We start from the raw sequence: 144,179 nt of genomic DNA on the forward strand, positions 1-144,179 counted from the left end.
CTGATAGTGTTTTGCCTCAACTGTTGGCATCTTAGCTTTCTGCATCCCCCTCTTCTCATCTATACATGAATAACTTAGAAGTGTAGGAGAACTAGTGGGATTACTTTCAACCAATAGTGAATCCAAATTGATGAATAATAGCTCTTCATTCATTCTTTTGGGTTGGCCATTTTGAAGATATTCTATACTCTTCTTAGCATTGTCTCAAGGCTTCAGTTGGCCTCACTTGTCATATCCATGAAAATTCACTTGCCTTTCTCTCTTCTGATGTTTACCCTTGCTCTTTGAAGTTACCATCCACATTCAGGTTTCCCCCAATGTCTAAAAGTAGAGCATCCCTACAATACTTGTAAGCCAAAATAACATAGACCATACACACAATTACCCTAGGACACATCTTGCTAAGGGACGAACAACGTAAATGGAAATAAAGCACAGATGCTCACTGATACAGCTCAAAGCTCTGGCAGCTTGATGCTGAGTGTGGTTCCTGGGAAGGAGCCTGGAGGTACCAGTTTCACTGCTAAGGGATGTGAACTCCATCTTCAACATGCTCTGTGCAAAATAAATTCTAAATACTGTATTTGCTTTTTACCTTTCTTCATGAAAGCAAAAATCCCCTTAGTGAAAATAGGTATTCATATGTCTTTCATAAAAGAGATGTGGACTTTTGAACTTTTGTTTTACCTTAGTGTTTAAGCTGCTAACACTAAGTGGGTATAGATAGAAGTGTGTATAGATACCATTGAAAATAAGTCAGACTGAGCTTTCAGGGAAGACCTTAAGCTAAAAACAGGGCCTTCCTAATGGCTCAGAAGGTAAAGAATCTGCCTGCAATGTGGGAGACCCAGGTTTGATCCCTGGATCAGGAAGATCCCTTGGAGACGGGAATGGCTACCCACTCCAGTATTCTTGCATAGAGAATCCCATGAACAGAGGAGCCTGGGTGGGATACAGTCTTTGGGGTTGCAAAGAGTTGGACACAACTGAGCAACTAACACTAAGGTATAATGATCAAATCATCATCACATAAGTATTTGTTACACCAGGTTTATCTCTAAGGAAATTCATTTTTTTTCTATACTCTCTTCTCCTGAAGGGCCATACAAAAATACTCCATAAGTCATTACTATGCATCATTTCTCTTTCTTCACTAACTGCATAGACTTTAGCTACCACTATGCTGTCCTAAATCTATCTACCCATTTCTCCATGTAGGCAGCCATCTCAATTTGTTCTATTAAATATGCACTTCATCTTTCAGAGCTTTTTATGACGCTGTCTCTATCCAAGTTTTCCAAGTTTGTGTCCCTGGCCCTAGAAACCTTCTTTGTGAAGGCAGAATATAAATAAAGTAGTAGAACAATTGGAGAGAAAACTAGACCACAAGTACCGACACAAGAATATTTTTACAGTTACTCTCTGAGCACAATGCCCCTTTCATTATTTCAAACACAAAGGAGAAATTCTAGCAGTAGCAATATTATAAATCTTGTAAAATGTGCTCAGTCATTTACTCAGGAGACTAAAATGACTTCAGAGACAGAACTGAGACACAGTATAACTGTTGTTGTTTAGCCACTAAGTCGTGTTTGACTCTTTGCAACCCCATGGACTGTAACCCATCAGGCTCCTCTGTCCATGGGATTTCCCAGGCAAGAATACTGAGGTAGGTTGCCATTTCTTTCCCCAGGGTATCTTCCTAACCCAGGGATTGAACCTGTATCTCCTGCACGGGCAGATGGATTCATAACTACTGAGCCCCCAGGGAAGCTACAAATTATTGTTACTGGTAAGCCATTTGATTTTCTATAGAAGCACTGACAGAACTAATTTTTTAATGACCTATGAGTATGTTCTCTCTTGTTGATTCTTTCTTTACACACATGTGTTCGTTCTTTTGGAGGAAATATTGTACATATCCCTACAATCTACTGAAACATTGCAATTCTTTACAATTGTTTTCCTTTTCCACATTTACGGTCTTGAGTAGTTAAGTAAATATTCTTTGTGCCACATTCAAAACCCAAGAAAGTAGACAGGAATATACATTTTCAATATTGTAAACTATCTCTTTGTGCAGATAGATTGTGTTTCAACAGGAATTCCTAGAAAGATCCTTATTAAATGCTTATATACAAACATCTAAATATGTGAACAGACTAAACTCTTTAATTTTGGAAAATTCCATTGTTTATACCTAAAAATCTGTAAGGATAAGAGATGAAATTTTAGTTCATAAGGAAGAAATCTAAAACATTGACAGTTATGCACAGTATGTTCATGGCTGGAGATTATGCACTATTTCCTGTAGACTTAATGGCTGTAAGTCTCACATGTATACTCACATGCACACGTATATTTTACTTTCATACTTATTTTTCAATAGGCAATCAGAAAAGAAAAATAAAAAAACAAACCAAAAAAGTTTATCTTCAACTCATAATTAAAGCATTTACTAAAGAAATGCTTCACTATCTTCTCGTTGCTTCATTAAGGAATGAACAAATCATGATGATAAAAATGTTAATAAAGATAAGATGTATATATTCTAAAAATTTTTCTATATATATGCTGTTCATATTTTGATGTTTGTGTGTGCTTTTCTTGGTTATACCAGTCAGTATTTTCTTATACTGAATTGTGATGAACATTTATTGCTAAAGAAACCATCATTTTTTTTTTAACCTTGATATAAGACAGAAGTCTTATAAAAGGGAGAGGAACCAGAGATCAAATTGCCAATATCTGCTGGATCATTGAAAAAGCAAGAGGGTTCTAGAAACACATCTATTTCTGCTTTATTGACTATGCCAAAGCCTTTGAGTATGTAGATCGTAATAAATGTGGAAAATTCTGAAAGAACTGGGAATACCAGACGACCTGACCTGTCTCTTGAGAAACCTCCATGCAGGTCAGGAAGCAAGTTAGAACAGGACATAGAACAACAGACTGGTTCCAAATAGGAAAAGGAATATGTCAAGTCTGTATATTGTCACCCTGCTTATTTAACTTATATGCAGAGTACATCATGAGAAACGCTGGGCTGGAAGAAGCACAAGCTGGAATCAAGATTGTGGGGAGAAATATCAATAACCTCAGATATGCAGATGACACCACCCTTATGGCAGAAAGTGAAAAAGAACTAAAGAGCCTCTTGATGAAACTGAAAGAGGAGAATGAAAAAGTTGGCTTAAAGCTCAACATTCACAAAACTAAGATCATGGCATCTGGTCCCATCACTTCCTGGGAAATAGGTGGGGAAAACAGTGGAAACAGTGGCTGACTTTATTTTTCTGGGCTCCAAAATTGCAGTAGATGGTGACTGCAGCCATGAAATTAAAAGATGATTACTCTTTGCAAGGAAAGTTATGACCAACCTAGACAGCATATTGAAAAGCAGAGACATTACTTTTTCCACAAATGTCCCTCTAGTCAAGGCTATGGTTTTTCCAGCGGTCATGTATAGATGTGAGTGTTGGACTATAAAGAAAGCTGGGCACAAAGATTGATGCTTTTGAACTGTGGTGTTGGAGAAGACTCTTGAGAGTCTCCTGGACTACAAGGAGATCCAACCAGTCCATCCTAAAGGAGATCAGTCCTAGGTGTTCATTGGTAAGACTGATGTTGAAGCTGAAACTTTAATATTTTGGCCACCTGATGCAAAAAGCTGACTCATTTGAAAATACCCTGATGCTGGGAAAGATTGAGGGCAGGAGAAGAAGGGGACGACAGAGGATGAGATGGTTAGATGGCATCACCGACTCAATGGGCATGGGTTTAGGTGGACTCCAGGAGTTGGTGATAGACAGGGAGGCCTGGTGTGCTGTGGTTCATGGAGTAACAAAGAGTCAGACACAACTGAGTGTCTGAACTGAACTGAATTGAAGACAGAAGTCAAATTTCCCCCAAAAGGAGCAATCCAAGATGTATCCCACCATCTTGGCATATGTGGAAAATATTAACAACAAAGGGAGAGATGAGAAAAAAATCAGAGTAAGCTGGGAAATGTAAGAGCAAAATTAACTCAGCAGTGGCCACAGGACTGGAAAAGGTCAGTTTTCATTACAATTCCAAAGAAAGGCAATGCAAAAGAATTCTCAAACTACCACACAATTGCACTCATCTCACACGCTAGTAAAGTAATGGTCAAAATTCTCAAGCCAGGCTTCAGCAATATGTGAACCGTGAACTTGCTGATGTTCAAGCTGGTTTTAGAAAAGGCAGAGGAACCAGAGATCAAATTGGCAACATCTGCTGGATCATGGAAAAAGCAAGAGAGTTCTGGAAAAACATCTATTTCTGCTTTATTGACTATGCCAAAGTCTTTGACTGTGTGGATCACAATAAACTGTGGAAAATTCTGAAAGAGATGGGAATACCAGACCACCTAACCTGCCTCTTGAGAAATCTGTATGCAGGTCAGGAAGCAACAGTTAGAACTGGACATGGAACAGCAGACTGGTTTCAAATAGGAAAAGGAGTATGTCAAGGCTGTATATTGTCACCCTGCTTATTTCTTATATGCAGAGTACATCATGAGAAACACTGGACTGGGAGAAACACAAGCTGGAATCAAGATTGCTGGGAGAAATATCAATAACCTCAGATATGCAGATGAGACCACCCTTATGGCAGAAAGTGAAGAGGAGCTAAAAAGCCTCTTGATGAAAGTGAAAGAGGAGAGTGAAAAAGTTGGCTTAAAGCTCAACATTCAGAAAATGAAGATCATGGCATCCACTCCTGTCACTTCATGGGAAATAGAGGGGGAAACAGTATGCCCGACCCTCAGCGACCCCATGGACTGCAGCCTTTACGGCTCCTCCGTCCATGGGATTTTCCAGGCAAGAGTACTGGAGTGGGGTGCCATTGCCTTCTCCAGAAACAGTGTCAGACTTTATTTTTGGAGGCTCCAAAATCACTGCAGGTGGTGATTGCAGCCATGGAATTAGAAGACGCCTACTCCTTGGAAGAAAAGTTATGACCAACCTAGATAGCATATTCAAAAGCAGAGACATTACTTTGCCGACTAAGGTCCGTCTAGTCAAGGCTATGGTTTTTCCAGTAGTCATGTATGGATGTGAGTGTTGGACTGTAAAGAAGGCTGAGCACTGAAGAATTGATGCTTTTGAACTGTGGTGTTGGAGAAGACTCTTGAGAGTCCCTTGGACTGCAAGGAGATCCAACACGTCCATTCTGAAGGAGGTCAACCCTGGGATTTCTTTGGAAGGAATGATGCTAAAGCTGAAACTCCAGTACTTTGGCCACCTCATGTGAAGAGGTGACTCATTGGAAAGGACTTTGATGCTGGTAGGGATTGGGGGCAGGAGGAGAAGGGGACGACCGAGGATGAGATGGCTGGATGGCATCACGGACTTGATGGACATGAGTCTGTGTCCTGGAGATGGTGATGGACAGGGAGGCCTGGCATGCTGCTATTCATGGGGTCCCAAAGAGTTGGACACAACTGAGCAACTGAACTGAACTGAACTGAACTATGTAAGAGTGTTATAGATAGTAATGTTCAAAGGTTAATCAGGACTCATATGAAGTTTGAATGTTGAGAAGTTGTAAAACAGATAACAAAAATTTATCTAATCTGAACAATTATCTTTTATAACAAAAGAGGATTAGTGGAAATGAGAAGAGGTATTTAGGAAAGAGAAAGAGAGAGACACTCAGGCTGAATAGAAATGGAGAATTAATTTTGAAATCCATGAGCGGGTTCTATTGACTATGTTTTCATATCTAATCACTTTAATCCCACCAGTTTATCTTTCCAAAAATATTGCAAGGGCCTTTTAACTGGTCTCACTGATTTATCACTTGTGCCATCAAGGTCTTTTATCTTCATTATGGCCACAGGATATTATTTAAAATAGATATATTCAGTCAGTTCTGTTTAGTCGCTCAGTCATGTCTGACTCTTTGTGACTCCATGGACTGCAGCATGTCAGGCCTGTCCATCACCAACTCATGGAGTTTACTCAAACTCGTGTCCATTGAGTCAGTGATGCCATCCAACCATCTCATCCTCTGTCATCCCCTCCTCCTCCTGCCTTCAATCTTTCCCAGCATCAGGGTTTTTTACAATGAGTCAGTTCTTTGCATGAGGTAGCCAAAGTATTGAAGTTTCAGCTTCAGCATCAGTCTTTCCAATAAATATACAGGACTGATTTCCTTTAGGATTGACTGGTTGGATCTCCTTGCAGTCTAAGGGACTCTCAAGAGTCTTCTCCAACACCACAGTTCAAAAGCATCAATTCTTTGACTTTCTTTATAGTCCAACTCTTACATCTATACATGACTACTGGAAAAATCATAGCCTTGACTAGACGGACTTTTGTTGGCCAAGTAATGTCTCTGCTTTTTAATATGGTGTCTAGGTTGGTCATAATTTTTCTTCCAAGGAATAAGCGTCTTTTAATTTCATGGCTGCAATCACCTGCAATCATGTGCAATGACTTTGGAGCGCCCCAAAGAAAAGTCAGCCACTGTTTCTACTGTTTCTCTATCTATTTGCCATGAAGTGATGGGACTGGATGCCATGATCTTTGTTTTCTGAAATTACATTAATGTTTAGTTTTTCTGCTTTCCTCTCCACCTTATCACTTTCTTAATAAATCACTTGCACATGAATCCACAACTCAGGGGTAACCAACTTAAGACTGTCCTCTTTGATTACACTGCTCCTAACACACTAGTGTCCATTATTTTTTCCTGAACCTGCCAACATGTCTCAATGTCAGGACCCTGTAGATATTTTTCTTTCTGCCTGAAATGAATGTCGGGGACTAGTAGATACTTTTCTTTCAGCCTGGAATACTATTTTCCCATATGTCGACATGTCTTTGCTCTGTTAGTTTCTTTGTGTCTTTGCTCAAATATCACCTAATCAAGGAAGTCTTCCATCATCATCCTGTATCCTCATCCCCTCCCAGTACATATCTCCTTTCCCTTTACATCCTATTCTCCACAGCATTCATCTTCTTTTGACACCCCATGTATTTAGTTATTTTTGCTAACTGATTATATTCCACACTAGGATATAAGGTCCCACGTGGAGTACCAGCTTTCTGTCTCCTTTCCCCAGCTGTGGTCTTTTATGTTCATTATGGCCACAGGAACTTATTTAAAATTTATATATTAGTTAAAGTAAAAATTTGCCTGAGGCAAGCTTAGATGGGGTCTTTATGGAATATACTGTATGACAGTTTATGGAATCAAAACTTCTGATAATATTAATAAATAATATAGGCATACCCTGCCTGAATGCTGCCAACAAGTTAAACACATTTACTGAAGACAAAATATATGAAGTAGACTGTGGTGACCCATGGATGAAAGAGCAGATAAAACCACGAAGAGTCTTGGAATGCAGGAACAGAAAACCAGACCATTATCGTCTTTCCTTTCCTCATGTTGTAACTATTAACGGATTTCAGGTCCTCCTGAACAGTATAACCTGTCTCCCCTCTTACCCCATAGGGAGAAAGTATTTACCTTACTCTTTCTTCCCTTACCCCACCCAGTATATGTGCCTCATCCAATTCAGCAAATGACCTACAAGACCGCTATCCCACTCCTGTACCCTGGGTATAAAAGTGGACTAAGGACCCCTTTCAAGGTCGGTTCTCCCTTGAGCTGGCCCGCTGTTCTAACAGTTTCTACCACTCTAATAAATTTTATTTCCCTCTCATTCTGTCTCATGTCTAGAAATTCTTTTCCAACCCATGCACGCACCACAACATAAACGTCCTCTCACGGAGTTTTGTGCAGTTAGACAATAAAAAGATATGTGACATAAATAACCTTCAAATGAAATTCTTATGCAACAAATGAAAGACAGTAAAAACTTTCCTAATAGTTTTACAGGAATGAGCAAGCTTGAAAGGGAATGAGCTGCAAAGATAATGCTGAAGTGGTAAACGCATTAATAAATTAAAAGAGAAAGAGAATCAAAGCATGAAATCAAGAGTGAGTGTTAAAGGTAACTTGATCAGAACATCAGGAAAGGCAGTCAGAGACAGGAGGCTGCGAGAGAAATGTCTGAAGCCAGACTGCAGCTCTGTACATATTATCCTCTCCCTCTTTTTTTTTTTGTTCTGGAGACAGACGCCCTCTGTTACCAGTTTGGCTGGCTCTTAGGGTCAGAAATGTGTAGTTAGTTGAGTCAAGTCCTTTCTGGATGACACATAGTGAGATGGAGTCAGGTTGTCTGTCCATTATTATCCCCAATGTGAGCACCAAAGCTTTAATCTGAACAAGGAGCTTATGACTGAAAGTATATCACTATATTGGCGTATTCTATTGAATTTCTGATAATGTTCTAAAGCCAGTTGAGAAAGAGAGAGAAAATGCCACTGGGTACAAATTGTGGCATCAATTCTCTGCCAGACTGATCAATTGGATTTATATATTACCTCCAGCTATATACTTAAAATCTATAATTTTACTTTCTCTTCAATTCACAGCCCACAGCTTAAATAATTGCAGACTCAAATGAATTTTAAAAGGATTGAACAGGTCTTAAATTAAAAAATGCATAAACATTGTTGTTTTAACCACTGTTAATTATTTACTAATTTAACTCAATAGATTAATCTTCTCTTTCTTTCTCTCTCTCTCTTCTTCTTCCTTACTCAGTCTCTCTTTAATTCTCCTAAGGATAAATATTCTGCAAAGCTCCCATGTTCATCCTACAAATGATTTGGAACTATCCTAATCAATGAAGTAAATATAACATATATATATAGACTTTTAGGTCCATTAGACTGGGCCATCAAGAAATATCAGAAATTCTGATTTACAATCCTCTGTCCTTAGTCTTAACTATCACTCTCTTACAAGATTTTAAAACCCATTCATTAGACATCAATGTTGTATAAAGAGAATTAAAAATACATCTACTCAAAAGTCTTCTAGCAGAATACATAATACAGAAGCCTTTTATGCATGAAATCTTTGTAACAAAATTGAAAACTCAGACAATAACCCCAAACATAATGCCACTTGAAGGACATTTATCAAAAAATTTTGAGAAATTAAAAAATAAACAATATGAAGACTAATTTATCTCACAATTTTGCTCTACATTTTAGATATTAAGAAAATTTATTTAGTATTTCATTAGAACACTTTATAGAGTGAACAGTTTCAAGTTGCTTCAAATGCTGAGTTTTGGTGAAAGTGAAGTTGCTCAGTCATGTCCAACTCTTTGTGACCCCATGGACTATAACCTACGAGGCTCCTCTGTCCATGGAATTTTCCAGGGAAGAGTACTGGAGTGGGTTGCCATATCCTTCTCCAGGGGATCTTCCCAACCCAGGGATAGAACCTAGGTCTCCTGCATGGTAGGCAGACGAGTTACCATCTGAGCCACCAGGGAAGCCATAATTTCAATGTGTGTTTTTTTGAATTATAATGTACTATTTTTACTTAATATTTATACTTTGCTAGGCAATATGCTGAGCTATTAGCATGCATTAATTTAATTTGTTTTCATATACATCCAGTAAGTTAGGAGTAATTATCTCCATTTTACATATCTAGAAACATAGACTTGAAACAGGTAAAATAGATTTATAGTTGATGCGGGAAGCTGAACTAACATGGAAGACTCTCCTGTCTGTCCAATAAACATTTAGAAATATCGGATAAATGGAGACAAAGCTACTAAAATCAGCAACCAACCACAAAAGAAAGTTACACCCACAATTTCCAGAAACAGAACTCAAAATCTCAATAATACAGGGACTTAAAGTCAGATGGCTCAATGGAGTTTCAGAGCCTTATATAGATCTTAGAGGTTTATTCTAAATCTGTAATGGAGAAGAAACACATTAAATAAAAGGTCTAAAAATGGAAATCAAAAGGTAAACATTATTAGACTGAGTAAAATTTAAGACCCAATCATACTCTGTCTATAAGAATCTTAGTTTGACTATGAAAGACATGTTACATATAAAAAATGGAAAATATTCTATTATGAAAACCTTACTTTTAAGAAACAAGAATTGACTGTATTGTTTAATATCAGTATCAAAATAACATCAAAATATACTTCAAGGAAAAAAATATCCTTGGGGATAAGGAGGGACATTTCATAATGCTTTACAAGGTGTAACAGTTCTAAATGTGTATGTATCCAACAGCTAAGCTTCAAGAAAAAGCAAAAGCAAACAAAAGTTAAAGGTGAAATAGAGAAATCCACAATTGGAGTTAGAGATTTGAAACACTTCTCTCTCAGGAATTAATGTAAAAAGTAGAAAGAAAATCAGTAAGTTTATAGAAAACCTGAACAACAGTATCACATAACTTGATCCAATTGATGTATAAAGAATACTACACTCCAAAGCAGTGGAAAACAGATTTTTTCCATTTGCAAAGGAAATATTTAGTAAAATAGATAATATACCAACTATAAAATGTCTCTTTCAAACAATTTAGAAAAATTGAAACAATATAGAATATATTCACTGACTATTACACAGTTAAATGAGAAAGCAATAACAAAATATGTGGAAAATCACAGATTTATGGAAGTTCCACAACACACTTAAAAATAGTCTATGGTGTCAGAAAAAAAAAAAAAAAAACCACAAGAGTAAACAGAAAATAGTTTGCACTGAATGATAAAGAAAACACACCAAAGACAAAATTGTAGGGTGCAGTGAAACCAGAGATTAAGGGAAATTCACAAATTTACTTGGGTAAGTAAGAAAATAAAAAAGCTGTAAAAATCAATGGATTTTCAACTCTACTCAATAATCTGTAATGCTACATATGCGGAAAGAATCAAAAATATGGAGTGGATATATGTGTATATATGACAGAATCACTCTGCTAACAACTGAATCTAACATATTGTAAATCAACTACATGCCAATATTTTTTTTTTAATCAATGGACTTTTTACCAAATAGTTAAAGAATAAATAATACCAGTCCTATACAAACACACAAGCAGATGAGGATATTTCCTGACCTGACTCCAAAATCAAAGATACTAAATTTAAAAAAAAAAAATCCTATGTACCAATATCCCTCATGAGCCTAGATGCAAAATATGCCTAACAAATATTAGCAAACTGAATTCATTATATAAAAGGTTACATATTATATATAAATAGACTATTATTCCATAAATACATGGGTTGTACTGCATTCAAAACTCAATATTCCCTTACGGAATGCCACCCGACATATGTACTAACCAGGCTGGCATGGAGTTGTTGTTCAGTTCGGTTCAGTTCAGTCGCTCAGTCGTGTCCGACTCTTCGTGACCCCATGAATTGCAAAACGCCAGGCCTCCCTGTCCATCACCAACTCCTGGAGTTCACTCAAACTCATGTCCATAGAGTCGATGATGTCATCTAGCCATCTCATCCTCCGTCGACCCGTTCTCCTCCTGCCCCCAATTCCTCCCAGCATTAGAGTCTTTTCCAGTGAGTCATCTTTTCGCATGAGGTAACCAAAGTATTGAAGTTTCAGCTTTAGCATCATTCCTTCCAAAGAACACCCAGGACTGATCTTTAGAGTGGACTGGTTGGATCTTCTTGGAGTCCAAGGGACTCTCAAGAGTCTTCTCCAACACCACAGTTCAAAAGCAGCAATTCTTCAGTGCTCAGATTTCTTCACAGTCCAACTCTCACATCCATACATGACCACAGGAAAAACCATAGCCTTGACTAGACGGACCTTTGTTGGCAACGTAATGTCTCTGCTTTTGAATATGCTATCTAGGTGGGTCATAACTTTCCTTCCAAGGAGTAAGGGTCCTTTAATCTAATGGCTGCAGTCAACATCTGCAGTGATTTTGGAGCCCCCCAAAAATAAAGTCTGACACTGTTTCCACTGTTTCCCCATCTATTTCCCATGAAGTGATGGGACCGGATGCCATGATCTTCGTTTTCTGAATGTTGAGCTTTAAGCCAACTTTTTCACTCTCCTCTTTCACTTTCATCAAGAGGCTTTTTAGCTCCTCTTCACTTTCTGCCATAAGGGTGGTCTCATCTGCATATCTGAGGTTATTGATATTTCTCCTGGCAATCTTGATTCCAGCTTGTGCTTCTTCCAGCCCAGCGTTTCTCATGATGTACTCTGCATAGAAGTTGAATAAGCAGGGTGACAATATACAACTTTGACGTACTCTTTTTCCTATTTGGAACCAGTCTGTTGTTCCATGTCATGTCCAGTTCTAACTGTTGCTTCCTGACCTGCATACAAGTTTCTCAAGAGGCAGGTCACCATATTTTGATTTTAGTATTAAGAGAGTATGTAGTGCTGGCCACTTGTTTTTTTTTTTTTTTTTTCTGATACTGGTAATTCACATTTTCTTTCTTTTAGTCTTGAACAGTCTACATAGAGGCTTACAAATTTTACTGATTTTTTTCCCAAAACATCAACATTTAGATTTATTGATTTCCTCTATCTTAAAAACTTTCTAGCTCATTGAATTTTACTCCTTATTGTTTTCTTTTTTCTTCTTAATTTGCACTTAGTTTCTTTCTCTGCTAAGTTCTTCAGAAGACTTTTCAATAATTGATTTTAATTATTTTTCATTTAAGGCCATGTTGTGCCTTCTTGACATTCTTTTGCTATGTCTCTAAAATTCCTATGTGTTATATTTTTGTTATTATTCAGTTCACATATTGTTAAATCTTCATATTTTGTTTTTAATCATTGGATTATTTAGAAGTATCTTGCTGAGATTCCAAATATTTGGAGCTTTATGGTTATGTTATTGTTATTTATTTCTAGCTTAATTCCAGTGTTTCTGTTAGTTGCCTTTATATTAGATCCCAGTTTCATGGCTGCTTTGTGAAGGTTATTAATCTGAAAAGAAATTCTTGAATGAAAATCAGGAGGGATTTTTTTTGTTTGTTTTTTGGTCTCACTGTGTGGCTGGCAGGATCTTAAGTTTCCCCAACTAATAATTGAACCAGTGTGTCTCTTGCACTGGAGGCATGGAGTCTTAACCACTGGACCACAAGGCAAGTCCCTCAGGAGAGACATTTTTAAAGAAAATATTTGTCTAGAAAATAAAAATCAAAAATCAAAATATGAAAAGTTTCTAATCTGATAATACTAATGGAAAATTATTCATTTGTCTTTCACATTGCAAACTTCAGGCCACCAATCCAAATATACAAAATAATAAAAAGTTATATTGAGCTTTGGTATCTGTTTTGAAGATACTATGAATTTATTATGGGAAATTTTCTAGAAATTAATGGAAAAGGTTGGAGGAGTCAAAATAGACTTAAAAGTTAGAAAATATCTCTTCTTCTTCTGTTATATTCCTTGTGACTGCTTCTATACCAAGTACTGTTGTAGTGTTGTTTGAAACACACATAGTGGTAAATAGGAATGATATACTCTAGTGTAAACGTTATTTCTAGTTAAGTTGCACTTTATTAACATTAGTAATACACACAACACATGGGCTTCCCAGGTGGTTCAGCGGTAAAGAAGCACCCTGCCAGTGCAGAAGACTTCGGTTTGTTCCCTGGATCGGAAAGATCCCTTGGAGAAGGAAATGGCAATCCACTCCAGTGTTCTTGCCTGGGAATTTCCCACCAACAAAGGAACTTGGGGGGTCATAGTCCTTTTGGTAGCAGTTAGACACGATTTAATTTAGCGACTAAACAACAACAACAACAACACACACACACACACCCTACAGCAGATCATAGAAAAACTTTTCTGGCTTTTGTGTTCTCTAGCATCTGCAACCAAATGAAATTGTTTGTCAAAATCTTTAAAAAAAGGAAAAAAAGCAGAATGACTGTGTTTCATTTGTTTGATTTTTCACTGTCTGTACTCGATTACTGATTCTGCTGGATATGTTTATGTAGTTTAAGTCACATTAAATTCTTTAGAGCCATTATGTATTACAATTTGAATAGTATCTTCTTGAGCCACAAAACAGTTTAAATTTCTGCCATTGTCAAATTGTAGTTAGTTTTACATTTCTCTTTTCTCTCTTAGTAAGTAAAGAATGATGAATTTGCCTTATTGCAAAAGTTTTGATGAGTTAAGGAATTTCCAGATGTGAGGAAGGGTTATAATAAAAAATTCATATCTTACTTTCCGTTTAACTATAAAGATATAAGATACACTGGATTTTATGTTTCATAAAAATAAGTTTTTAAAAAGATTTGTTACTATTAATGACATTTCCTCTTTTAACATGAAACACCAAATTGTATTCATCAATAGTCATCATGAGGTCAATGGTCTCAACTGGGAAGGATTTTGCCCTCCCAGAGATATCTGAAGATATTTTGGTTGTAACCACCAGGAAAATGCTACTGGCCTCTAGTGGTTAGAGGCCAGGGATACTGCTAATAAACATCCTATAATGTACAGGATAGCTCCTTAAAACAGTTATTGGCCCAACTAGCCAAGAGTCCTAAGGCTGAGAAACACTTCATTAGGTCAATTCCAGTTATTATTATTTCCAAGCCAAATAATACAATGATTAAAAAATTATTTGTGTTAAACATTCCTCCTGTTACATGTGGATTAATGAATTATAGAAAACTAAATTATTTTCCCAGTTTTAATTAGAAGTTATTACAGAATTGATAAAATTATATATATTACATTAAAATTAATCAATATTTCAGGGGCTTCTCAGATATCTCAGTTGTAAAAGAATCCACCTGCAATGCAGGAGACCCAGGTTCCATTCTTGGGTTGGGAAGATCCCCTGGAGAAGGGTAGGCTACCCATTCCAGTATTCTTGGGTTCCCTTGTGGCTCAGCTGGTAAAAAAAAATCCTCCTGCAATGTGATAGACCTAGGTTTGATTCCTCAGTTGGGAAGATGCGCTGGAGAAGGGAACAGCTACCTACTCCAGTATTCTGGCCTGGAAAATTCCATGGACTGTATAGTCCATGGAGTCTCCAAGAATCGGACACGACAGAGAGACTTTCACATCACAAGAAACTGACATTTTCCTTTATCGAGAAGATACAAAGATATGGAATTTACAATGACAACTTAATAATCGGGTTTAACAAATTTATGGACACAATTCTCAGTAAGGGAATTTTGATAATATTATAAAAAATGAGGTGTTATTTTATATACTCAGAATTTTTTTATAACTGATTATGAACCTGCTTCTCTTTTTTTTTCCTTCTAGCAAAAATCATTCAATTATAGAAGGTTGAAGTATTTCATTATCTATCTTCTAAAAAAAACTCAAAAAAATAAGACATTTGCTGTATAAAATATAAAAAATAATATCAAAAGGATAAATGGTTCATTACAGGCCTGGCACATTCATCCATGACAGACTACTACACAATCATTAGAAATTTATAAATTTATCTTATTTTTTTAAAATTTTGGATCTCCCTCCCTCCATTTTCCTTTATTTCTCTAATGTCCATATTTTCACATACATTTTTGAAACCTGTAAATTTTATATCCTGAATCCATCAATAAGGCTCTTTGTAACTGTCAAAGTTAACAAATTTTGATTTTGATTTCCTGAATTGAATATGAAAATATTTAGTGAGTACTAGTGGGTAGACAATTGCATTTGCTAATTCAGAAACTTGATGACAAAATTTTTATTTTATTTTATTATTTATTTATTTATTTTTATTTTACTTTACAATACTGTGTTGGTTTTGCCATAGATTGACATGAATCCACCACGGGTGTACATGAGTTCCCAATCCTGAACCCCTTCCCACCTCTCTTCCCATATCATCTCTCTGGGTCATCCCAGTGCACCAGCCCCAAGCATCCTGTATCCTGTATCAAACCTAGATTGCTGATTCATTTCTTCAGTTCAGTTCAGTTCAGTTCAGTCGCTCAGTCGTGTCCAACTCTTTGGGACCCCATGAATCGCAGCACGCCAGGCCTCCCTGTCCATCACCATCTCCCGGAGTTCACTCATGATAGTATACATGTTTCAATGCCATTTTCCAAAATCAACCCACACTCTCCCTCACCCACAGAGTCCAAAAGTCTGTTCTATACATCTGTGTCTCTTTTGCTGTCTCACATACAGGGTTATCATTACCATCTTTCTAAATTCCATATACGTGTTAGTATATTGTATTGGTGTTTTTATTTCTGGCTTACTTCACTCTGTATAATAGGCTCCAGTTTCATCCACCTCATTAGAAGGGATTCAAATGTATTCTTTTTAATGGCTGAGTAATACTCCATTGTGTATATGTACCACAGCTTTCTTATCCATTCATCTGCTGATGGACATCTAGGTTGCTTCCATGTCCTGGCTATTGTAAACAGTGCTGTGATGAACATCAGGGTACACGTGTCTCTTTCAATTCTGGTTTCCTCAGTGTGTATGCCCAGCAGTGGGATTGCTGGGTCATAAGGCAGTACAATTTCCAGTTTTTTAAGGAATCTCCACACTGTTCTCCATAGTGGCTGTACTAGTTTGCATTCCCACCAACAGTGTAAGAGGCTTCCCTTTTCTCCACACCCTCTCCAGCATTTATTGCTTGTAGACTTTTGGATCGCAGCCATTCCGACTGGTGTGAAATGGTATATCTTTGTGGTCTTGATTTGCATTTCTCTGATAATGAGTGATGTTGAGCATCTTTTCATGTGTTTGTTAGCCATCTATATGTCTTCTTTGGAGAATTTTTAAATATACAAATTTTAAGTAAAGTTTTATTTTTCTTTAACTTGGTGACTTACTTTGGTTAAAACAGTTGACTTGCTTAACTGCTTTCCCCCTGGAAATTTAAACAATTATATCAGTTGTCTTCTAAACCTGAGTGTATAGTATGAAAGATTCTGAAGACAGTGACACTTTAGTAATTATACAGTATAGCACATTCTTTAGAATTTACTTTATTTAATTACAGGCTTTCAGATTCAGTCAATATTAAACCATATAATGACAAGAATGACATCAAATTTATTATCCAAGACTAAAAATAATAGCTTAATATAAATTCTTGAAAAGCATTAATTCAGAATGTTTTTCCAAAAATATATTCTATTCAAATATAATAGCCAGAATTAATCCAAGGAATTGTATATCTTACATTGATTTTGCCAGAGACTGATTTGTAGTGAGCATAATTTTTGGTTTAAAAGTGTTTAAACATTATTTTAGTGTCTGAGATGTTTTCCCAGATAACTCATATTCAACAATAGTTTATAAATCTTTATAGAAATTTCAGTATTTTGCTATGCCACAGAAGTTCACTTGAATTTCAAACTATTTTGGTTTGAGAGAGATGAACCCTATGTACATATATTCTATTTGACACAACAAATACAAATAATAAATGTATATAACTTGTTTCCACAGTCAAATTAATCTAAAATTCACTGGGGAAAAATATCTGTGAAAAAATAAGAATGATGGTTTCATATGTACTTCAAAGTGAAAGTGAAGACCCATTTGTAGAAATCTGCATGAACCAATAGGCAAATAGGCTTCTTTCTGCATTGAAAGTCCCTAATAACTATAAAAAGAGATGGGCACTAGAGTGAATCATTTTACTAAAAACAAAAGCTAGCAATTTAAACCTTTCATAGTTAATCCATGTAGCAAGGAAGGTTCATGCTTTGGGAGGGCCCATCTGGCCTCTCCACAAATGGGAAGGTTTATACATATGGGCCATAACATATGCATAGCTAGCTGAACCAACCCCTGCAACTAAACAGTAATTAGCATGGGGCAGATTTTTTTATGGCTGCTAACACACTAGCAAGTCCTTCCTGACCTACATCCAAATGGACATATGATTACATAAAATGGGTAGTTTCTTTCTCAAGCATTTATTTGTGTGCAAAAATTGGGATTTGTTTAACTGCCGCCAACTAAAGAACTGAGACCCATATGTTACCCCATAAACTTACCGGGTAGCAATTTGTTATAAGCAAGATGCAAATATTATGGTAAGCATTCAGAACATTTATCCAATGAACCTTATGTTGTAAATGGAAACAACAGTATGTCAGAAAATTTCGTAATCACGATTTCACCACTGGTCTCATTTTATATGTAATTCAGTGTTTCCAAAATTCTATCATATTCAATTAGAGACATCAAGGCCAGCAGAGTTTCTAACAAAAATAAAGTAATGCAAGATTCAGTTTGGGAGAGGGGAAGAAACAGTGAACATCCATGAGAGCTTGAGCAGACTGTACAACTGGTTAATTTTAAGTAGGTCACAGTAGACTTATTAGATGTGTCAAACAGAATAGACTATTGAATATTTGGTTTAATATGATTTGGGTCTGAATGGGATTTGATAAGTATAGGGGAGCTTTAGATCACAAACAGGCTAGAAAACTTTAGAGATTAACATGAAATTAAGGGTTTAATACCCTCATGTTGATATAAGTGGGGCTTCCCTGTTGATATAAGAATCAGTCAGTCAGTTCAGTCGCTCAATCATGTCTGACTCTTTGTGATCCCATGAATTGCAGCACGCCAGGCCTCCCTGTCCATCACCAACTCCCAGAGTTCACCCAAACTCATGTCCATTAAATCAGTGATGCCATCCAGCCATTTCAAATTCTGTTGTTCCCTTCTCCTCCTGACCCCAATCCCTCCCAGCATCAGCTAATTTAAATAGTAGTTAACAAAATAGTAAGTGTCATTTTAATCTAACTTTATTCTAGATGTAAATATATGGAAAAATTAGTATTTTTTAAGAGATTTAAATTTTGTCAACTCAAACCACAGATTTATAATAAAAAATCAGAAGTTGTGTAATCCAATAGAAATTTTTTTAAAAAGTCTATGATAAAGTTGAAGGGCTAAATTCTAGTTTTACTAATTGCTCTATTCCTAGAAGGCAATGGCACCCCACTCCAGTACTCTTGCCTGGAAAATCCCATGGATGGAGGAGCCTGGTGGGCTGCAGTCCATGGGGTCGCTGAGGGTCGGACACGACTGAGCGACTTCACCTTATCGATAGTCAAGAAGGATGATTTTTACTCAAATTTGACATGTGAAAAATGGAAAAAATATAGTAAACTTTGACTATGTCACTGGAATATGCATAACACATTGTAAATGTTTGTATAAACGTTAATATGAATAATCTTAATGTAGGTCAGTTTTTTCAGGAATTTTTAGACATTAACAAAGAAGTATTGACAAATATTTTTCTCTTTATCTTTTAGGATTTAATTGCATAAATTAAGGTTCTTTTGGAGAAGAAAATGGCAACCCACTCCAGTATTCTTGCCTGGAGAATCCTGTGGACGGAGGGGCCTGGAGGGCTGCTGTCCATAGGGTCTCATAGAGTCGGACATGACTGAAGAGACTTAGCATCAAGGTTCTTTTATTTGCAAGTGTTAGAAAACCTAATTGTTAATAACCTAAAAATTAAATTTACTAGCTCATATAACTTCAGGAACAGTTCTGACTTCAAGTATGGCTTAATCCAAAAATCTCAAAAATACCATAAGATATTTGTTTCTTTGTTTGTTTTCATCTGAATCTTTTAGCTTTGTTTTCTTTATATTAGCTCTATTATTGAACTGACTCCCTACACAGAGGTGAGAGGATTTTTGGAAGTCCCAGAGTACACATCTCCACACTTCCAAATCCAGAGGAAGAGCTTCTCTTACTCATAAGCCCCCCAATATATCACTTTTTATCAACATAAACTTTTATCATCCCTGGATAAAAGGGATGGCATTCTTTGTCTGTTATTCATTTTTGTATTTTGTGATTCTAGAATAGTGCCTGGCACATATAAATCACTCAATTAATAATTTTTCAATGAATATATAAGTAAATCCTCTGCAAACTACATGACTGAGAATAAAGACAGATGGTTTCCCAAGGGAAAATTTTGGTTCTATTATTAGAACAAGAAGAGATCAGCAGATGCTATATGTCCAATCTAGTATTTCCAACATGGATATGTCAAAATCTGTGTGTGCCTTGGTGATCTTTGAAAAAAACTTATGCTTCTGAAACTTAATTTATTGTTGCTATAGTGGTTCCTGGTAATGTCTCCTGAAGAAGATTATTCATTCAGTATTTTAAGATAATAATTCAAACACTAAGTGTTAAAATATATTAAACAAAAAGCAGGACTATTTATGGTAAAGTGCTAAAAACTGAAAATGACTTTATTTCATTCTTCTAGAAGCATTACATTACACTTCCATCCTATACATTTATAGTAATGTATAGTCCAATCAAAACATGGTTGGAATCCTTAGCTCTTAGATTACTATTTCAGCAATCTTCATGTTCCTTCCTAACAGCATTCTGTGAAACTCATTCATGAAAATATTGTCCTAGCAATGGTCTGATCAAGGTAATTTGAATGACATGGTACTCCATCCAAGAATAGAATTTATGAATCGGTCCCTGTTACTAATATAGAAGGCCCTCTTTACTGTTATATTACATAGGCGGTGGTGAGCACTTTGCATAAATTTAGCTTCTTAAGTTAGCTCTATAGACTGCTGCAATGAAACCTGTGTAGAGTTATAGTGACACTTTTAAAATGGATAACCAAGGCTTTGAACCTGATCAAGGAAATTTATTTTATTTTTTATTGTTTCTCTTGGAAAATGATTGTAGATACTAAAAATCTGTAAGCATATATATCCGTTTCCCACCTAGAATAAGTTGTCCTATATACTTCTGCAATTTCAAGAAAAATATATATCTTTGCAAGAGCATTTATGTAATGTTTTTACATTTAATAAGAAAAACTCTTAGAATATATGGACATATAGAAAATGCTTAATAATTGTCAACTATGTAATCTTTAGTATTACTCTGTGACAAATATTCTTTCTAGAGAGAAGACTATAACTGTTTTAAACTGAGAAAATACTCAATACAAATCTACCGGCCCAAAATACTTAATATATTTCACCAAAAAGAGAATTTTTCACCTTCCACACGAAGGAGTAGATATCAATCAATAAATGTTTTTGGATCTCCATCAATATGAATATCTGTCCAGTAATCTGGAAAGGCAAGACTGTATTTTTAACATTCTCTCAACTTTTCACGATAACATAAAAACATCACATCACTCCTCTACTATAACTATCATCACTATTGCCCACACACTGGTTTTATTATTTTTAATCTTTACTAACTTTTACTGTAGTATAGTTGGTTTACAATGTTGTATTAGTTTCTGCTGTACAACAAAGTGAATCAGCTATATGTATATGTATGTGCCCTCTTTTTTTGGATTTCCTTTCCATTTAGGTCACCACAGAGCACTACAGTAAGTTCTCATTAACTATTATTCCATACATAGTATCAGTAGTGTGTAAATGTCAATCCTGACCTCCCAATTATTCCCACCCCCTTCTCCCCTTGATGTCATACATTTGTTCTCTACATCACTACACTTTTTTAAAAAAGAAAAAACCTGTACTCGTCTGTGAAGTGGCCCATAGGTTCATAGGTATTATCATGCTTCTGTGTTCAAAAACTCAGTTTAGGGACCTTAGCTATTGTAAAGATACTAAGAAATTAGCAGACTTCAGTAATGAAGATGATGTTGATAAAAAGGAAGAAAGGAAATGAGAGAGGAGGAAGAGAGGGGGAAAAAGTAGAAAAAGAAAAGAAGGAAGGCAGGAAGGAAGAAAGAAAGGCAGAAAGAGAGAGAGAGGAAGGAAGAGGGGAAGAAGGAAACAGAATATTGGGTTGGCCAAAAAGCTTGTTTGAGTTTTTTCCATTACATCATATGGCAAAACCCAAAGGAATTTTTGGCCAACCCAATACTACTAAACGATATAATGTGCTGCAGAGAAGAAGGATGGGGATTTCCCTTCAGAAATCTGGTGACTTAAAAAGTGTCCTCTTATTATAACTAAAGAATACCTCAGCAGTGTCATTTCCTATATGTAAAAGAACAGTTGTAAAGCTTTTTATTTCTATTTATTGGCTTTTTGAATAGTGAATATTAACACTAATTATTGAGATTACCTCTGACTGTGGCTGTCTATCTCAAAATTTGCTGAGATCAATGCTGGTTTTAAATTGAACCATTGCTTCCTAGAGGTGCTTCCTGCCAATAGTATCTCTTTTACTGTTTGCCCAAAATACAAACCTGTGTTTCCCAAGTGGTACTAATGGTAAGGAAAATATCTGCCAATGCAGGAGATGTCAGATGACATGGGTTCGATCACTGGGTTAGGACAACCCCCTGCAGGAGGGCATGGCAACCCAGTCCAGTATTCTTGCTTGGAGAACTCCTAGGAAAGAGAAACTTGGCAGGCTATCATCCACAGGGTCACAAAGAGTTCAGTCATTTCATGACTGAAATTTAGCATACACTCACTCACCATAACATGGTCAGCAAACTACTCAACGGAAATATATTTAAACTCATACGTGTGATCTGGATTAAAAAATATACAGTTAAAAATCAAGGATGAAGTAGTATAAAATGGTTTGAAAGGGTAAAAAGTACAAACTTCCAGTTATAAAATAAATTATGGGGGTACAACTGGAATGTGAAGTCAAGTGGGGCTTAGAAAGCATCACTACGAACAAAGCTAGTGGAGGTAATGGAATTCCAGTTGAGCTATTTCAAATCCTGAAAGATGATGCTGTGAAAGTGCTGCACTCAATATGCCAGCAAATTTGGAAAACTCAGCAGTGGCCACAGGAATGGAAAAGATCAGTTTTCATTCCAATCCCAACGAAAGGCAATGCCAAAGAATGCTCAAACTACTGCACAGTTCCTCTCATCTCGTATGCTAGTAAAGTAATGCTCAAAATTCTCCAAGCCAGGCTTCAGCAATACGTGAACCATGAACTTCCAGATGTTCAAGCTGGTTTTAGAAAAGGCAGAGGAACCAGAGATCAAATTGCCAACATCTGCTGGATCATGGAAAAAGCAAGAGAGTTCCAGAAAAACATCTATTTCTGCCTTACTGACTATGCCAAAACCTTTGACTGTGTGGATCACAATAAACTGGAAAATTCTAAAAAAGATGGGAATACCAGACCACCTGACCTGCCTCTTGAGAAACCTGTATGCAGGTCAGGAAGCAACAGTTAGAACTGGACATGGAACAACAGACTGGTTCCAAATAGGAAAAGGAGTACCTCAAAGCTGTATATTGTCACCCTGCTTGTTTAACTTATATGCAGAGTACATCATGAGAAATGCTGAACTGGAAGAAGCACAAGCTGGAATCAAGATTACTGGGAGAAATATCAATAACCTCAGATATGCAGAAGACACCACCCTTATGGCAGAAAGTGAAGAGGAACTAAAAAGCCTCTTGATGAAAGTGAAAGAAGAGAGTGAAAAAGTTGGCTTAAAGCTCAACATTCAGAAGAAAATCATGGCATCTGGTCCCATCACTTCATGGGGAATAGATGGGGAAACAGTGGAAACAGTGTCAGACTTTATTTTGGGGGGCTCCAAAATCACTGTGGATAGTGACTGCAGCCATGAAATTAAAAGACACTTACTCCTTGGAAGGAGGGTTATAACCAATCTAAATAGCATATTGCAAAGCAGAGACATTACGTTGCCAACAAAGGTCCATCTAGTCAAGGCTATGGTTTTTCCAGTGGTCATGTATGGATGTGAGAGTTGGACTGTGAAGAAAGCTGAGTGCCAAAGAATTGATGCTTTTGAACTGTGGTGTTGGAGAAGACTCTTGAGAGTCCCTTGGACTGCAAGGAGATCCAATCAGTCCATTCTAAAGATCAGTCCTGGGTGTTCTTTGGAAGGAATGATGGTAAAGCTAAAACTCCAGTACTTTGGCCACCTCATGCAAAGAGTTGACTCATTGGAAAAGACTCTGATGCTGGGAGGGATTGGGGGAAGGAGGAAAAGGGGCCAACAGAGGATGAGATGGCTGGATGGCATCACCGACTCAATGGACGTTAGTTTGGATGAACTCCCGGAGTTGGTGATGGACTGGGAGGCCTGGCGTGCTGCAATTCATGGGGTCACAAACAGTCGGACATGATTGAGCTCCTGAACTGAACTGAACATATAGTTGTGACTATAGCTTCTAATACCATATTTTTTATCTGAAAGTTGCTAAAACAGTAGATCTTAAAAGTTCTCATCGCAAGAATAAATATTTTTGTAACTATGTGTAGTGATAGATGTTAACTACACTAATGGTGATGATCATTTCATGAGGTATGCAAATTTTGAACTGTAATACACACAAAATTAGTATGATATGTCAATTATCTGGCTGGCATAATTGCTTAGGCATGCCCAACTATTTGTGACCCCATGACTGTAGCACACCAGGCTCCTCTGTTCATGGGATTTTCCAGGTAAGAATACTGATGTGAGTTGCCATTTCTTCCTCCAGGGAATCTTTCTGACTCAGGGATCAAACCCGCATCTCCTGTGTCTCTTGCATTGGCAAGCAGATTGTTTACCACTGAGCCACTTAGGAAGCTGCATGTCAATTATATCTCAATTGAAAATTTAACTATTTTATCATAAAATAATTTCTCTCCAAAGCCAAAACAGAACTAAAAAAGTAAGGATTTAAAGTTTTCAGACAGATTTCATTCTTTCTTCAGCACATATTATTCCTTAGCAGGGAAAATATTTGTGATGTGATTCAGGAAAGTACATAAAAAAGGGCATTGGGATTTGGCAGAAATAAGTTTTTCAGGTTGTACTGTACTCAGAAGATTTGTTGTTGTCATACAACTAAGTTTTCAGAAATCCAGAGAATCCTTCCTTACCTCAGGAACCTTCTTCTGCAAAGTAGGAGAGAATGTTTGTGTTTAAAATAATTCACATAGGAAAGAATAGGTTCGACTTTCAGTTTCCTGTTTTCTTGTATTTGTGCAATAGTAATTAGGAACATAGATAGACATAAGGAAGAATGAGAAAAGTGCATGTTAGCAACACAGTTAGGTAGAGCTAGGAAGTCTCGGGGAAAAGTGCTAAAAATTCAAATCAGGAAAGCAAAGAACTTGTGCAAATTTGTACAGTTAGCATTATTCCCAGTGATTCCAGAAAGTGGGCTAGTATACAAGGCAGAAACTTGAGCTGTGTTTTAAAATATGAAAAACAAGACAATGAAAGGAAGATGTTACCTGGCTAAGAACAGCATAAGGTCAGGAACTCTATCTTAGTTACTTCTGATTAAAGAGTACCTATAAATTGTATTCAATTTGATGCAAGTATTTGTCCCTAAGTACATATTTATAATCTGTGTATCATTTATATCAGAACATGGGTTTCCTTTTTCATTTTCTTCCCTCTCACTCACTAGAGTGTTGAAGTGTTAGTCACTCAGTCATGTCTGACTCTTCGAGATCCCATGGATTGTGGATCCCAGGCTCCTCTATCCATGGAATTCTCCAGATAAGAATACTGGAGTGGGGTGCCATTCCCTTCTCCAAAGGATCTTTCTGACCAAGGGAAATCTGCATTGCAGGCAGATTCTTTAGCATCTGAGCCACCAGGAAAGCCCTTCTCAGTCACTACATTATAATATTTTTCTCATGTATAATATTTTAGTAATATTAACTATAATATTATAATTATAATATTTTTCTCTCTTACTCATCACCTTCCTCTATCATTACCTCTCCACCAAAACTATGCTCAATAGCATGAAAATAATATAATATGACTATATCTGGTTAATAATTTAATATTTTATTTTGAAATTAATTTTTTTTTAAATTTCCTTCCCATTTATGTCACCACAGAGCACTGAGTAGAATTCCCTGATATATACAGTAGGTTCTCATTAGTTACCTATTTTATTTGGAGTCCAGAATCATTTAAGTTCCATTTACTAACTTTTTCAGAGGCCAGTCTCCTCTGCTTGTCCTGTCCTCTGCTATTCCTTCTCAATCTCCTTTGCAATTTCTCTTACTTCTACCTAACTAAGAAATATTAAGATTACTCAGGGATTTTTCTAGACCTACTTCTTATTTCATATGGCCCACCATAGTCCTAGACAATTTTTGTCACTCCCAGGTTTCAATGACTGTCTTTATAGGAAAAGTCTGAAATTTGTATGGCTACATCAGACCTCTCTTTCAAGCCATAAACTTGCACATCTATTTGCTTACTAATCATTTTAAAATGGTGAATCACAAATTCAATCTCAAACATAATTCATCATATCACCCACATTTTTTGCCACAAAGTATTCCTTCTCCTATTTTCCTTATGTCAGTAAATAAAATGACACCCACTTGTATAATTCATATGAAAAGATAGCTGCAAAATCTTACTTGATGCCTATAGCAGACACTGTCAACACTCTACTCAGATCCCCTCAAATTGCTTTTATGACATTTTTTGTATGTCCTTTCCCAGGATCCCTGTGCTTTTGCATCAACAACCCATACTTTCAACTCTTCATTAGAGAACCTTCCTTGGGGGTACTAAAACCATTTGGCCTGATGTACAGAAATCCAGCGTTACCTTCAAGTAACCCTTGGCTTGAAGCCAATGACTGATGATACAGAAATATATTTTGCCTAGATTTTGTTGGCCTACTTCTATGCTTCTCTAATTCCCCCAAGTGACTCTGTTGATTTAGTACACACGTAAACATGTGTGCAATGCCCTCCCTGCTAGACTCTGAGTTCATGAGAGCAGGAGATGAGTGTTTTCTTTCATTTCTTCATCCCTGTAGGCTCAGCAATTGGCATAATGCCTGACACATACTAGGCACTTTTTAAATACTGGTTGAAAGAATGAATTAAGAATTCCTTTAACTACTGATTGTTTTCCTGAGAGATACCACAGTTGGGATGGCACAACCAAGATGGATAATCACATTCCTTAGTTGGCAGAATCAGGTGACTCTGCACAGGTGGGGACTTGTGTACATGTAAACAAATATCTGCATCCATAAGATATGCTGCATACTATTTTATGTACAAATAAATGGAAGAATTCTAGACAGATTGTTTATAAAATACCAAATGGTACTAAGTATTGTCTTGTATAATTTAAAAAAGATAATACTAAATTTGAAGCACTTAAAAGTATGTGATTACATATGGCACTTCTTCCCATGTGTCTTTACAATCTTTCTGGAACAAAAAACAACAACAAAACCTCAATTCAGATCACACTTTTTTTTTTTTTTTTTTAAATCTTATAGCTCCCTACAACATTCCAGAGCCCATGAACACAAGCGCTATGTCATGGGATCCTTATGTGGTGAGGTGGTCTCCATGCTCAAATTCTCATTGGTGGATTAGGAGCAATCTCTCATTCCTCCATCACCAGAACATTCCCCTCTTCCCAATCACTTACTCCCTGGCCCCATCTCAACCCTTCACAGCCACAATAGGCCTGGTCCCTCTATATTATGGGCTTCCCTGCTGGCTCAGATGGTAAAGAATCTGCCTGCAATGTGGGAGACCTGGGTTCAATCCCTGGATTTGAAAGAACCAGAGAAGGTCATGGCAACCCACTCCAGTATTTTGGCCTGGAGAATCCCCATGGACAGAGGAGCCTGGCAGACTACAGTCCATGGGGTCACAAAGAGTCAGAAATGATGGAGCGACTAAGCACTCTATTCTCTGGGCTTCCCTGCTTGCTCAGACAGTAAAGAATCTGCCTAAAATGCAGGAGACCTGGGTTTGATCCTTGGGTCAGGAAGATCCCCTGGAGAAGGGAATAGCCACGCACTCCAATATTCTTGCCTGGATAATCACATGGACAGAAGAGCCTGGCAGGCTATAAGTCCATGGAGTCACAAGGAATCAGACTCAACTAACACTTTCACTGTCTTCTGTTTTCTAGTTGCTGCCTACACCCCTGGTCCAATTCCTTTATAAGTGTTCAACATTTTTTAAAACTGCTTCTGTGTGTGTACACTTAGCTGCTCAGTCATGTCTGACTCATTGCAAATCTATGGACTGTAGCCCACTAGGCTCCTCTGTCCGTGGGATTTTCCAGGCAAGAATACTGGAGGAGGTTGCCGTTTAATTCTCCAGGGTATCTTCCAGAGCCAGATATCGAACCCATGTCTCTTGAGTCTGCTGCATTGGCAGGAGGATTCTTTACTACTTAACATGACCTGGGAAGCCCTAAACCACTTATGCTATTTATTAATCAATTGATACATTTTATTCATTTCTGTTTGGGGGGTACGCTCAACAAATATTTATAGATAAACAGTTGTGAATGAAGGCAGTAAACTATCCACACATGTTGGATGGCGTAAGTCGTGTCCTGGTCATTCTCACGGGTTCTGGGCCCTTGTCTGGCCTGTGATGTCCCAAGATGCCTGCCCTTCCGGACTGTACACTCCAGGCCCTCTTGTTGACTGGCTGCCCATGTTCCAGCAGTAAATGGGTGGACAGGAAGTGAGAGAGCAAGACAGTATCCCTGGGTCCCTGGACAGCTCCTCACTGAGATCAGATGACGCTTCTTACCCACTCCTTCTAGGCCCAATGGTGGGAACTGCTTTCCCATTGCTAGTCAGTTATTTTATTTCTATTTAATTTTTCTCCCTTTCTTCTTGTTGTTGTTGTTTAGTCTCTAAGTCATGCCTGACTCTTTGTGCCTCCACAGACTGTAGCCCACCATGCTCCTCTGTCCATAGCATTTCCCAGGCAAGAATACTGGAGCGGGTGCCCATTCCCTTCTTCAGGGGATCTTCCTGACCCAAGGATCAAACTCACGTCTCCTGCTGGCAGGTAGATTTACCACTGAGCCACGTGGGAAGCCACTCCCTCCTGTTACACTGCTTCTTTCTATCCAGTTATGATGCCTTCTTCATAAACTAGCATCAGAAAGCCAAAAGCCAGGTAAAAGAAGTCTTCTGTCTTTACTGTGTTTTGTCAAATATTTCATTCTCCTATACTTGGTGCCTCCTTTTGGTCCTGATTTTTATTTTTCTGATATTTCTTTATTATTGGAAGAAAGGAAAGAGGTATTACAGTTGGAAAAGATAGATAGAGGAGAGAGCATAAAAGCAAAACAAGGATTTATTTCATGTCATTGTAAGGCTTCTAACCTTGTCATCTTTGGCACATACTTGTCCCCCATATGCAACTCATCTATAGACCCTGGGTTTTCTTTTTAACTAAAAATTTTTTATATAATTAAAAGTTACTTTTCACTTACAATTATTATAAAATACTAGCCATACACCCTATGTGTAACAATACACCCTCGAGTCTATCTTACACCCAGTAGTTTATACCACCCACTGTCCCATGGCTTCGGTGCCCCTCCTCCCTCCCCACTGGTAACCACTAGTTTGTTCTCATATGGAGATATATGAGACACAGATATACTGGAGTCTGCTTCTTTTTTTTTTTGCTATATTCATTAATTTGTTGTATCTTTTAGATTCCACTTATAAGTGGTATCTCACAATATTTGACTTTGACTTATTTCAATTAGCATAATCCCCTCCCAGTCTATATATGTTTCTGCAAGCAGCAAAACTTTGTTTTTTTAATGGCTGAGTAGTATTCCATTCCATATATATAGACACATCTTCTTTATCCACTCATCTTTTGATGTACACTTTTTTGCTTTCATATCTTGGCAATTGCAAATAATGCTGCTGTGAACATTGGGCTGCATGTATCTCTTCAAATTGATGGTTTTGTTTTGTTTTTTTTTTTCCCCCAGATATATATCCAGGAGTGGAACTGCAGGATCATATGGTAGTTCTATTTTTACTTTTTTGTGAAACCTCCACACTGTTTTCCGTAATGGCTGCAGCAATTTACATCCCCGACAACAGTGTTCAAGTGTTCCCTTTTCTCCATGTCTTCACCAACATTTGTTATTTGTGTTCTTTTTTATCTCATTGTGCTTTTGATTTTCATTTCCCTGATGATTAACGATGTTGAGCACCTTTTGATGTGTTTATTGGCCATCTGCATTTCCTCTTTGGAAAAAATATCAATTCATGTCTTCTGCCCATTTTTTTTTTTTTTTTAGTTTATAATCATTTTATTTCAAGTGTTTTTTTTAAATCATAAACGGAGTTTTGGAATCCAAAGTCAAAACATTTATTCTTCATAGACTCAGAATCTGACAAGCAATTCCAGACCTTGCTTTCCAAATCCAGTGTTCTCTGCTGTTTTTCAGACTGAGACCTAGTATTTAAAACTACTCCGTCCTAAACGTGTCATTCTGGATAACTGTTGTGCACTTGCTGTTGATAAGATTCTTCTGAAAACAGTCCATCAAATATATAAAGAATGGTTTCTGTCCAGGTATCAGCAGAGAGGGGAGAACTACTAAACACCTATCAAACAATCATCTCTTCATTTAAAAAATAACAAAACCAGTGCTGTTCTCTGCCATGAGAGAGAACATGCAAAATTAAATTACTTTTGTAGACTGTGGCAATATTTTATTACCTACACAGGCCTCAATCTCATTTAAGGATCTTTCAATACAAAGTCACCATCAGGATTTACTCAGTAAAAATCCTGGGTACTAACATGGCCCTACATGTGCTATTCCAAAGAGGAACAGGTTACTTTTGAGGAAAAGAGCTGCCTTGGTAACTTCCCTCAAATGCTTATTTTAAATAAACATAGTTAATGGAAATATTTTTTAAACCAACTCTGGGTACTATCTCGCAAACTGCCCACCAAATGGAAAAGGAAATCAAAACTTTCTCTACTTACTTGGGAAACTTTCCACCTTTACTTTTCAGATTATGACTTTTTACCTTTTTTTTTGACTCTCATACAATATTTAAAAATTTTTAAATTGTTTTCCAATGTAAGTTCTTTTTCAAATGATCTTCACAACCCAGAACACAGACAACAGAGCAACATTTTCAAGTCACATTTATAATAATGAAGAGATGAAAATGGACGGATGTCTGAAAACAGGTATTCCCTCTGCTCCAAAGGTGAGCAAACTTTTAACATGTGAACAACACGGAACTCCATCCCTCAAACTCAGAATGCTTCCATTTCATATGTCAATATATTATTCTTAAAACTTAAAGTTTGGTCACTTGGAAAAACTGAACAAAAATTACTCCCCGACCCCCCTAAACAACAAAATAGCTTTAATTGCCCCTTTCTCTCCCCAGAAAAACAGGGAAGTAGTTAGGGCTGAAGCCTTTAAATCTGAAATTTCAGCTCCTAAAACATTGCTGCAATCTGCTCAAAGGTACAAGCTCACCATGTCTCCTTCTCCACTACTTCCTCATTTATAAGTTTATTTCCACACACACATGCACACACACACACGCGTGCACACACACACTCGCTCACACATACTCTTACTCTCAAGTAAGACGCTTTTTTGTGTTTGTTGATAAATTATGAGGATTATGAACTAGGTGTGTACAGGGTTTCATAGGTGCTTTGTAAACATCAGAGTCACTTGAGTCCTTTTCTCCAAAAGCCTGAAATCAAATCACGCGACCAGCAAATCACTATTTCCCCAGACGCTGTTCACAGGCTGCATACTGACGGAGGGCAGAGAAAAAGTCCTCATAACTGATGTTTAGGTGGGAAGGCAAAGAGATAATCTCAGTCAACCTGATGTGCCAGGGAAGAAAGCCTAGTGTGCTGTCCACAGGACCAAACTTCAATACTAAATCAGGGTCAGGGAAACCATTTGAACTAAGTAAACTGCCTAACACATCTACATCCAAATCTGTGGATTTCTTTTGCTGCTGGGCTACTAACTGGCAGAAGTCTTGAACAGCTCTTACGCCCTTAATTATAAGGGCTTCTATCATCCATTTTTGCTATGCTCTAAGAGGCAAGTCATTCTTGTGACTTGCTCATACTATTTTCTGTATCTTTGTGGGAAACACGTGCACACAGACACACACACATACACACACGCACACACACATATCAATTTATCTTAGGTGTTAGAATTATAGGTGTAATCACGATTTAATATGAAACATGATTTGGGACTTATAGTTTCTTGGTTTCTGAAAAAAATGATTTTCTAGGTTGAATTATAAAGTCCTTTTGTTAAATTTTATGTTAGAACCTATAGCTTGGAAAACTCTCCACTGTGTCTCTCCAATGTTTGTTATCTTCATTTTTCTCATTTCTCCAAGTGTCCAGAACATTACACTCCACTTTCTATGATTAATCTTATGTTGACTTGCATTTTGAGGAGGAGTGTATTTTTTTTTCTTTTTACATTTTTGACCCCCACACTCATTTTTAATTTAGCTAAACACACAACTTTCTACCACTTATACAGATTTCAAAAAATAGAATATTAGATTATAAAACTATGATTCATCAACTATATTAGATGTCTTTCTCAGTTTTATTTTTGTAGTCATAAAGTCTACAAAGAAGTAATACTTTTCTACAATCCTTCTTTCAAATACATTTAACATCTTAGCAACTTCCTGAAAATATATTCATTGTTTTTAAGATTGTTTCTTTGATTCCACACCAAACTTATGTTTATCACATGATTGCTCACCCAATTATACAACAAAATAAAAAGCATCATCAAATAGTTTAATAGGAATATAGGAAAATGTAGTCTGGTTCATCAAATGATGCAGAAAATAATGTGACAACAGAAAAATCTGATAGCAAGATATTAGTCATACTAGAATCTGCATCCCCACACTTGAGAAAAAAAAAAGAGATATAAAGAGAATAGGAGTGAATAGATACAGTAAGATCACTAAGTTAAAAAAAATATCATGGCAACATAATATAAAATATTTATGCCTAAATATTCAGTGTGACAGATTCTAAGTTATGTGAGTGAAACACTACACCTTATTCAAATTGGTATTGATTATCACCTAGCCTAACTCAGTGCTTATATTATTTTCCATATTATGTTAAATAAATACTTAGATAATAAAAAGAAACCAAAGTTCACTATCTTCCGTAAAAAAGAAAACAGTAAGATGCCTTTGAATGTACATGTATGTATGTATACAAAATTTGTGCTAACTTTCTCTTTCTGAACTGCTTTTGTCTAAAGATTTCTTTCACTAAATCGTTTTTTAATATTTATCATTTCAACTCTATGGTCATAATTGAATTTTTCAAACCTCTATATACCTAGCTGAATCCTTCAAAGTCTCCTAAATTATTTTCTTATGTTAATGGAGATATTTAGTGATGCTGTTTCCTGTTTAATTTGAAGCATATGTTTTGTGAAAAATGGGCTCAGTCATCTTTACTTTTTCTCTTCTTTTGTGGAGCCAAGCAAACCCGTAAAAAGGCAAGTCAATTAGGTCTCCTTAAGGGAAGGCAAAATATGAGAAGGAAAGACAACCGAGGACTCTGAGCATCTGGACTGGCCCAGGCCAACAGTGATAGGCCTTCAAGAAGCACAGCAAACGAACTGACATTATGTCCACAGGTTATCATTATCCTCTTTTTTTTTTTTTAAGCCCGATCGATCCCTCCCCACTACAATGATGCTTCCGGGCATCTCTCACTGCTGGGGAGTAATTGACCATAGGGTATCATTAAAGATGGTAGGTAGAAAGGAAGAGGGGGAGCTTGGGCAAGATGTGGGGGAGGGGGGAGGGTGACGAAATTCAGGGTCAGATGCAGCCACCAGCTTCAGCTTCTCGTTGTGTCTTTTCTCCCTCCTGAACTCCACTGACCTTTCACTCCCGAGCCAGCCGGAGCCGAGAGAGATTTAATTGAATGGATTCCTCATATGTGTTTGGAGTATGGGTGACGAAGAAAGGAGGAGGAGGGAAGGAAGGCTGGATACTGTGGTGAAAAGAGAGAAGAGGGGGAGGGAATTTTCCATGACCTTCAGAGGCTAATTGCCTGGCTCTTCCCAGGCCCTTACTGGAGCCTGACTTGAGCAGGGCTCCTGTTGTCTGCTGGAGCCAAAGCTCTCCAGCCGCTCCCTGAACCCCGGCTTCAGAAATGCAGCGCGGGCAGCCGCTCCCGGGTGACCTCGGGTCCAATCAATAGCGGGCCGGCCAAAGTGGCTGCAGCTCCTCTCTACCCCTCTTGGACAGAGCTACATAACAGGCTCCTCTCATCCCAGTTTTCCCAACCTCCCTCATTAATCTGAACCTGGGGAAAAAAGAGGGGTACAGGATTGACCAGAAACACTGATATGTGTGTGTGTGTGTGTGTGTGTGTGTGTGTGTGTGTATGTATTTCAGTCTTCTTCAGTGTTAGTTTAATGGAAGAAAATCGAAGCCAGCAAGAGAAATCAAACTTGTCCTCTGGCATTTTCTCTCTATCTTGTTTCCATTGTTTGTTTCTGAAATTATAAATCCCAGGGAGTAACCAGATTAAGAGTTTATCCACGAACACTAGCCCTCCCTACATCTCCTGGCTCTCTAAACCCTGTCTTTATAGGGTGTGTGTGTGTGCCCGCGTGCATGTGCATGCATGTGGGTTTTTTTTTGAACATAAGTAAAAAAGAGTCAGTGAATGTCAGCTGAGTTAAATGGGTGACAAGGGAGATGGAAAGAAGAAAATTCATCCCTTCTTGTCTTTGAGAGCAATTTAATTAGGCCCAAGCCCCCTGTGAGCGGGTAGGAAAAAGACTGGGGGTGGCTTGTCTAGGTTTCCTCTAAAGGCAGAAGCGGCCTTGGATGCTGGGTAAGTGCCTGTGTGCACACACAAAGGATTTTTAAAGGATCATGTAAGAAGATCAACTGATAAGCAGCTAATTTTGTGTACTTAGGGAGCAAACGAGAGAGCATAGTCCCCCTGGAATACCTAGGGTAATGGGATAAAAAAAAAAACAGAAGGAAGGAGGAAAGATGTTAAGTATTTTACTATTAATGCTGATCACTAAAATTAAAGATTTATACTGCTTGACAGGGTGGTGAGCCTTAGCTCTTGGGAAGCCTGTTTGTGTGTGTATCTGTGTAGGGACATGGATGGTGTATATGAATACGTGTCTTAGTAATTGCATATGTGTGTATGTGAAGTATGAGTTGATTTAGTCATATACATACAAATGTGGATTTAAAAAAAAATATACTGCTCAGTTATTTTGAAAATTGTCATCAAAAACCACTTTTAAACTAATTGGAGTCTGCCGAGAGGAAACCTCATTTTTGGTTCAAATGAATTTTCTGAAATGTCATTTGATTCGGGAAATATGACTGATCTGCTCGATTTCTTGATAAGAAATGAAATGAGCCGTTGTCCTTCAGGATATCATAGACTTGAAATGGGGGATTTTATGGTTAATGCCATCAGATAGAAGTGTCCTACTTTGAAAGGAGAAGTCCATCAGCCTCAGGGGAAGGCTGAAGTCTGAATTCGTCTTTAAATCCTCTGCTGCAGTTAAAGCTGGCATGGAGCAATGATAGATTTTTTTTTTCCTAAGCAATAATTACAAAATAAATGGCAGTAAGCAATTAGATTATTGATACCAAAATGTTTGTAGTTTTATACCTTAACATTGTGGATTCCAACTTGAGTTCCTAATATCAATGTTTGATTGATATGAAAGTCAAGAAGAGAGGCAAAATTTGTATGTTTGGACCACAGTATAGAATGTTACATTTTTAGAAGTATGATTAATGTAGTCATTCTTATAGAATACTACATGAACAATAGAGACAGAAAAATAGTAAGGAAATAAAACTGATTACAGCATACATGCAAAAGTACACACAGCCAGAAACAGGAAGAGTATCCGGGTCACTGACCTCAGGTATGGCTGAATGAGTACGTAGCCATGCTTAAGAAAAGGTAATTCCCTGGTGGTCCAATGGTTAGTTCACGCTTTCACTGCTGAGGATGCTGGGTTTGATCCCTGGTCAGGGAACTGAGATCCTGCAAGCTGCATAGCATGCCACCTACCACCACCCGCCACCACCAAAAAAAAAGGTAAGCAATGGAATAGAGGCAGTGATGCCGCATTGAAATTTGTGTTTTAAATGAATTGCAACAAACGGGAGACCATTGCAATAGATTTATTCCACAGGAAGAAAGCTCATTGTGAATAAAGCTGATATCTGCCTGCTTACAAAACGCCTACCTTCATTCTTACCAGCTCCATCCTGCACTCTGGGGCTGGGTATTTGTATCCTCTACTCCCTGTATACTTCTGTTGAGAGATTGTATACCATGGTCAGGTGTATTTAGAGCTCTGCAACAAATAAAGACTCCCATGAAACTTAGTAAAAATGTAACAGAAAAGAGCTGTGAGGAAGAAAGAGATAAAAGATAAGATAAGAAAAAGGTATGTTTCAAAGTAGTGTACTTCAATGCAGAGGAAAAGAGTGAGGGAGATAAGGGAAGAAAGAGGCAAAGAGAGCCAGTAGAGATGGGGAGTGAAGAATAAAGAGGATGAAAGGAGAATACATCTGATGAAAGGAAAGTGGGAATGGGGATAATGTATGCAACGTGTTTTCAATCACCTCACCCCTTATTTTTTTAGGTACTAATTTCAATTACCTCACAGAAATAGAACTTTATTCTTAGACTCACATACCCAACAGCTGGTGCTTAGAAGTACTTGCTTACATGCAGAAAACAATATAACCATAAAATGTCTTCTATCAATGAAATAGAAATTCAAATAGTTATGATGATATCAAGTTATATGCATTGACTCATTATTTACAAATGCTGAGATGTCATAGCTTTCTCATAACCTTCTTGGAAACAAATATACACTATTAAAGGAAAATTACTTTTAGAAATTCAAGACTTCCTTGAAAATAGGCAATCCAAATTCTCAAATATTTAGAGGAGTCACTCATAGCCTAATCCTAATATAAACCTGGAATTAGAATTTTCCAGTTGGTTTCCTGATTAACATGCAGCTATTCCACAAAATGACAATAGAAGCAAAATTTTGACACTTTCATAATAGCTAGAGTCTTTTTTAAATGTCATCCCACTTTGCCTGACCAATAATTTGTATATACTTGTATTTATTGGATATATACATATATATATATTAGCATTTCTTCCTTGGCATTCCAGACATACTTGCAAAAGAATATTTAAAAAAGAATGGTACACAGACAATGTGTAGGTGATTTATTTTGGAAATTAAATGACTTTCCATCTTAAAGTTTTTGTTAATTAGAAGGCGTTTGCTTCATACATTTCAACCCCTTAAGATAAATCAGCTCAGTATGTGACCAAAAAAATCATAGAAATTTCCTCCAATTATATATTAGCCAGTCCAAATTTAAAATTATACTTAAGGCTTAAGATAAAACAGTTTATATGTAAAGATGCTTTCCATCCATTTCTCTTTTTTAAATCTTGGTAAATACATATGATGTACAGTACTCTTAGAGCATGGCATGCATTTGTTTTGTCCCACATTTTGTACAGCAACCACTGAATAAAAAGGGGCCCAGAGAAAATTACAATCATATTGGCATTGATATAGCACTGCTAAGAAGAGGTGATATAACTCAGCCTTAGATTGCACCCTCAAGAAATCATGTTGAATTTCACAACAGGTAAGCATCTTGACAAATCCTTCTGAGTATGATGAAAGCAGCTTGCAAAAATAGCATAAGAGTACATCTTGGATAACATCTCAGATACATCAATTTTGTTCTGGAAACTGTTACAATATTACACTTAACTAGAGGTATAGCAAGGCACTTTTTCAGCCACACCATAGATCTTACTAAGTCAGTGCCAAAAATACTTTTATACTACCAAATTTATCAGTGGCTTCAAACTGCACGTTTTTAATTCTGAAATTTTATGAACCTTATATTGATAAATGTATTAACATTGGAAAAGTACTCTGACTCTTACAAGTGTTACACACTGGCTAAACTACAAAGACACCTTAGAGTGACATTATTTTCAAATTTTGATACTCCATATTATATTGTTCTTCTAAGTTCTATTATTTAAATTGTGCATATGTGGAGCAGAAGACAAACTTGATTTTTCCACAAATACCATGGATACCAATATCCCCAAATTACAAACTTCTACTGATGCTGAAGCCTAAACTCCAATACTTTGGCCACCTGATGCAAAGAAGTGACTCAAGACCCTGATGCTGGGAAAGACTTAAGACAGGAGGAGAAGGGGACGACAGAGAATGAGATGGCTAAATGGCATCATTGATTCAATGGACGTGAGTTTGAGCAAACTCCAGGCGTTGGTGATGAACAAGGAAGCCTAGAGTGCTGCAGTCCAAGGTGTCGCAAAGGGTTGGACATGACTGAGTGAACTGAAGTGAACTGAATTGACTGAAGCTCTGCACTCATTAGTTTATTTATTTAACTTTTTCCTTTAACACCTACTAAATGAACTTCTTCTATGTTCCTGTGTATAGTTTGTTCACCATTTTATCCCTAGCACTGAGTATAATGCCTGGCTTATAGTAGGCATTCAACAAAAGTATTACAGGTATATTTGGTAGTGTTTTGCAATGGCAAAACAAAAGCTGTACTTAGGAAAAGAGTCCTGAAATTCTATGCTTCTTTTTTGAATTCTAACAGAAAATTGTCACTCAAGCCATGACGCACTTACATGGGTGATAAGCACATATATTTGTCATAGACTGGATGAAAGGCACATTACCCTGTTATATTATTATACTGTTACTGTCCTAGAGCCACACAAGTAGACAAACATATACAATAGGGTTGAAAAGCAAAGCAAGATCCCAGATGAAACCCAGATTAAGAGATTTCTCTATTAAATTACATAAATTCGGGAAAGGAGCTTAAGGTGCCATGATCAAGAAGAATGTCAAACTAAACAAGTTGGTACTGAGGACAGAGGCAGAATTGATTTCTGAGAAAAAAATCCTCTTACAGATTAAAAATTGTTTTGGAGAACCATTAAGTATGAAATACTAACCAGAAGCAAGTAGCAAATTATTCCTTACATCCTCCCAGGGACAGGGGAACCTCGTGGGCTGCTGTCTATGGGGTCACGCAGAGTCGGACACGACTGAAGCAACTTAGCAGTAGGCTCCATCCTTGGATTAGGAAATATCAGTCGAAGAATAAAGACGGCTGAGTGTCAAAGAATTAATGCTTTTAAACTACAGTGCTGGAGAAGACTTTCAAGAGTCCCCTGGACTACAAGGAGATCAAACCAGTCAATCCTAAAGGAAATCAACCCTAAATATTGATTGGAAGGACTGATGCTGAAGCTTGAAGCTCCAATACTTTGGCCACTTGATGCAAAGAACTGACTCACTGCAAAAGACCCTGATGCTGGGAAAGATTGAAGGCAGGAGGAGAAAGGGATGACAGAGGATAAGATGGCTGGACCACATCACTGACTCAATGGTCATGAGTTTGAGCAGACTTTGGGAGATGGTGAAGAAGAGGGAAGATTGGTGCCCTACACTCCATGGGCTCACAAAGAGCTGCACTCAACTTAGCAACAGAACAAGTTGAAGAATTCACTTGAGATGACCCCTTTCATCTATCTAATGTTCAAACTGGCTCCCTGGGAGAACCAGAACATCACACCCAGAGTACTTCCCTGAAAAACCAGCAGTATTGTCAGGAAGGAAAGGCCCATCGAGTAGGTAACTTTAATGGTGTATGTTCGAATTTCTATTGGCTGTACTTAATCTTGGCACTATATCTGACCACTACTAGTAGAGTCCATTTAGAAGAAAGAAAATTTAAAACAACCCATGTAACTGAAAGACCATAAGACCCCCAAATTTTACAACATTCTGCAAAGATAATGAAATTAAAAAAATTAGATTCAGACATGTGGATCAGAGAGGGAGATTCATGATTTTACATTCTGTTCATTATTTTATTTTATTTATTTATTTTAAAATGTTTACTTTTTTGGCTGCTCTGGGTCTTAGTTGCATCACACAAAATCTTTTATTTGTGGCATGCAAACTCTTAGTTGTGTCATGTGGGATCTAGTTTCATGACCAGGGATCGAACTCAGGCTTCCTGCACTGAGTGTGCAGAGTCAGCCACTGGACCATCAGGGAAGTTCCTGCTCAATATTTTAAAGTTTCACAGGGCTACAAAGATCAGTGATGATATCAACAGATTTAAAATTAAAAGGGAAAGCTGAAATATAACAAATTTTAGAAATCATATTCTTCTTAAATTTTCTCTAGGGTACACTGAATAGTAGGCAAACAAGATTAGTGATAGAAGACTGAATGAATACATATGAATATAAATGAACCTATCTAAGAAAGACAGTTTTGTGAAAACACAAATCACTCACTGCTGGTTGTTAAATATATGATTTCCCATGTATTATACATTTCTGAGATATTTTATAATTTAAAATTTTAATATAATGATCCCTGTGCCTATGCTAATACTTTTTAATCAGGATAAAATATTTGCTAAGCAGAGATTTTTTTTAAACGTTAGACTAAAACTTCAAGAGATTTTCTAATTTATTAATTCCATAAATTGATTTCATATATCACTAGAAAAATTAAATGCATGAGACATTCCAAATGACATTGTGAGTGTAAGTTGGAATGACAAAATTAATGTGTAGTTATTGGAAACAGTGTTACACTCTCTAGATAAATCTGACTCTGTTAATATGGCCTAAGAATGTAACTTCTAAAATAAATATTACATTCATTTATTCTTACTATTGTGGGAGATGAACAAGAAAAATAATTTTTCAAAAAGTATAATTATAAAAAATACATTCAAAAGTATTTGCAGGTGATGTCTGCTTCTAGCCATGTAGAGTGAGAGACTGGGTTTATTTTCTCATCCTCAAGAACTAAAAAATAAAACAAAATATATCAAGTGAAGATCTGCAAACATTGGAAATAGGCAGCATAAGATGGAGATCCCAGAGGCAAGGGAAACAAATAAGCTAAGTCTTCTGATTGTCCCAGATTCTTGCCTGAAGGCAATTTCTAGTCTACAATTATCCTTTATCGGAAGGGAATTCCAAACACAGCCTAGAGGACTCTCTGAGTTGGAGAGATGAATTGGAAATTGGGAACCCCAAGGTGGCTGTGGCACACCAGGTGGCATAATGATAAATAATCTGCTTGCCAATGAAGGAGACATAGACAAGAATTTGATCCCTGGATAGAGAAGATCCCCTCAAGATGGAAAGGGCAACACACTTCAATATCCTTTCCTGGAACATTCCATGGACAGAGGAGCCTGGAGGGCTACAGTCCATGGGGTTTCAAAGAGTCGGACATGATTGAGCAACTGAGAATGTGCAGGCACGCACAAACACACACACAAGGTGACTGTAATTTGTAAACATAGTACTGAAGAATAGATACCCAAGGTGAAACAGAGAAAGCTACGAAAATGTGCAGAAGGGTCCACTTTAATCTTTGGCTTAGTACTTCTTGGGTATTTATAAGAATGATTTATGAGTTTACCTGAGGTTGTGGGGGGTGGGGAAAGACTGGAAAACAGTAGACTGAACAATGGTCAGAGTTCTCATAAGGCTGAGGTTAACTTATTTTCCCACCAGCCAGAATAGAAAGAGCAGATAATACAAGAGACATCAGAAGAGACCCTAAAAATGCAATGCATAAGTAGTACAGTTAAATTAGTCATAGATTAAAGACTGCTCTGTATTTGGAATAACAAATTATAAAGACAAGCCTCAAAAGAATGTAATAGATTTCTCTTTCTATAATCAAGCCAAACATTGTTTAAGGGAGGACAACAAAATTCTGCATCAAACAGTATAAGATCCACATTGTTACTTAGTCATTACAGACATGTAAAGGAGTGGGAAAGTGTGAGCCATAACAGGAGAAAATCAGTTAACACAAACTGACTGAAAATCAGCAGAGGCAATGGAATTATCAGAGAAGGTTATTAAACAGCTATTTCAATATGTTTATATTTTTTAAAAGTTAGAAGAAAATATGGTCATGATGATTAGAGTATCACAAAATGTAAAAAAGAAGTACTAATAGTACTTCTACAGATTAAAAATGCAAAGTCTGAAAAAAGTATGCTAATAAATTAGCAACAATTAGCATACTAATCACTGCAGAATAAAAAGTAAGTGAATTTAAGGAAGAAAAAAAAAAAACAAGCAAAAAAATCTATCCAAAAATGAAACACAGAAAGAAAAAAAATAAGTATATAAAGCAAAAGAATATAGTGAACTTTGTAATAGTATCAAGCAGTCTAACATATGAACAATAGAAATCTGGGAAGGAAAAGTAGTAGAAAATATTTTTGAAGAAATAATGGCCAATTATAACTCCCTAATTTTATAGAAATTTTAAAATTATAGACCTGAAAATCTCATTAAAACCAAAACTGGAAAAAATATGGAAACAACACCACGGCACATCAGAGATTGCTAAAAACCAGACATCCAGAGAAAAATCTAAAAGCAGTTAGAAAGAAAAACACATTACACAGATAAGGATTCCAGCAGACTTGTTGTCAGAAACTATGCAAATAATATTAAAACAGAGCAGCATCTTTTAAGTACAGAAGAAGAAGAAAAAAAAAAAACAAAAAACAAAAAACAACTATCAATCCAAATTCTATACCAAGCAAAAGAATCTTTCAAAATGATGAAATAAACAAGTTTTTAGGAAACAGTCAAGGAGATAATTTAGTACCAATAGACATGCACAAATAAAAATGTTAAAAGAGACCCAAAAATGATACCAGATGTAATAGCATCTATACAAGCTATTAAAAAAAAAAAAAAAAAACTTTGAATGGTAAATGTGTGACAAAATGTAGAAAACATTTTTTTTTCTTATTTTCAGTTTCTTTAAAAGATAATCTACTGATTAAAGTGAAGTAAAAACAGTGTATGATGATTGTAGTAAATTAAATAATAGGTCTCTAAATAGTAGAGGACAGAGGAACCTGGTGTGCTTCAGTCCATAGGATCTCAGAGTCAGACATGACTTAGTGACTGAACAACAACAAAAAGATGTCTACTTACTAATCCCCCAAACTTATGAATATCTTACTTTATTTGCAACAGGAGCATTCAGATGTGAGCAAATGAAGGTCTTAAAATGGGAGATTATGCTGAACTATTCAGCTGGCATGATGTCATTGCAAGAATCTCTACAACAAAGAGTCAAAAGAAGAAGGAGGAGAGATGACAGAAATAGAGGATGGAGAAAAGGGCACAAACCAAAGAAACAAGGAAGCCTCTAGAATGTAGATAAAAAGGAATAAAATTCTCCCTTAGAGTCTCTATGTAAAACACAGCCTTTCAGATCAATTTTAGACTTCTGACCTCCAAAATTATAAAATAATCCATTTACTGCTTTTCAGTTCAGTTCAGTCACTCAGTCGTGTCCGACTGTTTGTGACCCCATGAATCACAGCTCGCCAGGCCTCCCTGTCCATCACCATCTCCCGGAGTTCACTCAGACTCACATCCATCGAGTCAGTGATGCCATCCAGCCATTTCATCCTGGGTCATCCCCTTCTCCTCCTGCCCCCAATCTCTCCCAGCATCAGAGTCTTTTCCAATGAGTCAATTCTTCGCATGAGGTGGCCAAAGTACTGGAGCTTCAGCTTTAGCATCACTCCTGCCAAAGAAATCCCAGGGTTGATCTCCTTCAGAATGGACTGATTGGATCTCCTTGCAGTCCAAGGGACCCTCAAGAGTCTTCTCCAACACCACAGTTCGAACGCATCAATTCTTTGGTGCTCAGCCTTCTTCACAGTCCAACTCTCACATCCATACATGACCACAGGAAAAACCATAGCCTTGACTAGGCAGACCTTAGTCGGCAAAGTAATGTCTCTGCTTTTGAATTTAGACTTGAGATAATTTTCTGCTGCAGAAATAGAAAACAGATACAGATTTTGGAATTAGGACAATGAGTCCTGTGACAAAAATTGTACAATGTAGAAGTCACTTTGAAATTGGATAATGGGTAGAAGCTGCAGCAATGTTAAGGGGTCATGATAGAAAAAGTCTAGATTGTCTCGAACAAAGTGCTAGTTGAAATAAGAACCTTAACATCCCTTCTGGAGAGAACTCAGAAGGGGTCACAAACAGGGTGAGAAAACCTATGCTATTATAAAGAATATCTATACCATCATGAACATAATTTTCATAGAAATATGGACATAAAAATCACTGCTAGTTGAATTTCAAGAGGAACTAAGGAACATATTATTGGAAATTGGGGAAAAGGTCACCTTCATCTCCTGATGGCAGGAAACTTAGCTGAATTTCATTCTGTGGTTCTATGAAAAGTAAAACTGGTAAGCAACAAACTTGCATATTTTTCTGAGAATACTTCCAAGCAAAGTGTTGAATGTGTAACCCGATTTCTTCTTGGAGCTTGGAGTCAAATGTGAGTAAGAGGTAAACTGAGGGAAGAAAGTGTTCAGCAAAATGAAACTAGGAAATCTTCAGCTTATTCAGATTGCAAAAACAAAGACAAAGCTAAAATTAAGAGACCTATTGTCAGGAAAGTGCATTCTGGATACAAAGCCAATTGTATTGGAAGATAATCTTTTGCTTTAGTGTCTTGGAGGAAACAAAAGTTATAGCAACACAGAGAATTCTTTGGATAGACACATGACTTATGGATATTCTCAATCGTCTCAGCAGAAACCAAAAAGAAAGATTCTTAACACTTTCTGAGTAATTTAGAGGATTACAATTGGACAGAAAATCAATAGGGTATAATAGAATTCAATGACACAATATTCTTGACCAAATGAATTGATATATACTATACAGAATACTCCACCAAACAGAAGGAGACATACATGTCATTAACATTTTCAAATGTGAACATACCATACCTGCACTCTGAGCAATAAAAGTTACAGGTTTCAAAGAAAAAATACTGGAAAAAATATATTCTCTGACACCAATAAAATTAAACTAAAGTCAATGATAAGCAATATCTGGAAATCAAATATTTAAAAATTAAACAAAACATTCTATATTACCCATTGGTCAAGAAGAAATCATAAGGGAACTTAGTACATTTAGTTTGATAAAAATGAATCCAGTGTTTTTAAATGTTGTGAAATAAAGCTAAAACAGTTTTGAAAAAATTATAGCATTCAAAACAATAAAGTTCTCAACTTTTTGAACAATGATCTTACTTTTAGTGACTAGAAAATAAGAAAAATTCACTCAAAAATAATCAGAAGGAAAGAACTACCAAGAATAAAGGACAAGAGCAAATGAAATAGAAAACAAAAACAATGGAGGAAGCTAAAGAACACCCAAACTGACCTATTTTAAGTTCAATAAAAATTTATAGCAATTAGTAAAGTGAAAGCGAAAGTCACTCAGTCGTGTCTGGTGTCCGATTCTTTGTGACCCCATGGACTGTAGAGTCCATGGCATTCTCTAGGCCAGAATACTGGAGTGGGTAGCCTTTCCCTTCTCCAGGGGATCTTCTCAACCCAGGGATCAAACCCAGGCCTCCCTCATTGCAGGCGGATTTTTTACTAGCTGAGCCACAAGGGCTTCTCTGGTGGCTCAGATGGTACAGTGTCTGCCTGCAAAGAGGGAGACCCAGGTTCGATTCCTGGGTCGGGAAGATCTCCTGGAGAAGGAAATGGCAATCCACTCCAGCACTCTTGCCTGGAAAATCCCAGGGATGGAGGAGATAGATATTAGTAAGCTAGAGAGAAAAATAAAGGTAAACCACAAATAACTTGGCTTCCCTGGTGGCTCAGATGGTAAAGAGCCTGCCTGCAGTGTGGGAGACCCAGGTTCAATACCTTGGTCAGGAAGATACCCTGGAGAAGGAAAATGGCAACCTGCTCCAGTATTCTTCCTGGAAAATCCCATGGACAGAGGAGCCTGGTGGGCTACAGTGCATGGGGTTGCAGAGAGTTGGACATGACTGAGTGACCAAGTGCAGCACACAGCACATAAATGACTAATATCAGAATTTTAAAAGGAAACATCACTACAGATTCCACCACATTAAAATAATAAGGGAAAATTTTGAACAACTGCATACCAATTTCATAACTGACATAAAATAGATAAATACTTCAATATAACATAAGTACCAAAGCTTACTCTTAAAAATACATAATCTAAATAATGCCTACATTTTAAAGTAAACCTCTCAGGTGGCTCAGTGGTAAAGAATCCACTTTTCAGTGCAGGAGCTATGAGTTCAATCCCTGGGTTGGGAAAGTCCCCTGGAGTAGGAAATGGCAAGCCACTCCAGAATTCTTGCTTGGAAAATTCCTTAGACAAAGGAGCCTGGAGGGTTACAGTCCATGGGGTCACAAGGGTCGGACACAACTCAACGCACATGCATATTTTAAAGTATTAATAATGGGGTATGCAGTTAAAAGTTTTCCTACAAAGAAATTCTCGGAGAAGGCAATGGCACCCCACTCCAGTCCTCTTGCCTGGAAAATCCCATGGACAGAGGAGTCTGGAAGGCTCCAGTCCATGGAGTCGCTAGGAGTCGGACACGACTGAGTGACTTCACTTTCACTTTTCACTTTCATGCATTGGAGAAGGAAATGGCAACCCACTCCAGTGTTCTTGCCTGGAGAACCCCAGGGATGGGGGAGCCTAGTGGGCTGCCGTCTCTGGGGTCGCACAGAGTCAGACATGACTGAAGCGACTTAGCAGCAGCAGCAGCACAAAGAAACTCTAAGACCATAGAACTTCACTGGTGAAGTCTAGCAAACATTTTAAAAAGTAATACAATTCCATAATCTTTTCTGGGAAATAAAATAAGAGGATGTACATCCCAGCTCATTTTATAAAGGATTGTTAATCTGACATCAACATCAGAAAAAATATTATTCAAAATTGCAAACAAATATCTTTAAACATAAATTCTAAAATATTTAAATCAAATTTAGCCAATTCAATTTAACCATATATAAAATGGATCATAGACTTCCCTGGTGGTTCAAAGGCTAAAGAATCTGTCTGCAATGCAGGAGACCCTGGTTCAATCCCTGAGTCAGAAGATCCCCTAGAGAAGGGAATGGCTACCCACTCCAGTGTTCTTGCCTGGTCACAAATAGTTGGACACGACTAAGTGACTAACAGTCAGAAGAGTAGGCAAGAAAACACAGAAGAACTACACAAAAAAGACCCCACTGACCTGGATAACCACAATGGTGTGATCACTCACCTACAGCCAGACATCTGGAATGCAAAGTCAAGTGGGCCTCAAAGCTAGTGGAGGTGATGGAATTCCAGCTGAGCTATTTCAAATCCTAAAAGATGATGCTGTTATATTGCTACACTCAATATACCAGCAAATTTGGAAGACTCAGCAGTGGCCACAGGACTGGAAAAGTCAGTTTTCATTATTCCAAAGACAGACAATGACAAAGTATGTTCAAATTACCACATAACTGGACTCATTTCACATGTTAGCAAAGTAATGCTCATAATTCTCCAAGCGAGTCTTCAACAGTATGTGAACTGAGAACTTCCAGATGTTCAAGCTGGATTTAGAAAAGGCAGAGGAACCAGAGGTCAAACTGCCAACATCCGTTGGATCATAGAAAAAGCAAGGGAATTTCTAAATCATCTACTTCTGCTTTATTGACTATTCTAAAGCTTTAGTGTAGATCACAACAAACTGGAAAATTCTTAAAAAGATGGGAATACCAGACCACCTTACCTGTCTCCTGAGAAACCTGTATGCAGGTCAAGAAGCAAGTTAGAACCAGACATGGAACAACCAACTGATTCAAAATTGGGAAAGGCTGTCAAAGCTGTATACTGTCACCCTTCTGATTTAACTTGTATACAGAGTACATCATGGGAAATGGTCTGGCTGGATGAAGCACAGGCTGGAATCAAGATTGCCGGAAGTAATATCAATAACCTCAGATATGCAGATGACACCACACTTTGGCAGAAAGCGAAGAGGAACTAAAGAGCCGCTTGATGAAGGTGAAAGAGAAGAGTGAAAAAGCTGGTTAAAACTCAACATTCATAAAAAGAAAACCATCTTATCTGTTCCCATCACTTCACTGCAAGTAGATGGGGAAACAGTGGAAACAGTGGCTGACTTTATTTTCTTGGGTTCCAAAATCTCTGTGGATGGGGACTGCAGCCATGAAATTAAAAGATGCTTGCTCCTTGGAAGAAAAACTATGACAAACCTAGGCAGCATGTTAAAAAAGCAGAGACATTACCAACAAAAGTCCGTACAGTCAAAATTATGGTTTTCCAGTAGTCATGTATGGATGTGAAAGTTGGACCGTAACGAAGGCTGAATGCCAAAGAATTGATGCCTTCAAACTGTGGTGATGGAGAGGACTTTTGAGCATCACTTGAACAGTAAGGAGATCAAACGGGTTGATACTAAGGGAAATTAGCTCTGAATGATCATTGGAAGGACTGATGCTGAAGCTGAACCTGAAATACTTTGACCACCTGATAAGAAGAGCCAATTCATTGGAAAAGACCCTGATGCTGGGAAAGATTGAGGCCAAGAGGAAAAGGGGGCAACAGAGGATGAGACGATTGGATGGCATCATTGATGCAATGGATGTGAGTTTGAGCAAGCTCTAGGAGATGGTGAAAGACAGGGAAAACTGGCGTGCTATAGTCCATGGGGCTAACAAAGAGTCAGATATGATTGAGCAACTGAACAAAAATGGATCATACATCATAACCAAGTTGAATTATCCTGGAAAAGCGAGGATAGTTTAACATTCAAAAATCAATCATTGCAATTTCCTCTATTAAAAAAGTAAAACATGAAAAACTATAAACATTCAATAAAGGAAATAGCCTTTATCAAAATTCAACATCCAATTATTATTTTTTTTTTAATTTTAGCAAACTCTGCATACATACATACAACTTTCACCTCTCTTAGAGGTGAGTAAAATCATTAACTAAGCAATAATATTCATTGCCACTATTTGTAGAGAAACTTGTGGTAGAGATCCTCATCTGATCAGTAAAGGAAGAGAAAAATAAAAGGATATATATAGAAAATAAATAAGTACCATACCTTAATTGAGAGATAACATGAGGATCAACCCCAAAATCCTAAGATATCTTCAGAAAAAAAGCTGTGGGAAATAGTTGAATTTAACAATATCACAGTAAAAGAGGTCAATATGCAAACTATATACAATAAACAACTGAAACTGAAATGAAAATATACATATAAAATAGTATCAAAATATGAAATTCTTAGGGGTAAATCTTAACAATGCATATGCATGACCAAGATTACAATTCATTGCTAATAGATATTAAATAAAATTAAATAAATAAGGAAAAATTCCCTAGTCATGAATTGGAAGATATAATAATCTTAAGAGGTCAGTTATCTCCAAGGTTATCTATAAATTCAATGCAAACCTAATTAATTCCCAGAAAGCTTTTCAAAAAATTTTGGCAAGCTAATTCTATAATTTATATGGAACTATAGAGAACCTAGATTAGTTACCAGTTACTTATTTATGGCATCATGAATCATTCTAAAAACATCATGCTAATTGATGAGAACACTCATAAAGATGACATATGAATCCATTTTTATAAAGTTCCAGAAAAGGAACAATTGCAGCTATGGAAAGCATATTAGTAGTTGGGAAAGAGGGTTGGCAGGTCAGGACTGACAAAGGAGCATGAGCGAACCTCTGGAGAGATATGCTATGCTATGCTTAGTCACTCAGTCATGTCTGACTCTTTGAGATCCCATGGACTGTAGTCTGCCAGGCTCCTCTGTCCATAGGGATTCTCCAGGCAAGAATACTGGAGTGGGTTTCCATGCCCTCCTCCAGGGGATCTTCCCAGCCCAGGGAAGATTCTTGACCCTCATGCACTGTAGGCAGATTCTTGACACTCTGAGCCACCAGGGAAGCCCTCTGAAGAGATAGTACTGCTCTATATCATAGGTTTGTTGCTTAAACAAACAGGAATTTGTCAGTTAGTTAACTTACACATGTAAAGTAAGTAAATTTATATTATGTTAGTATAACTCAATAAAGCAGATTAAAAATAATTTGATTAAAAATTTGAGGAAACCAACACAACACTGTAAAGCAATTATCGTCCAATTAAAGATAAATAAAATTTTTAAAATTTTTGAGGAAATCAATTTGATGTATTAAGAACATGGCATGGAAGGGATTTGAAAAGACAAGTTTACCTCAATGTTTCCTTAAAATGTATGACCCTGGTTAGATGAATAAGTGAAAGAATGGATAAGTGAACGTTACAAGGAATGGACAATTGAAGATATATAAACTGAGTAGGCGCAAGAATGATTTCTTCAAAATTAGAAGGCAAAAAATACTGTAGTTTTGTTGTGGTCACACTTTAGAGTTACATAAAAAGATATCTTTTAGGAATATGTGTGCAATATGTATATGAGAGAACTAGAAATGCAATTTTATTGACCAAATCAACAGATTCAAGCAAATTATTTTTCCTTAGATGAAGCTGAGACAGGGAATTTTGTTTCATCATGACCAAAATTTCTAATACTAAAATAGTACAGAATAGCAAATTTTCATATGGGGAAAAACAGTTTCCTAAAGTATCAGCTTCACCGCATTTATAATAAAATGGCACTGATATTAATAAAATATCTCTCAGAAATCTAATGTTTTCCAAATATTGACCCTGAGGACAAAGCCTCCATATGACAAGCAAGGCCAAAAATAGCTAAATGCAATAATTAAAAAAATAATAATTAATAAGAAGACCATTTAGATGTGACTCTTTCCAAGAAGTGAAAATGTTAGTCACTCATTTGTGTCTGACTCTTTGGACCCAGTCCATTTGCAACCCAATGGATTGTAGCCCACCAGGCTCCTCTGTCCATGGAATTCTCCAGGCATGTTTACTGGGGTGGATAACCATTCCCTTCTCCAGGGGATCTTCCCAACCCAGGGATTAAACCTGTATCTCTTGCATCTCCTGCATTGCAGGCAGCTTTTTCACCTGCTAAGCATTGGAGAAGTCCATGGATTTTTTCCCAAACCTCAGATTATCTCCCTCCATTCCTTTTACAGACTATAAAATGAAAATTTAGAAATATGTATTCCCTTACTTACTTCACAGTGTGACAGAGTCTTACTGTTTAGTGAGCCCAAACTGGTTTTTTACCAATTCTTTTTTCTAACAAAGTTGTACTGCCTCTTATGTTCATCAAAACAGGATTCAACTGGGAATAGGTAATGCTAAGATTACAAAAAATATCTCTAAGCATCTCCTGGGAAATCACAGACTTACTCCTCAGATTTAGAGCAATCCCTGGGGGCATATATGTAGTTTTCTGTCAAATGCAACAAGTCTTTCACCAGTCAAATTATACCTACCTCACATATTTTCAAAGTTAAAAAATCATGGATCCCAGCAATGACTGACAACAAAAAAATGGAGTGTAAAGCACATTGAAGACCAATACTGAAACAAGATGTTGAGGGAATGAAAAGCCATGATTGCAAGCTATAGATGATAGACATGTAGTATTCTTTCAACACAGGGTTAAATGATAGATAATTTATATGTGCAAAAAACTCTTTTAACAGGAACCACCAAATTGTTATCTAATTATCACTGACATATTGATACCATACAAAACTGGTATGTTGTGCCCTTTAAAAGAAGAAACATAATATTTCCAGCAAATTCAGAACATATCATAAACTTAATCACTCCATAAAATATTTACATAATGATATAGTGCAAAGAAGGGAAGATGGTTTGCAAAATATAGTATAGTTCATGTATTTGTCTTGGAAAAAAAAAATCTTTCCCTAGCCCTTTTCTGTAACTGAGTTTGAATGCAAAGTAAGACACTCTTAATAAATACTTTATGTCCTTCAGAATGTTTTAGTGATGATTTCTGTGGTGTTGGGAGGAAACTATATAAAATGCATTTGCTAGGATGAATTATTTTCATTGTTTTGGTTATTCAGAACATTTTGGTAAATTAATGCAATTTAAAGAAAAGAATGTGTTCAAAGTTAGTCCTCTCATGTAGTATATACTTTTTAAGTGTTATGCATAATCTTTGTAGTTTCTAAAAAAATATAGTTTTATAAATTTAAAGATAAAAAACAGAAACTTAGAAATGAAATTTACCAAAATCATCATAGAGAGGTGGGATTCTGAATGAAGCCTCTCCTAGTTATAATACACTAAAGTCCTAGAGCAGTGTCAGAGAGCATTTCTTTGGGGTGAGCATTTCTCTTTTATGGGAAAGTATCTCATGATGTATAATTCTCTGTCAACTTGTCTAGACTATGGTACCCAGATATTTGACCAAACACTGGTCTCAATATTGTTGTAAGGGTTTTTTTAATATGAGATTAACATTTAAATCAGTAGACTTTGAGTAAATTGGATTACTCTTCACAAAATGTGAATGGACCAATCAATTAAAAACCTTAAGAGAAAAAAGACCAGTGCTCCCAAAGAGAGAATTCTGTAGTCATATAAAAATTAAGCTACTGAAAATCTCTTTGAAACTGATGTGTATAAAGGCACAGAAATTATATAAGTCCCTTAAAACAAGAATTATTTGGTCAATATAAAATTTAAATGCCTATGAAGTTACCTGCTTGAGTTATTCTAATCCAGTGATTCTTCGGCAAAATTTCATTTATGCATAAATATTTCTCTGGATATACATATTTAGATGAGAAAGTACTTCAGACTTGCAGCTCCAAAAGAATTTCATGGACTCTGTACATATGATAAAACTATCAAAGTGGATAGATTTCACTAACCTGAATGCCATTATAAAAGTTGACTCAAGTATAATATTTTATACTCGAGTGTAAAATTGTGTGAATGCGAAATTTAAAAAGTGCTTTAATATAAATCTGATGGTATATAGGAGGTTCAGACTATATGAAAAAATAAAATATCCACACACAATATTCTTGACATAACCTGTTTCATCCCTCTTCCAGCCCTGTCTATGCTTCATTAAAGCCACCACACTTCTACCTGTAAACACAGTCCCTGGACAACATTCTCTATTAAAGACCAAATCGAGGGGGCGTTCCTAAGATGGCGGAGGAATAGGACGGGGAGACCACTTTCTCCCCCACAAACTCATCAAAAGAATATTTAAATACTGAGTAAATTCCACAAAACAACTTCTGAAAGCTGGCAGAGGACATCAGGCACCCAGAAAACCAGCCCATAGTCTTTGAAAGGAGGTAGGAAAAAATATAAAAGACAAAAAAAAAGACAAAAGAGGTAGGGATGGAGCTCTGTCCCAGGAAGGGAGTCTTAAAAAGAGAGAAGTTACCGAACACCAGGAAACACTCACTGCCAAGTCTGTGGCAAGCCTTGGAAGCACAGAGGACAACATAACAGGGAGGGAAAATAAATAAATATTTAAAACCCACAGATTACATGCCCAATGTTAACTCCCCCAGCAGAGAAGCAGTGCAGATGCCTGCACCCACCACCAGCAAGCGGGAGCTGGGAAGGGAGGCGTGGGCTGCATTGCTTAAAAATCTGGTCTGAATGCCCCGAGGGCAATCTGAGTGAACTAACTTGGGCTAGCAAACCAGACTGTGGGATAGCTACCATGCAAAAAGCCCTAAGACACCACCAGGCCTGCACACAGAACAAAGGACTGAACAGAACTAGCTGCTGCAGACCATCCCCCTCTGGTGACAGGCAGCCAGAGCCGGAAGCGGGCAATCACAGCCCCTGAGAAACATTATCTACCAAGCTGCAAGCAGGCTTCTTTGCTAACTAAGACTTCTTGGGGTTCTGGATAGTCAACATCTGCCTGAGAAGGTATACCGGTTGTACACCCAGAAAACGGAGCGGCAAAGACGAGGGAGGCAATAAGTCACAGCAACCACACTCGCCAAACACCTCATCACCTGAGCTGCTCAGACATGGGAAGGGCACAAAACGCAGGCCTAACCAAGTCTGCGCCTCTGAGGACTACCTGAGTGCCTGAACCTGAGCGGCTTATACCTGGGAGGTGCATGCACCCCAGGGCTGGCCTCAGACGGTTCCCGGAGGAGCAACGTAGAGCCTGAGCAGTGTGGGCAGGAAGGGCACATGCACCGTAAGCGGGGGCAGGCCCAGTGTGGCTGAGGCACTGCAAGAACACACCAGTATTATTTGTTTGCAGTGTCCCTCCTTCCCCACAGCGCAACTGAACAAGTGAGACTAAAAAGTGTCCACCACTGCCCCCTTTGCGTCAGGGCAGTAATCAGACACTGAAAAGACCAGCAAACGAAAGAAGCTAAAACAGAGGGAACCGCCTTGGAAGTGACAGGTGCAATAGATTAAAACCCTGTCGTTAGTACCGATTACATAGGAAGGGGCCTATAGATCTTGAGAAATATAAGCCGGACCAAGGAACTCTCCGAAAATGAACTGACCCCAGAATATCCACAACACCATCAGAGAAAGTCCTAGATGTATTTTTACTATTTTTATGATCATTCTTTTTTTTTTTAATTTTTAAGTCCTCTATTACTCCTTTAATTTTCACTTTTATAACTACTATTACTTTGTAAAAAAAAGAGACCCTATTTTTTAAAGCAAACTTCATATTTTTTTATACAATTTTTGTGACTTTTTTTCCTTTCTTTCTTTTCTTCTTTTCTTTAATATTGTATTTTTGAAAATCCAAACTCTACTCTAGATTTTCAATCTTTGCTTTTTTGTATTTGTTATCAATTTTGTATCCTTAAGAACCCAATCTTCAGTACTCATTTTTACTTGGGAGAGAGATTACTGGCTTGACTGCTCTCTCCCCTTTTGGACTCTCCTTTTTCTCCATCAGATCGCCTCTGTCTCCTCCCTACCCCTTCTCTTCTCTACCCAACTCTGTGAATCTCTGTGTGTTCCAGACAGTGGAGGACAATTAGGGAACAGATTAACGGCTGGATCTGTCTCTCTTCTTTTGATTTCCCCCTTTTATCCTCCTCCCTCCCTTCCTTCCTCCCTCTTCTCTTCTCTGTATAACTCCATGAACATCTCTGAGAGGTCCAGTTGTGGAGTGCACATAAGGAAGTGATTACTGGCTAGCTTGCTCTCTCCTCTATTGATTCCACCTCATCTCATTTGGGTCACCTCTAACTCCCTCCTCTCTATTCTCTTCTCCATGTAACTCTGTGAATCTCTCTGGGTGTCCCTCACTGTGGAGAAACTTTTCATCTTTAACCTAGATGTTTTATCATCGGTGCTGCATAGATGGAGAAGTATTGAGACCACTATAAAAATAAGACTGACAACCAGAAGCAGGAGGCTTAAGTCCAAATCCTGAGAACACCAGAGAACTCCTGACTCCAGGCAACATTAATTGACAGGAGCTCATCAAATGCCTCCATACCTACACTGAAACCAAACACCACCCAAGGGCCAACAAGTTCCAGAACAAGACATACCACACAAATTCTCCAACAACACAGGAACACAGCCCTGTGCTCCAATATACAGGCTGCCCAAAGTTACTCCAAAACTACTGACATCTCATAACTCATTACTGGACACTTCATTGCACTCCAGAGAGAAGAAATCCAGCTCCACCCACCGGAACACCAACACAAGCTTCCCTAACCAACAAACCTTGACAAGCCACCTGTACAACCCCACCCACATTGAGGAAACTTCACAATAGAGAGAACTCGACAAACTGCCAGAATACAGAAAGGCCACCCCAAACTCAGCAATATAAACAAGATGAAAAGACAGAGGAATACCCAGCAGGTAAAGGAACAGGATAAATGCCCACCAAACCAAACAAAGGAGGAGGAGATAAGGAATCTACCTGATAAAGAATTCTGAATAATGATAGTGAAAATGATCCAAAATCTTGAAATCAAATGGAATCACAGATAAATCGCCTGGAGCCAAGGATTGAGAAGATGCAAGAAAGGTTTAACAAGAACCTAGAAGGAATAAAAAAGAGTCAATATATAATGAGTAATGCAACAAATCAGATTAAAAAAACACTCTGGAGGCAACAAATAGTAGAATAACAGAGGCAGAAGATAGGATTAGTGAAGTAGAAGATAGAATGGTAGAAATAAATGAATCAGAGAGGAAAAAAGAAAAACGAATTAACAGAAATGAAGACAATCTCAGAGACCTCCAGGACAATATGAAACGCTCCAATATTTGAATCATAGGAGTCCCAGAAGAAGAAGACAAAAAGAAAGACCATGAGAAAATTCTTGAGGAGATAAGAGTTGAAAACTTCCCTAAAATGGGGAAGGAAATAATCACCCAAGTCCAAGAAACCCAGAGAGTCCCAAACAGAATAAACCCAAGGCGAAACACCCCAAGACACATATTAATCAAATTAACAAAGATCAAACACAAAGAACAAATATTAACAGCAGCAAGGGAAAAACAACAAATAACACATAAGGGGATTCCCCATACGGAAAACAGCTGATCTTTCAATAGAAACTCTTCAGGCCAGGAGGGAATGGCAAGACATACTTAAAGTGATGAAAGAAAATAACCTACAACCCAGATTACTGTACCCAGCAAGGATCTCATTCAAATATGAAGGAGAAATCAAAAGCTTTACAGACAAGTAAAAGCTGAGAGAATTCAGCACCACCAAACCAGCTCTCCAACAAATGCTAAAGGGTCCTCTCTAGACAGGAAACACAAAAAGGGTGTATACACTCAAACCCAAAACAGTAAAGTAAATGGCAATGGGATCATACTTATCAATAATTACCTTAAACGTAAATGGGTTGAATGCCCCAACCAAAAGACAAAGACTGGCTGAATGGATACAAAAACAAGACCCCTATATATGTTGTCTACAAGAGACCCACCTCAAAAAGGGACTCACACAGACTGAAAGTGAAGGGCTGGAAAAACATATTCCATGCAAATAGAGACCATAAGAAAGCAGGAGTAGCAATACTCATATCAGATAAAATAGACTTTAAACAAAGTCTGTGAAAAGAGACAAAGAAGGACACTACATAATGATCAAATGATTAATCCAAGAAGAAGATATAGCAATTATACTACTATTCAACATAGTTTTGGAAGTTTTGGCCACAGCAATCAGAGCAGAAAAAGAAATAAAAGGAATCCAAATTGGAAAAGAAAAAGTAAAACTCTCACTGTTTGCAGATGACATGATCCTCTACATAGAAAACCCTAAAGACTCCATCAGAAAATTACTAGAGCTAATCAATGAATATAGTAAAGTTGCAGGATATAAAATCAACACTCAGAAATCCCTTGCATTCCTATACACTAATAATGAGAAAATAGAGAAACTAAGGAAACAGTTCCATTCACCATTGCAATGAAAAGAATAAAATACTTAGGAATATATCTACCTAAAGAAACTAAAGACCCATATATAGAAAACTGCAAAACACTGGTGAAAGAAAACACAAAGAGGACACTAATAGATGGAGAAATATACCATGTTCATGGATCAGAAGAATCAATATAGTGAAAATGAGTATACTACCCAAAGCAATCTATAGATTCAATGCAATCCCTATCAAGCTACCAACGGTATTTTTCACAGAGCTAGAACAAATAATTTCACAATTTGTATGGAAATACAAAAACCCTCGAATAGCCAAAGCAATCTTGAGAAAGAAGAATGGAACTGGAAAAATCAACCTGCCTGACTTCAGGCTCTATACAAAGCCACAGTCATCAAGACAGTATGGTACTGGCACAAAGACAGAAATATAGATCAATGGAACAAAATAGAAAGCCCAGAGATAAATCCATGCACCTATGGACACCTTATCTTTGACAAAGGAGGCAAGAATATACAATGGATTAAAGACAATCTCTTTAACAAGTGGTGCTGGGAAAACTGGTCAACCACTTGTCAAAGAATGAAACTAGAACACTTTCTAACACTACACACAAAAATAAACTCAAAATGGATTAAAGATCTAAACATAAGACCAGAAACTATAAAACTTCTAGAGGAGAACATAGGCAAAACACTCTCCGACATAAATCACAGCAGGATCCTCTATGACCCACCTCCCAGAATATTGGAAATAAAAGCAAAAATAAACAAATGGGACCTAATTAAACTTAAAATCTTCTGCACAACAAAGGAAACTATAAGCAAGGTGAAAAGACAGCCTTCAGAATGGGAGAAAATAATAACAAACGAAGCAACTGACAAACAACTAATCTCAAAAATATACAAGCAACTCATGCAGCTCAATTCCAACAAAGTAAATGAACCAATCAAAAAATGGGCCAAAGAACCAAATAGACATTTCTCCAAAGAAGACATACAGAAGGCTAACAAATAAATGAAAAGATGCTCAACATCACTCATTATCAGAGAAATGCAAATCAAAACCACAATGAGGTACCATTTCACGCCAGTCAGAATGGCTGCCATCCTAAAGTCTACAAACAATAAATGCTGGAGAGGGTGTGGAGGAAAGGGAATCCTCTTATACTGTTTGTGGGAATGCAAACTAGTACAGCTACTATGGAGAACAGTGTGGAGATTCCTTTAAAAACTGGAAATAGAACTGCCTTATGATCCAGCAATCCCACTGCTGTGCATACACACTGAGGAAATCAGAGTTGAAAGAGACACATGTACCCAATGTTCATCGCAGCACTGTTTATAATAGCCAGAACATGGAAGCAACCTAGATGTCCATCAGCAGATGAATGGATAAGAAAGCTGTGGTACATATACACAATGGAGTATTGCTCAATCATTAAAAAGGATTCATTTGAATCAGTTCTAATGAGATGGATGAAACTGGAGCCTATTATACAGAGTGAAGTAAGCCAGAAATAAAAACACCAATACAATATACTAATGCATATATATGGAATTTAGAAAGATGGTAACAATAACCCTGTATGCAAGACAGCAAAGGAGACACAGATGTATAGAACAGTCTTTTGGACTCTGTGGGAGAGGGAGAGGATGGGACAATTTGGGAGAAAGGCATTGAAACATGTATAATATCATATATGAGACGAATCGCCAGTCCAGATTCGATGCATGATACTGGATGCTTGGGGTTGGTGCACTGGGATGACACAGAGGGATGATATGGGGAGGGAGGAGGGAGGGGGGTTCAGGATGGGGAAGACATGTATACCTGTGGCAGATTCATGTTAATGTATGGCAAAACCAATACAATATTGTAAAGTAATTAACCTCCAATTAAAATAAATAAATTTATATTAAAAAATAAAAATAAAAAAAACCAAATCATCTTATATTAAAAATCTTCTGCCTTATTTCTAAGGCCTGACTATTTTTGTACCCAATTCTAATTCTAGATAGTGGATATTTCTTTCTTTTTCTTTTTCTTTTTCCCCCTTAATGAGATCAAAATGATTTTATTTTAGAAAATTGTGTCACTGGGAGTAGTACTGGTAAGTCAGTAAATTCAAATATAATATTCTTGTACTACAGAAACAAATGACCCTTGAAGATTCTACTAAAATCTTCCCCTTGAAGACTTATTATTGACCCTTGAAGATCTATTATATGGTCAGTAGCTAGCTCTTAGGTCTAACTTTAGCCCATGGACTTCTACCAGTACTTGAATCTTGACTTCAGAGACACAGAAATGTTAGAAATAATTGAAAACTATTCATTTTCTGGTGGTGTATTGAGAGTGAGGTCTCCCTGCTCTGTTCCCTATTAGGAACTCCTATACTGAATACCCCAGTATTTCCATCAGTTTGGTGAGATATGCAATAGCTTTTTAATAGATTATTCAACTAACCAGTTTAGTATGGAATTTAAATTCACTGGAAAATAAACATGAATAATTTTCTTATTTAATGATAACTGCCACTTCTGATTACATTGTGTGCAATCCATTTTCCCAAAAGACTATATGTCCCTTTTTTAAAAAGTTTGTAACCAGACTGTATTTAGACATTGAACACTCAGTTTTATTCACTTTTAAAACTTTAATCACAAACAATTCAAAAATTTTCTCTTCTCTTCCTTCAAATACAGGCTAGAGCTGTGGCATTGGCTATTTGAAGCAAATAACACAAGGCATGGTGTGACTCTGTTATAACATCTCTTTTCTTGTTTCAGAAACCATCTTCTTTTCTGTAAGCAAAAGGGAGGAGAAACAGGAAAGTACAGGTCTCCTAATGTTACTACACTGTAGATGGTTTCTTGAGTACTTCATGAGCACATTTTCATTTAGTCTGGTCTTGTCTGACCTTTATATTTTCTATTGATATGGAGAGATGGGTGTATGTGTTGTGCTTGGGTTCTTTGAGGTAGTAGTCAGATTCTCCTTTGCACTCTGAAGCTGAGGATCTCTCCAGAAGATCACCTATTGTTCTTTGTCCCTACCACTGGCACTCTTCCCACAATGTCTCTCTGGGTTAAGATTATATTGCTTGGACCAATAGCCATTCAGAAAGTTGGCTCTGTCTCTCTAACATCTAAGCTCCTACATGTTCGTGTCCATGGTAACTACCATAGAATCCCTTTGTAGCCCAAAAGATTGAAAAGATTGCATAGAGGTTAATTCCATCTTCTTTCCATGTATATGGCATTGTGATTATGATGTTTAATTTTGTGTCAACTTGATTGTGACACAAGGCATTAAGCATTATTTCTGGATGTGTCTGCAAGGGTGTTTCAGGTGAGACTAGTATTTGAGTAGTCAAACTGAGTGAAGCAGATTACCCTCCTCAGTATGGGGAGCCTTCATTCAATCTATTGAGAGTCTGAATAGAACAAAAAAGCAGAGGTAGGAGAATTTCATTCTCTGCCAGACTGTTGACCTATGATTTCAATCTTCTCACCAAGACTTACACCATTGTCCCTCCAGCTCTCAGAAATATACCACTGATTTTCCTGAGTCTTCAGCTTGCAGGCCACAAGTCATGAGACTTCTCAGCCTCCACAAATGTATGAGTCAAGTCCTTATAATAAATTGCACATGCATATATTTACTATTGGTTTTATTTCTCTGAAGAACTCTGACTAATCAATCATGATCTTATTATCTAACGTAACCTCCAGCACAAAAGTTGACATCAATCTCCATTGTCAACTATATGTTTAAACCTAAAGAGACCTGTATTGAGCACAACCATTCTCCAAAATGCTGATGGAAGACTGAAAATAGCAAATATCCTAGATTCCAGGAACAATTTTATAGGATTGTTCACACTATGCTCTTCTTCTGGGGCAAGTGAAGAAAAATTTAATAGTTATGCAGTTTATCAGATAGTTAGCCAGAGAGTGAGATGTCCATCTAAAAGACAACACTACTGTTTGACAGTGATTTTACTGATGCTCAACTTATGTATCTTTAGGTAGGAAAATACCCTTCTGAGTAGAAAAGAAAATACTTTTTCAACAGAAGCTCTTCACTTCTCTCAAAATTACCTATGTGCTTCCCTCTCATGTGTGTGTGCATACTCAGTTATGTCTGATTCTTCTCAGCTCATATTAATTGGACTGCAGGAAACCAAAACATGGAAAATGCAGAAATTTAGCATTGGTTATCTGGCCCAGATGGGATAGAAAGGAGGGAGATTTCCACTGAGTGGAATGAACAGATAAAATTTCTAATTAAGCTCATTTATGACATTCTATCCCTATGAAGTATTAGGACACAGATGGAGGGCCTGGGTAATTTCATCCATTAAATAGTACAAAATGTATGAGAAATTCCAAGAAGGCAGGAAAGCATTGTTGCAACAGATGATGTTAGTAACAGAACAAGGTCAAATTTCTAGGTTCTCACATCAAAGCAAAGAGTGAAGCTTAGGAATTTTTATATGTTAAGAAATTTTGTGTAACTTTAAGATTTCTTATAGATTCCAGATTGCTAGGCAAAAAAAAAAAAAAAAAAAAAGCCAAGGATTGATTTTTGACATTGCTGAATTCTAATCACGGTAGAATTTACAGATTTGTCTTGTGTATGAAAGTTAGTACATTGATTGGGAAAAAAGGTGAGCCCAACAATTTGGCAGAAACTATCTGAGAGGATTGAGAGTATTCATAGTATCCTAATCCCGTACATCACACTAAAATATCTTTTATTCTTTCATTACCTAAAGAGGCACGTTTTCTTCTCTTGTCCTATCTTGGCTTTCAACATGCCTTCTTCACAAAGCTTAATCTTTTCTAGCTTTTGATATAAAGTGAGAGACATGTGACTCTTCCTTTATTAAACACTTCAAGGCAATTGTAGGGTTACCAGTAGGCCTGATTTCAATATTGTTGTGTCTCAGGGAATAGGGAGACTGAAGGAGGAAGACAGAGATGGGGGAAACAGTCCAGCAATGCAGTAGTCAGAACATACACACTTATCAATTAAATTTTATCTTACATGGGAGCTAAAACAACATCATCATAACAAATATAATAATAATAATGAAAAAGTTTGAAATATTTTTAAAATTAGTAAAAAGTGATACAGAGATGTGAAGTGAGCAAATGCTGTTGTAAAAGTGATGCTGATAGACTTGCTTAATGCAGTATTTCCACAAATCTTCAAATTGTAAAATAACAGTCTGCAAAGGACCATAAAAACTCTGTGATGAAATTGTCTAGTCACAGCAAGGAAGTTAAGCTATTGACTGAAAGGAAAGTTTTCATTCTCCACTGAAGTGTTTCTTATGCCTGAGAGGTCACAGACAGCAGTTCCTCGGTGGAGCCTGCAATGAACTCTTGGCATAACCACTTATGGTTTCCAGGGGTTTAGGGTGGGGGAGGGATAAATCAGAAGATTGAGATTGATACATACGCACTACTATATAGAGAGAAAAGTCCACAGATCATCTGAGACCCAACACAGCTGAAAAATTAACTAATTAATTTTTAAAAAAAGAAAACACCCATAGTTATACTTCAGAATTCCTTGGTTAGAGAAGTGTACTTCTCAGAAGTGTCAAAAGCAGTCTCAATAAATGTGGGCAAGGAGGAAGGATTGTAAATAGAGATCTAGTTTTCAGAGAGTACTCAGGGGATATCGGGCTTCCCTGGTTGCCCAGATGGTAAAAAATCTGCCTGGGTTCAATCCCTGTGTTGGGAGGATTCCCTGGAGAAGGGAACAGCAACCCACTCCAGTATTCTTGCCTGGAGAATTCTGTAGACAGAGGAGCCTGGCAGGCTACAGTCCATGGGGTTGCAGACAGTCAGACTTGATTGAGTGACTAACACACACACACACACACACACACACACACACACACACACACGCAGGGAATCTAACTTTTTCATGAAAGCTTATGTGAACTAAGAAGAAATAAATTAACGAACAATGTTTTGGAATACTTTAAATAAGCATCCATTCATGCTATTTGCTGCCTGCTTCCAACTGCAGTTAAGCTATTCAATTATTTTCTATCAACATTTAATGCATACCCATTAACTAGGGAACACTTCTATTTTCAGAATGATGTAAGCATTCCCTTTCATTTTATAGATGTATGAAACAATGTAGATTTTCCCTCATTTTTTTCCCAATAAGATCTGTCTTTTCATGGCTTGATAGGTTTTCTCTACTTAGTACTAACTAATGTTCCATTGTCCTAGTAGCCAGTTTATTAAGCCATTCATCTACTGAAAGATATATTCAATACTTCTGAGTTTTGGCAATTCATGTGCAAGTTTTTGTGTGAACATAGATTTTTAACTTCTTTTGGTAAATAACAAGGAATGTGATTGCTGGATCATATGGTAAAAGTATGTTTAGTTTTTTTAAAAACTGCCAAACTATGTCCATAACCTTCTGTAGCACTATGAATTCCCATCAACAATGAATGAGAGTTCTTGTTTGTTGCTTCATAGCCTCATAGCATTTGGTATTGTCAGTGTTTCAGAATTTGGCCACTATTATAGGTACATAGCAGAAGCTCATTTTTTTAAAAAAAATTTCATTTCCGTGACAGTAGATGATGTGGAGCATCTTTTCATATGCTTATTTGCTATTTATTTTGACTTAATTCCTAAGCAGGGTGTAACGACCATGTCTACCTTTGTTGTTTTGCATGCGGACATCCATTTGTTCCAGTACCATTTGCTGAAGAGATTGCTTTTGCTCAACTATACTGCTTTTGCTGTTCTGTCAAAGGTTAACTGACTATATTTATGAGAATCTATTAATGGGATCTCTATTCTGTTCCATTGATCTATTTGTCTTTTCTTTTGCCAGTCTAGATTACTGTTGCTTTACATTAAGTATTGAAGTCCAATAGCATCAGACCTTCAACTTTGTTCTTCATCAATATTGTGTTGGATATTTTGGGTCTTTCTCCCACTCCTTTTAAACTTTAGAAGAGTTTGTGAATATTTATACAATAACCTGCTGATTGGTTGGGATTGCATTGAATATAGACCCAAGTTGGAAAGAACTAATATCTTGACAATACTGAATTTCCTATCCTTGAAAATGGAATATCTTTCCATTTATTTAGTTCTTCTTTGATTTCATTCATTGACATTTTGTAATTTTCTTCATATAGACCTTCCTATTCTTCATACCTTTTATTTATTTTTTTCCTACCTTACTGCATTGCTAAGGAATTCCAGTATGATGTCAAGCAGGAGTGATGAGAGGGGACATCCTTGCCTTGTATCTGATCTTAGTGAGAAATAAAAGGAAACAAGAAGAGGTTCTACTGACTATAAACTCAACCTGAATATAGATGAAACTTTGTATAAGACGATCCAACACAGTGATGCCATCTTTCTCACCTTTAAATAGTATGGATTCAATATGTTAAAGAGAACCAGTTATTTGTGTTTTAAGCAATAGCTATTAGTTATTTCATAAACAAAACAAAAACTCTAAGAATCCAAAGTCCTATAGCAACTCAGTTTGTTATTCCTTTAAATCATAATGCTTCGGGGATACCCAAGCATTGTCATGCTTCTTTGAGTAAACTTCATGCAGTTGTTTTGAAGCTAATCCCATTTCCTAATGCCTAACAAAAGCCCCAGAAACAACTCTGCTTCCTGGCTGTCAGAAGTCTGGTAGGCAGACTCAAAAATCTGTATTCTTGGCTTCTTGGTAGTTCACTGCATGTGCCATGCTCACTTCCTCGGTGCCAATCCATCAAGGCTCCAGTCTTTTGTACTTTCCATATACACCCCAGTAATCTGCATACTCTTGGTGGTGTCTACAGGAAGTCTCAGAATTGATTTACATTTTCATTTTAACTGCTTGTATCAAAATATTTGCTCTTTTTTTCAGTAGTTCTCAGATTTTACCTCAGTGAAATTTTTAAAAAAAGAAGTCAACAGAAGTTACTGGTCAACATAATATTATCTCAGAATAGTAGATTTAAAAAGCACAAAAAATGACTGCATTGTCTAAAACCTACGTACACACAAATATTCACACAAATGCACAGGAAAAAGTCTTGAAGGATATAGATTGGAGGGCAGCAAATTTTTTTTCTCTGAAGGGTCAGAGAGTAAATACTTCAGGCTTTGGAGACCATTGATTTGTCATAACAGTTCATCACTGCTGTTGCCTGTGTAGACAGATACAATATGAACATGAATGAGCATGGCTGTGTTCCAAGAAGGCTTTATTTATGAGAAGTAAAATTTAAATTTCATATTACTTTCACATATAGAAAAATGTTATTTTAATTTCCCTGTGATTATTTTGGCCTATAACTGGAGTTAGTCAACTACGGTTATGGGCCAGATTTGGCCCACCATGTTTTTGTATAGGGTTCCCAGGTGGCTCAGTGGTAAAGAATCTGCCTGCCAATATCAGAGATGCAGGAGATGTGTATTTGATTCTTGGGTCAGGAAGATCCCCTGGAAGAGGAAATGACATCCCATTTGCCTGAAAAATTCCATGGATAGAGGAACCTAGCAGACTACAATCCATGGGGCCACAAAGAGTCCAACATGACTGAACACCTGAGTATTCACACGTAGGAAGAAGAGATCTCTTAATGTCACAGTATCTGGTTTGCCTATAAAATCTCTGGATTTATTATTTTTTTTCAGCTAAATGTACCCTTCTTTTGTTTAACTGTCCTTTGCCCTCACATAAACAGGAAGCCCATTATCACTCACAGATCATGCAAAACCTGGTCTGCCGCCATCTTTACTCAATTGGAAGAGGAAGTTCTCAAGGCTCACACATGAACATGGAGTCCTATAGGAACACTGGGGGCACTAAATAATGAGCTCAGGGAAACTGGTACCTAAATGCATGAGAGAAACTATTTCAAGTACATGCCTAGAAATGTCAGAGCTCAAGCTGCTTTCTAAATTTGTGTTATAGGATAAAGACAATAACAATTTAATCTTCATCTTATTACATGGCAGGAACTGTACTAAGTGCTTTTTACTCCATTGTGTAATTTGATCCTTACCAAATTTTATGAGCTATGTGCTATTCAGTTCAGTTCAGTTCAGTTCAGTGACTCAGTTGTGTCCAACTCTTTGCAACCCCATGGGCCACAGCACGCCAGGCCTCCCTGTCCATCACGAACTCCCAGAGTTTACCCAAACACATGTCCATCAAGTCGGTGATGCCATTCAACCATCTCATCCTCTGCTGTCCCCTTCTCCTCCTGCCCTCAGTCTTTCAGAGCATCAGTGTCTTTTATAAAGAGTCACTTCTTCGCATCAGGTGGCCAAAGTATCGGAGCTTCAGCTTCAGCATCAGTCCTTCCAATGAACACCCAGGACTGATCTCCTTTAGGATGGACTGGTTGGATCTCCTTGCAGTTCAAAGGACTCTCAAGAGTCTTCTCCAGCATCACAGTTCAAAAGCAGCAATTCTTCTGCGCTCAGCTTTCTTTGTAGTCCAACTCTCATATACACACATGACTACTGGAAAAACCATAGCTTTGACTGCATGAATCCTTGTTGACAAAGTAATGTCTCTGCTTTTTAGTATGCTGACTAGGTTGGTCATAACTTTCTTTCCAAGGAGTAAGTGTCTTTTAATTTCATGGCTGCAGTCACCATCTGCAGTGATTTTGGAGCCGCCCCTCCCCGAAAAGAAAAGTCAGCCACTGTTGCCACTTTTTCCCCATCTATTTGCCATGAAGTGATGGGACCAGATGCCATGATCTTCGTTTTCTGAATGTTGAGTTTTAAGCGAATTTTTTCACTCTCCTCTTTTATTTTCATCAAGAGGCTTTTTAGTTCCTCTTCACTTTCTGCCATAAGGGTGGTGTCATCTGCATATCTGAGGTTATTGATATTTCTCCCAGCAACTTTGATTTCAGCTTGTGCTTCTTCCAACCCAGCGTTTCTCATGATGTACTCTGCATAGAAGTTAAATAAGCAAGGTGACAATATACAGCCTTGACGTATTCCTTTTCCTATTTGGAACCAGTCTGTTCCACGTCCAGTTCTAACTGTTGTTTTCTGACCTGCATTTAGGTTTCTCAAGAGGCAGGCCAGGTGGTCTGGTATTCCCATCTCTTTCAGAATTTTCCACAGTTTATTGTGATCCACACAGTCAAAGGCATTGGCACAGTCAATAAAGCAGAAATAAATGTTTTTCTGGAACTATCTTGCTTTTGTGATGATCCAACGGATATTGGCCATTTGATCTCTGGTTCCTCTGCCTTTTCTAAAACAAGCTTGAACATCTGGAAGTTCATGGTTCATGTATTGCTGAAGCCTGGCTTGCAGAATGTTGAGCACTACTTTGCTAGTGTGTGAGATGAGTGTAATTGTGCAGTAGTTTGAGCATTCTTTGGCATGGCCTTTCTTTGGGATTGGAATGAAAACTGGCCTTTTCCAGTCCTGTGGCTACTGCTGAGTTTTCCAAATTTGCTGGCATATTGAGTACAGCACTTTCACAGCATCATCTTTTAGGATTTGAAATAGTTCAACTGGAATTCCATCACCTCCACTAGCTTTGTTCGTAGTGGTGCTTCCTAAGGCCCACTTGACTTCACATTCCAGGATGTCTGGCTCTAGGTGAGTGATCACACCATCGTGATTATCTGAGTCATGAAGATCTTTTTTGTACAATTCTTCTGTGTATTCTTGCCACCTCTTCTTAACATCTTCTGCTTCTCTTAGGTCCATATCATTTCTGTTCTTTACTGAGCCTATCTTTGCAAGAAATGTTCCCTTGGTATCTCTAATAATCTTGAAGAGATCTCTAGTCTTTCCCATTCTGTTGTTTTCCTCTATTTCTTTGCACTGATCACTGAGGAAGGCTTTTATCTCTCCTTGCTATTCTTTGGAACTCTGCATTCAAATGGGTATATCTTTCCTTCTCTCCTTTGCTTTTCACTTCTCTTCTTTTCACAGCTATTTTTAAGGCCTCCTCAGGCAGCCATTTTGCTTTTTGCATTTCTTTTTCTTAGGGATGGTCTTGACCCCTCTCTCCTGTACAATATCATAAACCTTCATCCGTAGTTCATCAGGCACTCTGTCTATCAGATCTAGTCCCTTAAATCTATTTCTCACTCCCACTATATAATCATAAGGGATTTGATTTAGGTCATACCTGGATAGTCTAGTGGTTTTCCCTACTTTCTTCAATGCCTGTCTGAATTTGGCAATAAGAAGTTCCTGATCTGAGCCACAGTCAGCTCCTGGTCTTGTTTTTGCTGACTGTATAGAGCTTCTCCATCTTTGGCTGCAAAGGATATAATCAATCTGATTTTGGTGTTGGCCATCCGGTGATGTCCATGTGTAGAGTCTTCTCTTGTGTTGTTGGAAGAGGGTGTTTGCTATGACCAGTGCGTTTTCTTGGCAAAACTTTATTAGCCTTTGCCCTGCTTCATTCCATACTTCAAGGCCAAATTTGCCTGTTACTCCAGGTGTTTCTTGATTTCCTACTTTTGCATTCTAGTCCCCTATAATGAAAAGGACACCTTTTTTGGAGTGTTAGTTCTAAAAGGTCTTGTAGGTCTTCATAGAACCATTCAACTTCAGCTTCTTCAGCATTACTTGTTGGGGCATAGACTTGGATTACCGTAATATTGAATGGTTTGCCTTGGAAACGAACAGAGACCATTCTGTCATTTTTGAGATTGCATCCGAGTACTGCATTTCAGACTCTTTTGTTGACCATGATGGCTATTCCATTTCTTCTAAGGGATTCGTGCCCACAGTGGTAGATATAATGGTCATCTGAGTTAAATTCACCCATTCCAGTCCATTTTAGTTCACTGATTCCTATAATGTTGACGTTCACTCTTGCCATCTCCTATTTGACCACTTCCAATTTGCCTTGATTCATGAACCTAACATTCCATGTTCCTATGCAATATTACTCTTTACAACATCGGACCTTGCTTCTATCACTAGTCACATCCACAACTGGCTGCTATTACGGATGAATAAATTAAAAGATAAATCTTGCAAATACTAAGAAAGTTGTATTGCTACTGACAGAACATATGAATGCTTAACACATCTGTCGTGTGAAAACCCCCAGTTATAAAGCGAGGGTTTGCAAACTTTTTTGTGAAGGACCAGATGAGAAGTATTTTAATTTCTGTGAGCCATATTGCCTTTCAAACAAGTATTCATAATGCACTGCAAGAGCAGTCAGAAGAATAGGTAAACAAATGAAATGTCAGAGTTTCAATAAAGCTTTATTTTTAAAGCAGACCAAATCTTTCAAAAGTGGCCAGACCTGGACAGTAGGCAGTAGTTTAAGCCTCTGCTAACATGTTATACTACATGGACTTGATTTAAAATTACTTTGGTGGATGACTAAATTCTGTTCCCGAGTATAAGGAAATTAAATGCCAGATATTTTTTGATTCATTCACACTTTTATATAACTTCTCCAAAAGGAGTCAAGCTCTACTGATGTTTCTTCAAAATGGGTTAAATTGAAAAATCTTTTCCAAGCACAATTTGACACAGTTTATCATAACAAAACCTCTGTTCTATATTTAGCCTCTTTCTGCCAAGGAGGTCAATCTCTTTAAAAACAGTATCTCATTAATCCTCCCTACAACCCTGTGTGGGTGCAAGATGTCAGGTATTAAGACATGTCCAATCTTTTAGATTCATTTCACAAGTTGACAGAAGCTGAGGAACAAGTGTAGGCTGGTCTTCCCAGGTGGCTTTAGTTGTAAACCTGCCCTGCCAATGCAGGAGACATAAGAGACAGTGGGTTCCCTCCCTGAGTTGGGAAGATCCTTTGGAGGAAAGGGTGTCAATCCACTCCAATATTTTTGCTGGAGAATTCCATAGACAGAGTAGCTTGGAGGGCTGCAGTCTATAGGGTTGTAAATAGTTAGAAATGACTAAAGCGATTTAGCATGCACACATGTCCTCAGTTACCCAGTATCCTTAAAATACATATTTTGAGTCTTTCAAGAATCATGGTGTTCCTCAGATGGGTGCTTCTGGGAAAAGGAATCCAACACCAGAAAATCCAGTTTCCTAAAATGTCCTTATTTGGGGGTGTATCTCCTCCCACAAGGATTTGATTTCCATAGAGTTTATCATAATTTTTATATGATCAAGATGCTCTCTTGCAAACCAGCTTTTTTTTTCTTTTTTTTCTTCTGGCTGATGGTTGTATTTCAGTTGTGGGAAAAGTAATCTGGAAAAGTAATCCAGGAAAGTAAAATAATATCTTGGGTCTCTATATAATAAATAAAAATTCATATGTATGTATAGCCATTGTATATATTACACACAAACACATTAATGTACATATGTATATATGTGTGTATGTGCCTAGTAATAATATACAGAAAAAAATGGCAACTCACTCCAGTATTCTTGCCTGGGAAACCCCATGGACAGAGGCGACTCATGGGCTACAGTCCGTGGGATCACAAAGAATTGGACACTACTCAGTGACTAACACACACACAGTAGTAATATAGTGCCTGGTAATGATTTAGACATTAAATATGGCAAGAAAATTACCTTTTAAGTCAACATGATAATCACCATAAATATGATGCTAAAATGATCCATCTTAATTCCTACCTTCTTCAGGCCATGCCCCTGCTCCTACACCTATAAGGAATCCATATTAATCCTTTTGAAATCCAGCTATTCTGATCTGATCTTTGAGCCTTCAGCAACTCAGCTAATGCCTGCATGCCAAACTAAGATCTGACACAGCCAAAATAAATAAATACTTTTTTTAAATATGGAATTTACAATTTCCAAAGATATGTAGAAAGCAAGACAAATAAATAAACCCAAAAGAATAAAGAAAGTTAGCTTCAAAGAAGAAAAGGTGTGATCAGAAGCATAAAAGAACAAGAAAGGTATGTTCTCCTGGAAGTCATGCACAGTTGTAAGAAGAATGGCTTCATAAGCATTGTTACATGCTACATATCAATGGTTTTGAAAACTAAGAGATTATTGTGATGTTTAGAAAAGGTATGAAGAGACCCACATTTCCAGGGTTCCAAAATGAATAGATTAAAAAGTGGAGGGAGCAGGTATCAGTTCAGTTCAGTTCAGTCACTCAGTCATGTCCGACTCTTTGCGACCCCATGAATCGCAGCACACCAGGCCTCCTGGTCCATCACTAACTCCCAGAGTTCACTCAGACTCACGTCCATCGAGTCAGTGGTGCCATCCAGCCATCTCATTCTTTATCGTCCCCTTCTCCTCCTGCCCCAAAGGAGCAGGTTACATTAATTTTTATTCTTTAATTCAACTAGAGTTATTGAACATATATATGAAGCACATGATAGAATATAAAAGATGATAGAATGGCATATAAAAATGAACCATAGATGAATCCTGACGTCAATGTGTATCAAAAAATGTGAATGTCCAACACTGTATCAAGGCCTGAGCTAGGCATTGGGGATTCATAGGAGAACATAGTTTTCTTCAGTCACATATTCATCGATTCAAAAACATTATGGTGTCCTAGAAGATATGAGAGACAAATAAAACAAGATCCTTGTCTCAGTGAAGTTACATTCTCATAATGAAGCAGCCAAGTGGATAAAAACAATTAAGATTCTACACAATGCTCCAATTATAACACACAGGAAATGTTATGAGGCATAATAGGGGAATTAATTTTATTTTTCAAAGGATGATAAGTTTAAAAAATTCTGTTTGGAGTTCGGGCATGATGAAAAAGAATATAAAATTATGGAATCATGAGAAATGAAGTATTAAAAGACTTTTTGTTTGTGTGTTTGTTTATAAGATGAAATGCTGCTGCTGCTAAGTCGCTTCAGTCATGTCCGACTCTGTATGACCCCATAGACGGCAGCCCACCAGGCTCCCCCGTCCCTGGGATTCTCCAGGCGAGAACACTGGAGTGGGTTGCCGTTTCCTTCTTCAATGCATGAAAGTGAAAAGTGAAAGTGAAGTCGTTCAGTCCTGTCTGACTCTTCACGACCCCATGGACTGTAGCCTACCAGCCTCCTCCGTCAATGGGATTTTCCAGGCAAGAGTATTGGAGTGGGTTGCCATTTCCTTCTCCATAAGATAGAGTGACCTAAGCACGATTGTAAGTTCCAAGAATAGATCCAGAGGACACACCAGAGACCCAAAAGAATTAAAGTTATAAGTGAAGTAATTAATTCTTTAATATGAATTATCAGAGACTGATATGATCAGCTTTGAATTTAAATGTTTATAATTGAAATAATTATTAAAATGTGATTCTAAAGATATACTAATGAAACAATATATTTATGATTTACTTATTGTGTAGAGAAAGCTCTAAACAACAGTTTAGATATCAAATTTGGAATTTAACCTTTATAATAAATGGGGAATTTTGAGCTATCACATGGGGGCACTGTCTCCCAGACAACAGTTTAGTGTCAATAGTGTCACCATTTTCATCTCTACAACAGTGCTTGTGTCATTATTTGAAAAGTGTATGCATTTTATTTCTATTCTTTCATAAAGATGAGTTTCAATAGAGAAGTGAAGATAGTGATACAAGTATAAAGCAAGTATTTCTTACAAAATTAAGAACATTGATTAATAGAGATAAAAGTCAACAGACAGAAAAAATGGGGACAATTTCTAACCTCAATTAGAAACTCTCCAAAATAAGGTTCATTAATTGGATATTTAATTATGAAGAATGAAGACAACATTTTAAAGTGTATGCATAATATCTGAAATGCATGATTGGTTAATATTTAAAAGGCAGGTGTTTAGGGAACTTTATAATGACTTTTTAATTTTCTGGAAAAAGAATCTTTCCCCTACTTGTAAATTTTCTCCCTTGTATATTAAATATCTGTAAATGTATTCAGAATGCATTTGGCATCGACTTAAGGAACTGCTTTTACTGTATATTAATTGCTGTTTCCAAAAGTAATATTCCAAGGAACAATTGTTCCTTCAGTTTACAAATAGATCTACTGTAAAAGTGCTTTATTTTCAATTAAATTGAGAGAGTGTTGGGTTATTCCCAGCTAACAAGGATTTTTTTTTAAATGCAAGGCTGCTCAGGACTTTCACTATGCAAATATGTGTTTATATTCTTCAAGAAAAGGGTATGTTAAACAATGTTCCCCAAACTAATTGGACCACAGGATCCTTTTTCATTTTTCCATTATACAATGGTCAGCATTCACCAGAACTGGTATTCCTCAAACCATGGCTTGGAAGACCCTGCACATTCTTTGGTAGAATTCCTGTGACTAGAATGATACCCAACAGAGAGAGAACTCATAAGATTTAGAGAGGGAAGTAATCCTAGTTGTTGTTCAGTTTCAGTCATGTCAGACTCTGTGACCCCATGAACTGCAGCACATCAGGCTTCCCTGTTCTTCACTATCTCTGTCACTTTGCTCAAACTCATGTCCATTGAGTCGGTGATGCCATCCAACCATCTTCTGCTCTGTTGCCCCCTTCTCCTCTTGCCCTCGATCTTCCCCATCATTAGGGAATTCTAAAGGCCACTTATTACAACCTCCATGCCAAGATCATCTCAATAGCACTCCTGGCAGGTGGACATCCAGGTCTTATTTTAAGTCTTTATTCCATGATACTACATTCTGTCTGTCCTACCTATTCTTAATAAATTCCTCCATTTTTAAGCCCATATATAACTCATTGGTCCCGACTCTGTTTGCTCCCTCCTCTTCATGACAACTCCTCAAATATCTGAAGACAGCTTACATGTCCTCTACTACATCCTCTCTTCTAGGTAAGCAGGTCTGGTTCTTTTCAAAGTTAATTTTTATTCGAGCACAGTTATGTTGCAATATTGTATTAGTTTTTACTGTACAGCAAAGTAAATCAGCTATATGAATATGTAACCCCCTCTTCTTTGGATTTCCTTCCCATCTAGGTCAGCACTGAGTAGAGTTCCCTGAGCTAAACAATAAGTTCTCATTAGTCATCTATTTTATACATAGTATGAATCGTGTATATATGTCAATCCCAGTCTCCAAATTCATCCTACCCTCTCTTTCCCCACTTGGTAAGTAGATCTCATTCTGACAAATCTACCATGAAGACATAATTAGACTCCTCCTTGTATCCGCAGCCCTTCCCTGTGTGCACTAGAACTGAACTGAAAACAATTGTTCAACTCTTCCTACTGAAGTTTGGACATTCTTCAGTGTTAATTACTATCCAGGCTGAGTTTATTTTCATAGAAGTATTTCATTTGCTGCTATCAAACTTGCTTTTGGTTAAGGAAAAGTAAAAGATTTTCCCATCTGTGCTTACACAGTGAAATTTCTGCTGGTTTGTTGGTAATCCTTTCTCATTGTAGTCAGGGGAATCCCATTTTATAAATTGCCTTAAAATGCAACTTTCTATCCCTCTGCAATGACTGAATTATTTATGAGTTTCAAAAAGACAAGCACATACATGTGTATATATGTATATCTAAAAATGCTGGACACTTCCCTGGAAGTCCAGTGGTTAAGACTCCATGCTTCCACTGCAGGGGCAGCAGGGGGGAGCGGGGCACATGTTCAATCCTTGGTTGGGTAAATAATATCAAGCATACTATTTGGCCAAAAAAAAAAGGAAATGTCTTGATCAGAATAAAAATGAAAATACAACATAATATCAAATTTAAAATTACATAGGAAAAGTAACAAAAATAAATAAATATAAAATTAAAAAGCTGATTTTTGGTGCTAAATTATTTGCCAACTTTGTGTTTTTAAAACAAAAAGTATATATTTTACATATGCATAGGTATATAATTGTGTATATATATGTTTGTACATATATATATGTATACATATTTTGAATTCAAAAAGAAAATGAAGAAATAAATATTTAAATAAAGAGGTTCCTATTGTTAAAACAGGACTCAAGTTCTAAATTTCAATTTGATTTTCCTTTTCTCTCCTGCCCCCAGCTAAAAGAAGTCTGAATTTTCATTCACTACTAGAATAGTCAGAGCTGTCGATGGAAACTGTAGAGTGTTATTTATAAGACCTAAGGGATTAAAAAAAATTACTTTAGATGAGGGCTAACCTATTTGCAAAAGCTACAAAAATTTACTCAATATTATATCACCAAATAATTATTTCTTCTATGTCCTTATAAATCTTCCTTGTGGAAGAAAAAAAAGAGTTAATGAGATTGTGGTGTTGCAGGAGTAGTGCCGAAACAATGTAGGTAAACGTGCAGAGAAATTAGTTCTGAAGTGTGGGATAATTGTAGAAAGCCCTGGGCAAAAAACAAAACATAAATGTGCAGGAGTCATAGCACACAGTGTCTTCACTTGTCTTTGTTAGTGCAAGTGAAAAGGTTAATGCCGTTCAGTTCCATCAACACAAAGTGAAGAACTGTGGCACCTTTTGAATTCTAGAGTTACCCACAGTGCAACTGATTTAATTCCTATGAGAATGGTACTATTTACAAGTTTGCTGGGGAATATGGCTGTCAATTAACTGTGTGCTCCATTTACATTCTCTCCTTTTATTTGTTGTCATAAAGAAATTGTTTTAAAAATCAGTATCACATGGAAAGATTTGTTTTCTGCATTATTTGAAGCTATCCTTTGATTGGAAGGAAAATTGTCAGATGCACGCAAGCCCAAAGCAATAACAGCTAGGCTCAAGTTCATTGAGTATTACATTCTCATGTGCATTCTTGAGATCTAAAACTGCAGGTATTCTTTGGCATTTTCAAGTTTTCTGCCCCAATATATTACAGCCAGTGATTGCACTGTGAGCTCTCAATATCCTGGTATAACTTGCCCTTTTAAAGTATCAAAATACCAATATGTATAAGTTTGTGTGTGCATTTGCAATGTTATCTCAGACATCTAGCCATCAAGCAACATCTCTGTTCATCCTTCTTCCTTCAGCTTTGTGTCCCTACACCCTTCCCCTTTGCTGAATGTCACCCATTCCATTCCCAAGCTCCTATCTACATACCCTCCTCATCCCTTGTTCCTATTCAGTTCCTGTTACTACTATACTCGACATCCCCATGTTGCTCCTCTTCCCTCATTCAACCAAAGGTTGAGCTCAGAACTGGAAAGAAAATACCAAGGTGCCCTTAGAGATAAAGAGGGAATCACACCAGAAATTAGGTGGAGGACAGTGACGTCCCCTTTCTGGGCTGATTGTTGTCAAATATACACTACCCCAGCTTAAAACCAGAGACAATGGACCTGAATGTTTCATTAAAAATGCTCTACAGGACTTGGACATGGTTGAAGTCAACCCTGACCAGCAACATCAGTGAGGTCATTCTGAGAACATCACTCAATGGAGGAGAGTGAAGGCAAAAGAAGCAGCTGTTCTGCTGGGGGTGAGAATGCGGGATGAATTGGGACACTGGGATTGACATGTATACACTATTGATACTATGTGTAATTTAGATAAGGCTTCCCAAGTGGCTCAGTGGTAAAGAATCTGCCTGCAATGCAGGAGATGTGGGTTCGATCCCTTGGTTGGAAAGATCCCCTGGAGAAGGAAATGGCAAACCACTTCAGTATTCCTGCCTAGGAATTCCCATGGACAGGGGAACCTGGTGGACTACAGTCCATGGGGTCCCAAAAGAGTCAGACTCAGCGACTAAACAACAACAACAATGATTATAAAATAGATAACTAATGAGAACCTACTGTATAGCACAGAGCACAATGCTCTATGGTGTCCTAAATGGGAAGGAAACCCAAAAAAGAGGGCACAAATGTGTGCGTATAGCTGATTCACTTTGCTGTACAGTGGAGGCTAACACAACATTGTAAAGCAAGTATATGCCAATAAAAAACAATTTGAAAAATAAATAAAATAAAATGAGGCAGCATGTTCAGTATGTGCCAAAAGTTTATATTGAAATAGTAATGTATCTTTACCACATATTTTTATATCTTTACATTGTTCCCTGAGGCTTTGTAATACATTCACATATTTTAAAATCAAAATTTATATAACAATTTAGTTTCATTACTTTTTAAGATTTATGAATTTTAAACACTTATAGAAAATAGTGTTATTCATTCTGCTATTTTGTTTTAATATCAATATGCAAAAATATCCCAGTATTGTCATTTGCTTTGGTTTGTACCATTAATTTCAAGATGGTGGTGTGGTGTCTGTTTCCAATAAATTTGATTTCCATTCTCATTATAACAGCCATCTAACTAACCAACAAATTCTGGTCTCTTCTACATTTCTTGTTGATCTTACATTCACCAAATGATGCTTTAGTTCTTTTTGTCAATCCCTTTGAACATATTATTCTGCTTCTCTCCAAATTCCCACAATCTTCAGTTGAAATGTAAGCTTATATTAGAATATAGAGGCTATTAACCTATATTACTTTTTCTGGTATTGCATAAGAACTGCAGATTAATTACCAGGTATTTTCTTGGGGAGAGTGATGTCCAGAATGTATTTTTCTTCCTTAGTATGTAAAGACTCTTACAAGGAAGTGATATGTGTGTATATATGTATGTAATTGTTTGTATATGTGTGCGTGCTCAGTCATGTCCGACTCTTTGCGACCCCCAAGGACTGTAGCCCACCAGGTTTCTCTGTCCATGGTTTTTCAGGCAAGATTATTGGAGTGGGTTCCCATTTCCTACTCCAAGGGATCTTCCTGACCCAGATATCAAACCTGCATCTCTTATGCCTTCTGTATTAGCAGGCAGATTCTTTACCACTGCACCACTGGCGAAGCCTGTGTATGTGTTTACATAGGTACATATATGTGTATGTGTGTACATATATTTGTATGTGCTGTGTTGTGCTTAGTTGCTCAGTTGTGTCCCACTCTTTGCAATCCCATGGACTGTAGCCTACCAGGCTCCTCTGTTCATGGAGATTCTCCAGGCAAGAATACTGGAGTGGGTTGCCATGCCCTCCTCCAGGGGGTCTTCCCAACCCAGGGATTGAACCCAGGCAGGTCTGCCTCATTGCAGGTGGATTATTTACCAGCTGAGCTACCAGGGAAACCCATGCATGTGTGTGTGTGTGTGTGTGTGTGTGTGTATAGCTTTGATATTATATGTTTATATATATATATATATATATATATATATATATATAATTTGTAGCTTAATTCTAATATGCTATTTTGATATTTTTCATTATCAATTTCTTTCTATAATATTATGAGTGTAGGGTCTTGTTTCATATAACAGCTATTCCCTTGAATGACAGAAGGAAAAATGTCCTGGAAAGTCAATATTGCAAATGACTAGTGAAAGAATTCTCCAGGTGCCCAATATGCTACTGGAGATCAGTGAAGAAATAACTCCAGAAAGAATGAAGGGATGGAGCCAAAGCAAAAACAATATCCAACTGTGAATGTGACTGGTGAAAGAAGCAAGGTCCGATGATGTAAAGAGCAATATTGCATAGGAACCTGGAATGTTAGCTCCATGAATCAAGGCAAACTGGAAGTGGTCAAATAGGAGATGGTTAGAGTGAACATCGACATTCTAGGAATCAGTGAACTAAAATGGACTGGAATTGGTGAATTTAACTCAGATGACCATTATATCTACTACTGTGGGCAAGAATCCCTTAGAAGAAATGGAGTAGCTATCATGGTCAACAAAGGAGTCCGAAATGTAGTACTTGGATGCAATCTCAGAACGACAGAATGGTCTTTGCTTGTTTCCAAGGTAAACCATTCAATATCCAGTAATCCAAGAATATGCCCCAACCAGTAATGCTGAAGAAGCTGAAGTTGAATGGATCTATGAAGACCTACAAGACCTTTTAGAACTAACTCCCAAAAAAGATGTCCTTTCCATTATAGGGGACTGGAATGCAAAGGTAGGAAATGAAGAAACACCTGGAGTAACAGGCAAATTTGGCCGTGGAGTATGGAATGAAGCTGGGCAAAGGCTAATAGAGTTTTGCCAAGAGAACGCACTGGTCATAGCAAACACCCTCTTCCAACAACACAAGAAAAGACTCTACACGTGAACATCACCAGATGATCAACACCGAAATCAGACTGATTATATTCTTTGCAGCCAAAGATGCAGAAGCTCTATACAGTCAGCAGAAACAAGACTGAGAGCTGACTGTGGCTCAGACCAGGAACTTCTTATTGCCAAATTCAGACTGGAATTGAAGAAAGTAGGGAAAACCACTAGACCATCCAGGTATGACCTAAATCAAATCCCTTATGATTATACAGTGAAAGTGAGAAATAGATTTAAGGTACTAGATCTGATAGATAGAGTGCCTGATGAAATATGGATGGAGGTTCATTACATTGTACAGGAAACAAGACCAACTCCATGGAAAAGAAAAACAAAAAGGCAAAATGGCTGTCCAGGGAGGCCTTACAAATAGCTGTGAAAAGAAGAGACATGAAAAGCAAAGCAGGAAAGGAAAGATATAAGCATCTGAATGCAGAGTTCCAAAGTATAGCAAGGAGAGATAAGGAAGCCTTCCTCAGTGATCAATGCAAAGAAATAGAGGAAAACAACAGAATGGGAAAGACTGGAGATCTCAAGATTATTAGAGATACCAAGGGAACATTTCATGCAAAGATGGGCTCGATAAAGGACAGAAATGGTCTGGACCTAACAGAAGCAGAAGATATTAAGAAGAGGTGGCAAGAATACATGGAAGAACTGTACAAAAAAGATCTTCATGACCCAGATAATCACAATGGTGTGATCACTCACCTAGAGCCAGACATCCTGGAATGTGAAGTCAAGTGGGCCTTAGAAAGCATCACTACGAACAAAGCTAGTGGAGGTGATGGAATTCCAGTTGAGTTATTTCAAATCCTGAAAGATGATGCTATAAAAGTGCTGCACTCAATATGCCAACAAATTTGGAAAACTCAGCAGTAGCCACAGGACTAGAAAATGTCAGTTTTCATTCCAATCCCAAAGAAAGGCAATGCCAAAGAATGCTCAAACTACCGCACAATTGCACTCATCTCACACACTAGTAAAGTAATGCTCAAATTTCTCCTAGCCAGGCTTCAGCAATACATGAACCGTGAACTTCCAGAAGTTCAAGCTGATTTTAGAAAAGGCAGAGGAACCAGAGATCAAATTGCCAACATCTGCTGGATCATGGAAAAAGCAAGAGAGTTCCAGAAAAAGCTTCTATTTCTGCTTTATTGACTATGCCAAAGCCTTTGACGGTGTGGATCACAATAAACTGTGGAAAATTCTGAAAGAGATGGGAATACCAGACCACCTGACCTGCCTCTTGAGAAACCTGTAGGCAGGTTAGGAAGCAACAGTTAGAACTGGACATGGAACAACAGGCTGGTTCCAAATAGGAAAAAGAGTGTGTTAAGGCTGTATATTGTCACCCTGCTTATTTAACTTCTATGCAGAGTATATTATGAGAAATGCTGGGTTGGAAGAAGCACAAGCTGGAAGCAAGATTGCTGGGAGAAATATCAATAACCTCAGATATGCAGATGACAACACCCTTATGGCAGAAAGAGAAGAGGAACTAAAAAGCCTCTTGAGGAAAGTGAAAGAGGAGAGTGAAAAAGTTGGCTTAAAGCTCAACATTCAGAAAACTTAAATCATGGCATCTGGTCCCATCACTTCATGGGAAATAGATGGGGAAACAGTGGAAACAGTGTCAGGCTTTATTTTTCTGTGCTCCAAAATCACTGCAGATGGTGATTGCAGCCATGAAATTAAAAGACACTTACTCTTTGGAGGTTAAAGTGTCTGCCTGCAATGCAGGAGACCTGGGTTCGATCCCTGGGTTGGGAAGATCCCCTGGAGAAGGAAATGGCAACCCACTCCAGGATTCTTGCCTGGAGAATCCCATGGACAGAGGAGCCTGGTGGGCTACAGTCCATGGGGTCGCAGAGAGTCGGACATGACTGAGCGACTTCACTTTATTTCTTTCTTTCTTTCCTCTTTGGAAGGAAAGTTATGACCAACCTAGATAGCGTTTTCAAAAGCAGAGACATTACTTTGCCAACAAAGGTCCGTCTAGTCAAGGATATGGTTTTTCTGGTAGTCATGTATGGATGTGAGAGTTGGACTGTGAAGAAAACTGAGCACCGAAGAATTGATGCTTTTGAACTATGATGTTGGAGAAGACTCTTGAGAGTCCCTTGGACTGCAAGGAGATCCAGCCAGTCCATCCTAAAGGAGATCAGTCCTGGGTGCTCTTTTGAAGGACTGATGCTGAAGCTGAAACTCCAGTACTTTGGCCACCTCATGCAAAGAGTTGACTCATTGGAAAAGACTCTGATGCTGGGAGGAATTGGGGGCAGGAGGAGAAGGGGATGAGAGAGGATGAGATGGCTGGATGGCATCACTGACTCGATAGGCATAAGTTTGGGTGAACTCCAGGATTTGGTGATAGACAGGGAGGCCTGGAGTGCTGCAAATCACGGGGTAGCAAAGAGTCGGACACGACTGAGCGACTGAATGGAACTGAGTGTATTTACACTAGAATGACATTATATGAGTCATAGTTTAGATGTACTCTGACAAACATATCATAAAATTTTTTGGTGAATGAATTAATCGGTTATAGCTCAGAGGCTGTCATCTATGTGAAATTTCAACAGAATGTAACATAGTGTATGTACCTATGAGTATATACTTGCTGATGAGAAAGAGAAAAACATGGGGGAGACATGAAGTGTTGTTATTTTCTCATTTGCATCAATGAACAAGAGACAGCAAGATGAAGCCTAGAAGATGCACCTTTCAGGCTCTGGGGGAACAGCATTTACCCCATATTCCCTTTAACGGACATCTCACCAGAATCACCTTGACACTTGGTCCATTCTTTTACATTCTTGAGCTCTTTCAGTTAATGCTTCCTTTAAACTTCTTCACAATTTCCTGTACTATAGGTGAGACAATGTTTTAGAATTATTTATGGGAAAGGCAGAAACTGAAGTGGGTTGGCAAGAAAAAGACTAAAAGAGTGGGGACTGTGATGAGATCACTTTTTCACACTTTCTCTATAATTCTCAAATTGAATCTATTTATTCTGAGGTTTGGGGAGCCAGAAAATTCTCACTGGAGTTTCAATGCCCTGCACCATTGTTGGTGGTGCTTTCTAACAAGAATTCTGATTCAAGTGTGATTGAGAAACCTTGAAAGCCTCTTGTTTCATCAATATGATAAAAATACTGAATAGGCTTATAGGGATACTGTCTTAGAGACTCAGGAGGAGATGAAAGGAATGGTTTGGATCTTTATTACTATAAGAAGTATTAGCTGAATTCTAGAAAAATAACAACCCAATCAAAAAATGGGCCAAAGAACTAAACAGACATTTCTCCAAAGAAGACATACAGATGGCTCACAAACACTTGAAAAGATGCTCAACATCACTCATTATCAGAGAAATGCAAATCAAAACCACAATGAGGTACATTCTCATGCCAGTCAGAATGGCTGCTATCAAAAAGTCTACAAAAAATAAATGCTGGAGAGGATTTGGAGAAAAGGGAGCCCTCTTACACTGTTGGTGGGAATGCAAACTGGTACAGCCACTATGGAAAAGAGTGTGAGGATTCCTTAAAAAACTGGAAATAGAACTGCCATATGACCCAACAATCCCACTGCTGGGCATACACACCAAAGAAACCAGAATTGGAAGAGACACATGTACCCCAATGTTCATCGCAGCACTGTTTATAATAGTCAGGACATGGAAGCAACCTAGATGTCCATCAGCAGATGAATGGATAAGAAATCTGTGGTACATAGACACAATGGAGTATTACTCAGCCATTAAAACGAATACATTTGAATCAGTTCTAATGAGGTGGATGAAACTGGAGCCTATTATACAGAGTGAACAAAGTCAGAAAGAAAAACACCAATACAGAATATTAACACATATATATGGAATTTAGAAAGATGGTAACGATGACCCTGTATGCGAGACAGCAAAAGAGGCACAGAAGTAAAGAACAGACTTTTGGACTCTGTGGGAAAAGGCGAAGGTGGGATGATTTGAGAGAATGGCACTGAAACATGTATATTATCATATGTGAAATAGATTGCCAGTCCAGGTTCAATGCATGAGACAGGGTGCTCAGGGCTGGTGCACTGGGATGACCCTGAGGGATGAAACGGGGTGGGGGGGGGGCAGGTGGAAGGGGGGTTCAGGATGGGGAACACATGTGTACCCACAGCTGATTCATCTCAATGTATGCCAAAAGCCACTACAATATTGTAAAGTAATTAGACTTCAATTAAAATAAATAAATTAATTTTTTAAAAAGGAAATATTATGTTATTGAAAAAGTCATATTTGATTCTTTTTCTCAAATGAATTAATATTCCAGTGGAAACTGACCTCCGTCATTTGCAATTTAACACAACCACATCATCTTCATGATCAAGAGATTAGGCTCTAGAAGCATCTTTCTGAATTCACATCCTTGTGCCACTACTTTCCAGTCATATAACCTGGGGCCAATTACCTCTCTGAACCTCAGTTTTTTTCATCTATTAACATAATGGAGACAGAAATAGCTAACTACCTCTTAGGTCTATTATAAAGATTAAGAAAGTCAACACCTATTGTGTGCTTATAAAAGGGTCTGGCACAGAATTAATTGTGCGACAAAGAATGCTCATCACAATTTTCTTCATTCATAGATAATGAATAATTCAATGATAATGTATATTATCTCCCTATGGGATGGGCATAGCATAAGTGTTGGTACCACACTATAATCTCCAACATGCAACTTCTCTGAACCTCAATTCATGTTTGGACAGAATTAGGATGGTGAAATAAAGAGAACATTCACTTCATTAGTATATTGTGAATATTATATACATAACCACTTAGTATATTTTGAATATTAAATACATAATCACTTTCTTCTAGATTATTTTAATGTTTTGAAACTTTTTTTCACAAGAATCTGGTCCATTTTTGAGATTAGGATACATAGAAGTTCACATTTATTTTGATTATGTGCATGTGGCCTAAGTCTCTTAGGTAAATATATTAATAGTCCTTTTGTCAAGTATCAAAGTTTAAGAGACTGGCTTTTCAAATATGGAACCTATATGATCCATCATGAACATAACTGGAGCAAATACAGGGACAGTGGCAGATCTAGCAGAGGATATCATGGAGAAAAGGAGTCATGTCAATTCTGGGAGAATACAGAAGGAAAGGTTTAATAAAGAGTATCAGGTGTGCTTAAAGAGATACTGACAGGCTCAGGGAAACCAGGAAAGAAGAATGAAAGCTGGCAGACAGCAAGCTTGAACAAATAATGCTTAATGAGTAATTTTATTTTATTTTTTAATTTTTTTAGAAATCTGGTTTTTTAATTAGTATTTTCCACTATTTTATATGAAAATTTCAAACACAAAGAAAAGTTGAAATAACAATGAAAACTGTATCCCCATCAGTTAGACTTAACAATTGTTAATATTCTCTTGTATTATTTATCTACTGAAATATTTTTATGGGCTTTCCAGGTGGCTCAGTGGCAAAGAATCCACTTGCCAGTACAGGAGACACGGGTTCTATCCTTGGGTCAGTAAGATACCCTGGAGGAGGAAATGGCAACCCACTCCAGTGTTCTTGCCTGGGAAATCCAATGGACGGAGAACCCTGGTAAGCTATGGTTCATGGCATCCCAAAAGAGTCAAACACGACTTAGTGACTAAACAGCAACAACAGCAAAAATATTTTGCTGCACTTTTTTACTGGAGTATAGTTACTTTACAATATTGTGTCAGTTTCTGCTGTAGAGTGAAGTACTTTTAAAATTCCAAAACATTAATTTGCCTGTATGCCAAGCATTACACACTAATCAGAAATTTTAAAGATCTTAACAACAGCAACAATGCAAAATTATTAATATACAATTCTTACCTTGTCTAAATCTATACATACGGTCTGAGGATGATGCAAAACTGAGATCAAAAAGAACTCCCTCCCTTACACTAGTTTGTCAGTCTTTTACTTGAGTCAACCTTCTTGAGACAGTAATGGATATTCATCAGTTTCCCTTTTATATTTTCATTGACCCCTCCTACTGCAAAATGACATTTAGCCCCCACACTCTTGAAATATCTGTCCCTCAAATCACTAGTGATTGCTTCATTACAAAATCAAGGCAGTGATCTTTTTTTCTTTCTCTTTTTGCCAATATTAAACCAAAGCTCAGCGGCACTAAGAGTTGACCTTCTTAAAAATCCAATTTCCCACTTCTGTAACAATCTTCTTTCTTGTTTCCCAATATTTCTGGCATCTGATCATTTTATCCTGATTTCTTCTGGGTCCTACACTTCTGATCCGATGACACATCGATCTCTTTTTAGAGACTTTCTTGAGTAATCTCATCTTTATTGATGGCATTCATCCTCCTATTCACTGACAGCCTCAATTTTCTAGATCAAGGGTCAGCAAACTGTTGCATGTAGGCTGGATTTGGCTTACCACTTGTTTTTGTAAGTAAAGTTTTATTGGAACATAGCCATGTTTATGCATTTTGTCTATGGCTGCTTTCACCCTGAAAAGGCAAATTTAAATAGCTGCACTCAAAGCTAAAAATACTTACTGGTTGGCCCCTTCCCAAAGAAAGTCAACATCTGATCTAGCCTATAAGATATCAGTATTAACATATCTAATTATTTAAAGGAAATATAAGCTTTTATGATAAAAGCAGCTAAATCCAAATATTCAAAGCTGATCCTCCCCTTTTATCCACTATTCCTCTTATTGGGAATCTATATTTGGCAAAACTAGAAACCTGGAAGTAATTCTAGATTTTGTTCTTTCCTTCCCTCACATGATACTGATTACCAAGTTCATATCTGTCTTCTCCTCTTCTCTTTGTCCACAGTCATAATTCAGGATCTTAGCCCATGTTCCTCATGAATGTTAGTAAAGATTCCACCAAAAATTGCCTGTGTGTCACTCATTATTTCTCCAGGTAAAAGATATGGTCTTTATTATGATTTAAGATTTGAGGCAACTGAGCCCCATCCAAACTGTTTTGAGTGGATAACCTCAATGTTTCAATGACTCAGGACTCTGATAACTCCCAACCACTGACTGAGGTTTTGGTACCAAGAGGTGTCATTATAGTCTTAAAGGGAAAATCCAGTGTCTGTCCTGGTGGTTGGGATTTGGTTGCAATGAAACATACTGCCCTAGCCAATATAATCATAAATAGTGCCTAAGTTAGAGAAGTCAACCACTTGGGAGGGTAAGGAAAGCCTTTGCAGAGGATGTGATATCTGAAATAAAGCTTAGAGATAAGGAAGAAATGATCATTGTCAGTAAGTGTGATACATTCTAGGCAAGGAAGTAGCCCACCTGAAGACTAGGATGAAAGAAAGGATAATTTATTTTTTGGAAAATGGCAAACACTTCATTAGGACTTCCCCAGTGGCTCAGACGGTGAAGCGTCTGCCTGCAAAGCGGGAGATCCGGGTTCAATCCCTGGGTTGGGATCACCTGGAGAAGGAAATGGCAACCCACTCCAGTATTCTTGCCTGGAAAATCCCTTGGATGGAGAAGTTCATGGGGTCGCAAAGAGTCAAACACAGCTGAGCGAATTCACTTTCACTTCACTTTCATTAGGTTGGAGTAAGGGTTGGGTGGGCTATTTACAAAAACGTAGGCAGAAAAGAAAGTTTAAGCCTAGATGTGGAAGTCTGTTGCTATTTTTTTAAAACTCCATGTTGTGTGATTAGATTTCACAATAAAAATAATGAGGAGTCTAATTTTCAAACAAAATAGAAACATATGATTGACATTTATAAAAGATATTTATAGTGGCAGATTAAAGAGTACACACATTATAAACAAGGGAAAAAAACATTCTTACAGACACATTTTAAGATTCTATTATAACAATTCTAATAAGAAAAATTTCTTTTTTAAACTAGGGGGAGGCTGGTGGGCTGCTGTCTATGGGGTCACACAGGGTCAGACACGACTGAAGTGACTTAGCAGCAGCAGCGGCATGTCAGTAGGAGCAGATGGTCAGACTCAAGAGCTAATTCTGAGATGAATCTACAGGACTTGTGATCTACTTGACTCAAAGTGGGTCAGGGCCAGAGGACAGGAAGAAAAGTAGGGGGATAAATATGATGGGTCTAGCAAAGCTAACAATAAGGTAATGGTGTTATTAACTAAGAAATTAACCTTCCACAAAAGGAAGAAAAGGTTTCAGAGGGTAAGAGACAGAATTTCTTTGGGACTATATTAAACTTGAAATGCCTTCCAGACAATCAAGATGACCAACAAAAGTGTCCAAGAGATAGTTGGAAATACTAGAGTGGAGCTTAAAGTAGAAACAAGAAAAAGGAAACATATCTACAAATTGACAAATATAGAACGAACTTGAGGACAAACTTAACCAACTACTAGATTGATCCTGTTTCTGAATAATCTAAATTACATATTTATTTTTTGAGATAGAGCAATATTCTTAACAAATCTTCTGTCAAAATTCTAATCCATATATGTTTAACTGAATCACTTTGCTATCTATATACCTGAAACTAATACAACATTACAAATCAACTATATTCCAATACATTGTGAAACAACAACAACAAATTTCAATACTAAGTTGTTGGAAGAGTAACATATGAAACATTGATTCACACCACTATACTATCTTGAATTACTTTACTGCTAGATTTTAGTTAGTTAAAGAAGGCTTTAAAAACCAAAAGTTCTAGGGAATAAAATATGACAGACAAAGAGAAAAAGAAACAAGAGATTCTATTAGGATATGTGAGTATGGTAGCACACCAAAACAGAGAGCAGGAGCATAGTCAGGAAAGGGAAAATGACCAGGAAAATAAGGAAGAAGGTCAGAGAAAAGTGAAGAGGAAGAGCCTACTTATTTCCCAGTTTGAAGCAGTTCTCTGAAGGTAGCAAGTATTCTCATGTAATATGTTTTGTTTTCAATTTAATCATTGCTCCTTTTAAAGGGGTTTCCCAGGTGACACAATGGTAAAGAATCTGTCTGTGATTGCAGGAGATATAGGAGACACAGGTTTGATCGCTGGGTTGGGAAGATCCCCTGGAGAAGGAAATGTCAGCCCACTCCAGTATCCTTGCCTGGAGAATCCCACGGACAGAGGAGCCCGGGGGGCTACAGTCCATGGGGTGGCAAAAAGTCAGACACGACTTAGCGACTGAGCACGTACGCATGCCCTTTTAAAAAGTCTTCGAATGACAACATGTGATACACTTGAGTTTCAATTAAACGTTCAGAAATTGAAAACCAACAAGCTCAAGTCTCTTCATTATTCTTTCGTTTTATGACTAAAATACTAAAAGATAGACTTTTAGAAAGCAAATGTTCTTGGTAGCTTTAAAAAATGTAAAAGGCTCTCCAAACATTGCCCATGATACACAATTCTTTGTATTTTAGCTCCTTACAAATGCTTTAAAATCCCAACCATCCTAGATATTTTTTTCATAACTTTTTCTATATATGCATTTTATTTATCCCTTAAAATTAGGGAAAGGCTTAGAGAGTAGCTATATGATTGTATCAGTCTGTTTCTGTTTCCTAAGTCCCTAACTGAGATTTCAATACTCAAATTATAAGACAATACTTTGTGATTGTATTTTGTAAAAAAAAAAAAAAAATTATTTCTATTCTCCAGGCCTTAAAATGCTTTCTTCATAGGCATGAAAGAAATATTATATTAATATAAATAAGCATATATTTGACCTTTATTTTAGGTTACTCTGTGGAGAGAACACCAAAGAAATGAAATCTTATAAAGGAGAAAAGCAGACAGATATTAAGTAGAATAAAAATTCAATTTTTTCGATTACTTTTTATTTCTATTTCTATAGCTTATTTATCAGCAGAAGTTTATTGAAGTCTTTTTAATTTACTACATTAAAATTTATGAAAAATCTGTGATAAAGGATATATTTGTATATGTATATCAGTATTGTATACATACATGATTTATGTATATGTGTGTGTGTATTTGTTCAGCTATCCAATGGCAATAAGAAAAATAAAATTTATCATTTCAGACTAGAAACATAAATTGTGATATATCCAATTTTATTATTGGTAAACTATTACTTATTGCAAAAAATATATACAAGCAGTGCTTTTTTTCACTCTACTTTGCAATAGAATTTTTTTGGTGATAATAGTAATTTTAACACATTCCAGGAAACTGAAATTTCTTTTAAGTCATTAAAGATCATGTTACAATTATGCTGCTTTATTTTAGTGAAGCTAAAGCGTACTTTTAAAATCCAGATTCTAACATCTATATGGAGATGTGTGTTACAATTGACATAATCAACTATCAACATTTTTTTTCTTAGTGATATATAAAGTAATAGAGTATCTAAAAATGACATCAAATTAAAAAGAATGCTATATTAGTATATTTCATATTTTTGAATATAGGGAAAACAATATGGTATAGTAATAGTTAACAGAATATCACTCTTTCATTATCAGTAAATAGGACTGTACTTTAGGTGTGACTCTTTTCATCAGTTTGTCTGAATCTTGCAATTAAGTAATTAATTTCAAAAGATATTGCCAAGGCAACAGTCATTTTATATAACATTAGGTAAAACTGCAGGAAAAGGTCAGGTGAATAACAAGTCCTCTAAGATCATGACCCATGTCACCAGCAAAGCCATTTAACCAGTTTTGACGCAGTCCTAACCACCATACACCCACATGTGTTTTTGTTTTTCTTTTTCTTTCAGCTTTCTTTAGATACCGTGTGGGTTTTACAAAGGTTTTTCTTTGCTCCTTTGATTTTTCTCTGCTTACGCTGCCAGCAGTAACTATGATAAGAAAAATATAAGAGCACAGGTAGTTGGTCTAGTCTTGTTAGAAATAAGAATGTCATTCAGTCCTACCCACAAATACATAGTGTAGATAAGTTTTCTAGGCTTTTGAGTAATTTTCCTTTCTGTGTTCTTAGGGTTTTCTCTAGGTATTACAATTTAGTTTTTGGTAGAATCATTTTGATCTCAATTAGAGATTTGGGAATATTCATGGCATAATCTTGAGACCTGCTAAGGGAGGTAGGGAAAGCAGCTCCAAAGAATATTTCAAGGACCAAGAAATTTGTCTGTTATTGTTGTTGAATGTGCAACTTGAAAAGAACATATGAGGCATTAACTCGTCTCTTCCATATATATCAAATGAAGGAAAGAAAATTCTGATTACTCAGATGCCTCTAAATTAAAATTTGAGAGGGAATTCCGTTCAAAAGAGCTTGAAGGAAAATATCCCAAACTGATGAAAAACAAATCAAAGTTTTATTTCTTGCTTTGGAAAATTTTGTTCCACAAAGAACTTTATAAATGATATCTTTATCTGAAAACAAGCCTTGATAGTTTTGCTTCTAAGTCACATTATCAAAATTTTGTAGAAAAATAGATGCATCGCTAATATATCAAAAGGCTTTCCAGGTGACACAGGGGTAAAAATCTGCCTGCCAGTGCAGGAGATGCAGGAGACGCAGGAGACGTGAGTTCGATCCCTGTGTTGGGAAGATGCCCTGGAGTAGGAAATGTCAACCCACAGAGTATTCTTACCTGGAAAATTTCATGGACCACAGAAACCTGGCAGGATACAGTCCATGGGTTGCAAAGAGATGGACATGACTGAGCATGCACACACAAATATATTAAAAAGTGCTGTTAATAGAAAAGCCATAAATATGAAAAAATAAGTAGCTAAAATTTGGTTTGCAAAAAATTAGAGTGTACTTTTTGTGGAAATATATTCCATGCAATATAAAAGTATTTATTTTACAATAAAATCACATAGTAAGTCTTGAAACTTGTATTCTTTTGTCAGTGCAATTTCTCTTTAAGTGAAAATTAATTCACCTCTGACTTCATTCTTGGAGAAGGAAATGGCAACCCACTCCGGTATTCTTGCCTGGGAAATCCCTTGGATAGAGGAGCCTGGTGGGCTGCAAAAGAGTCAGACACTACTTAGCGACTAAACAACAACTGGCTTCTCTTTTACCAGCTAAAAATGTGCTGTTATACCCAGATGCGATTGCCCATTCCATGCCAACAGCAAAGCATGAGAAACTGAAAACAGCAGGGCAACATCTTATCTGTTACATGATATCAAGAATAATACCTCTTCTGGGTGTATTTTTTTTAAAGGCAATTTGATGGATATGAAGAAGCATTTAAGAGATTCAACTCAAGTATAATTGGCAGAAAGAACTGAGGTAGCAAAAGAACAAGGCTAAGGAATATGAGGGGAAGAATCTTGATGAACCAATAAGCCTAGAGTCTCTAACACAGTGCCCATGGACCAACTTATCTTGATTATTTTTCATGAAAGGAAGATACATAAATGTCTATAATGTCTGCACTGGTGGGATAGCTTTAATTTCATGGTACTCTTTATACAGAGACAAGCTCTTCAGAACACTCCAAATCTCTATAAATCAAAGCCAAGGTGGTTGTTTCAGCTCAAGTTCAGCCTAATCTTTAAGAAAAGGCTCCCCACACTGTGCTCTGCTTCTCCTCTTAGCATCCTCCCCTCAACAAAATGGTAAGAGTTCATCTGACAACAGGGTAAACAGATTATTGTGTTATTGCTGGCTGATTGCCGGAGTTATTTTGGAGCTTCATAATTCATTTAAAGAGATTTTTGACATTTATGAAATGACTTCTATAATCAACTGACAGTGCAATATCCTATAATTGTTCAATTAAAAATGACTACTAGTGCAGTCATTTATTAGTAGAATCAGATAATTGTCTTGCCACTAAAGAGTACTTCTCACTTTGCACATCAAATGAAAATGTTTGAGTATAAATCTGTGACACAGCAGCCAAAGTCCTGGGGATTTTCAAGTGCACATGTAATTATTACAGACCTCTGAAGTAAATATGGTTTAATGTGATAATCTTAAATGGATTTTGTGTGAGCCTTACAAAACACTTTTCTGTCTAAAACAGAATATCTGTCAGAATGGATGGGAATTCATTTTCTACCAGTAGGAAGTTCATGCTATTCTTTCCAATGTATACTTAGAACACGTGTACTTAGAACAGAGGGTAGTATGCATTTCCCTCAATCCTTATTTATCTTTTTTTCTTCTCAGATGAAATTGATTACTGAAGTCAGAAACCAGGAGTGGTTGCACTAAGAAATCATTTTCTTATGGCATAGTACCCTATTAGGTTAGCATTATGAAGCTCTGACTTCCAGATACATACACAGATAGGAATGCAAATCCATAAAAACAGAACCACTGTCTCTCCCTTTCTGTCTCCCTCTCATATACACACACACGTACACACACAGACAAACACACTCACAATTTCAGATGCTGAATTTCTCTGAAAACACTTTGACTCACATTATCACAAACCATCTGTTAAGCTAAATCATAAATCAGTCTTTGATTAAATAATAATTAAAAAAAAACCCTTAGCACACTAAAAATGGAGACAGCACAGATCATATAAAGACCAGTTTAAAGAAATAACTAAATGGACGAAACAGCCTCAGCTCCCTGACAAATAAAGATTTCTTTATTTTTCTTTGAAAGTAGCTCTGTGCTTCTTTGAACAAACTGGCTAAAACTCAAAATTTACATTCAAATAATGATAATTAAGGAAATTAAGAATGCACTCAACAGATGGAAGATGCTACCTCATTTGAGGTTGCTACAAAATAGAATTGAAGAGTGTCATTTCAAAGTTGCAACTTAATTTTCATTTTTAAGTAAATAATCTGATTCTGGTGTTTGTTTTTTCCATTTTATTTGCAGGAAAATGTTTAAATATTGCTGTCAGATTCAATCGCTGTCTCCCGCTTTCTTTCTAACACATCAGCGAGGAAAAAGCATTTGAATCCCAGCTGCTTTGGGCTTTTAGTTTTTGTTTTCTCTTCAAAAAAAATTTTTTCAAGACCGTTTTTCTTCTTCTTGTATAGATTTTAGAAAGAGTTTTGATAAAGACAGTCCTGGCAGCTGGATGATAAATATTATTTTCTTAACCTGCCTGGCTTTGTCAGCCACCTGCGACTGCAGCCTGCCACACGTTGGAAGCAGCTCATTAACTTTCCCACAGCTTCCCGGGAGTTTTCCTTGTTTTCTTTCCACCTTGGGTGTATGCTGCCTTCTCACTGAACAGTTAACTATCCGCGTGGGCCGAGCGGGCTTTGGCACCATGAGCGGAGCACGCTTCAGGCAGCTTCCCCGCTAAGGCTCAAAATCTCTCTTAAACACATTAAGCAGCCCATTTTGGATTGATAGTGCAGTAATTATTCTGCTTCACCCTAAAAACCATCCTGGGGTAATTGGCACAGAGGAAAATTACCCAGAGTCCTCCACCACCTGGTAGTTAAGGAACGAATCCAGGGAAAGATAAGTGAAGCAGGAAAAAAAATCGGCACTTATTTGATTTTAATCTCACCACTTTGCAAGCATTTAAATTGCCTTAATCAGGTGGTTGGCTTCCAGCCTAGCTGGTAATCTGTTATCAAATTTGAAACTAGATTTTTTAAAATGTCAGAGTAGGCTGAGAATTGAAGTCTATTAACAGTTATGAGTCTCCCTCCTAAACTTCCATAATCTATGTATTAATAATCCTTTCTACAAAGCTGTCAGATATTCCTTTATTACAAGATTCCATTAATAACATGGGTATAAAAGCAAGTGTTAATGATTTATTTTTTTTATTTTTATTTTAAAGTTGAGGGAACACACAATACTAACATCCTTAGCCCTAAAATCCATTTCTTTTTTGAAGCAATAGCTCGAGTCTATGGAATAACCTTGATAAATGTAATTGAATTTTTCTCTGATAAGATTAACTAGTGGTAATTGTGAATGGGGAGGTCTGACCCACTACAAATGAGATGTATGACAAGCTGAAAATAATCAATTTTTCTTTTCTTTATTTGAGCCTAGATTTTTTAAATGGGAAGAGAAAATCAGGGCCTTGCAGGATGAAACATTTGTGTCTGAAATGTTTTTGTATACACTGCTTATCTCCCATCTCCTCAGTGTGTCTAATTGTGCTGAGCTTGGTTTAAAATGAGATTAACACATCCAAACCCCAGAAGGCTTAATTAAGGGAGGGACTTAATATGTACCAAAAAGGGGAATTTTTATTTTTGACAAGTGTGGTATAAATTTTTACCTGTAACATCCTTAACTAAAAGCATCCCCAAATTGTTAAGCCCATTAAACTGCCTCTTTTCTTTTAGAGAGAGAGAAGGGGAAAAAAGAAGAAAATAATTTTACTTTGAAAATCTTAATTACTGTGATAGCAGGCTTGGGTTGTGCCTTTTTATGATTCCTGTATGATTTGCATTTTGAGTTGAAGTTTTGTTCTTCACAGCACACAAACCAGCAATCAGGAGCATATAGAAATGGCTTGATAGATTCCCCTTTTAAACATGCTTATAAAACATTTTGCCTATGTAGCTTTTTGTATTACATATTCCATGGGGTTTCTCACATACCAATCAAGAAAGCATATCTTTCTTAATACAGTTCCTCAGAAGTTTAAGAGCTTGGAAATGTATATTAAAACAGAACAAATAAAAATATTTCAAAAACTGCAACACTGTTGTAAGAGTTTCATTTAAAAAGCAAAAAAAAAAAAAATGCTGTCATTATTTTTACTCTTCTTTCAAGTTTTTTATCTGACCATAAAATTTTAGTGAGTAGCTTAGCTTACAATAGATCCTGTTCCAACAACTTGGACTCCTAGTCTCCTTCCTGTTTTCTAACTAGGTTCAAAGACTCTTTCAGAAACATAAAATTTAGTGACAATGAAGTTAATCACAATGTACAAAAGAAAAGCTGGTGGCAGCCTTACACTGAATAAGGCCAAATATGAATTCAACTAGCTATCAACCTCAATTTACAGAATACTTACATATTATGTACATCTATATATATCTTAGCAAGACATGGTTAGTATTGATGTATGTGTACGAATTTCCTATTTTACCTCAAGGGTACTTCTATTATTGCTTTATAGCATATTAAATTCAACTAAACATAATAAGCATAACTTGCTTTTTTGGAAGATCAGGTCTCATTAAAACCTGGTCATTATAGATATGTAGATAAATGGTATATCTGCTGGGTGAAGCATTTCACTTTGAAAGTGAGGTAAGTTTTAACATATGCCTTTGCCAAAAGCAGGCTCCAAGAAAAAATTTAGGGAGAGCTATAATGGATATTTTGTTCCTTAAATGTAGGAATGTGGAGCCACCAACACCTTCAAAATAGAAAGCGGGTATTTGAGCTTTAGGCGAATGTCATAAGGAAAAAATACCCACTGAACCTAGTTAATTGCTAAGGTTATGCTCAAACCTTAATGCAGCCACAAAATTAAAAGATGCTTGCTCCTTGGAAGAAAAGCTATGACAAACGTAGACAGTGTATTAAAAAGCAGAGACATTACTTTGCCAACAAAGGTCCGTCTAGTCAAAGCTATGGTTTTTCCAGTAGTCATGTATGGATGTGAGAGTTGGACCATGAGGACGGCTGCATGCCAAAGAATTGATGCTTTTGAGCTGTGGTGTTCGAGATGACTCTTGAGAGTCCCTTGGACTGCAAGGAGATAAAACCAGTCAATCCTAAGGAAAATCAGTCCTGAATATTCATTGGAAGGAGTGATGCTGTAACTGAAACTCCATATTTGGCTATCTGATGCAAAGAACTGACTCACTGGAAAAGACGCTGATGCTGGGAAAGATTGAAGGTAGGAGGAGAAGGGGAGGACAGAAGATGAGATGGTTGGATGGTATCACTGACTTGATGGACATGAGTTTGAGCAAGCTCCAGCAGTTGGTGATGGATGCGGAAGCCAGGCGTGCTGCAGCCTGGCGTGTTGCAAACAGTCGGAGACAACTGAACGACTGAAAAACAACTATGCTCATATTCGTAGTGGTTCTGTTTCATCATGGCATACAGTGTTCTCCAGCTGAAATTGTCCTTTAATATTTGCTTAGGAAGGTCACTTGTTTTCTCTGGCCCTCTCATTTGACATCTTCCATACCTTGGGAATGGCCTGCACTGCAGACAAGTTTCTCACTGACCACTACGCGGTCAGGATATTAAAATGAGCAGAATATTTAGAAGCAAAAATCCTCTTTCACCTGTGGATCTAGAGAAGTAAAAGCCATGTTAGATTATTTGTTCCTGCTTTTACTCTGAAGTTCACTACTATTTTGAAGGGTACAAACATAGATTTACTGTAAAGAACAGAATACAAGATCTTTGATAATAAGATTACACAGTTGAAGCCAAGATTGGGTCACAATCAGCATGTGTTTTGAGTTACAGAATATACCTATGCAATCATCTTTTTTATCTTAAATTTTATCTTATTAAACCAAACGTTAAAAAATGAGCACCTGTTAACAGAGAGTGCTTGAAATTAATACCTAATAGAGATAAGGGGTCAGGATAAAGGGCAATCCAAGTAAGGATAATATTAGAACTCATTTCATCTAGGGGCAGTTATCTGTTATTGAGCTAATGTATTATGAATGACCACTGTTTGCCAAGCCTTCTTCTTAATCCTGAAGGTAAAAATAAAAATAATATATTGCCTTGATCCTTAAGGGATCAACATCTTATTTGGGGAAATAGATAAGTGAGCAGATAACTATAATACATCATGGTTAGTGCCACAATAGAGTATAAGGGAAGTTCTTTGAAAGACCAGAGAAGGGAGTTCAACTCTACCTGGAAAACGGGAGGCTAGTTTGATAAAACTGTTTATGTTATTTCTTGAATCAGAAATAGACAATTGATTGTATCCTATGGATTAAATAAGGTGCCTATTTCAAAAGAAAAGTATGGAAAGAAGGTTAAAAAATATGCCTATACTTATGGAATTTTGGTTTGGGCAACTCCCTTATGACTAATTATAATAACAGCAAGAGCTAACATTTATTACACACTTATTATGCACCAAGCAATGTTAAAAGTGCTTAATTGCATGAACTGTATTGTTCCTCGTAACAATCATAGATGTATCATTTTACTATTTACATTTTATATATGAGGAACTCAAGACACTAATAGGCTACCTGTCTTGTTCAAGGTCAAGTCACAGAATTAGAAGACAGAGAGAGAATATGACCTTAACTAGTCTCACCCTAGAGCTTAATAAGGAAGGTTTTTATTTTCAATAAAGTGCTTTATGATAGACCAATATTAAGTGTTATCTTTTGAAACTTACTCTTTTCAAAATTTTCTTTCAAGATCTCAAATGTCTACAATAGTAAGTAGCCTTCTGCCCAGAATGACTTCACTCTGTGTATTATGAAGTTAGCTGGTTCTAAGCTTCATAGCAATATATCCTTGAGAGCAAACAAGAACTGGCTTACTTTATTCCTCAGCTTTTGACAACCTTTATTATTTCATTTACCTGCTATTCATAGTGAGATGTAAACATCTTACTTCCCAGTATGATCCTCATATCAACAGTGGGTCAGTTTAAAATATTGGGAATCAATATGTGATAAAACATCAGCCAGTACTAAAAAAGGCAGGCCCAGAGAAAATCCACTGAATGTCAAATACAAAATAAACATCAACAGTTAAAAATGTAATAAGATAATAAATAAAAGCGGGGAATTTAAAAAAAAAATTCCTAACCCCAAAAGCAATTTGACAAGTAAGATATACCTGTATTAAATACAAAACTGCTTCCAATTCAGGGAGCAATGAATTTTTCATGCAGGTAGACAGAGTAATTTTTTTTCTAAATTTAATAGATAGAACACCAGACATTAGTATCATTGAGGGTGGGGTTTGAGACTCAGGAAAGGAGGGGCACTGGAGTCTCCATGTAGACGTTAGCACAGCCCTACATATTTTTTATTGATTTATGTAGACACTAAAGACTAAATATTTTCAGCACTGAGGACCTTTCTCATGCCAGATACATATGCATATATTTCTTAGGCACTTAGCTTCTTGAATTCATCTCCATTTCCTACCTTCTTACTCCTCCCCTTCAAACTTACATAGGCTGGTCAGTCCTGTGGGCAGCTGGTCTATAAGCCAGTCTGCGTCTGTCTGTGACCCATCTTTTCATTGGCCTATCCTTGAATCAAAGCCCTACAAAAAAGGGACAAAAGAAGTAGGGCACTACATTCCTTTTGGGCTGCTTAAAATTTAATGTCCAGAGCTAACAATCAAGGGGAAACAAATAATATCCTTGAAACTTGTATGCCTGGATAAATAGGAAGGCTGTAGTCTAGGTGGAGTGTGATTGTGATCCTACAATCTCTCAACTTACCTGGTTAAAAATGCATTACCTCACACATTTCCTGGGCTTCCCTGGTAGCTCAGTGGTAAAGAACCTGCCTGCGATGCAGGAGATGCAGGTTCAATTGGTGGGTTGAGAAAATTCCCCTGGAGGAGTTATGGCAATCCAACCCAGTATTCTTGCCTGTAGAATCCCATGGACAGAGAAGCCTGGTGGGCTATGGCCCATAGGGTTGCAAAAAGTCAGATATGACTGAAGCAACTTAGCACACATGCACACAACACCCTTCCACATACATGAGGATTTCACAAACATTTCCTTCCTTCAGTGCTGCTGCTATGAGAACTAACACACTTCCCTAAGAGTCTGAACTCTCCACACAAACATCTTTTTTCCCTAGCTGCTCTTCCTTCTAACCTTAAGTGCCTCCTACACCCGTGAGGCTTTTCAGTCAGACTCAGTTCAGTCGCTCAGTCATATCCGGCTGTGACCCCATGAACCACAGTACACCAGGCCTCCCTGTCCATCACCAACTCCTGGAGTCTACTCAAACCCATGTTCATTGTGTCAGTGATGCCATCCAGTCATCTCATCCTCTGCCATCCCCTTCTCCTCCTGCCCTCAATCTTTCCCAGCATCAAGGTCTTTTCAAATGAGTCAGCTCTCCTAAAGTATTGGAGTTTCAGCTTCAGCATCAGTCCCTCCAATGAACACCTAGGACTGATCTCCTTTAGGATAGACTGGTTGGATCTCCTTGCAGTCCAAGTGACTCTCAAGAGTCTTGTCCAACACCACAGTTCAAAAGCAGCAATTCATCTGTGCTCAGCTTTCTTTATAGTCCAACTCTCACATCCATACATGACTACTGGAAAAACCATAGCCTTGACTAGATGGACCTTTGTTGGCAAACTAATGTCTCTGCTTTTTAATATGTTATCTAGGTTGGTCATAATTTTCCTTCCAAGGAGCAAGCGTCTTTTAATTTCATGGCTGCAATCACCAACAGCAGTGATTTTGGAGCCCAAAAGAGTAAAGTCTGACACTATTCCCACCGTCTCCCCATTATTTGCCATGAAGTGATGGGACCAGATGCCATGATCTTCGTTTTCTGAATGTTGAGCTTTAAGCCAACTTTTTCACTCTCTTCTTTCACTTTCATCAAGAGGCTCTTTAGTTCTTTTTCACTTTCTGCCGTAAGGGTGGTGTCATCTGCCTATCTGAGGTTATTGATATATCTCCTGGCAATCTTGATTCTCAGCTTATGCTTCCTCCAGCCCAGCGTTTCTCATGATGTACTCTGCACAGACAACTAGCCAATCTGATCACATGGACCACAGCCTTGTCTAACTCAATGAAACTAAGCCATGCCATGTTGGGGCCACCCAAGACGGATGGGTCATGGTGGAGAGGTCTGACAGAATGTGGTCCACTGGAGAAGGGAATGGCAAACCACTTCAGTATTCTTGCCTCGAGAACCCTATGAACAGTCTGAAAACAGAATGAGGCTTTTAATATGAAATGAAAGAATAAGCTAAAGGAATGAGCTTCTAATTGTGAAAAGGCATCGATCAGAGTGTACTCAGAAAGTTTTTTGTTTTATTGGTATTTTTAGCAAAGTATTTTCCCAGAGTCTTAGCAACAACAGATTCATTTATTCATGTGTTTATTCAATTAATATTTTTTCTACTGTATAGCACAGAGAAGGCTGCTCAATATTCTATTATCATCTAAATGGGAAAAGAGTTTGGAAAAGAATAGATACATGTATACATATAACTGAATCACTTTGCTGTTCACCTAAAACTAACACAGCATTGAAAATCATCTATAGTCCAATACAAAATAAAAATTTAAATAAATAAAATCAATTAATGTTTTAGAGACTTCATCATATCTTAGGCAATTTGTAAATTTCTGGGGAAAATGCACAACTCTTACCCTTAAGGTCCTTATACTTTAATTGGTAAAGATGTGTGTTTGTGTGTATATTGCATATTTTAGTGTGGTGAATAAAGAAATATGGTTCTACAGCAAGTGTTACAGGGACTACAGAGAAAGAATACCAAGAAAGCTGGGACATCCACATGACTACAGATAATCCAATTTCATGTCTTTTACGGCTAACTTTCCATGTATAGCACAGGGAGCCCAGCTCAGTGCTCTGTGATAACCTAGACAGAAGGGATGGAGGGAGTGGGAGGGAGGTTCAAGGAGGCAGGGATATATGTATACACATAGCTGATTCGTCTTGTGTAGCAGAAACCAACACAACACTGTAAAGCAATTATACTCCACTAAAAAAAAATGCAAATATTTTTAAAACTTTAAAAAAAGAAACCTAGGATGTAATGAAAAGGGTTAGAAAATTGCCTTGCATATGATATCTGCACTCTGACCTCTATGAAGAGTAGGAAGTGGTTTTTACAAGCAGAAGGAAACCATAAGCCACAACTGGAGATCATCTTCTTGAGCAACAGAAGCAATTTAGGTTATAGCAACATAAGGAGGAAGATAGAGAGTAGCAAAGGATGAGAGTTGAAGGCCCCTGTACAATCACAGAGAGCCTTAGATGCTCTGTTGGTGAGCTGTGGAGTGGGTGTGCTCTAGGTGATGGTGGGAGCTGGTAGAAGAATGAACAGTCCAGGAAAAGGAAGAAAGTGGGAAAGACTAGAGACAAGAGTCATGGTTGGAAGGTAATGGAGGTTCAGAGGTAATGGAGGCCAAGCCTAGAGTTGTGGCCATGGGGAGGGTAAGGGGCAATAGAGCCAAGATATACGTAGTAGAAATCCCCACATGTATTTAGTAATAAGGATGAAAGAGACATCACCAGTTACACTTGAGTCTTGAACCTTGGTCAGTGGACAGGCCATCAGCTAGTATAATATCTACGTAAAGGAGAAAGCAGGTTTAGGGGAGATGTTGGGTTGACCAAAAGGTTGTTTGGCTTTTCCCATAGCATCTCATGGAAATACCCAAACAAACTTCTTGGCCAACACAATATTAAGCTCAGATGTGGCAAATAGGTCATTAAGATATGCTAAGATAGTGAGGTCTATTGGAAATCTAAAGCTTAAGGAACAGATTATATATAATTTGGGGGTCAATTGTGTAGGTGATAATTGGAACTCTGAGACTATATAAAGTAACCTAAAGATAGCGTATAAAATAAAACAGGTCATGGTTCAAGTTTAGGAGCATTATCATTTAAAGGACATATCAAAAATGAGGTGACTAAGGAGGAGAATGAAAAATCTGGTACTGCTATAATAGAATACAAGGACTGCAACAGTTTCAAAGAGAAAGGAAGTAATCTACAGAGTGGAGAATTTATAGCAAAAACAGAACGGACAAACAAACAAAAAACAGATAAAATAAAGGTCACAAACCACTTACTACATTTGACAGTTGGGAACCCTTACTGACAGCAGCAAGATGGGATGTGAGCACTGGGTATCAGCAGGAAGTATATAGCAACAGGCTATGCAAGAATACATATAAATATGTGCCTGGATATGTTTCTCAAAAATTTTGGATGTATAATGTTGAAGTAATTAATAATTTACTTGGAATTAAGAAAGAAGCCTGGAGAAGGAAATGGCAACCCACTTCAGCATTCTTGCCTGGAGAATCCCATGGACAGAGGAACCTGGCAGACCACTGTTGATTGGATCACAAAGAGTCTGACACAACTGAGTGACTAACATACACACACACAAGTGAGAGACTTGAGCTGATTATTGTTTGGGGCCTGGTAGAGTATGGCACTGAAAGATAGAAAAGAGAAGAGATAACCATTGGAACAATATGCCTAAGGGTAGAATGTAGTGTGTGTGCATGCTCAGTCATGTCCTACTCTTAGTGACCCCATGGACTGTAGCCTGCCAGGCTCATTTGTCCGTGGAATTTTCCAGGTAAAAATACTAGAGTGGGTTGCCATTTCTTTCTCCAGATCTCTAAGGGATCATAAAGTAATAGACTTAAGGGCAAAGGGGATGTTGTTGGTCTTGAGTAGGAAGATGAATATATCAGCCTCTAAGACTATAGGGAAGGATAAGAGAACAGATGTGGTACATATGATTTTACAGTTAATGAGATAAGAAATTGGTCAGCACCATACCTGAAGTCCTTGGGTATGGAACGCCCACAAAGAGAGGCAAGAAATTTGGGTAGTGACATTAGGAAGAGAGGAAAAATGTTTGGAGTAATCTTTGAAGGAAATGAGAAAAGGAACTGATCGGGTAGAACACTGGTGAGCATTTGCAGTATTCATAAGTGGGTAGGCAATACAGTATTATCCAAAAGACTTCACACAGTTGAGAATAAAGTCAAGGAAAGTCTATTAGATTGCTTATTATATGCTAAAATTTGCTGCCCAAGGAGGTGAGGAAATTGAAAGTGAAAGTGAAGTTGCTCAGTTGTGTCCGACTCTTTGCAACGCCATGGACTGTAGCCCACCAGGCTCCTCCCTCCATGGGATTCTCCAGGCAAGAGTACTGGAGTGGGTTGCCATTTCCTTCTCCAAGGGAGTGAGGAGGTAGTCATCTATTCGGTCATTTGTGAGGGTAACCCAGTTTAGCCTGCCTCTTGGAAGCAGTTGGTTCACCTCTCACCGTCGATGGCCTCCATTGAGTTGCCCTGGTCTCAGTCCTGAACGACTTGTCCAGTGCAGTCATTCACTCTGTATTTATTGACTGTTCTAAGGTTTTTTAAATCAGGCATTTGCAAAATCTGGCCAATTGCTTTAACTGAATCTAGCTCTCTGTCAGTGTTTATCCATCTTTTGAGGTCTACTCCACAGCAGAACTCAAATCTATCCTTTCTTTCCTCACCAGGACCACCTTAGTCCAAGTTACCATGATTTCATGTAGACAATGGCCACCATTTTCTAAACACTCTTCCCACTTCCAATCTTGTCTCTTTTTAAGCCTTCTTCCTCACAGCAGCCTAGTGACTGTTTTTAAAATGTTATGAAATGATGGGGTCTTCTTGCACTTGGAACAAAACACATTTTAACCTGACATATCAATCCTTACAGGGCAAAACCCCCACCTGTCTCTGACCTCATCTCCCTGCACTTGCTCCCTTGCCTACAATGCTCCAGCAACACCAAATTTTCATTTTCTAGAAATCACCAAGCACACTCTTGCCTTAGAGTATTTGTGCTGATTTTCCCTCAACTCAGAACATTCTTCTATCTGATCTTTGCATGGCTGGCTCTTTCTTATGCTTTAGCTCCCAGCTTGAAGCCTACCTCCCTGGAGAAAATTTTATTACTCTATATGATATACATGACCTCTTCATTCCTTCATAACTCTATTATAATCTCCTATCTTTTCTAAAGAAAATATATTAAATCATAATAAGTTGTGTTTTTTTTGATAAAACAATGTCATTCACACATTTCTGTACTTGTTTTATCTCTTTTTCACTAGATTGCAAAATCTTCAGGGGCAGGAATCATGTCTGTCTTGTATAACATTATAGCACCAGTCTCTAGCCAAATGCCTCATTAAATACCTAGTACATAGTCCAAAATGTCAACTCATTAAATAAGTAAGGATATATATTGCCAAATATATTAATTCTGGAGATTGTATCTCAAGCATTTATCAATACTGTTCAAATTTTCCTTCTTGCAATCCTTTTGCTTGCATTTCTGCAACATCATGCACTGCTGATACTCTTATCTTCGCAATTGCACTCATTTGCAATTTTTAGTCCCCTTGTGCTCAGTCGCTAAGTCATGTCTGACTCCGTGTGACCTGAAGGACTGTAGCCTGCCAGGCTCTTTTGTCCATAGCATTTTCCCGGCAAGAATACTGGAGTGGGTTGTCATTTCCTGCTCTGGGGGAATCTTTATGCCCCAGAGATTGAACCTAAGTCTCCTGGATCCCCTGCACTGGCAGCTGAGTTTTTTACCACTGAGCCACTGGGGAAGCCCATTAGTCCCTTAATACTCCTTAAATATTAGAATTCCTTGGAGATTTGCCCTTGGCTCTTTCCCTTTTCTAGTCATCATATGTTTCCAAGATAATCTGAAGTATGGTCACCACTTTAACCCTTCCCGCATGCTAATCACTTTCCAATACTTTAGTCAATACCTTTCTCCATCATGTGTTTTAAAGATATTCATCCAGATACTCAGTATTTCGAAACAGATATTTACAAGTTCTCTAAAACTTAGTATTTCTAAAATTAAACATTTAATTTTCTCCATACCCCAGCCTTGTTTCTGCTTTTATATCTCTTCATGGCACCACCATCCATCCATCTAATCAATCCACCCACTCACTATTCGTTTACTCATTTTTTTTTTCCAAGTAATTATTTACTGAATGATTTTGATGTGCCAGGCATTATTCTGGGATAGGTACATCTGTAGATAACACAGGCAACAAAACAGAACAAAACATCAAAAATTGAAAAGAAAAATGTTTTTATATTAGAAACCTTCACCAACTTAAAATCTTTTCTCACTTTCTGTTTCTAGTTGGGAACCAAGTTTTCATAAGTACATCCACTTACATACCCTTTATCTCTCTTGTTTTCTCCATTCATTCTCTACCTGCCTTAGTTCAAGTCTGTATCATCTCTAGGATTCCAATAACTTTTCAATTGGTCTTTTTGCCTCCAGGCTATCTTGCAATCCACTACCAAAATACGAGCAAGTCACTCTAAAATGCAAATCTTTCAGAACCTTCTTCTGTATTAAAATCTGTCAGTGGATCTCCATCCCTACAGAAGGAATGTCTTGTTTATAAATCTCCTCAAATCAAGTCCAGAGGACTGACACAGACCAAGTCAAAGTCAGAATTATGTAAAGGAAAGAGTCCTAGGTGAACACCCCAAATACTCCAAAGTTTTCATTACCGCACATCATCATAATATGAAATGTGCTGGCACCAGCTGGAACAGACCAAGCAGATCTAATCAATTTATGCATGTATTTTTTCATCATAGAAATGCTGCTTTCATTTTCCCTCTATCATTCTCTGTGCTTGTTATGCGTTCTTATTTTATACCATTTGTTAAATTATTAAGCTTAATTCTAACTTCTAATTCCTGATGATTTATGAATACACTGATCAAAACAGTTCTCTACTATAGATTTCTATGAGCCACACTAGCTATTTGTACTAAATATATGTGTCATAATAAAGCCAGCTTTATTTACATACATCATTCCCATTTTAACCTCAATTTTCTTCTAAAGAAAGCTTTACAGCAAATAATATTTTAACTATTTGGCCAATGTAGAATTCCTCCTGATTGTTACTTAGTGGATAAGGTAAACCAAATTGCTTCAGTTTTCTTTGAGTAATTTTTTGGAATGATATGTTGTTATTTATAAAATTATGACTTCCTTTGAACCCAAATTAATCTTACTCTTCAAGTAACCTAGATATTTATTTTTTAATTAGAGGTAAAGCTGTTATTATAGGCATAAATTGTCTTATTTGAAAGACATCTTAAGTAAAGCCATATTAGCCATTGTTTTCATTGGTTGGCAGAAGCAATCAATCCACCTATCAATCAAATGTTTATTAGGTGCCAACCTTGAGCCTGGCATTGATCCAGTTCTGTACATCAGTGGAACAATAAGTTCAAGAAGGGGAAAAGAAATCAATAAATCTCAAACTATAAAATATATTTAATATTTTTATTTAAGCCAAGATTATAGTTTTTCATGTAAAAAATATTTGTAAGAAGAATATTTTTAGTTTGAAGAATGAAAGATATTATTTAGAAAATGATATGGTACAGGGAAAGCAATTTTGTAGAGCTTTTGTGCTGTTTGGTAATTTTCTATCATTGTTGAAGCAGTAGACCAGTGCCTTTGTCCTACAAGTCACGGCACTGGGTCACTGTGCTGTCTTAAGAAGTCTCTCAGAAGGCAACTTTAGAAGGAACCAATGCTGAGCTCAGTGTTCTTTCCCAGTGGATTCAAAAACCCCTTTGTTCTAAGTGACTCTAGATATTTATACTTGAACATCCACTTGAGCCTTGAACCTGAGAGTTCAAGTAAGCTCTGCAGAGCTTAGTCCCAAGAGACTAAACAGAAAGTCAAAGGAGATATACTTCTGAAAAAATCAACAAAGAACAATTACTGAAGGTTAGCCAAGACTTTTATATATGAAATATCCTCTTCATCTAGATTTAGACTGCACTTCTTACAGATTCAAATTCTGACTTGGATGACACAATGTTAAATAAAACAAGACTTTTTAAATATATTTTAGGACTTTTTTTTTTTTCACCATGCATGTGTGTGTGCTAAGCCACTTCGGTTGTTCCGACTTTTTGTGACCCGATGGACAATACCCTGCCAGGCTCTTCTGTCCATGGGATTCCCCAGGCAAGAATACTGGAGTGGGTTGCTGTGCCCTCCTCCAGAGGATTTTCCCCACCCAGAGATCGAACCCAAGTCTCCTGTGGTTCCCGCATTGCAGGTGGATTCTTTACTGCTGAGCTACCAGGGAAGCCCCTTTGTCTATATGAGTTAGTTAATATATTCAAGTGCCAGATCCCAAAGGGCTTCTAATAAGTAGAATCTTCTGTACACCTAATTATTTCATCAGTAAACTTTTAAAAACAGCAATGTAAACCAACTGAATAAACAACTGAATAAACATAGACTATGTTCAGCCAATAGTATGCTATTTTAGTGACTAATGGGAAATAAGAGTCAGCCAAGTCAAAGCCACTTGTTTTAGGCACCCAAGAAAATTATTTGTGAGCTTTCTGGGGAGGTCAGATGATCTGAAAACTATTTCTCTGGCTATTGTGGACCAGTTTTTCAGTACTGGACTTTCAATTGCCAAGTTTATTTCTTTAAATGCTACTCTCTAATGCCCTGCTGTGCTTCGTCACTCCTGACTCTACAATGCCATGGACTGTAGTGTGCCAGGCTCCTCTGTTCATGGGGATTCTCCAGGCAAGAATACTGGAGTGGGTAGCCTATCCCTTCTCTAGGGGATCTTCTCCACCCAGGAATTGCAGACGTCTGCTTTGCAGATGGATTCTTTACCATCTGAGCTACCAGGGAAGCCCCTCTCTCTACATAATCAGAAGTTATTCACCTGTGTTTTTGAATGGTATACTCACCAATCAGCCATTCGGTACTTTCACACAGAGCACTTAAATCAGACCCTCAGCTTCCTCCTTTCGTCTCCTATTGATATTATGTTCTCCAATACCACATCTTAAAATCTATCAGAGCTGTAATCTACAGTGCATTCTTAGATATTAATATCAACCTAATCTCTTTTAGTATGTTGGCTAATAAGTGTTAATCACCAGATGTAAAATAATAACCAATTATATTGGTTATTATAGACTCTATTCTAGGAATATAAGATTTATAGATAAAGATGTTCATTATATCATCCATAATGAATTTTAAAATAGATGTTTGATGTATTTTTATTAGCAACAAAGAAGAAACACTTTAATTTTTTGTAGAAATAATAATGAAATTAGGGTCCTTAAAGTCAAGAAAAACAGATTAAAAAATACAAGGCACCAGAAAGTATATATTATATTAACTCCATTTATGAAAGTTTCAAGAGCAGGATAACCTGTCTCTGATGGTACAAACCAAAATAGTGACTCCTTATGAGAAATGAGACTGAAAGGGGATAGAAAGGAACTTTCTGGAGTAATGGAAATAGTCTGTATCTTGTTTGGGATATTGGTTACATGGGTATTTTTGTTTGTTGTAGAGTTGCTGAGTTGTGTCTGCAGCATGCCAGGTTTGCCGTCGCTCACCATCTCCCAAAGTTTGCCCAAGTTCATGTCCTTTGAATCAGTCATGAGCATGGGTATACTGTATGTTTATTTGTCAAAACTCATTGATCTGAATACAATGTGTATCCCTTCATGCAAATTTTACCTCAGTTACAAATTAAGCTTTTGCACCAATTTGTCAGTTTCTATGTTATTGTCTCCCAAGTCCAAATCCAGTCTTCTATTGCTGACTTTCTGATGTTGAAGCTGAGATTCACCAGCCACCTCTTTCTGCTTTGCCAGGTGGCCCAATCTTCAGTTTAGTTCAGTTCAGTCACTCAGTCGTGTCTAACTCTTTGTGACCCCATGGAATGCAGTATGCAAGGCCTCCCTGTCTATCACCAACTCCCAGAGTTTACTCAAATTCATGTTCATTGAGTCAGTGATGCCATCCAACCATCTCATCCTCTGTCATCCCCTTCTCCTCCCACTCACAATCAGGTGTTTTCCAATTAGTCAGCTCTTCTCATCAGGTGGCCAAAGGATTGGAGTTTCAGCTTCACCATAAGTCCTTCCAGTGAATATTCAGGACTCATTTCCTTTAGGATTGACTGGCTTGATCTCCTTGCTGTCCAAGGGACTCTCAAGAGTTTTCTCCAACACCACAGTTCAAAAGCATCAATTCTTCCATGCTCAGCTTTCTTTATAGTCCAACTCTCACATCCATACATGACTACTGGAAAATCCATAGCTTTGACTAGACAGACCTTTGTTGGCAAGGTAATGTCTCTGCTTTTTCATATGCTATCTAGGCTGGCCATAGCTTTCCTTCCAAAGAGCAAGCATCATTTAGTTTCTTGGCTGCAATCACCATCTGCAGTGATTTTGGAGCCTAAAAAACTAAAGTCAGCCACAGTTTCCACTGTTTCCCCATCTATTTGCCATGAAGTGATGGGTCCAGATGCCATGATCCAATTTTCTGAACGTTAAGTTTTAAGCCAACTTTTTCACTCCCTTCTTTCACTTTCATCAAGAGGTTCTTTAGTTCTTCTTCACTTTCTGCCAAAAGTTTGGTGTGTTCTGCATATCTCAGGTTATTGATATTTCTCCTGGCAATCTTGATTCCATCTTGTGTATCATCCAGCCCAGCATAATCATGAGGTATTCAGGACATAAGTTAAATAAGAAGAATTACAATATACAACCTTGACATACTCCTTTTCCAATTTGGAACCAGTCTGTTGTTCCATGTCCACTTCTAACTGTTGCTTCCAGACCCGCATACAGATTTCTCAAGAGGTAGGTCAGGTGGTCTGGTATTCCCATCTCTTGAAGAATTTTCCACAGTTTATTGAGATCCACACAGTCAAAAGCATTGGCATAGTCAGTTTCTCTTGCTTTTTCGATGATCCAACAGATATTGGCAATTTGATCTCTGGTTCCTCTGCCTTTTCTAAATCCAACTTGAACATCTGGAAGTTCATGGTTCATGTAGTGTTGAAGCCTGACTTGGAGAATTTTGAGCATTACTTTACGAGCATGTGAGATGAGTGCAATTGTGCGGTAGTTTGAGCATTCTTTGGCATTGCCTTTCTTTGGAATTGGAATGAAAACTGACCTTTTCCAGTCCTGTGGCCACTGCTGAGTTTTCCAAATTTGCTGGCATATTGAGTGCAGCACTTTCACAGCATCATCTTTTAGGATTTGAAATAGCTCAACTGGGAATTCCATCACCTCCACTAGCTTTGTTTATAGTGATGCTTCCTAAGGCCCACTTGACTTCACATTCCAGGATGTCTGGCTCTAGGTGAATGATCATACCATCATGATTATCTGGGGTCATGAAGATCTTTTTTGTATAGTTCTTCTGTGTATTCTTGCCACCTCTTCTTAATATTTCCTGCTTTTGTTAGGTCCATACCATTTCTGTCCTTTATTGTACCCATCTTTACAGGCAATATTCCCTTGGTATCTCTGATTTTCTTGAAGAGAGCTCTAGTCTTTCCCATTCTATTATTTTCCTCTATTTCTTTGCACTGATCACTGAGGAAGGCTTTCTTATCTTTCCTTGCTATTCTTTTAAAATCTGCATTCAAATGAGTATGTCTTTTCATTTCTCCTTTGCCTTTCATTTCTCTTCTTTTCAGAGCTATTTATAAGGCCTCCTCAGACAACCATTCTGCTTTTTAGCATTTCTTTTTCTAGGGGATGTTCTTGATCCATGCCTCCTGTCCAATGTCACAAACCTCCACCCATAGATCTTCAGGCACTCTATCTATCATGTCTAATCCATTGAATCTTTTTGTCACTTCCACTGTATAATCATAAGGGATTTGATTTAGGTCATACCTGAATGGTCTAGTGGTTTTCCCACTTTCTTGTATTTCAGTCTGAATTTGGCAATAAGGAGTTCATTATTTGAGCCACAATCAGGCCCCTTGCTTTTGCTGACTGTATAGAGCATCTCCATCTTTGGCTGCAAAGATATAATCAATAAGATTTTGGTATTGACCATCTGGTGATGTCCATATGTTGAGTCTTCTCCTGTGTTGTTGGAAGAGGGTATTTGCTATGAATAGTGCGTTCTCTTGGCAAAACTCTATTAGCATTTGCCCTGCTTCATTCTGTACTCCAAGGCCAAGTTTGCCCATTACTCCAGGTATTTCTTGACTTCCTACTTTTGCATTGCTTCCCTGGTGGCTCAGAGGATAAAGCGTCTGCCTGCAATGCAGGAGACCTGGTTTCAATCCCTGGGTTGAGAAGATCCCCTGGAGAAGGAAATGGCAACCCACTCCTGTATTCTTGTCTGGAGAATCCCATGGACAGAGGAGCCTGGCAGGCTACAGTCCAGAGGGTCGCAAAGAGTCAGACATGACTGAGCAACTTCACTTTCATTTTCACACTTTCCCCTATAGTGAAAAGGACTTTTTTGGGGGGTGTTAGTTCTAGAAGGTCTTGTAGGTCTTCATAGAACCATTCAACTTCAGCTTCTTCAACATTATTATATTGGTTGGGGCATACACTTGGATTACTGTGATATTGAATGGTTTGCCTTGGAAACAAACAGAGGTCCTTCTGTCGTTTATGAGATTGCATCTAAGTACTGCATTTCAGACTCTGTTGTTGACTATGATGGCTACTCCATTTCTTCTAAGGGATTCTTTCCCACAGTAGTAGATGTAATGGTCATCTGAATTAAATTCACCCATTCCAGCCCATTTTCATTCGCTGATTCCTAAAATATTGATGCTCACTCTTGCCACCTCCTGTTTGACCACTTCCAATTTGCCTTGATTCATGGACCTAACATTCCAGGTTCCTATGCAATATTGTTCTTTACAGCATCAGACTTTACTTCCATCAACAGTCACATCCACTGCGTGGTGTTGTTTTAGCTTTGGCTCTGTCTCGTCATTCTTTTTGGAGTTGTTTGTCCACTGATACCCAGTAGCCTATTGGGCACCTACCGACCTGGAGAGTTCTTTCAGAGTCTTATCTTTTTGTCTTTTCATACTGTTCATAAGGTTCTCATGGTAAGAATACTGAAGTGGTTTGCTGTTCCCTTCTCCAGGGGCCACTTTATGTCAGAACCCTCCATCATGACCCATCTGTCTTGGCTGGCCCTACACAGCATGGCTCATAGCTTCTTTGAGGTAGACAAGGCTGTGGTCCATGTGATTAGATTGGTTAGTTTTGTGTGATTGTGGTTTTCAGTTTGTCTGCTCTCTGATGGAGGAGGATAAGAGGCTTATGGAAGCTTCCTGATGGGAGAAGCTGAATGAGGGGGAAACTGGGTCTTGTTCTGATGGGCAAGGCCATACTCAGTAAATCTTTAATCCAATTTTCTGTTGATGGGTGGGTCTGGGTACCCTCCCTGCTGTTTACCTGGGGCCAAACTATGGTGGAGGTAATGAAGATAATGGTGACCTCCTTCGAAAGGTCCCATGCATGCACTGCTAAACTCAGTGCCCCCAACCCTGCAGCAGGCCACCACCAACCCACACCTCCACCTGAAACTCCTGGACACTCACAGGAAGTCTGGGTCAGTCTCTTGTGGGGTCACTGCTCCTTTTTCCTGGTTCCTGGTATTCAAAGTTTCTGTTTGTGCCCTTTAAAAGTCTGTTTCCTCAGTCCTGTGTAAGTTCTGGCAGCTCTATGGTGAGGTTAATGGGACCTCTTCCAAGAGGGCTTATGCCATACCCAAGTCTGCTGCACCCAGAGCCCTTGCCCCAGCGGCAGGCCACTGCTGACCCGTACTTCCACAGGAGACACTCAAACACAGCTCTGTGTCAGTCTCTGTGGGGTTTCTGGGTCCTGGTGCACACAAGCTTTGTCTGAGCCTTCTGAGCGTCTCTGGCAGGTATGAGGTTTGATTCTAAATGCAATTTCACCCCTCCTACCATCTTGCTGGCATTCTCCTTTGCCCTTGGACATGGGGTATCTCCTAAAATTCTTTCCAGCACCATGCAGCTACTGCTCCAGCACCTACCATCTTGTGGGGGCTTCTCTGCCCTTGGACCTGGAGTATCTGTCCCAGTCTTATATCTGCCACTGGAGGGTGATGGAGACTAGGAGGGCAGAGGAGGAAGAAGAAAATCCTTCTGACTCCTTACTGTCCATTTCTTGTCCCAGCAATCTGTGTATATTTCTTGTGAATACCACTCCAGTCACAGTTTTTCATTCTGGTAGCAGCAGTTTCAGCCCTTATCAGCAGCTGAATCCAGTTTGCACTTTATTCTTCACTTGCAGTTGAATCCAGTTTGCAATTTATTCTTCACTTGCAGAAGCAGCCCCATCAACACTCCGTAGAAACATCAGCACTGGGCTGGCACCTGCTCCTTAGAATTCTGAGTTCCAGAGCAACAGAACCCTCCTTTATGGTCAGAAACCTGTTGAGCAGTCCTCTGCCTCAGATATCCGGGTTTAGAACTACGAAAACCTTCCTTTCAGGTTCTAGGTTGTAATAATTCCAATATCTTTACTTTCCCCCCTCAGTTTAGAGGTAGTGGCTGTTTTTACAGTTTCTTCTTTCTTCACATCTTAGAATTTTCTTTTTACCATTTTAGTTACCTAGCAAACCATTATACTTAGCAATGGCACCCCACTCCAGTATTCTTGCTTGGAAAATCCCATGGACAGAGGAGCCTGGTGGGCTGCAGTCTATGGGGTCACGACTGAGCAACTCCACTTTCACTTTTTACTTTCCTGCATTGGAGAAGGAAATGGCAACCCACTCCAGTGTTCTTGCCTGGAGAATCCCAGGGATGGGGGAGCCTGGTGGGCTGCCATCTATGGGGTCACACAGAGTCGGACACGACTGAAGCGGCTTAGCAGCAGCAGCAGCAGCAGCAGCAGTAGCAACAATTCTTTATCACATATACCATATTGGCCTCTTATTATCTGGCCAAAATTCTTAACCTCCCTAAGCCTCAGTTCCTTAATATGTAATATAAATATTAATATTAATAATATCTACATCATATGCCTATTTTGATGAGTACATTAAACATAAAGTGTAAAATGCTTGGCAAACCCAAGTTTCCAATGCCATCCTCAAGGAGTTTATAATCTGGCCAATGGAGTGAGTTCATAAATGTTTATTTTCATTATTTATCTTTAAAATGTATATATGTACTTTTTGTGTATTTACAATAAATAGAATCTATTTCAAAATATAATGAGCATGAGAAAATTATTACACAAGATGGGATATTTGGCAATCACAGTAATGAAAGAAAGATTTGAACAAAGACATTTAGCAAATTTTCTAAAGTGAGTTATATACAACTCTTTTCACAAAAACAAATACATCTAAAAGTTAAGAAAGATTCCCTTTGGATAAGTGGAACATGTTTTCTATTGCTGTACTGTGCTTAGTTGCTCAGTCGTGTCCAACCCTTTGTGATTCCATGTAGTGGACTGTACCCAGCCATGCTCCTCTTTCCATGGGGATTCTGCAGGCAAGAATGCAGGACTGGGTTGCCAGGCCCTCCTCCAAGGGGCCTTCCCAACCCAGGGATCGAACCCAGTTCTCCTGCATTGCAGGTGGATTCTTTAACATCTGAGACACCAGGGAAGCCCAAGAACACTGGAGTGGGTAGTTTATCCCTCTCCAGGGGATCTTCCAGACCCTGGAATCAAACTGGGGTCTCATTCATTGCAGGCGGTTTCTATACCAGCTGAGCTACCAGAAAAGCCCATGACTACTGCAGGGAATATTAAGAGGAGAGAGGGAATCTCACTGATGTGGTACAGGAAGTGGTACCTGTTCTTTTAATTGTGTTTCCCACAGAACCTCTTGGTCAGCCTTTCCTGAGAGTTGGCCATATCTGCTGAAAGATGAGACCAGTCAATCTGGTATGTTATCAGAAGTATATATGTTTGAATGTATCCACCTTAACAAGGTCTTTATCCTTTTGTCCTACAATAACCCATAAGATGACAGTGACAGACAATTAAAAAAAAAAAAAAAAAGCCAGAGAATGAAAAAGAGTTTTCTGCAGAAAAAAGTTGTCAACAATATTTTCAAGATGTTGAGAGGATAGATGGGCCATGATTGCCTTAGAACTGAGGAAGCTAAGACCTAAGTGTTTAGAAATCTAAGCCAATGAGAAATGAGACAATTCACACTACAGAACTCAGAAACTAGTGCTAAAAACACACGGCTTGTTAGAAATGTGTATAACCTGTTAGACCTCAGATCTACTCTTTCCCAGACTGCATAGCCTGGCAGAAAGCAAGATTGTTTTAGAGAGCTGAAATGAAAGAGAGTCTTGACTCTAGGGACAGCAGGCAAAAAGATTGCTGACCCCTTTCATACCTGAACATCTGTGGTGGCTCAGATGGTAAAGAATCCTCCTACAAAGCAGAAAACCTGAGTTTGATCCCTGAGTCAAGAAGATCCCCTGAAGTAGAGAATGGCTACCCACTCCAGTATTCTTGCCTGGAGAATTCCATGGACAGAGGAGCCTGGTAAGCTACAGTCTATGGGATGGCAAAGAGTCTGACATGACTGAGCAACTAACACTTTCTTGACTTTCATATTGAAGCTTTCAGAAAGCTAGCTGACCTCATAATATATCTCACCTCTTCAGTTCTCCACTCCCACTAACAAAAATTAAAAAGATTCTTCATTGGGGAAATTGACCAGCTGAGGAAAAATGACCACATGTATGATAATTTGAGGTTGCTGGCAAAACAACTGGGCTCTTATTCAATAATCCTTTTATGAGACTCACCAATAAATAAGTTTCAGCCATGCATGCTGACTTTAAAATTAGCTTTTGAGTATTTCAACCTAAACATAAACAGACAAAGAAGGATCACTACACTTTAGGGAAACGCCAAACCTACTAAGAAAAAGAAGACCAAACAGATTGTCTCAAACAATTGCTAATGGAATAGATAACAATATAGGGAGTAGAAGAAAACGTAAAAGAAAAATTAGTAATTATTAATTTTAGACTGGTTAATATGTATATATACATATTTGTATATATGTATACAACATATATGGGCTTCCCTTGTAACTCAGTCAGTAAAGAATCTGCCTGCAGTGGCGGAGACCCAGGTTTGATCCCCGGGTGGGGAAGATCCTCTGGAGAATGAAATGGTAACCCACTCCAGTATCCTTGCCTGGAAAATCTCATGGACAGAGGAGCCTGGTAGACTGCAGTCCATGGGGTCAGTCACAAGGAGTCAGGCACGACCGAGCAACTAACTTATATAACATATATAATTATACAACATATATAATATGAATGCATATATGTATTTAAGCTTCCATAAAGCAAAAAGAGTATGCCATTAAGAAAATAAATTCAGACAACAAGAAAGAGCTTTTGAAAATTAATAATTTGATGGTAGAAAATTTAAAAATCAAAGAAAGGAATAGCAAGCTGAAGAAATCTCTCTGAAAATGAATGAAAGGAAAAAAGAAAGAACATATAAGAGCAAAGGAAAGAAAATTAGAGGATAAACCCAGGAGCTCCCACATCTAAATAAGAGCAGTTACAAAAAGACAGAGAATAGAAGTGAAGAAAGTTCAATGAAAATATATGAAACTATTTAAAACTATATAAAACATATCTATTTTATCCAACACCTAATACAGATCATTTTAATCATCTTATGTTAATCAATATATTTATTTTGTAAAAGTCATATAATAGTAATTTTTTTCTTCATTCATTTTGCTTCAACATAAATAACAATTTAAAAGGAATAAATATCAACTTATGAGACATTATTTACACTTAATAAAATATTATAAATGAATTAAACCTATACTTTCAAAGAAAAAATATTGTACCTCACAACTGGCACTCTACTTCATTTAAAAAAAATTTAAATTCCAAATTAAAAATCCAGTGGTGGGGACTTCCCTCGTGGTCCAGTGGTTAAGATTCTGCGCTTCCATTGCAGGGGATGCAGGTTCAATCCCTGCTTGGGGAACTAAGATCCTGCATGCAGCGTGGCATAGCCAAAACAATAACAAAACTTAAAAGTAAAAATACCAGTGGTCCCACAGAATGACAGCATTGAAATAATTCAGGTTCCAGTTCTTCATGTTTACAACCACTATGCTATCATTATTTATTTTGCATCTATTTAAATACAGACTTATGCAGTGCAATTTTGCATTTATTATTTAAATACAGACTTAAGTAGTACAGTAGGGGCTCAAAGCAGAAGCTACACCCACAGAGAAGTCAAATAATTCTGAACCCTTAGAAACTTATTCTCAAAATGAATGAGTGTAGCTATGTTGACACAAATTAGAAGGATGGGACTAACTCTATAACTAGACATTCTCCACGTTAATCTCCATGCAAAATACATTTAGTATAGAATAAGTAATGCAAATGTGCTAATTTGAAAGTTACATGTATATTATCAAAACTCAACAATGCCAGCCAGTAATTTTTCTTAAAGTGATAATAGATTTAGAGGGAGAATTTCTGACACGTGGTAATCGAAGAAGAGTATTATTTTTAAATTCTTTTCAGATAGTTCCTTATTGCCTACACTAAAGAATACTGCTGCTTTGACCCTCTCTTTGTCCTCCGACTCCTAGAATGGAAAGATAGGAGTTGACAGATTGAAATAACCTACTAAAAATAATTTTTTTTTAAAAGAAAATCACTCTAAAATATTTCACTTTTATTGAAGAATACATAGGATAAGGAAATCTGTCTTCAAACTTTAGGAGAGAAAATACAGGTCCTGTGCTACCCAGATGGATCAACAGCAACAACAAAATCTAGAAAATATTAGATTCTGTAAAATTAAAAGAGAAATTGATTTCCAACCAGAAAACTTAACCAAGCTAGGATTTAGAAAGTATGAGGGGAGAAAAATAACATCTTAATAAAGCTAAGTGTCAAAAAATGTACTTTCCATGCTCCTTTTTCAAGAAGCTATAGGAAGATATGCTGCATCAAAAATAAGGGGGGAAAGCTAAGAAAAAGGAAAATGAGATGCAATACATAAAAGAGTAAAAGACAATTCCCAGAATGGTGAAGGATGGGATCATATCCAAGAATAACTGGTTTAAAAGGCACTTAGGGGACTTTTCTGGTGGTCCGGTGCTTGAGCATCCACCTTCCAGGACAGGGGACACAGATCTGATTCCTGGTAGGGGAACTAAGATTCCGCATGCTGCAGAGCCAACTAAGCCTGCATGCCACAACTAGAGAAAACCCAGCACAGTCAAAATTTAAAAAAAAAAAATTTTTTTTTTAATAAAAGGAGCTTAGAAAAGTAGACCAGGGCACTGCAAAAGGAATGGCCTAACACATATCTGGATGGATTGATTGCCAAATATATTTGACTCTGTTTTAGCTTTTCTATGAGAATGTGAGCTATGTGAGGTCAGAGAACAGATCTGACTTTTAAAGTCTGCTGTGTACTCAGAATTTTATAAGCATGAATGAGCCTTAGTCACTCAAACATGTCATGTCTGATGCTTTGCGACCCCATAGACTGTAGCCCACGAGGTTCCTCTGTGTGTGGGATTTCCCATGCAGGAATACAGTAGTCTGAATAGCCATTTCCTTCTCCAGGGGATTTTCCTGACCCGGGATCAAACCTGCCTCTCTGGCATTGCAGGCAGTCTCCTGCATTGCAGACAGATTCTTTACTGACTGAGCTACCAAGGAAGCCTTTTTAAGCATAGGTAAGCACTTCATAATTATTTGCTGAAATTTAAAAGAACACTGACATTTTTATCTTTGTTATTTTATTCTCCTACTGGAGATATACTTTTGAAAGGATGAAAATTGCATGACTGATGGTGCATTCTCAAATCTGATCTAGCCTACCATTAAAGAAAAATAAGGTGTGGGGAGGGGTGGGATGTGGAGAGGAGAAGAAGAGAAGAGTTACCTTTTTTTTCTTCAATTAATTGATTGGTTTCAATTGGAGGATAATTATGTTACAATATTGTGATGGTTTTTGCTGTACATCAACATGAATTGGTCACAGACATGCATGTGTCCTCCCGTATCTTGCCCTCCCCCACCTCCATCCCCACCCTATCACTCTGGGTTGTCTCAGAGCACTGGCTTTGGGTGTCCTACTTCATGCCTTGAGCTTACACTGCTCATCTATTTTCCATATGATAATGTACTTGTTTCAGTGCTATTCTCTCAAATCATCCCACCTTTGCCTTCTCCCACTGAGTCCAAAAGTCTGTTCTTTATATCTATGTCTCCTTTGCTGCCCTGCATGTACGATTGTCAGTACCATCTTTCTAAATTCCATATATATGCATTAATACACAGTGTTTGTCTCTTTCTGACTCACTTCATTCTGTATGATAGTCTCCAGGTTCACCTACCTCATTAGAACAGATTCAAATGCAATCCTTTTTATAGGTGAGTAATATTCCATCATGTATACGTACCACAACTTCTTTATCCATTCACCTATCAATAAACATCTAGGTTGCTTCCATGTCCTAGCTATTGTAAATAGTGTTGCAATGAACATTGGGGTACCTGTATCTCTTTCAATTCTGGTTTCCTCTGTGTGTATGCCCAACTGTGGGATTGCTGGGTCATATGGCAGTTATAGTCCTAGTTTGTTTGTTTGTTTGTTTGTTTCAATTGGAGGCTAATTACTTTACAATATTGTGGTGGTTTTTGCCATACATCGACATGAATCAGCCTCAGGTGTACATGTGTCCTATCATTCTAAACCCACCTCCCTCCCCACCCCATCCCTCTGGGTTGTCCCAGAGCACCAGCCTTGCATGCTCTGCTTTGTGTATCAAACTTGCACTGATCATCTATTTTACATATGGTAATACACATGTTTCATGCTATTCTCTCATATGGTCCCATCCTTGCCTTCTCCCACACAGTCCAAAAGTCTGTTTTTACATCTGTGTCTCTTTTGCTGTCTCACATACAGAGTTATCATTACTGTCTTTCTAAATTCCATATATATGCATTAATATACTGTATTGGTGTTTTTCTTTCTGATGTACTTCACTCTGTATAATAGGCTCCAGTTTTGTCCACCTCATTAGAACCGACTCAAATGCATTCTTTTTTATACCTGAGTAACATCCCATTTGTATATGCACCACAACTTCCTTATCCATTCATCTGCCAACAGACATCTAGGTTGCTTCCATGTCCTAGCTTTTGTAAACAATGCTGCAATGAACACTGAGGTACTTATGTCTCTTTCAATTCTGATTTCCTCAGTGTGTATTCCCAGCAGTGGGATTGCTGGGTCATAAGGCAGTTCTATTTCCAGTTTTTTAAGGAATCTCCACACTGTTCTCCATAGTGGCTGTACTAGCTTGCATTCCCACCAACAGTGTAAGAGGGTTCCCTTTTCTCCACACCCTCTCTAGCATTTATTGCTTTGTAGACTTTTGGATAGCAGCCATTCTAACTGGCATGAGATGGTATCTCATTGTGGTTTTGATCTGCATTTCTCTAATAATGAATGATGCTGAGAATCTTTTCATGTATTTGTTAGCCATCTGTATGTCTTCTTCGAAGAAATGTCTGTTTGATTTTTTGGCCCATTTTTTGATTGGCTCTTTTATTTTTCTGGAATTGAGCTGCAGGTGTTGCTTATATATTTTTGAGATTAATTCTTTGCCAGTTGTTTTGTTTGCTATTATTTTGTCCCTTTCTGATGGCTGCCTTTTCACGTTGCTTATAGTTTCCTTCATTGTTCAAAAGCTTTTAAGTTTAATTAGATCACATTTATTTTTTATTTTATTTCCATTATTCTGGGAGGTGGGTCATAGAGGATCTTGCTATGATTTGTGTCAGAGAGTGTTCTGCCTATATTTTCATGAGTTACCATTTTAAATGATACTTTAAATGATGCCAAATTGTACTCAGACTTTAAGGACCTCAAATTAACAATATCTATCAAAACATAAAATGCCCCCTACATTTTAACTCAGCATTTTCACTTCTCTGGGTATATAAAAGTGGCTTACAAAAGTAGAGTCTGAAAAAATGTGGTCAACACAGCATTCTTTATAATAGCTAAAAACTGGAAACTAGCTATTTTGTTCAACTTAAGGGACCTGGGTAAATAAACTTTGGTGAAGCTATTCAATGGAGTGTAATGTGGTTGTTAACACAAAATGAAGTAGATCTGTGTGTGCTGACTTAGGAAGATCTCCCAAGATAGATTATTAAGTGAGAAACGTGAGGTGCAAAAAGATAGGAAAGGAGTGATGCCACTTAAGCGAAGGAAAATATCCATACACTATGAGACAATGCTTAAGTATCTTCTTCCACTATTAAATACAATTAAATACAATTAAATATCAAATCATTAGTCATAAATATAATGCAATCAATTAAAATAATCAGTAAACTCAAATTAATTAGAGAGATAACCCATGATATTCTGGTAAATATTCAACAACTGGGTCCTTAAGGAAAAAATCATTTCCTTGATATTACCATTTGCCAATATCTTTTGTGTACATATTCCCACCACCCTAATTTTATGTCACCAGCATAATATCACTGGATTCAGAAAAGGATGTTCACAATTTGCTTTCCCAAGCCAGGAGGAACCCAATGACCAGCATGCTACTGGGGGAGATCTCAAGATAAGAAATTTGTATTACCAGGGAATATGATCTCTGCTTTTGTCCTTATGGCTCTTTTACATCTTCAGTTGTTCAAAATAAGCTCAGAAAGGCCATTCAGCAAGGCAAAACTTTCTGCGATGTTTGATTTCTCTGGGAGCTGGTTGAGCAGAGCTGCTAAATTCAGCTTTTGCACTGAACAAAGATCAGGCAATTTACATGATTTTTCCTTTGCCTCTTTTGGGCTCTTGGATGTGTTTGCATGTAAAGTAAAGAAAATATTAGGTAGAACAAGAATGAGCTATCAAATTGATATTTCCTGACCTTTCGAGATAGAAAGTGCACCTTAAATTAACAACATGTATGGAATAAATGCAATGAGTTATGCCCTTTGACTTCAAACTATTTGCTTTCAAGATATGTGTGTATGACCGTCAACTTTTTGACAGAAACCCTAATACTGGGTCTTTGGAAATCCCCACAGTAAATGCTTGGCTAAATAGCAAGAAAGGAGAAATGATCTTTCCTCTTAAGTGAGTGCTGATCCAAGCAGCAGTTTCTTCATTTGCTCAATGCAGTGTCATCTATCTACCATCACAAGTGGGCAAAGGTCATGCATCAACAATGCTTATCTATGTCCATGTTTATTCACAGCTGGAAGTAGGCAGGAAGTATAGTTTTAAGGAAAAAAGCTGAGACAGATTCCAGGAGGAGGAAGGAGAATTTCTATTGTACTATATGAATCTTACTTATTTTTGAGAAAGTGAAAGTGAAGTCGCTCAGTCGTGTCCGACTCTTTGCGGCCCCATGGACTGTAGCCCACCAGACTCCTCCATCCATGAAATTTTCCAGGCAAGAGTACTGGAGTGGGTTGCCATTTCCTTCTCCAGGGCATCTTCCTGACCCAGGGATCGAACCCAGGTCTCCCACGATGCAGGCAGACGCTTTACCATCTGAGCCACCAGGGAAGCCTTTATTTATTTATTTATTCTTGAGAAGGTTCTGACAAGTTCAAAATAGGTGATCCTATCACTGAAAGAGAATTAGGTACATAATTGATAATTGTTGTTGTTTAGTCACTGAGCTGTGTCCAGCTCTTTTGTGACCTCTTGGACTGTAGTCCACCAGAATCCTCTGGCCATCGGATTTCCCAGGCAAGAATACTGGAGTGGGTTGACATTTCCTTCTTCAGGGGATCTTCTTGACTTGAGGAATATGAGGACTATTCTCAGTAATAGAGGACAGATACACCATCATTTATCAATAAATGGTATTACAATTAAGTGCAGAAAGTTGGGAGTGATGTTTTGATGCTGTCACTTGACAATACAAAATCAGTGTGCCCCGAAGAATATGGAAATATAGCTCAGAACAATAGGCAGGAAACATAAACCTTTGCCCATTTAGACAGCACAAAAGATCAAAGTCAGAGCATACCCTGTTAAAATTCATTGACTAATTTGCAAAGCCACTATAGGATATTTTTAGAGAAATACAGTTGGCTCTTGTTTTGTAGAAATAAATATTTTTTAAAAAGAGAGTGAAGGAGTGCATTAACTTTAATTATCCATTGATTTTAATTATGAATATAGCTGTGAATCTTGAAACATATCTAGTCTCACACATTTAATAAAATTACTTCTATAAATGCCAAAATGTTCTAAAGTAATACATCTACTGAAACTTTAACCAACCTAATATTAACAATCAGAGTTGTACAAAGTCTGTTAGGTTTTGTTTTAATTCTGAGAACATTATTTTTAAAGCCAAAGAAAAAGATAATATTGTAATCAAACAGACCACATTTCTTCAGTACGAAGTTCTATCATCTTTCTTACCCATGGTTACACAACAGAACAGCATGTCTTCTTGGTTTATGAGAACTTGTTTCATAGCAGTTAATGAAAAGTGATTACATAAAAAAATAAAAAAGGTTGATGTAGATTAAATGTTGGAAAGTATTTAAAAATAAGGGCCAGTCCTTCAAAATACAGCATTAAATTTACTTCATACAGTCACATTCACTGGAATTTATACAATGGTAAATAAACTCATGAGGATTTCTAGTTTCCATGAGTGCTAAAATTAATATAAGCAGCAAAATTCTAGGACTCTACATTCAGTGAAGAAACTAAAAATTGTCTGATGTGATATTTATGTTAATTCATGTCAAAACAATGCCCTGAATTGTCGATTTTGTCATGGCAAATTCCTACACGTTGAGTCTTCGGCATTACAACATGTACTTGTAAAACTTAAAAGGACAATCATTTTTCCCACTAAACAAAACTCTGTTCAGACCATAGCTTGAGTAAAATATCAAGTTCTGATCTTTAAAACCAAAGAGGAATGTTTAGCTCATAATCAAACTAAGGTTTGCTTTGCTACAGCCAGAAATCATTTCTTTCAAGTTGCTTCTGACTTTGTCCAGGTCATGTAATCCTGACCAAACATGGCCAATTCTGAGGTTTTGATGCACACAATGCTAGAAACCACATATGATGTTTTAAAAAGATATTCAAACCTTCAGAGTTCTTTCATTTCAAATGAAATTTTAATGTGCATAAATGAAGGACCAGAATGTGTAAAGGCCCTAATGTTATTAGCTATAATATTTGTGAAAGATTATTCTATAATTATGTTTAACTTGATGGAACAAGTGTATCTGCAGATCCAAACCAGAATAGAAAAGGATCATGACTTGACTGTAAATCTTCATTGGCATTATAAAAATAATATCTGAAGAACTGAACGGACAGATAGGACAGAAACTGCATTTAATAAACAAATACACTGCTGCACTTAATAGAAGAACAATGGTAAAGGAAATTTTTTAGCCATCATATTACTCACCTATTCATTCTAAAGCGTAATTGTCAGCTTTATTTTCCTATGCCAGAGTAAGCGGCTGCATCTTTGGGATATTTACAATTTGTGCAATTTATTGAGACAGATCCAATTCCTTTTTTATTTGTTTTCCCAAAGCACCTATTTTTTTTACCTTTGCTGACCAGTGCAAAATCATCCTCACTAATGTTTATAAAATACCACATTATTGTTAGATATCGAATCCAAATGCAAGCACTGCAGGTTCTAACAGATACGAGCTTGATGGAATCTGTCTTTAGATTGCTGCTGTCCAGACTGCCTAAGCGTAGATTCTGTAAAAGTCAGTGACATGAAAGCACGAAAGGGAAGAAAGCCAGGTGTGTGTGTGTGTGTGTGTGTGTGTGTGTGTATGTTTATGTTTATGTGCAGACACAGATGTGTTTGAGAGAGAGAAGCAGATGGATACAAATGAACAGAGAGGGAAAGAAAGGGAAATTCCAGCTAAGAAAACATTTCAAAACTTGGATACAAAAATATGGCAACCTCTAGTTTTTCCCTTATGATTCCGCTTTTAACCCCTTGAACATCAAGCATAAGAAGAATTATAATTTACATTCAGGAATAGGTACAGTACTTAATTGGAATTTTTGAAATTTGTACAAGTCATTTGTCACCCAAATTCTCAGTATTTACTAAAAAATACTACATACAATAGGAAAAGATGTGATAGAAAGATCAACTACTGGAAAAAAATTAATAAACTCTGGAGCTCCCAACTAAATGAAAAGGTAGAGCTTCTACTTCCCAGTAGTTAAGGAGCCTTGGGGCATTTTATGGTTTTCTCTCAGTCACTGAGACACTGCCTTCCTCTCTCAATGTGAAAATAATCTTAAGGACATTAGAATATTTGCTGGGTGGTGGAGACATGCAGAGACTTCATTTTCCTAGATTCTCTGTTCAGCAATATAGACAAATGAGAACAAGTTATACTTTTTGTCAACATATGGCAAACTTCCAAATTTCAAGAAGGAAATATACAAAAAGAAGAATGGAACCAACACATTGTATTTGTACCATATACTAGAGATTATTCTAGGCTCTCTACCTACATGGACCCCTTTAATTCTGCCAATAACTTTGTGGTATAGTAATGAACCCCATTTTACTGAAGAAGAAATCCAAGCTCTGAGAAGAAAAGCAAACCACCCAAGGTTACAAAGAAAGGAAAGATCAGACAACACCCTATTAAGGAGATTTAGACGTATGTAGTTCATAACACACACTTTACAAGACTTGAGAGTAAATTAAGAACATTTGAGCATTATTCATAAATGCATTGCTGCTTTATTCTTGACTTCTATTTGCACTACTATGAAATCCATATATGTAGGTATTATTAGGGAAAATATCGGGTCTATAAATTTTATATGTGGAATCAGTTAAATGAGTTACATTTAGTTATGAAAAGGAGCAATGAAAACCCATTTTGGGTTGACCAGCAGCCATCTAAAAGACCTTGAGATGAACCTGTTGATAAAGCAAATTGAAGTTTCTTAGATCTACTGCAGAAAAGGCTAACATCAGTTTGACAGAATTGTGGCTGCACCTTCAAAAGTGGATTTAAAAGAAAGATAGTTATAGGTTTTTAGGGTCTGGTTTGGGCAATTTCAAGGCAACTATTTTGAAAAGTAGTTACCTGATTGGAACTGGGTTGAATTTATGATGTTGTGCCATTGAATGGGCAGGAATGGCAAGGAAACACTGCTGAATGGAGTCTTGATGACCAAACTGTTAGTTTTGGTACATAAGCATTTAAGGCAAGGGCTTAGTTTCCCTTGTTAAAATAAGGGCTTATTTCAACATAATTAAATTACTTTTACTTGTTCACTGTTGTTTAACACATGGGCAGGAAATCCTGGTGGTTTCAGTTCTCATTTGCATCATGTCAAATAAAAAATGTTTCAGTTTGACACCAAAGCTCATGCTGATTTCTCTCTCATGTTTCTGAGATGAAAGTGAAACTATCCCGTGAGTCCTCTGTACTCTGGATTTACTTCAAATTTGATTTTCTATTTTTTTTTTTTTTTCTGGTCTTTCACTCTTCCTCACATTTATAGAAGGGAAAACTTCTTTCTTGTGAAAAATGAACCTACTTATCTGAGAACTAGAGTGTGTGTCTCCACAATTCTTTTGGGACAAGGCTTAATCTCAGTGTCTTTTATTTCTTCTATTGCTTTATCTTCAATGCTTAAACATACTCAGGCTTGTGGCCTTTATATCAATGACTTAGAAAAAACTTTACATTATCCAAAGACACTAAAACATATGCATTTAAATGCACAGGTTCTCCAAAAGAAAAATCCTAGGGAGGTGATGGCAGTATTTTCTCAAAATTCTGGGACAATAAAGAGAGTGAGTACTGAAAGTCTTAATGCGGCAATATTACAACTAGTTTAAAAACTTCTAATTTGATCCATGTCTAATAAACAAGGTATTATAGATTTAGTTTAGTTAGTATGAATTCTAGACAAATTAAGTGTAGTTAGTTGCTCAATCATGTCCGATTTGTTTGCAACCTTTTGGACTGTATCTCGCCAGGTGCTTCTCTGTCCATGGGATTTTTCAGACAAGAATACTGGAGTGGTTTGCCATTTCCTCCTCCAGGGGATCTTCCCAACCCAAGATTAAACCTGCCTCTCCTGTTTCTCCTGCATTGCAAGGGATTCTTTACTCAGTGAGCCATCAAGGAAGCCCCTGAAAAATTACAGTTATGGGCAAATATGAAAGCTATTGAGTTAGTCTTTGAATCAGTCCCAAAAAAGAGAGACAGAAAAAAGAGAACAATTCAGCAAACAGTGTGGCTTAGAAAATGTGTGGTGCAAGAGAGGTCTTTGATCGTTCAGTTCAGTTCAGTTCAGTCACCCAGTCATGTCTGACTCTTTGTGACCCCATGGACTGCAGCACACCAGGCCTCCCAGTCCATCACCAACTCCTGGAGCTTGCTCAAGCTCATGTCTATTGAGTCAGTGATGCCATCCAACCATCTCATCCTCTGTTGTCCCCTTCTCCTCCTGTCTTCAATCTTTTCCAGCATTAGGGTCTTTTCAAATAAGTTAGTTCTTTGCATCAGGTGGCCAAAGTATTGGAGTTTCAGCTTCAACATCAGTCCTTCCAATGAATATTTAGGATTGATTTCCTTTAGGATTTCCAAGGGACTCTCAAGAGTCTTCTCCAACACCACAGTTGAAAAGCATCAGTTCTTCCATGCTCAGCTTTCTTTATAGTCCAACTCTCACATCCATACATGACTACTGGAAAAATCATAGCCTTGACTAGATAGACCTTTGTTGGCAAAGTAATATTTCTGCTTTGTAATATGCTGTCTAGGTTGGTTATAACTTTTCTTCCAAGGAACAAGTGCCTTTTAGTTTCATGGCTACAGTCACCATCCGCAATGATTTTGGAGCCCCCCAAAATAAAGTCTGCCACTGTTTCCACTGTTTCCCCATCTATTTCCCATGAAGTGATGGGCCCAGATGCCATGATCTTAGTTTTCTGAACATTGAGTTTTAAGCCAACTTTTTCACTTTCCTCTTTCACTTTCCTCAAGAGACTCTTCGCTTTCTGCCATAAGGGTGGTGTCATCTCCATATCTGAAGTTATTGATATGCAGGCTTTGATCCTAGTCAACTGGAAATCCTGCAGGGCAAACTTTTCAGACAACTAGAATGAAAGCTGAACCCACAAGTGAGTTACTCTGAGGTCTCTGCCGCCATAAGGAATGGTAACTCTATGTTGTTTAAACATGTGAGGAGTGTATGTGTGTCTGTGTGGGTGTTGGTAGGTTTTCACAAACCAAATAAGTAATATATCATCACAATTTGGGGAGTAGAATAGATACTAGTTTCTGTGCCCCTTTCTGAGGTTAGCTGACAGGGCAGTTTTCTTAGCTGTCCTGGTTATCAAATGACTGTACCAGGAAACTGCATGAATTAAAATCTGTCCAGTAGGGCTGTTCCATTTTTAATGACTGCTGAGCAACCTAATTAGCATATCTGTGCTGAAAATGTTGACACAGGGGCCATATTACACCTAGGCAATAAAACCAAGTGGGCAGGATGGCCTAGGCTGCCGTAATGTTGACCTAACTACCTTGCAAACCTATATGATCTAAATTAATCCATTTCCTCCTTTAACCATGACTATGTGTGTAGCCTGATTTAAAAACAAACAGAAAAAAACAAAATCGCACAATATTCTTGGGAGAAGACTTCAGCACCATCACTTGACATTAAACTTGGTCTTAGCCCCAGAGCAGCTTGACAGAACTTTGTCCAGCTTACTCATCCAGCTCCATCAAAAACCAGGTTTCAAGAAGATAGCAAAACATCCAAGGAATTTCATCTACTGAAGATCCAAGCTGTGCATAGAAAGGCTTTGTAAATATCAGTGACCAAGTGCAAGCAGAGTTTTGCTCAATCCACACTAGAGACTGTGGGCTTCCCAGGTAGCTCAGTGGTAAAGAACCTGCCAGCCAGTACAGGAGACATGAGTTTGATCCCTGGGTTGGGAAGATCCACGGGAGAAGGAAATGGCAACCCACTCCAGTATTCTTGCCTGGAAAATCGCATGGACAGAGGAGCCTGGTCGGCTCAGTCCATGGGGTCTCAGAGTCAAGCACCACTTAGCAACTGAACAACACCACTACATGCTGTAAGCAGGAGAAAAGGAGGGGAAAAGGCACAGCAGGAGAGCAGGAACACAGCTTTTGAACATTGATATGTTCAAAAGTGTTTCTGAAAGGACTCTGTGAGATGGCCTCTCTTTCCTGTTGTTTTCCAGGAGATATAAGCAGAGAAACCTCAGCTAGGTTTGTAAATTTAAGACCAGAGCTGAATTTCCCAAAGTGTAGCCTGAAAGGACATTACTTCTTAGAAAAAAAAAAAAGAAAAACCTTAGGGGGAATCTGAGAGTTGGTGCAATCCTGACTATACTTGAGGGGCCAGGCAGGTCTGAAGGAGCTCAAGGTAACCCCCTAAACCTCAATAGGTCTCCAAGGGAGACTCATATTTTCTCATGGCCCTGAAGAGATGAATATATTCTAGCTGGCTGAAATAGCTGGTGTACAGAGAGTGGATTCTTGCTCCAGGTAAGAAGATGCCACAGCAGTCAGTGAAGCTTGGTTTGTTTCATGAGCATCAGAAGATGAGGCAGGACCCATTACACATCATCCAGTGCCTATGCAGAGCATGACAGGGGCTCCAGGAGGAAGGCAGAGGGCGAATCCCAAAGCATGCCAACGACAACAAGTGGACCAAGGACAACTCAGAACCAAGAAGATGCATGAGATCTTAGATGTTCAGAACCAAGAAGACGCATGAGATCTTAGATGCTCAGAACCAAGAAGATGCATGAGACCTTAGATGCCACCCTGGACAGACTGTGTGGGGAGGTAAATCATGGATTTACTTGGGTTTAAAAATTAAATGTCTGAGAATACACAGAGCTTTTGAGTTCACCTAGAAGTGACTCAGCTAAGATTTCTGCCATCAATTGAAATAGGAGCTCAAGTCAGAGATTCAGATTAATTACAGAACATGAAGTTTCATTTCCTATGTACCTCAGTGTGTGGTTTGTGGAAATCACATTCATTGAAATGGGAAATCAGAGATGAAAGAAATTGGTCCCCTTGCCTACTCCAACCTCATCCTAACAATCACCCCACAAAGTGAACCGCTGTATACGTTTCAGACAGCTGAGAACTGAGGTTAAGAGAGGCTGTGTAATTCATGCACGTGTGTGCTCAGTTGTATTCAACTTTTTGTGGACACTCTTTATGGACTGTAGCCCACCTGGCTCCTCTCTCCATGGGCTTCTCCAGGTAAGAGTACTAGAGTGGGTTGCAATTTCCTCCTCCAGCTGAACTTCCCAATCCGGGGATCAAACCTCCATTTCCTGTGTCTTCTGCATTGGTAGGCAGATTCTTTACCAATGAGCTACCTGGGAAACCCAAGTAACTCACTCACACAGTTGGTAAATAGAGCCAACATTTAAAATAAGAGATGTATGAGTCCACAGCCAGTTTTCTCTAAATACTGGGAGTTAATATCCTGTTGTAAAATTACCCTATCTTCTTTAGCACTCATCTATTATTGGTCTCTTTTTGATTGCCAAACTTCTAGAGAAGATTATTAAATTTTATGTTTTATTTTAGCATCACACACCTTTCCAAATAAAATATTATATGCAGCTCCTAAATCTATATGTGTGTGAAGACACCTACACACAGGCACATGTGCTCACATACACAAACTTACAAACATGTAAATGGAGCTGCTCCAGATGGCTGAGGGGTGAGCAGGGTCTAGTATAACACCCCATCAATTTCACTGATGATCAACAAAGCACTTCCTCAAGACTCTAAGAAATTCTAACATGCTCTCCTTTGGAAAGATTTGAGCATATAATCACTGTCTGTTTACCTCATACCTTCATTCTCTTCTTCTCCCATTGCTTCACTGAAATTGATTGCTGAAAAGTTTAAAATGATCTCCTTTTGCTGATTCAGGGTATTTTTATCAATTCTATTTCTTCATGACCTGTCAGTTCAGTTCAGTTCCTCAGTCATGTCCGACTCTTTGCGACCCTATGGACTGCAGCATACCAGGCTCCCCTGTCCATCACCAACTCCCGGAGCTTGCTCAAACTCATACCCATTGAGTCGGTGATGCCATCCAACCATCTCATCCTCTGTCATCTCCTTCTCCTCTTGCCTTCAATCTTTCCCAGCATCAGGGTCTTTTCCAGTGAGTCAGTTCTTCGCATCAGGTCGCCAAAGGATTGGAGCTTCACCTTCAGCCCCAGTCTTTCCAATGAATATTCAGGACTGCAACAAAATTGAGGTTTTCTTCTTGCTCTGTTTCAAAACATGTTGATTCATTAGTTGCCCATACTTTCTGATCCTTTGCTTTGCCTCCTTATCAGGCTTGGCTTCTTGTTCTTCAGTTTTAACTGGAAATGCTGATTGAAACTCAAGTCTTAATTCTCTGATCCTGTGTGTCTCCAAGCACTTTCTCTGGTGAGTTGATTCTTTCCCAAAGCTTCATTGATGACTTCTTGGTGATAATTTAAATTAGAAGTCCCTGTACTTTCCCATCACAGACTTGAAATGTCCAACAAATACCTATCATCTATCTTCATTACTATTCCCCTAAACATCAAAAAGCCCCAAACTGAAACTCATCATCCTCACCCCAGAACAGTCTTGTTTTCCCAGATGTTCCATTTTGGCACTAACATCATTTTTCTATCTCCCAGAAGTGAAAACTTAAAAACACAGTTTATTCTTTGCTTCCTCCCAATCAATATCCAATCTGTCACATTATTTTAGCAAATCATCCGTCAGAATGTATCTCAGATTTATCCCTTTCTCTCCCCATTCTGGCATGGGCATTATTCCTTCATAGCCTCACATCTGGTTTGCTGCAACAGTTTCCTGGTTTATTATGTTTCTACCTCTATTATCTCCATGCTCTCCTCCATCCTGCATGTAAATACCTAACTGATCTTCATGCATCTTTATACTCCCCACAGGCACTCTGGTTCCTTCCGAAGTATTCAGTTGTGTTCCTCATCACCCACTTCCTCTACTATCTGCCGTGTGTGCCATCCTGACTCTGGTCTCTGCTTCTTTCTAAAAATGAATCCTCTGTTTATCCACATAATGCATGAAGCTTTTCTCAGCTTCTTCACTGCTCCCCTAGTTCTTCCATAAGATTGCTTTTGTGCTTTGCAGCAAATAATAGTTTAGTTTGCAAAGATTTCCTTATTTTTAAAGATGTTTGTATGTGTGTTTCCCTTCAAGGACAAGCATTATGTCATCCATATTTTACATCCCTTACAGCACCTAGGATATTGTTGGGCACAATGTTCAGAACATGACTGATAGATTCATCTGACCCTAACTTCACTGTACCTTGTCAACTATCCTTTTCCCCAGTAGGAATTGTTGAATGATTACCATCCTGCTCACATTTTACTTTACAGAAAAAGCAAAAGCTATTGAGTGAGAACATTCTCACATTTCTTCCCTTCAAAATCTCTCTCTCTCCATCAATACTTCTAGTAAAGAAAGATATATTTTTAACCAATGCCAAGGTTAATTTCTCTACTCATGCATTTGATTCCACTCTCTCTCACTTGCCCACATTTTGCTGTATCAATTGCTTCCTTTTTTCTCCTGTCCTCAGTCCTACACACATACTCCAGTCTTCAATTTCCCAATGAGCCTTTGCCTCTCTTCAGATTATTGCTCTTTGCCCTCCCCCAGTAGCTTCTTATAAGAACTGTGACCTGTACACATCACTTCTCTACCTCCCAGTCCCTACTTAATCTGCCTTTCATGCCCTCTTTTTCTCTCAAACTGCTCTCTAATAAGCAAAGAGGGATGACATTGTCCTAACCTGTGTCCTCTTAGCTTCCACACAATTTGATTTTTCTTTTTTTTTCTCTTTGTTTTATTGCGATATAATTGACTGTGACATTGGGCAAGTTTGAGGTGTGCAAGGCATTTGTTTGATACATGTATATATTGCAATATGATTACAGCAGTAGTATTAGCTGACATCTTTATCATATCACATAGTTTCATTTCTTTTCTGTGTTAAGAACAGTTATGATTTACTCTCTTTGCTGTTCAATAGCTGTTATGTGTGACTCTTTGTAACCCCATGGACTGCATTACTCCAGGATTCTCTGCCCTTCAGTATCATCCAGAGTTGAGTTTGCTCAAACTCATGTCCATCCAGTTGGTGACACCCATACAAACCATTTCATCCTCTGTCACCTCCTTCTCCTCCTGCCTTCAATCTTTCCCAGCATCAGGGTCTTTTCCAATGAATCAGCTCTTTGCATCAGGTGGCCAAAGTTTTGGTGCTTCAGCTTTAGTGAATGAATATTCAGGGTTGATGTCCTTTAGGAGTGACTGGTTTGATCTCCTTAATGTCCAAAAAGTTTCTAATACAGTATTGCTGACTGTAGTCACTATGTTATGCATTAGAGTTCCGGGACCTCTGTATCAACTAGTTGTAAATTTTTACCCTTAAACAACATCTTCCCAATTCCCCCACTCCCAAGGCCCTGGTAACTACCATTTTATTCTGTTTTTATAAGTTCAGCTTTTTTAGATTCCACATATAAGTAAGATCATACAATATTTGTTTTTCTGTGTCCAACTTATCTCTAGTCATGTTGTTACAAACAGCAATGTTTCCTTCTTTCTCATGATTGCATAGTCTTCCATTGTGTGTGTGTGTGTGTACATATACTGCATGTGTGTATATATATATATATATAGCATTTTTCTCTATATTTCCATTGTTGGACACTCGGCTTGTTTCCAGTCTTGGCTATTGTGAATAATGCTGCAATGAACATGAGTGTGCAGATATCCCTGATTTAGTTGAGATACTGATTTCAACTCTTTCAGATACATATCCAGGAATGGAATTGCTGGATCATATGGTAGTTCATTTTAATTTTTTGAAGAACTTCCATACTGCTTTTCATACAAGAGTGGCTATAAAAATTGAACTCCCATGACTGATGTTGAAGCTGAAACTCCAATACTTTGGCCACCTGATGCGAAGAGCTGACTCATTTGAAAAGACCCTGATGCTGGGAAAGATTGAGGGCAGGAGGAGAAGGGGATGACAGAAGATGAGATGGTTGGATGGCATCACTGCCTCAGTGGACATGGGTTTGGGTGAACTCCAGGAGCTGGTGATGGACAGGGAGGCCTGGCATGCTGCAGTTCATGGGGTCGCAAACAGTTGGACACGACTGAGTGACTGAACTGAACTGAACTGAACTGAAGACTACTTTTAAACAGCAGTCAATTCTTTTTGGCTTTCTCCCTTTTAAAAATGTTTCTTCTCCTTTGACTCATGATACCACTGGCTTTATGATACCACACTTTTGCTTCCTTTCTCATTTTGTCTCTTTATATCCCTTGTCTTGTCCTCTTTACCTCTTCTTCCTCGTTCCTTTGCTGAAGGTACGATTTCCCAACAGAAGTAAAAGGCTCTTTGATGGTGGAGCCAGTACAGTCAAGTGAGATAACTTACAGTTATTCTCTCAGCCTTCAGGGAAGCTGGGAGGAGCAGGTCTCAGGGAGATGGCAGCCCACACACAGGTGAAACCTTGTCAGTTTGGCCCACATGCACATGTTAACATTTTGTATGTGTCCTTTGAAGTGTTTGGAAAATACTGGCCTAAGATTCCCTTCTCAACTCCCTTTTCATCTCCTATCAGTTTAAGGTTTCCTGCATTTTTACCCTAAAACAAAACAAAAACAAAGAACCTTCCTTATTGCCTATACAAGCAGAGCCAAAATCTTTAGTTTGGAATTCAAAACTACTCATAATCTGGTCACTGATATTTTTCTAGTTGTATTTTCCATAATTTTCTCCCAGGTAACTTACTGTGAAGCTAAAGCATGCTACAGACTGTCAACTCTGATGGGCAGTTTTACATTGACAGCTGTCATTTTCAGCCTTAATCATTTCTCTCATTGTTGAAGTCATCCTCTAAGATTCAATTCAAAATGCCATCTCTTCTGTGCATACTCTCAGTCCCTTATAGAACACATAAGTTTCTTTTATATATTCCCATGGTACATTTACAAATATCTTGAAATTAACAGTTATAAAAGTCTAATTTGTACTCCCCACTACTTGACAACATTAGGTGAATAGCAAGTCCCGAATGTATACAAATAGGCTTTACTTTTAGCAAGATTTATCTTCATGTTAAAGCAACTAGATTTCTATAGGCAAGAGACTTTTTTGCAAGGTATTTAGGTATTTGAAAGAAACATACAAAATGTATCCCTCTATTTTATATCTATAAAATGTGAGTCATAATAATTTGCCACCTATTTCACAGTTTGCTTGCCCCAACACACGCATCTGAGGACCTAATGAAATAATTGATGTGAAAGCACTTTTGTGAGATGTGTAAGGCATTATGCAAATGTCTGGTATTAGTATTGCATGCAGTCTAGCTGTTATGGCCTCAAGAAGATTTCTTTCATTATGGTTAAGTCCATACACGCTAAATGAAGTATAACACAGCGGCTACATTGGGTATTTCAAGTCAGATCAATAGTTATACTCAAAACACATAAAAACTGAAGCAAAAATGTTTTGGTTTAAATTATCCAGACAGTCACTTCACTTGTGTACTTTATTTTGTATAGACAAAAATGATATCAGAAAACCATGTGTTTAATACCATCAGGTATCATAGCTTCTCTTGAAAAATGAAAGTACTTTAGAAAGTTGTATTCTAAAACTTTCTGAAATGTATTTCTTTGCCAGTTTAAAAAACTGTTATTCTTCCTTTTTGATATCATTAACCTTACTCATTGGTTTACATGTTTAAATTTTTACATACATAAATATAATTCAATTCAAATCCAATGCATTTAATAAATATTTGGTAGATGTCAATGTACAAAGTCACTTTGCTATGTGTCATGTATTAAAACAAATGATCACACCAAGATCTCTATCAATGTAGAGCATCTAAAGTAAATAACAGTGATACCTATAAACTATAATTGAAGGGATGATAAAATAAGGCCTACAGACAAGTTATACTCAAAGACAGTGCAATCAATGTCCACTTTAGATTGGACTAAGGGTATGGCAGGGAAGATGCCATAAAGGTAGATCTTAGAATTTGTCCACATATTTTTCTTTGGATGTGCATAAATGTTCAAGGTCAGAAGGAGAGCAACTTTTGCTTTTCCCATTATAACCATATTTTTCAGCTTAGATGGAAACAGTTCCAGGGCAATTCACCCCCTCCTGGCTTTCTATCTATGTGTGTGCATCTTGAGAAGTGGGATTAGAGAAAAACCTGCAGGCATATTAATAAATAAATTTCACATGCTGTTAGATATTAAGTAAACATACTGATAAATATTCCTCTAGGGGTTATGATCTTATAACCTGGAGATTTCTAATTTGGCACCTGTGACATATAGTTACTTCCCATGGGGGTTTTCAGTAAATTAATTCTGATATTTTCAATTTAAAAATATGTGCAGTCCAGGTTTACTTAATGTACTTCTTGGATGATTCAATGTGTTGCTTTTGTAACAAAGTTACAGGTTTACAATTGGCATGTCAGCCCTTTTTTGCTATCATTTGGAACATATAGCAATCTGTGATGTGAATAGTTGGCAGCAGCTGTTGAAAATACTAAATCATGCAAATAACTAAAGTGCATAAGATTTTAAAATATTGTATACGTTGGTCAATAAGCAATCAATCAAAATTCAAAAGTTGACTAGCTACATGTTTAAAAATTTCAGTAGCAACGCAAGGAAATTCTGCTAATTGATTATTAAAATAGATAATGCTAAAATGCTATTAAAAAGGCTAGGTTAGAAAAGTGACACCAGTGAAAACTGCCTTCAAGTATGAACTTAATCCTCTTTGGTATATTTACCAGGCATGCATTATGAACTCTTCCTAGATTTAAAGATAACAAACTGTACCTAAGTATGTAGGAAATGGGGGGTCGATCCCTGGATAAGGAAGATCCCCTGGAGAAGTGAATGGCAACCCACTCCAGTATTTTTGCCTGGAAAATCCCATGGACAGGGGAGCCTGGCAGGCTACAGTCCATGAAGTCACAAAGAGTCAGATACAACTGAGTGAGTAACACTATAGCATAAACAGGATAGAAGAAAATAAAGCTTTCAAAAGTGAATCTGCCTGCCACCACAGGGAAAACAGATTGGATGCCTAGTCTGGGAAGATTCTACAGGCATATTAATAAATAAATTGCACATGCTGTTAGATATTAAGTAAACATACCGATAAACATTCCTCTAGGGGTTATGATCTTATAACCTGGAGATTTCTAATTTGGCACCTGTGACATATAGTTACTTCCCATGGGGGTTTTCAGTAAATTAACTCTGATACTTTCAATTTAAAAATATGTGCAGTCCAGGTTTACTTAATGTACTCCTTGGATAATTCAATGTGTTGCTTTTGAATCACGCCATGTGGTGACTAAGCCTGAGTGCACAACTACTGAGCCTGCACTCTAGAACCTGCGATCTGCAGCTAGTGAGCCCACGTGCTGCATCTACTGAAGCCCGCATGTCTAGAACCCGTGCTCTGCAACAGGAGAAGCCACCACAGTGAGAAGTCCATGCACTGCAACTAGAGAAAGCCCACGTGTAGCAATGAAGATCCAGCACAGCCAAAAATAAGGAAATAAATAGAAAGTCTGATAAAAAAGAAATAACCTTATTTAGTTATCAATAAGCCATAAACATAGTCATATGAGTTCTCCAAGGTGGATACAAATAAACTATTCCATGTTGTAGTCCCAGACTAAGAGAAAGAACAGAACTGACTCTATCTTCTATAATTTCATCATTCTTCTGACAAAGGCATAGACAAATGAGATAAGGAAGAGAAAATGTCTAGTAACCAAGAACACAGGACAGGAAGAACAGGGGAAAAAGTATATATAAATTTAAAAATTAAAAAAAAAACTGTCATAGAGTGACCAAAATGGTTGGTCACTATTGAGGAATGACTTTGTGAGCCAAAATTCATATAAAAATGTTACTCCAATTTAAAGGAGCAGTAAACTAGCAGTTACAAGAACTGAATTCTGATCCCAGGTCTGCCTTTAGTTAGAAAAAGTGACTCAACATCATGTGTTCTCAGTTGCCTCATCAAGAAGGAAGGGATATAGCTACTTTGGAAAACAGTTTGGCAGTTTCTTACAAAGCTGAGCACCAAAGAACTGATGCTTTTGAACTGTGGTGTTGGAGAATACTCTTAAGAGTCCCTTGGACTGCAAGAAGATCAAACTAGTCAGTCCTAAAGGATCTGAATATTCATTGGAAGCACTGATGCTGAAGCTGAAACTCCAATACTCCGGCCACCTGATGGGAAGAGCTAACTTATTGGAAAAAAACCTGATTCTGGGAAAGATTGAAGGCAGGAGGAGAAGGGGATGACAGGGTGAGATGGTTGGATGGCATCTCCAATTTGATGGACAGGAGTTTGAGCAAACTCTGAGAGTTGGTGATGGACAGGGACGCCTGGCGTGCTGCAGTTCATGGAGTCGCAATGAGTCAGAGACGAGTGAAGGACTGAACTGAAACATACTCTTACCATATGATCTAGCAATTGTGTTCCTTGGTATTTATCCAAAGAAGCTGAAAATGTGTGTCTACACATAAACATGTACATGGCTGTTATAACATCTTTATTCAGAATTGCCATAACTTGGAAATGACCAACTTGTCTTTCAGTACATGCCTGTTCAGTTGTGTCCCTGGACTGTAGACTACTAGGGTCTTCTGTCCCTGGGATTCCCCAGGCAAGAATACTGGAGTGGGTTGCCATTTCTTACTACAGGGGATCTTCCTGACCAAGGCATCCAACCTGTGTCTCCAGTGTCTTCTGCACTAGTAGGTGGATTCTTTACCACAGCACCACCTGGGAAGCCCTGTTTTTCAGTAGGTGAATAGATAAACACACTGTGGTTCATCAAGACAACGGAATGTTATTCAAAGCTAAAAAGAGACATGGAAGAATCTGTAAGCCTATTGCTTTAAGTCAACGTGAAAGGCTGCATATTGAATGATTTCAACTATATAACATTCTGGAAAAGCCAAACTATGGTGAGAGTTAAAAAAATCAGTGATTGCCAGATGTTAGAGGGAGAAAGAAGAGTCAAGTGTGCAGAGCAATGAGACTTGTAGGGCAGTTGAAATAGTCTCTATGATATTATAATAATACGTATCTTTGCTCATTTTTCCAGGCCTTGGAATGTGCAATGTCAAAGGTGAATTCTAAAGTAAAATATGAACTTTGGAGGATTATGGTGTATCAAAGTAGGTTCATTAGATGTAACAAATGTCCCACTCTGGTGGGGGACATTGAGAAGAGGGGAGGCTATATATATGTTGGGACAGAGGGTATATGGGAAATATTTGTACCTTTTCTGAATTTTGCAGTGAACTTAAAACTGTGCTAAAGAAAAAAAAAAAGGAAAGAAGGGATTATAATAATACTCTCTATTATAAAATAAAATAGTGTAATACAAATTAGAGCATGTCTCTCTCAGACTAAAAGCTATGGAAATGTAAGCCATAATTTTTATTGCATTTAACTGTTAAAAATTCCTAAAAGATGAGTAGGCATGGCAACTTTTGAAGTTGGAAGTTTGATATTTCTAACTTAAAATTAATATGAGGGAAGATTATTGTTCCAGTGGTATAGGGAGCCTCAAACTATCAAATTTCATGCTCTAAACCATGGAAATCTGATGAAAACTATTGAGCAAAGTAAACAGATTTAAATATTAGAAAGTTTGGGGTAGAAATGGCAGATGAGCAATAGTAAAGAAAATAACTTAACAAAAAGGCAGTTCAAATAGGTCCAATGAGAGACAACGAAGGCCAGACACAGAACAGAAAGAAAAGACTGATTTTTAAAAAAGGACTTATAAATGATACAGCTAACAAGGTCTGGAATGTGTACTGCATAGTGACTGTAATTAACACTACTGTATTATATACTTCAAAGTTTCAAGATAGAAGATCTTAAAAGTTATCACCGCACACACACCAATGGCGAATATGTGAGTGGATGAAAGTATTCACTAACTTAATTGTGATAAGTGAAGTGTTAGTGACACAGTCATGTCTTACTCTTTTTGATCACATAGACCCTAGCCTGCCAGGCTCTTCTGTCCATGGAATTCCCCAGGCAAGAATCCTGGAGTGGGTTGCCATTTCCTTCTCCAGGGGATCTTCCTAACCCAGGGATCAAACCCAGGTCTGCTGCATGGCAGGTAGATTCTTCACCATCTGCACCACCAGGGAAGCCCTACATTATAATATTATACATAAGTGTATAAAATTTTCACATCCTGCATCTTACATATGTTGTATGTCAATCAGTTCAGTTCAGTTCAGTCGCTCAGTCGTGTCTGACTCTTTGCGACCCCATGAATCACAGCACGCCAGGCCTCCGTATCCATCACCATCTCCCAGAGTTCACGCAGACTCACGTCCATCGAGTCCGTGATGCCATCCAGCCATCTCATCCTCTGTCGTCCCCTTCTCCTCCTGCACCCAATCTCTCCCAGCATCAGAGTCTTTTCCAAAGAGTCAACTCTTCGCATGAGGTGTCCAAAATACTGGAGCTTCAGCTTTAGCATCATTCCTTCCAAAGAGATCCCAGGGTTGATCTCCTTCAGAATGGACTGGTTGGATCTCCTTGCAGTCCAAGGGACCCTCAAGAGTCTCCTCCAACACCACAGTTCAAATGCATCAATTCTTCGGTGCTCAGCCTTCTTCACAGTCCAACTCTCACATCCATACATGACCACAGGAAAAACCATAGCCTTGACTAGGCAGACCTTAGTCGGCAAAGTAATGTCTCTGCTCTTGAATATACTAATATCTCAATAAAACTGGAGAAAAGTTCAATGAAAAACTGGAGAATTATTAATATCTCCAGAAAACTGGAGAATTTAATGACCAGATATGTCTCCTGAGCATGAGATGGGAAATATCTACAGTGACTATTATTAATGTCTCATTTACAGAGTCTTAGTATGAATGGAAGATGCATTTCTGCTGCACCTATTGAGAAAATTAGATTTTTCTCTTCTGGTCTACTATTGCAGTAAATTATCAATATGTTGATCAATTCAATGATAAACACAACCTCCCCTCCTGCTCTATATGTGTCTTCATTTGGCTGGGCCTTTAAGACTTCCCTGGTGGCTCAGACGGTAAAGCGTCTGTCTGCAATGTGGGAGACCCGGTTCGAGCCCTGGGTTGGGAAGATCCCCTGGAGAAGGAAATGGCAATCCACTCAGTACTATTTCCTGGAAAATCCCATGGACAGATAAGCCTGGTAGGCTACAATCTGTGGGGTCTCAAAGAGTCGGACACGACTGAGCAACTACACTTCACTAACTACACTTCTGATCTATAGGTGTGTGTTATTCACTTAGTCATGTCTGACTCTGCAACGCAATGAATTGTAGCCCACCAGGCTCCTCTGTTCATGGAATTATACAGGCAAGAATACTGGAGTGGGTTGCTATTCCCTTCTCCAGTCAATCTTCCTGACCTAGAGATGGAACATGTATCCACCAGCATTGCAGGCAGATTCTTTACTGTCTGAGCCACCAGGCAAGACCCTGGTCTGTATACTTCATAATGAAATTGTTGTTATAAGAATTCTTTGAGACATTCTAGCAAATTATCATATGCATTGGAGGAAGAAATGGCAACCCACTCCAGTATTCTTGCCTGGAGAATCCCAGGGATGGGGGAGCCTGGTGGGCTGACAACTATGGGGTCGCACAGAGTAGGACACGACTGAAGCGGCTTAGCAGCAGTAGCAGCAGCAAATTATCAGACCTGGGAGGGTTTGCGGAAACTCCCGGATTTATAACCAGTCAGTCAGAAGTGTGGGTTTGGGAAACCTGGTGTGACCAACACTCTCAAGTCCGTTCCCAATAAGGGTCCTCTTGCCTGGTGTCACTTATTCCAATAGAATAAGATTGATTGAGTTCAGTGCAGAATCAAAGGTAAGCTTAATCAATGAGTGGAGGGGACTCCCCTAGTGGCTCAGTGACTAAGACTCCATGCTCGGGTCCTGGGTTGGATCCCTGATAAAGGAACTAAATCCTACACGCCACAACTAAGATTTCGCAAGCTCAACTAAAGATTCTGCTGCTATGCAATGAATATCGAAGATCCTGCATGCGGTAACTAAGACCCAGTGCAGATAAGTAAATAAATAAAATTAAGTTGTCTTTTTCTTTTTTTTTTTTAATGGAGATGTGCAACTTTGTGCTTTAGACAGTCGGCGTGCCCAAAGGCTGTGAGCAAGGCTGCCTTGCAGGGATCTCCTCCTCCGGGAGGGAGGGGCGGGGCTCGTCAGGGTCTGGGCGCAGGCGCACTGGTCATAAGCCGCAGACTTCCAAGGCAGACGCATCTCTGCAGTCCGCGCACCCGTGCCATCTTGAACCAGGCGAAGAACAGAGCTCCTGCACATGCCGCCAAGTTAGGGTGTCCTGCAATAGCACCCCACTCCAGTATTCTTGCCCGGAAAATCCCATGGATGGAGGAGCCTGGAAGGCTGCAGTTCATGGGGTCGCTGAGGGTCAGACACGACTGAGCTACTTCACTTTCACTTTTCACTTTCACGCATTGGAGAAGGAAATGGCAACCCCCTCCAATGTTCTTGCCTGGAGAATTCCAAGGACGGGGAAGCCTGGTGGGCTGCCGTCTATGGGGTTGCACAGAGTCGGACACGACTGAAGTTTGTTAGCAGCAGCAGCAGCACCGAGGTTCAGAGCTGGGAACTCTAATCCGTTGTGTCGGGAACAAGGTCCCTGCAAACGGCTCCTTACAGGCAAGTGAACCCAGATGAAGTGCAAACGAAGAGGTTAGACCTTATCACCTGGATGCCATCTTATTTTCCCCCGGGAACCCCAGTGGTCTTTGTCTTTGACACTGGGACCTCCCAAAGTATTGCCAGAGCCTGCAGTCACGGTAGTCTTGTTGACGACTGTGCTGTTGAAACCTGCAGCTCGTGCTCCTGCTCAATTGCCCACTCGTGTTGTACTCTGCAATCCTGTGGACTGTTGCCCGCCAGACTTATCTGTCCATGGAATTTTCCAGACAAGAATAGTGGAGTGAGTTGCCATTTCCTCCTCCAGGGGATCTTCCATCCTAGGATGGAACCCGCGTCTCCTGCATCTGCTGCATTGGAAGGCAGATTCTTTACCACTGAGCCACATAGGAAAGTGAAAGTGAAGTTGCTTAGTCCTGTCCAACTCTTTGTGACCCCATGGACTGTAGCATACAAGGCTCCTCCGTCCATGGGATTTTCCAGGCAAGGGTACTGGAGCGGATTACCATTTCCTTCTCGCGAGGATCGTCCCGACCCAGGAATTGAACCCAGGTCTCCCGCATTGTAGGCAGACGTTTTACCATCTGAGCCACCACGGAAGCTACATAGGAGGTATGTGCTAATTCTGGGTGATAAGCACCGCAACTGAATTGCAGTACACCCCTGGGTTTTACAAGAAGAAGATACAGGATTCTTGTTTAGATATATTAATATATGGATTTAATTATCTAATGTTTCATGTTGGAGATTTGCATCTATATTTACGAGTGAAAGTGGCATTATTTAAGTTTTCCTGAAATATTCTTGCCAGTGTTTTTTCAAGGTTATAGTAGTGTCATACAACTGTGTGCAGAAGGGTGTAATTTCTACTTTTATTTTCTGAAAGTTTGAGAAGATGGAATTATTTCCTTCTTTGAATATTTGGCAGAATCCATTTAAGAAGCCATTTGCAACTGGAGTTTCTTTATGGGAAGGCTTTTGATTAATGGTTTAATTTCTTAGCATCTGTGTATTTATTAATACTATTTAGCTTTTCCTTCTGGAATCACTGTTGGATGATTCTGTTTTTCCAAATGTATCTGCTTTATCTAAAGATGTAAACTTGTTACTGCAAGTTGTTTATATCATCCTATTAATATCTCTTTAGTATCAATAGGATTGGGCAAAATGTCTTCACATTGTTTTTGATACTATTCACTTGGGCCTCTGGGCTTCCCTGGTGGTTCAGTGGTAAATAGTCCGCTTACCGATGCAGAAGATGCCAGTTTGACCCCTGGGTCAGGAAGATACCCTGGAGAAGGAAATGGCAACCTACTCGAGTATTCTTGCCTGGAGAATTCCATGGACAGAGGGACCTGGCAGGTTATAGTCCCTGGGATCCCAAAGAGTCAGACATGATTTAGCAGCTAAACAGCAACAACTTGGGCCTCCTCTCTTTTGTCATAGTTAAACTAATCTAAGGGGTCATCAATTTAAGCAGTTCAGTTCAGTTGCTCAGTCGTGTCTCTTTGTGACCCCATAGACCACAGCACACCAGGCCTCCCTGTCCATGACCAACTCCTGGAGTTTGCCCAAACTCATCTCCATTGACTCAATGATGTCATCCAGCCATCTCATCCTCTGTCATCCCCTTGTCCTCCTGCCTTCAGTCTTTCCCTTTCAGATCCTGAAAAGATCCTGAAAATAAGTCAGTTCTTCCAACCAGGTGGCCAAAGTATTGGAGTTTCAGCTTCAGGATCAGTCCTTCCAATGAACACTCAGGATTGATCTCCTTTAGAATGGACTGGTTGGATCTCCTTGCAGACCAAGGGACTC

This window comes from Budorcas taxicolor, chromosome 5 (genome assembly GCF_023091745.1).
Source record: "Budorcas taxicolor isolate Tak-1 chromosome 5, Takin1.1, whole genome shotgun sequence".
Taxonomy (NCBI): domain Eukaryota; kingdom Metazoa; phylum Chordata; class Mammalia; order Artiodactyla; family Bovidae; genus Budorcas; species Budorcas taxicolor.